The 107,163-nt window shown below is 36.8% G+C and overlaps 12 protein-coding genes and 1 long non-coding RNA gene across 18 annotated transcripts; 8 read left to right on the forward strand and 5 right to left on the reverse strand.

Annotated features, from left to right (window-relative positions):
* Positions 1-1,402: 1,402 nt before the first annotated feature.
* Positions 1,403-3,364, forward strand: LOC145223416 (uncharacterized). The gene is made up of 2 exons (XR_013859473.1): positions 1,403-2,220; positions 3,209-3,364. It is a non-coding gene; the product is annotated as an uncharacterized LOC145223416 (long non-coding RNA).
* Positions 3,365-24,027: 20,663 nt separating this feature from the next.
* On the forward strand, positions 24,028-24,797 carry LOC145223207 (protein FMC1 homolog). Its single transcript, XM_080089584.1, has 2 exons — positions 24,028-24,214; positions 24,484-24,797. The coding sequence occupies exons 1-2, from the start codon at positions 24,092-24,094 to the stop codon at positions 24,715-24,717; spliced, it is 357 nt and encodes a 118-aa protein (XP_079945710.1). The 5' UTR covers positions 24,028-24,091; the 3' UTR covers positions 24,718-24,797.
* A 245-nt stretch (positions 24,798-25,042) lies between these two features.
* On the reverse strand, positions 25,043-26,535 carry LOC145223206 (uncharacterized). Of its 2 annotated transcripts, none has more exons than XM_080089582.1 (2): positions 26,339-26,535; positions 25,043-25,919 (listed from the first exon to the last, which is right to left on the reverse strand). In XM_080089582.1, the coding sequence occupies exon 2, from the start codon at positions 25,890-25,892 to the stop codon at positions 25,398-25,400; it is 495 nt and encodes a 164-aa protein (XP_079945708.1). In that variant the 5' UTR covers positions 25,893-25,919; positions 26,339-26,535; the 3' UTR covers positions 25,043-25,397. The 2 variants fall into 2 exon arrangements, with proteins under 2 accessions (XP_079945708.1, XP_079945709.1); XM_080089583.1 differs by having other exon boundaries at positions 25,043-25,870; positions 26,339-26,533.
* Positions 26,536-27,856: 1,321 nt separating this feature from the next.
* On the reverse strand, positions 27,857-32,853 carry LOC145223205 (cysteine protease ATG4D-like). Its single transcript, XM_080089581.1, has 9 exons — positions 32,413-32,853; positions 32,043-32,138; positions 31,689-31,805; positions 31,397-31,486; positions 31,135-31,281; positions 30,798-30,938; positions 30,265-30,561; positions 29,800-29,906; positions 27,857-29,007 (listed from the first exon to the last, which is right to left on the reverse strand). The coding sequence occupies exons 1-9, from the start codon at positions 32,570-32,572 to the stop codon at positions 28,540-28,542; spliced, it is 1,623 nt and encodes a 540-aa protein (XP_079945707.1). The 5' UTR covers positions 32,573-32,853; the 3' UTR covers positions 27,857-28,539.
* Positions 32,854-35,065: 2,212 nt separating this feature from the next.
* On the forward strand, positions 35,066-41,913 carry LOC145224861 (uncharacterized). 3 transcript variants are annotated; one of them, XM_080091464.1, is made up of 12 exons: positions 35,066-35,221; positions 35,609-35,805; positions 36,085-36,194; positions 36,279-36,351; positions 36,464-36,587; positions 36,872-37,037; positions 37,279-37,447; positions 37,736-37,833; positions 37,947-38,018; positions 38,295-38,450; positions 39,225-39,387; positions 41,861-41,913. In XM_080091464.1, exons 3-12 carry the CDS (start codon positions 36,090-36,092, stop codon positions 41,866-41,868), a joined length of 1,134 nt encoding a protein of 377 aa, XP_079947590.1. In that variant the 5' UTR covers positions 35,066-35,221; positions 35,609-35,805; positions 36,085-36,089; the 3' UTR covers positions 41,869-41,913. The 3 variants fall into 3 exon arrangements, with proteins under 3 accessions (XP_079947590.1, XP_079947587.1, XP_079947589.1); XM_080091461.1 differs by lacking the exon at positions 41,861-41,913 and adding an exon at positions 39,459-39,848; XM_080091463.1 differs by lacking the exons at positions 35,066-35,221; positions 41,861-41,913 and adding an exon at positions 39,459-39,848 and having other exon boundaries at positions 35,588-35,805.
* On the forward strand, positions 41,878-43,198 carry LOC145224862 (uncharacterized). Its single transcript, XM_080091465.1, has one exon. The coding sequence runs from the start codon at positions 41,878-41,880 to the stop codon at positions 42,559-42,561; it is 684 nt and encodes a 227-aa protein (XP_079947591.1). The 3' UTR covers positions 42,562-43,198.
* Positions 43,199-44,535: 1,337 nt separating this feature from the next.
* Positions 44,536-45,449, forward strand: LOC145222763 (uncharacterized). The gene has a single exon (XM_080088961.1). It carries the CDS (start codon positions 44,569-44,571, stop codon positions 45,274-45,276), a length of 708 nt encoding a protein of 235 aa, XP_079945087.1. The 5' UTR covers positions 44,536-44,568; the 3' UTR covers positions 45,277-45,449.
* Positions 45,450-45,799: 350 nt separating this feature from the next.
* Positions 45,800-50,002, reverse strand: LOC145222762 (uncharacterized). Of its 3 annotated transcripts, none has more exons than XM_080088960.1 (4): positions 49,897-50,002; positions 49,453-49,547; positions 47,962-48,207; positions 45,800-46,839 (listed from the first exon to the last, which is right to left on the reverse strand). In XM_080088960.1, the coding sequence occupies exons 1-4, from the start codon at positions 49,961-49,963 to the stop codon at positions 46,267-46,269; spliced, it is 981 nt and encodes a 326-aa protein (XP_079945086.1). In that variant the 5' UTR covers positions 49,964-50,002; the 3' UTR covers positions 45,800-46,266. The 3 variants fall into 3 exon arrangements, with proteins under 3 accessions (XP_079945086.1, XP_079945083.1, XP_079945084.1); XM_080088957.1 differs by having other exon boundaries at positions 47,479-48,207; XM_080088958.1 differs by lacking the exons at positions 49,453-49,547; positions 49,897-50,002 and adding an exon at positions 48,758-48,835 and having other exon boundaries at positions 47,479-48,207.
* A 58-nt stretch (positions 50,003-50,060) lies between these two features.
* On the reverse strand, positions 50,061-53,689 carry LOC145222760 (helicase POLQ-like). Its single transcript, XM_080088955.1, has one exon. It carries the CDS (start codon positions 53,262-53,264, stop codon positions 50,262-50,264), a length of 3,003 nt encoding a protein of 1,000 aa, XP_079945081.1. The 5' UTR covers positions 53,265-53,689; the 3' UTR covers positions 50,061-50,261.
* A 1,260-nt stretch (positions 53,690-54,949) lies between these two features.
* LOC145222761 (GPI-anchor transamidase component PIGS-like) lies at positions 54,950-57,436 on the forward strand. Its single transcript, XM_080088956.1, has one exon. The coding sequence runs from the start codon at positions 55,461-55,463 to the stop codon at positions 57,078-57,080; it is 1,620 nt and encodes a 539-aa protein (XP_079945082.1). The 5' UTR covers positions 54,950-55,460; the 3' UTR covers positions 57,081-57,436.
* A 2-nt stretch (positions 57,437-57,438) lies between these two features.
* On the forward strand, positions 57,439-65,327 carry LOC145222764 (transcription factor IIIB 50 kDa subunit-like). The gene is made up of 8 exons (XM_080088962.1): positions 57,439-57,603; positions 62,342-62,493; positions 62,753-62,916; positions 63,153-63,262; positions 63,392-63,477; positions 63,699-63,827; positions 64,114-64,224; positions 64,771-65,327. Exons 1-8 carry the CDS (start codon positions 57,541-57,543, stop codon positions 65,144-65,146), a joined length of 1,191 nt encoding a protein of 396 aa, XP_079945088.1. The 5' UTR covers positions 57,439-57,540; the 3' UTR covers positions 65,147-65,327.
* A 1,614-nt stretch (positions 65,328-66,941) lies between these two features.
* On the forward strand, positions 66,942-75,460 carry LOC145224986 (solute carrier organic anion transporter family member 2A1-like). Its single transcript, XM_080091630.1, has 10 exons — positions 66,942-67,758; positions 68,005-68,103; positions 68,403-68,543; positions 69,629-69,762; positions 71,052-71,208; positions 71,639-71,803; positions 72,314-72,506; positions 73,095-73,266; positions 73,644-73,875; positions 74,207-75,460. Exons 1-10 carry the CDS (start codon positions 67,071-67,073, stop codon positions 74,497-74,499), a joined length of 2,274 nt encoding a protein of 757 aa, XP_079947756.1. The 5' UTR covers positions 66,942-67,070; the 3' UTR covers positions 74,500-75,460.
* Positions 75,461-82,668: 7,208 nt separating this feature from the next.
* LOC145223417 (trypsin-3-like) lies at positions 82,669-85,890 on the reverse strand. The gene is made up of 7 exons (XM_080089844.1): positions 85,884-85,890; positions 85,605-85,666; positions 85,202-85,362; positions 84,554-84,646; positions 83,543-83,694; positions 83,108-83,253; positions 82,669-82,827 (listed from the first exon to the last, which is right to left on the reverse strand). The coding sequence occupies exons 1-7, from the start codon at positions 85,888-85,890 to the stop codon at positions 82,669-82,671; spliced, it is 780 nt and encodes a 259-aa protein (XP_079945970.1).
* Between the last annotated feature and the right edge of the window lie 21,273 nt (positions 85,891-107,163).

Consider the following 107,163-nt stretch of genomic DNA (forward strand, 5'->3'; position numbering starts at 1 on the left):
ACGTTACAGTTACAGCTATATTTGAATGTTTCATTTGACTAACTTAACAACATTCCACTAATCGGTTTGCTGTAGAACTTCCTAAGTCAAGTAAACAACGAAAAATCGCCGTTCAGTTGAAACTTCATCAAACTAGTAAATGTTTAGTCGGATATTTTTTCGCTAAAAGTAACTGATTCTCTACGTGGTTATTTTTAACTACATAGCACATTTTTTTGCAAATTGTTTCCACTTAAATTATTAACTATTGTCAAATCAAACACAACTAAATCATGTGGTTTCTTGTTTAAGGATTACACTGAACGGAAATCATATTTAAATCTCTAACGTCTTGATAACGTTCCGATTTTTCAAACGCTTATGTTTTCCATCTTTAGTAGATTCCTTTTGGCCTGTATTTTTTTTATTTATGTTTTCCATCTTTGGTAGATTCCTTTTGGCCTGAATTTTTTTTAAGTCAAAAAGTTTAAAACAAAACTAGCATTTCTTTTAGGGATCAGTAGTGTTTTATGTTTATTTTTCCATAAGTATTCTAACCCATATAGTGAACGTTTTTGCAGAAAGGCCGTATCAGCTTTTTTGACATCCTATGCTACAAAAGTGCCCTTGGTGAAGAAACTTTTATTTAGAGGAGTTTTCATTCCGCCAAAACCGACAAAGAATCGAGACAAATGTTTGCCCAGTAACGAGAATACGTTACGTCATTTATTTGCAACACTATAGCCTAACCTATGTCATCTAGACCAGAAACTCGGGCCAAGAACAAAACGATGATTTTCGTCTTTTATCATCCGCTCTAGCGGTTTTGTGTGCTCCGCGTTTACGGTTGGTGACGGGGCAGCAAAACCAGAGTTTCACCTAGTAACCAAAGTAGACAACTAAACGGAAGCTTTTGTGCACGTTACAGACACATCGAAATCTGATTTGATGATTCCCACAACGTTTCAGATTTTAAAAAAATAGTTGAGAGCAGGGTGTCGAAAGGATTGTAGCAACTTTCTAGAAACCAGATTCCAACTGTTGTTGAAAACCCCTAGTAAGCAGAAATATTTAGTTTGGGAAATTATAGAAATGAAAAGTATAAAAGAAAATGCTGAAGATGTCTTTGTAAAGTTGCGTCGTATATGTATGAATGCTCGGCAATCTATTTTACTCGCGTCATCATATATTAAACTTGTGGAGTGAAATTGTGTTTGGTTTAATAACCTCATTTCAATTTCTGATGTTAAACGATTTGTTAACAAATTGTCCAAAAGTAAAGTTTTAATAAACATATAAGTATCTGTCGCAATATGAAGGGTACATTAAATAACAAAGGTTAACTACATTAGGTAACTTGTCTTTGATATTTTTGTTAACATCGGTGTAAACAGGCAAAAACCGCATTAAGCAATTAATGTCTTGTGGCAGTCACACATGTGTGTGGCAAATCCCTAAAAAACGGCGTTATGTCGACTTATACAAGTTTCTAAAAAACATACAATCTAGAACAAACGAAAAAAAACAGTGACCCGTCGTCAGTAAGCCCCTTTTAGGTTTTTAATTTTCCACTATATATGTTCGTATATGCGCAATGTCGATACCTAGGTTTTGCAGCGTCGACACCTTGGTCAATGTCAAAACCTAGGTTCTGACACAAAAAAATTTTTGCCACCACTTGTCCCACAAACGAGAAAATAAAATACCACAAACAGTTAAAAACTCAATAAAAATGGAAATAAATGCTATGTCTTCCATTGTTGTTTTAGCAAAAGCAGGTTGCATAGCTCATTATAAGCTTAGAAGGTATTGCCAAAACAAACTTGTTAGCCTGGTAAGGCTTTCGGGTCGGGATGTGATTTTTTAAAAACGGGTTCGGAAAAATAAGGATTTGGCCTAAACTTTGAGCCCATCGTTTAAAACTCTGTGCTAAATGAGACTTGTATTTTTGATTTCTTGTTTCTATTTTTGGTACTTTTACATAGTTTTCTCTATTACATCGTGCAAAACAACGTCTTGCGTTCATGATTTTGCCTGACCCTAATTAAAGCTTATGTTTAGGATTTCTTGTAATTCTAAAGAAAGTTGTGTTTTGCACAATTGTTGCTTGATCTGACAAAAATGGACTCGAAGAAGTGCAAAAGTTTTGTAGAAACGCCGATGAGAGGAATTCCTGTTAGCAACGTTCCTGGCATTGGTGAAGCGTTTGCGCGAACTTTGCTACTCTACGGCATTACAACAGTAAATTTATTTTTATTTTTCATAATCACACAACCTTCTACCACTGTTATACGATATGCCCAGTGCCGGATTAACCATTAGTCAAAGTAGGCACGTGCCTACAGGCCAGTCAAAAGTCCAGGCCACTTTAAAATCAACTGAAACGAATTAAAGACGGTAAACCAGGAGTGTGCAACAATTTTCGTCGATGGGCCGTATGACCAATTTCGGACCTCAAGCGAGGGCCACATAATTTTTTTTCATGTGCACAATAAATTCGAAATTCTTCCAAAAGCATCAGTAAATTTATTTTCTACAACATACAGGGTTTCAGCGCAACACTGCATGGCCTTTGCAACAAAATAATTATTTACTAGACAAAGGGAATTGTTACGTCACATTCGGTGAAATAGGCTGCATGCTGTAACTGCTGTATGATCCAACGGTTGGAAAACGCTGATTTAGCTTGTATTGGTTTCGTGCAGTATAGCAACTTAGGAGATGTACCAAAAACTAGTGGAAAATTTTGCTAAATTCTCAGAAGAATTGCATTTTTTTTCTTAACCAGTGTGTTGATGAGGGCCACACAAAATAGCTTGGCGGGCCGGACAGTGGCCCGCGGGCCGTATGTTGCACGGCGCCCCTGCGTTAAACTTTCAACAATGTGTCAACAACGTCTTGGTCGCTGGCACTTTTGTGTATTGAAAGCGATCTACTCCGTAAGATTGACCTCCAAAAACTAGTTAACGCGTTTTCAATCGCAAAAACGCGCTAAGTTGTTATTTAGTTAGGCATATGACCAAGTTTTTGCAGGGTACCCTGTGTCATAGTTGCAACAACGATCTTTGTGACAATGATTTGGCAACACTGATAATTCTAATTTTTTGTCGGCAACCCTGATTTTCGGGCCACTTATAAAATGTGCCTACAGGCCAGCAGACCCTTCGGTCCGACACTGGATATGCCAACAACAACCGAAACACTATTTAACTTGCTATATTTTATACAGGCAGAACAATTGTTTGCCCACTATCTGATAAGAAGACCCAATCGTGATCAGTTTATTTCTTTTATGGTTGGAATGTTGGGACCTGTATCAACAGCCGCCTCCAGCGCAGGTCAAGTGTACGACGCATTCGATACTTGGTATGGAAACTTGTGGTGAAAATGATCTGTGGAATTTTGCAAGCATACTTTCATGAAATAAAAGTGTTGTGCTTGATAACTGTTGTTATTGCATTCAATCTTCAATTTTCTAGCCTTTTTTGCAATAACAAAAAATCAACAGATACCTTCAGCAATACCCACACGAATTGGCGTCACTAATTGTCATAAAGACGGGGCAAAATTTAAATAAAGGAACAGCGAATGTGGTGGTTAACGAAAATATACCAAACCAAAATCACCAGATATTCAAACGTACCAACCAATACTACAGAAATGAGAAATTTATTCTGGTGTTGCTGCATTAAAGCAAAAAAAAACGCAACTTGTTTCAAAGCGTTGATATCAGAACAAACAGCCTTATGTTACTTAATTACAAAGTTTTCATTCTTACTTTAATTTCAAAGACATGATGTATTTTTATCTACAAAAAAAAACTGATCACTACGTCAAGACACGAGGAGACTTTTCTTCGTGTACTTTTTTAGCATCAATAGCAGCCAAGTTACCTAGACCAGAAACGCGGGTAGAGCTACTAACACCATAACGAAAATCACACACCCAAATGTGGTTGGTTGTATCTCCAAAAATGTTCACGGTTAGGGCTATTAGGGTCGGGGTAAGGTATTAGCACTTAAAATTCAATAAAACTAACCCAAAAAAATAGTTACTAACGCAAAAATTTTATGTAATTATTTCCCAACCCAACCCATTTATAGCCGCTAAATAAAAATTCAGCTCTTTACGCCCCCTTGTGAAAGCGAAGTTCGGATTCTCGTTATGGTGTTAGTAGCTCTACCAGAAACGCGGGCCAAGAACAAAACGATGAATTTCGTCTTTTATCATCCGCTCTAGCGGTTTTGTGTGCTACGCGTTTACGGTTGGTGACGGGGTAAGTCAAAGTCATTCGAAGTTACAGACAAGGAAAAAACAATGCAATGCGTAAAAGCATATGTCACGTGATTTAGCTGAACATATGGTGAAAAAACTGCTTATGGGAAAAAACATTGCATTGTCTACATGATAAATGCGTAAACCGACCATCTGGTAATAGCGGTTACAGTTTAAACAGAGCCATATTTTTCTACACTGTGGTCGTAAATTTCTTAAGATTAAAATTTAGCTGAACATATGGTGGAAAGAACTGCTTACCGGAAAAAAAACATTGCATTGTCTACATGATAAATGCGTAAACCGACCATCTGGTAATAGCGGCAACAGTTTAAACAAAGCTATATTTTTCTACACTGTGGTCGTAAATGTCTTGACATTTTGGGAGGGCAAACACAACATGTCAAAACAATTACGACATTACCCGATACCAACGCTCTTTTTATGAACACACATTGACATGCACATTTCAACAAACAATTTGATTTACCGTGCTTGGGATGCTGGTGGTACAATAAAATCACTGAAATAGCTGTCGCTGTGCTATCGCGCTTGACTGCAACCTATCTTCCCAAAATTTGGAACATTTGGGATTTTTGAAACATTTGGGATTTTAGGGATTCCTATTGGTTCATTTGCCCCGTGCTCGCTCGACCGTGACCGACACTTACGCGAAACTCAAAATCCAGGTACCTGTGTCAGTGAACAGGTTTTTTGAGTGTTTTTGGGTTTCTTAAACCTGAATAGCTGTGTTTCGAAGTAGATTGTTTAATTCAAATGGCCAATGCCCCCCAGGAACCTTGATTTTGCCGAAAATACTGCAGACAGGAAACGTTACACTGCGTTTTGTCCCAAGTTGCAGCAGGTGTCGGTAATTACCGTCAGACGATAATTATCACTCCGCCCAGGCCCCTTCTGATACTTCAGGAAAGACTTCAATCATGTCACTATCGACACTGCTCCAAAAAGGTATGTTCCTACAGTTTGTTTGGAAACTCTGTTAAAAGCATGTTTGCTGTGTTATGACTGTATGTTTAGCTTTGGTAGAACTATTGGGTTGTTGTTACAAGATCTGTTCAGTCAGTCAAGGTTTTTCCTGTTAATTTCATTACTTAGATATTGTTATAGAGGTATTTGAACAAGAACTATTACTCGCCAATGTGAATAATCATTGGGTCAGTTATTTTAGCGATATTTTAAAGCTATAGGCTCTATATCCATAGACACGTATTTCTTGGTTTTATGCTCACTATTTGTCTGACTTGTTTACCCAGTCAAGTATTAGCTATTTAATTTAGGTTGCAAGCTGTTGTAAGTATATTTTGTAATAATAATGTGTATGGGTATGGATGAGAAGCTAACATAGTCAGTTGTTTTGGAAACACCCATAAACTAGGTCACAGTGTGAGATTGTGAGAGTTAGTTTACCAGTTGTTTTGGGGACATTTCAAAACTATGTATTGCACTGTAACATACCTACACTTAGTGGTAATTATTTCAGTGATTTTTATTGTGAGAGTTAGTTTATCAGTTCTTTTGGGGACATTTTAAAAGTATGCTTTGCACTGTAACATACCTACAATAAGTTGTAATGATTTTTGTAATGATTCTTAATTAATTCACTATATGATTCAGAACATTTTTGAAATCTAACATTAAATGTGTCCGATTCAGGTCTTACAGCCAAGATTGGAATGAAAGGCTGCAGGATTATGACAGGATGTGCTACAAGCTCGGCTCACAGTCAGCACATGACTGAAAATGGACAAAGATCACTGCCGAAGTGAAAAAATGGGCAAGACATGGCAATATCACAGACAGGAATGTCTTTGGCAATTTGGTGAAGTGCAGTTGTGGCTATCATCAGCAGGTAAGCTTTTTGTTTTTTAAAGTTGGCAGTTGTTTAAACCTACCTTTCTAGATATAGCTACAGTTACTGGCTAGCAGTAGATTGTGCAGAAGTGTCTATTAAAGGCTGTTGTAGCTTAGATTTTCAAACTGTAACTACTCAAAGTGTTGCCACTGTCCCTAGTTACCTTTAATTGCTGTGTCTATGGTAGTTTAAATTTGAACCCATGTACTGTATTATTTCATGTTTTTTTGTTTTCTTTACGTACATACTAATGACACATATTTTTACAGATCGGGCCATGACTGGACCGTTTATGGCCAGGAGTCGTGCCGGAACGACCGGCAACAACCCCATAACAATCCAGCACCTGCTGACCGAACTGCACTGCTAGGCGTGGCTTAAAAAGACGCCACGACAGAGCCTCCAGGTGGAAGGGCCGTGCAAGGAACCTGCGTGAGTCAGGTCCGCGACCAAGCTGATATACATCTGCCTCCAGTTAACGAAACGACAGTTATTTAGTGGTAAGGAAGGTTATACTGTCGAAACGCCAACCAGCAACGCGCAGAGAGACGTGCTAAGGCGCCCAAGCAGCGTCGTTTTTTATAAATTGTTACGCGTTATATTTTGTGCACTGTGTTCTCGTATTGGTTGTCGCATAATATTTGCATTAAGTGCAATTTTTGGGTGCTTGTCAAACGATTGCAGTTTGCTTTTGTGAACAATATACAGTGACAGATTTGCAAATGCGTTTGGTGATTGGTTACAGGAAACATTTAATGAGACAAAGTCACATATGAATAATAATAAAAAAACGTGTTGTGTTCGTTGTGGGCTAAAAGCAGGTCGATGTAAGTGACAAAAATAACATAAAACTTAGGTTATTGTCACATAGAAATGCAAAAGGAAATTGTCACGCTAGTGGGCCGCAGCAAGCAAATATGCAGAGAAAGGGGTCCAGCCGTAGGCCAACAATTATACAAATAGAATCAAAAACCAAATATAAATTAATTAATAGCATAAGTTGTAAAGCGGAGGAAGTTATTAGCACAAGGCTGCAAGATATCAACCCCGAGTATGCTTAAAACTTCCAGTTCCGGCTTTACCGGCGCTCCTTTGCCCCTTTTCTTTTGCCCCCTTTCCGCCTACGTCTTGCCCCCTTTAGGTAGAAGATTGCGTCCCAGCTTTCGCGCTTGACTGCAACCTATCTTCCCAAAATTTGGAACATTTGGGATTTTTGAAACATTTGGGATTTTAGGGATTCCTATTGGTTCATTTGCCCCGTGCTCGCTCGACCGTGACCGACACTTACGCGAAACTCAAAATCCAGGTACCTGTGTCAGTGAACAGGTTTTTTGAGTGTTTTTGGGTTTCTTAAACCTGAATAGCTGTGTTTCGAAGTAGATTGTTTAATTCAAATGGCCAATGCCCCCCAGGAACCTTGATTTTGCCGAAAATACTGCAGACAGGAAACGTTACACTGCGTTTTGTCCCAAGTTGCAGCAGGTGTCGGTAATTACCGTCAGACGATAATTATCACTCCGCCCAGGCCCCTTCTGATACTTCAGGAAAGACTTCAATCATGTCACTATCGACACTGCTCCAAAAAGGTATGTTCCTACAGTTTGTTTGGAAACTCTGTTAAAAGCATGTTTGCTGTGTTATGACTGTATGTTTAGCTTTGGTAGAACTATTGGGTTGTTGTTACAAGATCTGTTCAGTCAGTCAAGGTTTTTCCTGTTAATTTCATTACTTAGATATTGTTATAGAGGTATTTGAACAAGAACTATTACTCGCCAATGTGAATAATCATTGGGTCAGTTATTTTAGCGATATTTTAAAGCTATAGGCTCTATATCCATAGACACGTATTTCTTGGTTTTATGCTCACTATTTGTCTGACTTGTTTACCCAGTCAAGTATTAGCTATTTAATTTAGGTTGCAAGCTGTTGTAAGTATATTTTGTAATAATAATGTGTATGGGTATGGATGAGAAGCTAACATAGTCAGTTGTTTTGGAAACACCCATAAACTAGGTCACAGTGTGAGATTGTGAGAGTTAGTTTACCAGTTGTTTTGGGGACATTTCAAAACTATGTATTGCACTGTAACATACCTACACTTAGTGGTAATTATTTCAGTGATTTTTATTGTGAGAGTTAGTTTATCAGTTCTTTTGGGGACATTTTAAAAGTATGCTTTGCACTGTAACATACCTACAATAAGTTGTAATGATTTTTGTAATGATTCTTAATTAATTCACTATATGATTCAGAACATTTTTGAAATCTAACATTAAATGTGTCCGATTCAGGTCTTACAGCCAAGATTGGAATGAAAGGCTGCAGGATTATGACAGGATGTGCTACAAGCTCGGCTCACAGTCAGCACATGACTGAAAATGGACAAAGATCACTGCCGAAGTGAAAAAATGGGCAAGACATGGCAATATCACAGACAGGAATGTCTTTGGCAATTTGGTGAAGTGCAGTTGTGGCTATCATCAGCAGGTAAGCTTTTTGTTTTTTAAAGTTGGCAGTTGTTTAAACCTACCTTTCTAGATATAGCTACAGTTACTGGCTAGCAGTAGATTGTGCAGAAGTGTCTATTAAAGGCTGTTGTAGCTTAGATTTTCAAACTGTAACTACTCAAAGTGTTGCCACTGTCCCTAGTTACCTTTAATTGCTGTGTCTATGGTAGTTTAAATTTGAACCCATGTACTGTATTATTTCATGTTTTTTTGTTTTCTTTACGTACATACTAATGACACATATTTTTACAGATCGGGCCATGACTGGACCGTTTATGGCCAGGAGTCGTGCCGGAACGACCGGCAACAACCCCATAACAATCCAGCACCTGCTGACCGAACTGCACTGCTAGGCGTGGCTTAAAAAGACGCCACGACAGAGCCTCCAGGTGGAAGGGCCGTGCAAGGAACCTGCGTGAGTCAGGTCCGCGACCAAGCTGATATACATCTGCCTCCAGTTAACGAAACGACAGTTATTTAGTGGTAAGGAAGGTTATACTGTCGAAACGCCAACCAGCAACGCGCAGAGAGACGTGCTAAGGCGCCCAAGCAGCGTCGTTTTTTATAAATTGTTACGCGTTATATTTTGTGCACTGTGTTCTCGTATTGGTTGTCGCATAATATTTGCATTAAGTGCAATTTTTGGGTGCTTGTCAAACGATTGCAGTTTGCTTTTGTGAACAATATACAGTGACAGATTTGCAAATGCGTTTGGTGATTGGTTACAGGAAACATTTAATGAGACAAAGTCACATATGAATAATAATAAAAAAACGTGTTGTGTTCGTTGTGGGCTAAAAGCAGGTCGATGTAAGTGACAAAAATAACATAAAACTTAGGTTATTGTCACATAGAAATGCAAAAGGAAATTGTCACGCTAGTGGGCCGCAGCAAGCAAATATGCAGAGAAAGGGGTCCAGCCGTAGGCCAACAATTATACAAATAGAATCAAAAACCAAATATAAATTAATTAATAGCATAAGTTGTAAAGCGGAGGAAGTTATTAGCACAAGGCTGCAAGATATCAACCCCGAGTATGCTTAAAACTTCCAGTTCCGGCTTTACCGGCGCTCCTTTGCCCCTTTTCTTTTGCCCCCTTTCCGCCTACGTCTTGCCCCCTTTAGGTAGAAGATTGCGTCCCAGCTTTCGCGCTTGACTGCAACCTATCTTCCCAAAATTTGGAACATTTGGGATTTTTGAAACATTTGGGATTTTAGGGATTCCTATTGGTTCATTTGCCCCGTGCTCGCTCGACCGTGACCGACACTTACGCGAAACTCAAAATCCAGGTACCTGTGTCAGTGAACAGGTTTTTTGAGTGTTTTTGGGTTTCTTAAACCTGAATAGCTGTGTTTCGAAGTAGATTGTTTAATTCAAATGGCCAATGCCCCCCAGGAACCTTGATTTTGCCGAAAATACTGCAGACAGGAAACGTTACACTGCGTTTTGTCCCAAGTTGCAGCAGGTGTCGGTAATTACCGTCAGACGATAATTATCACTCCGCCCAGGCCCCTTCTGATACTTCAGGAAAGACTTCAATCATGTCACTATCGACACTGCTCCAAAAAGGTATGTTCCTACAGTTTGTTTGGAAACTCTGTTAAAAGCATGTTTGCTGTGTTATGACTGTATGTTTAGCTTTGGTAGAACTATTGGGTTGTTGTTACAAGATCTGTTCAGTCAGTCAAGGTTTTTCCTGTTAATTTCATTACTTAGATATTGTTATAGAGGTATTTGAACAAGAACTATTACTCGCCAATGTGAATAATCATTGGGTCAGTTATTTTAGCGATATTTTAAAGCTATAGGCTCTATATCCATAGACACGTATTTCTTGGTTTTATGCTCACTATTTGTCTGACTTGTTTACCCAGTCAAGTATTAGCTATTTAATTTAGGTTGCAAGCTGTTGTAAGTATATTTTGTAATAATAATGTGTATGGGTATGGATGAGAAGCTAACATAGTCAGTTGTTTTGGAAACACCCATAAACTAGGTCACAGTGTGAGATTGTGAGAGTTAGTTTACCAGTTGTTTTGGGGACATTTCAAAACTATGTATTGCACTGTAACATACCTACACTTAGTGGTAATTATTTCAGTGATTTTTATTGTGAGAGTTAGTTTATCAGTTCTTTTGGGGACATTTTAAAAGTATGCTTTGCACTGTAACATACCTACAATAAGTTGTAATGATTTTTGTAATGATTCTTAATTAATTCACTATATGATTCAGAACATTTTTGAAATCTAACATTAAATGTGTCCGATTCAGGTCTTACAGCCAAGATTGGAATGAAAGGCTGCAGGATTATGACAGGATGTGCTACAAGCTCGGCTCACAGTCAGCACATGACTGAAAATGGACAAAGATCACTGCCGAAGTGAAAAAATGGGCAAGACATGGCAATATCACAGACAGGAATGTCTTTGGCAATTTGGTGAAGTGCAGTTGTGGCTATCATCAGCAGGTAAGCTTTTTGTTTTTTAAAGTTGGCAGTTGTTTAAACCTACCTTTCTAGATATAGCTACAGTTACTGGCTAGCAGTAGATTGTGCAGAAGTGTCTATTAAAGGCTGTTGTAGCTTAGATTTTCAAACTGTAACTACTCAAAGTGTTGCCACTGTCCCTAGTTACCTTTAATTGCTGTGTCTATGGTAGTTTAAATTTGAACCCATGTACTGTATTATTTCATGTTTTTTTGTTTTCTTTACGTACATACTAATGACACATATTTTTACAGATCGGGCCATGACTGGACCGTTTATGGCCAGGAGTCGTGCCGGAACGACCGGCAACAACCCCATAACAATCCAGCACCTGCTGACCGAACTGCACTGCTAGGCGTGGCTTAAAAAGACGCCACGACAGAGCCTCCAGGTGGAAGGGCCGTGCAAGGAACCTGCGTGAGTCAGGTCCGCGACCAAGCTGATATACATCTGCCTCCAGTTAACGAAACGACAGTTATTTAGTGGTAAGGAAGGTTATACTGTCGAAACGCCAACCAGCAACGCGCAGAGAGACGTGCTAAGGCGCCCAAGCAGCGTCGTTTTTTATAAATTGTTACGCGTTATATTTTGTGCACTGTGTTCTCGTATTGGTTGTCGCATAATATTTGCATTAAGTGCAATTTTTGGGTGCTTGTCAAACGATTGCAGTTTGCTTTTGTGAACAATATACAGTGACAGATTTGCAAATGCGTTTGGTGATTGGTTACAGGAAACATTTAATGAGACAAAGTCACATATGAATAATAATAAAAAAACGTGTTGTGTTCGTTGTGGGCTAAAAGCAGGTCGATGTAAGTGACAAAAATAACATAAAACTTAGGTTATTGTCACATAGAAATGCAAAAGGAAATTGTCACGCTAGTGGGCCGCAGCAAGCAAATATGCAGAGAAAGGGGTCCAGCCGTAGGCCAACAATTATACAAATAGAATCAAAAACCAAATATAAATTAATTAATAGCATAAGTTGTAAAGCGGAGGAAGTTATTAGCACAAGGCTGCAAGATATCAACCCCGAGTATGCTTAAAACTTCCAGTTCCGGCTTTACCGGCGCTCCTTTGCCCCTTTTCTTTTGCCCCCTTTCCGCCTACGTCTTGCCCCCTTTAGGTAGAAGATTGCGTCCCAGCTTTCGCGCTGGAAAGCCGGTAAATTTCTCCAAAAAGTGACCAAAATGGATTCACTACACAAATGTATGTTTTCCACGTATATTACTATTTTTATTCGGCATTAATATAAAAACAAATACCACCATAATACTAATTTGACTGATAATACGAATTCCCATTGTTTACACATAAAAGTTCGGTAATATATTTACTTTTAAAAATACAGCGCATTTTTTCTTTCTTTCCAAAAGTTTGAGTGTATTACACCAAAAAAAATATACCAAGTCAACACACAAAGAGGCATTTTTCGTTTTCGTTTTTAGCAGAATTTTGGACAACAAAGTTTTGAAACTCGTAAAGAATGTTTTGCCCAGGAAGGTTGCTGATAATATTACAGAACACAATTCAACAAGAAAATACGTTATTATTAAAAAAGGTTTGTTTACATTTGGTTCATGTAGGAATATGCAAAATCAAGCAATTAGAATTAACGGTGTTGCTAGTGAGGCCACAAAGACAGTCAATGGAACCATGGCACGTTGGTCTTCGTATTTTAGTCAGCCATCCATACAAAAATACATGCCTTGTTTACACCAGCTAAAACCGAGCAATACTGGTCGAAAAAACGGCAAACAAAAATCAAAACACAAAGCGGAAATCTCTTTTATGATTAACGAACAAATCAAGTTAATTACTCACAGTAGTTAATCGACGCATAACACCCTAAAGAAAACGTCGAAATTTTTTTTGTAACAAATGTAATACGGTCACGGCTATTATAAGTCAGAATAAACAAAAAATGTAATAAGATTTGTTAAAACAATGCGTGCAAAAGTTTTGCATTGGCCTGACTGGGCTACACCCAGTTACCCCCACTTCTTAGGCCCCCAACAATGACAGTTTTAATAATTTACATGTATGTAAAAACCGCCCCTTTTAGGTGCCATTTAGGGGCTCATACAACTTTAACCCGCCTCTGAATCTCTTGTTGTACTAATCTTAAAAACTTGATGTATAGGCACAGGTTCATAGCCTTTCGGGTGCAACACAGTTAAGTGCTTTGTAGCAACGATTGCGAATATGTTTTTTGGCATTGAAACATCTTGAAGCACATTTACGAGCACAATTCCAAGCGACCTTGATCTGACAAGATCCTCTCCTGCGAATGTAAGGTCGCATTCACGAACATCCAACACACCTATGTTGTGTACGCATGCAGCCAATGACTCAGCACAGCCAAACGTCAAATAGTTCCAAGACAGATCTAGACGTTTCATCTAAACAATGGAAAAGATGTATAAGCATTGTCTCAAGCAAATTTTATGCCGTAGAAACGATCATTTTTCAGAGACGCAATTAATTACAACGAGACGCAAGCAAAACCATCAAATCGTATTAAACTTTATTTAAAACTAGCATTTACTTGCAAATGGAAAGCACGGAATAGCTTTTGAGAAGAACTTAAATCAAAAAACATTTATAAAAGATCAATACGACAAAGTATTTGTTTCCATATGTCAAAAGCACTATAAACAAGGTCATTGCCTTCTGGTATAATCGTTATAGATTGGGAATTACAAACCGGTTTTGGTAGAGCAAGTATCTTAGGCGACAAATCCTTAACGCCTTCGCACCCTATATCACATTTCAGCAAAATCAGCTCCTCAGTGTTGTGGACACAACGAGATAGAAATCGTGTTCCTTCATCTCCGAGCTTTATTTTAGTCAGGTCAAGTTTTTTTAGCTGACAAAACAGGTACAGGTTAATCTGGACTTTTTTATTTCCATTGAGAAAACGGAAAACATTTGTGTTGAACTAAAATTCATACTGATTTTCGTTTCTGCAAAAATACATAAAGCATTTATAGAACAACATAGCATCTTACGTTGGGATCCAACTAAACCAAACGTAAAAGTTATTGTAGCATTCAATTGCCCTTTAAAATGCGGTGCGTGGTTTTACAAATAACTTCATTACTGTCTTTATTTGTTACACTGAGTGAGTGATGGTTCCTAAACTTTTACTGAATAGTTAGTCTATCTTGGTTTGTGGCCAACCACACATTGCCAAGTTTGGATGCGACCAAAAAATGTTTTGTTTATTGTCAACAAATTGGGATTCAGTGATGTATAGTTAAGTTGTTGCTTTTCATTTGCACACGAGAGAAGTTTTAATCACAAGAAGTAAACCCAAAATTGGTTACACAAAAGGAAAAATACACACCGGCTTTTGCAGGAATTGGATGGAAATGGTGAGCTTTTCGACATTAGTGATCACCATTTTGCATCCACGAAGTATTAGTCGTTCGATATTGTGGACGCAGCCAGCCAGTGCTTCTGTTTCAGTGTCACCGATTGGGTTGTATGAAAGGTCGAGTTTCTTTAACTGACGACAAAAGGACACAGTGTCGAATGATTTCGCAGTATCAGACATTATTCACGACAATTTTTTTAATAACTAGGCTACCCGCAAATTAAATTAATTTTTGAATTTTGCCTCACGATGGACGAACGACATAATTTACGACTTTATATTACCGGAGACCAACGCTATGCTAACAAAATCATGTTATCACGGACTATTCAAAAAAGATTTTGATTTCGTAAGTCATGTAATACCTGTCGCTGTGCTGTTGACGTGAAAAATCTAATTATTGTTTCACTGTATTGGTTTTTATGCGCACATTACCGTTTTTTTCAGGACTTGTATCTTTGCACACAAGATTTCAATGCATTTCTTCTCCATCTTACATTCGGCTATTTCCAGCTCTTCAACATTGCAAATGCAAGCAAATAGAACATCGGCTTCCACGTATCTTATCGTGATACCGGATATGTCAAGTTTCTTTAGCTGAATACAAAAGTAAAAGGTTGGGTTAAACACATTTGGCCTTATAGATGAAGTAACAACACAATTGTTCCAAAAATAAGGAACTACCAGCGCAAGGTTTGAACGTTATTAGTGTCAAAAAGACCATTTGCAAATAAAGTTAAATGCAGTTCATTACAAGACAAAAAGTAGTATCACTACCAAATTTACGTTCAAGCGCAATTTAGAACTAAAATAATTAAAGGCCCATTCTTCTTGTAGGTTATCCGCCGTAGCTTGCAAGTACAAACCAGACATGTTTTGGATATTGCTGTCAAAAAATAAAACAACGCCATGTTTTACCGGACTTTGTAAATCTTGTATTCTCAATGAGAAGGCTTTTAAACCGCCAGACGCAATCTTACACTTCCACAACACCACTTCCTGAAAGTTGCCGACGCAACGAGCCAGTGAAGCTGCCGAACAAGCGCTGAGATCGTTGCCGGTAAGATCAAGTGTCTTGAGCTTAGATAAAAATACATACTTTAGATTCAGGTTTAGGTTGTGACATGGGTCGGGTACGAAGTTACGAGCTGAGTTTTAACAGAATTGGATATTTTATTGGTATAGTATAAATTTGTGTATAGCCTATAGGGCATTTTCAAAATATATTTGGGCTCTGGTTGGGTTCACATTTTGGACCTAATTATAACTCTGCAGCGGATATACACCGTAAAGTATTACTGTAGTATTTTGAAAAATATAGGTCCCAACAACTGAACTCCTAAACCAAAGAATAGATCATCGTAAATCCCGGTTTCTTGATAACTATGACATAACGAGTTAGTAAGTTAGCAAATATTGTTTACCGAAGTATCTTTTGCTGTTTGCAGCACAAATGAGACGTTCTCCACATCTATTGGACTAAGAGGAGAGTACCGGAAGGAGACAACACCAGGAAGCGAATGTAATATTGTTGTTGTCATCTCTGGATTGTTTGCCTCGTGGGCCCAGCTGCACACGCGCTTGATCTCGTTTGCCATTTCTTCCTCTTCGGCATCATCATCCAAGTAAACAGTAATATGATCCATGAGCAAGGACTTTTTTGCTTTCCAGTCCTTTGCCGGACACATTGGAACAAAGTATCGAAGTTGGTCAAAGACTGTGCGATCACAAATTCCAAAAACAAATTTGGCAACAACTTCCCATCTGTTGTCACGTAGATGCCTACATAAATCTGAAAACTCCTCAACAGGCATGACCATCATCAAGTAGAATGCTGCAAAAAACTCCTGCCAGACCAGGTGAGAAAAGTAGCAAATTTTGTCCCCATCCAATATTGTCAGCTTCAGATTAACATGCATAGCAACTGACGTGTGTAAATATGCATTCGCAATGTATTGGTCAATACCTGAAGCTTTGAAGTGAGTGAAATAAAAAACGGCCCTTTCATCGAGAAATCCGTCCCAAGCCATTTTTGCCAGTTTGTCCAACATGCAGTTTTGGCCTTTCAAGTGTTCAGTTCTAGAATACTGGCCGCAAGTGAAAGCAAGAACTCGAGTAAGTGAAACAAACTGAATTTCGCCTTTGTAGATCATCAGAAAGTTGAGTGTTAATATAAAGTTGACAGGAACATAACAATATGCAAAAACACTTCTGTTTTGCACCAGTTGCTGCTGTATCTGGTTGTATTTGTTTCCACATATTTGAAGTCCAAGTTCATCCTGGGATGATGGGGTCAATCCAAGTATCTGAGCAATAAACTTTGGTCTATAGGATGCATGTAGGTTGTATAGCTGAGTTGGACGTGATGTGACAATCTTGCGAGCTCGTTTGAGCAAATTTCCCCCTATAATATGCTTAAGGTAATTTTCCGCTTTTGATGCGAAAGGCAGCAGGGGAAGTGACACATGACTAGAAAATGATCCAAAAGCAGCCTCATCTAAACCGTCGAATAGCAACAAAACATTTGGATCTCTCATTATTTCACCAAGTATAAAAGTTTCTTCTTCTGACGTTCCAGACCATTCAGGCAACATTGTGGAAAGAAGAAACTCAAGTAAAGTCATCTCTCTAGTAAAGTCGATGAATCTGATAACAATGTAGAAAAAATAAGAAGTTCTTCCAAATATCTGCTCATCTAAAGCTTGTAAAGCCCATTTTTTAATTGATGTGGTCTTTCCTATTCCAGCCTGTCCAACAACGCCAACTATGTTTCCATGTTTTTGCACGTAATCACGTTTTTCTTGGACGTTTTCTGCACTAAACTTTAGGTATGCATCTTGTTTTGCAGCTTCTTGTGAAACCCGGAAAAGATCAGCCCCAATTAGATCACCTTCAGACTTTTCATACAAATTTTCAAGCTCCTTTCTGCGATGAAAATGTCCTTCTGCTAGAAACGCATCGTCTATTTGTAACGATTTGCTCGCTATGGAAAGTTTTACCGGGGTCATTGGACGATGAGGAAACTCTGATAAAGACGATTCTTCACCAGCGATAGTCCTGGCTTGTTTTTTAAGCATGTTTCTCATGTTCACCCCTGTTAAAAAATTTACGGTACGATACTGAGTGGATGATGGCTGTCCAGATGAAAAGTGAGATACTGGTGCTTTGGGGCAAGTCTCCTCGTCAAGGACACTGGATCCACTTTCTGTTTGGGGATCGGTGGTATTAGTTTGTGAAGGGGAAAGCAGGGGTGGTGTTGGTGGTAATTTTGGCAAAGTTTCTTCATGGGAAGAAAGTACAGCTGGTGATTGCCTTAAATTAGTTTGGCCGATTTGTCGGACTCTCTTATCTAAGGGGTGGCTGGATTGATAAACATTGGTGACATTCTGCTTTACCAAAACGGAATTGTGTAACACTTCGCTAGTGGTGTGGATGTGCTGGTATCCTATACAGGGAGCTTGTTCAGCATCCTAAAAAGGACAGCAGAATTAACGCTTTGATTTTACCTTGCATATTTAAATACTCACCACATTTTCAGCGCTGACATGTACAGGACATATGTTGTTCGAAATTTGTCCTTGGGTTAAGAGGCGTTGGTGTACATCCAACCTTCGGTCCATATTTGTTTGAGATACATTGTTGTGTACGATTAGGTCTAAATTCGATTGAGAAGTTTCATCATTTAGTCTTTGGTTTAAACTTTGTTGCTGTACATCATCGTCTGTTTCCTCGCTAAAATTTGGTGTTGCTCGTTGTCGTACATCATTATCTATTTCTGGGTCTAAACTGTTTTTTTCTTCATTATCCATTCCTCGATCTCGTTGTATACCATTAAGCGTTCTTTGACTTAAATTGTGTTGTGGCGTGTTGTCGTTCAACCCGTGACTCAAACTAGGTTCCTGTTCATCCTCTATTTCTTGATTTCTGGTTCGTTGTTCATCAATCATTCCTTGAATTAAATTAGATTGGGATCCAGAATAGTTCAATCCTTGATCGGTCATTCCTTGATCTGAATTTGAAGGACCTGCATGATTATCATCATCCATTGCATAGGTTAAACTAGATTGTTGTAAAGCATCATCATCTCTTTCTTGGCTTAAGTTTGTTTGGGAAGCATTATTGTCCATTTCACTTTCGGTTGAAGTAGACGCTGACGTTTTATCCACGTTTACATCTTTTGTCGATTTGGAGCTTACGGCATGATGTCGTCTTTTCGTAAACCTTGGTAAAATAGCACGTAAACTTCGCTCCACTGTAGCGTGCTTGGTAGCGCGCCACTTTTTGCTCACAAACGAGGAAAAAACATTTCGTTGAGATTGCCTTGTTTGGGATTCAATGTTGCTCGATGCCGTCAAACTTGTTGAGGGGCCAACTTCTCTGTGTTTTACGGGTAAGCTGACTTTAGGTGATACACGGTTGACTTTAGTTCTACTTGATTGAGAATTAACATTTTCTATTCGTTGATCTAGACCTGGTTGACGTTCAGCACTACTCAAGTTTGTGGACACTACGGGGTCATCATTGACTTGTAAAGCTGGGCGTTGTGGCAACATTTTTGCACTCTCTAATTGTTAGACGTACTTTGCCTCAACAGTAGAACTTGATACCTTGTACTTATCGAAACTGTAAGGTTAAAAGTTCATTTGACATTTGTATAAAATATTTTGAATCTCAATTTACTGGTTAACTTTGACAGCGCAGTATGACACAAAGTGCATCCAAACTAAACGTAAGTTATTTCAGTCAGTGTCACTCATGGAGTATCAGACTCATATATGGATAGATGCGTTTTCAGTTCCTTTAGAAATATAGCAAAATTTTATGACCACCGTTTTTTCATCGAAACCTAAAGATTTACAAACCTCATTTCCTCGTTTCAGTTTAGGTGCTATACGTGGTGCGGGTGTGACCTGTCGCCGACAACATTAGTTTCATTTTGCCGCCTTGAATAAACGTTTGCTCGTAAATTTACCTTAAAAACGAAATTTACGACCGGAAACAACAGCTTGCCAAAAGGAAGTGCCAGATTCGCGAAACAATGTTAGTTAATGATGATATTCTGCCTAAGCATTACCTTTTTTGGATCTCGCAAAACTACATGTTTAAAAAATTTTTAAGAACCAATATAAAATCAATGTTCAAAATTTTTTACTTAATTTATATTGAACCTATATCTTGCATGCTCTTTTGTAAGTTGTGGTTTAGGAACATCCAAGCACTAGCAAATCCAACCAGGACCCTTGGCTCCCCAGGGGGATACGAGCTGTATTCCGGGCTCACTATACACGCACCAAAAGTGATCAGAATTTATAATGTTTAGAATTAAGTGTGTTTTGCAAACGACCATTTTTCGACCATTTTCCCCACTATTTGTCCATATTGAGGTTTATTTTTAGCAAAAAATTGTCCAGATATATCATGGACTTTAGTGGAGTTTGCTACATTGGTAGAGGGGCCACAGGTCTTATGGGGTTACTTATAAAGTGCCACGAGACAATAAAGTAACTTTTAGGGGGGCACGGTGCATGAAAAGTTGAGAACCACTGTAATAGACGGTAGCTATACCTAAGTGGTGGTTCGTAAACCTAAACTCAAAAAAGGCAACATTCTAAATGAAAGTTTGGGTAATGCTTACGTTAAACAAATCAAATCAGACGTATTTAGCAATCACATTGAACAACTGTTGCAAAAAGAAACTGATTAACCCTTGCACTTATGCTGTGAACCCATTATTTTGCATCTGTTTTGGCACAGATATGGCGCCAAGACCTCGATGACGGCTTTCGATATTGAATTGTCGATTCAAAGGAATATTTAGTTTAGTTACGTTTCAACGGGATTCTTGAAGACGAGTCCACGAGGGTTTGGAAGGCGCGATGTGACTTAAGGTAACTCAATTAAGTTGATACCTGGTTGAGGCAATTGAGCCAACTGCCTGAGCGCCTTCAGCGATAGGTTATGAATCTAGACCAGTGCTTGTCAACCTTTTTTGAAGCGGTACACCCTTTTAACGTTCACTCAAAATTGGTACACCCTAGTGAAAAAAATGTTCAACCCTGTAACACACTGATTCTGTGGTCCTAACAGAAATAATGATGGGCAAAATACCAACCAGCCATAATCCACTTTCTACTTCAAAATGAACTACCATTAACATCGATTATGAAATGAATGTTAAACTATGACGTCACAAATAGAGTTTTGTATCTCAAAATCTACGTACACTAATTGATATGCATGTTGTGCCATATATTGTACACTCCAGTCAGTCTGTTAAACTGAAACCTGCCTATTGTGATACCTAGTCATAGGTATATTATATTTTGTATCTGGTACACCCCAGTACACCCCATCAAAGTGATACACCCTGGGGTGTACAATACACCCGGTTGAAAAGCACTGATCTAGACGCCTCATAACGTGCTGACAGTCTTGCGGGTGACTTGCAAATGTTCTTGTTCTTGCATTTGCACGTAATTGATAGCTGATAATGACACACAGAGCGTTTCTTTTCTTTCTCTGTATTATTGAATAAACGTTTCGAAGGCGAACGATTATATCAGCTTACACAATGGGAAAAAAATAGAAGGGCGATAAAATCGAAAACAAGCTATTTACAGTAGCGCAAAATTTTAGTTTTGCAGTGAACCTTTTACCTTTAAGTTATAGAACTCATTTTATTGCAAATGTGCAATAGGCCTATTATAAAGTCAAAGCACCCTCTAACAGTGCTGCTACGCTTTTCGTAGGTGCGAGCGGCTGTGTTCTACTTAAACCTTGAACCGGAAACGAGCAGAACATCCTAGATTCTAGAAGAACAAGAAGGCACAAAATTTCTTCGGCATCGAACGAAACGGAAATGTTATATGTTTGTAAGCCTATTGTGACGAGTTAAAACACATTTTCCATTGTTGTATGAAATGATCTTGCACCCAAAAATATAGGAGATGCGGGACCATTGGGCATGAAGGACCTTTGGGCCATCATGCGTTTCTCTGAAACTGGTCGCTGTAACGAGTTCTCAGTCATACGTTAAAGTACTTGTGTTGCAATAGTTTTAAAGCTGTAACAACAAGAAGGTCAGTCACTTACAGAAGAAACTGTGAGCATAGCTAAGTTTTCGCAGCATGAAAGTAAATATTTTGCTCCTTTACATTTTTGTAATTTCTTTATGAGAGAAAGCTAGTTAAAACACGAAGTTTGCAGGATATTAGTTAGTTAATTGTAGCGTTAGATGAGCATTAGTATTTCTTAAGTTAATCTGTGGAACGTAGTTCAGTAAGGTAAGTTCGTAATGGCGGCAATACAGGACCATTGAGCCAGTTGTTCACAGGACCATTGGGCATGGCCCTTTGACTTTACACCATTGGGCATGGCCCAAAGGTCCTTGGCCTATGAAGCTATTGATGCTGGTTGTATTTATTTCTTTTGATTAATATTAGATTTCTTTTTCAATAAAATTGTTCTACTTTCAAACACAACACTTAATAAGCTCCCTCATGCGTGGTTTAATGGTCCAGAACAGGGCTGGGGAACCTGCGGCCTAAAGGCCGCATGCGGCCTTTTAGGGCTCTAAGTGCGGCCTTCGAAGTCAAAATACATTAGATGATGTTCATATTACTACGGCATCAGGTGCTAAAAAATAGACAGAAACGTATTTTTTCACCTTTATTTCACATTTCTACTTGATTAGTTCTGGTGTGGTACACAAAGCGATTTCCGTAGGACCACCAAGAGCCCAAGGTTCCACAATCTTACTTGTGTTGCAATAGAAAAATTGTTTGCGCGTATTGGAATGTCTTAAACTCGTCTGTGATGTCACAAGCTGCTCTTAGATCATTGATATTTGTAAACAAGCGAGTTTCCAGGTTAAATATATCCTGAATGTTTTAGTTAAAGTTGAAAATGTAGTAAGGAATTTTAATTAGATTGGACCGTAATTCCTACAGCTCTACGAGAAAATAGGAAAACGACCATTTTGTGAGTCAAAAAGTTTGAACACCACTGTCCTTGGCCTGGGAAATAGTACATGCGGCCTAAACGAGTGTCGATAAACCGTTTGGTGGCCTTTATAAACAAAAAGGTTCCCCACCCCTGGTCCAGAATATTACATAAAAATACTGGCCCAAAGGTCCTTTATGCGAGGCTCAATGGTCCCCAAGGGTAAGGACCTTTGAGCCATATTTTTTGCAATTTTTAAAACGGAATATCTTGCCAACGCATTTCCAAATAAGAAAGTTATGCCCTTGTGTAAGTGTGTTAAAACGTGTAGTATTAGTACAGGTGTTCAATGGCAATTTTTCTTTCGAACTCAAAGAAATAGTCATGAAAAACTGAATTTTGGCCCAATGGTCCCTAATCTCCCCACTTTAAATGTAAACATTGTGCACAATAATATGTGGCCGCTATACGCTCAATATATATATAGGCTATATAGGTAAATACATAAATTCTTGCAGATTGACGTATCGTAGCCCAAACGTATAAAACTAAATAACTAAAAGCAAATTTGCTTAAGCTTCCACTTCGTCGCAGAAGGAAAAAAGTCAAAAATGTTTCACACTGATTTTTACAGGAAGTACACACTCGCATAGCGGGCAACAATATTTTGCTTTAATTATTTTAACAATCGATGTTCCATATACCATTAACAAACGTAAATTGTGAAAGTCATGTCTAAGCATTTTTGCTTTTTTAGGCTTAAGCTAAAATTTGGTCAGTATGCAACGCTTAATCGCATTTTAGTAAATCGAAAGTCTGCGGTTCCCATTTGCATTTTATTTGACAAAAACGAAGTTAGGGTACCTGTCTAACTACCTCAAACAGATTATTTAGAATGTACGCCAATGTACATTTTAACTGCTTGTCCTAAAGCAAATTGTTGGTCATATATCAGCGGTCAAGCGTGACCTTGATAAAGTTTGCCTTCATACAAGAAACATATTGAGTTATGATATAATGAAGACAAAACTTATGCTACAAAACCTTTTGTGACTGTTTCAAATACAAATCCAGTTACATTTTTAATGGCTAAAGTTCGTGTAACTTTTAACTAAACCATTCGGTGTTTGATGTCTATGTGGTGATTTAGCTGATCCGGATTCCCTAAAACTTTTGTCTGTGTGTAAAGAAGTGTGACTATAAAGTCTGTAAACTGTGTAACTGTAAACATGTTGCAGCGGATTACTAAATGTGTAATTTTGCATTAGCTCAATGAAAATAACAGCGAAGCAAGTGTTTATACGTTTGCTACACAAGCGGTTTAGCATAAAATTAAAGTTGCTTAATTTTAATTTCATCGGTTTTTTTAAATTTTAGCCTGTCAACCCTTGGAATGTTGCCTCTCTATAGAGAGAAACTATAGTTTCCCATTTTATGTGCTCGTTTTTTATCTTTGTGCCTCTTCTAAAGCAATTCCAAATAGAAAATTCATTTGCACCTCTAGGTGTAATCAATCAAGATATTTGATGGCAAAAGTGTTGTTGTTGCCTTGCAGTAAATATTTGTGAATAACCCCTACTCTCATTTCATTATGACTCTACCCAGATTTTTACATTTGTAGTTGGCAAAACTAGGTTTTCAACCTTTGAATGGCTGCACGAGTGGCAAATCAGTTGTCTGTCTTTCGTGGAATTTTAAGAGAACTTGGACATGGAAAGTTAATAGGATCCCCTTCATACAAATATATGCTTGACAAGTATAAAAGCAACCAAGTAATGAAACTCATTTTCACGATATTATATTTGTTTATCCTAGTTGAAAACTTACTATTTTGACTGTAGAAGATTGGTTTGTCTTACCTTCTGTGTATTATTTTTATGACTTTTTTACTAAATATGTTTTTTGTCCAAAGAGAACATTGTTATTTTATGATATCATTAACCTATGTACGTATGATTGTACACTAGACCCCATTGTAACTATTAATTATGTCACTAATTATAAGTAACTAAACTTTGGGTTATTGTACATTACCTTACAGGTTACCGCTGGACGGTTTTGTCGGGAGCAATTCGCTGCAAGCCATGATGCCTCAACTTATTATTGCCTTTTGCGAAGCAGTCGTGAATTTGATGAACTTATTACAAAATACCATGGTGATGGGGAAGACTCATTGAAGAAAGCAGCAGCTCGAGTTGGTTTGAGTTTGCCAGAAACATATGAAGAAAAAGAACTTGAAAGCAAAGCAATTGATCCAAATAAAACAGATTTATGACACATTTTTAACACATCAACACAACAATGTTTTTACTTTTTGCATATTAAAGGCATTGACCATCAAAATGGCCCATTGACCATGGGTAGTGATATCGCATTGTGTTACAGTTTTAAGTGAACAGAATTATACTTAATATCCAAGACAAACTGATAAATGCAGATACTGCATCAACCCAAAATATAAAAATTATTGTTTTGCCGACTTAAACATGCAAGTGCTGAGGTTTAGGGGTATTCAGGTCAGAGAATGGTCAGTAAGATACAGAGCACCAACCCTCGATCATGGCAGTTTAAGTTTATCTGCATCAGCTAAGTTGAAAGTATAACTAGTCAGTGAATTTATTTTGCACAAAAAAAAGATTGTTGTCGAGTGTTAAAAAGTTTCATTGGTGTTGCTGTTTAAACAGACAATTGACAAACTATACATACAAATTAAAATACAACAAACTATTGTATTTGTGTGGAAAGTAGTATGAACTAAACAATAGTAATGTTGAGTTACAAAACTATGCAGCTATGTCAAAATTTCCAGTGACATAAATAAAAGGTTTCAGTGCAACCTTGTAAACTTCAGTTTTACCCAAAAGGTTAATAACACAGACACATATTGTCCATTTCATTAATGTAGGTACCTAACTAATAACAAAATATATAAAAAAACAGTGGATACAAACATAACTATTGTTTTTTCTTCTTGCTTTTCTTTTGTTTTTGCTTCTGAGATTTTTTCTTTTTCCGTTTTTTATTTTCTGTTGATGAATCTGAGTCTGTAAATGCTTTGCCGGATATCACATCATCTGGATAAAGCTCCATGAAACCAGAGTGACCCCAGCGGTCTGTGTTAGTGGTACTTGTTTTGTGGACAGTTGTTGATACTTGTGGAGCTTCACTGCTGCTACTTGATTCTGAATAACTGTCACTTGACGGTGAGCGCCGTCGTTTAGATGATTTTGTTTTCTTTTTCTTGTCATGTTTGCTTGATTTTCTTCTGCTCTCTTTGTGTTTTTTCCACATTTGTTGTTCTTCTTTCATTCGATTTTCAAGTTCAGCACTCATCACAATTTTACTGGCAGCATATTTGTTTATTTTGTTTCGTCCCCATGATTCCATAATTTGTGGACCTATTTTGCAATGGTCCACTTTTTGGTCATCTGTATAAACCAACATTTCCATTTGATAAGATTTTAGGTAGGAGGATTTCTGGCAATTAAGTTATGAAGCTGTTTAAAAAAAGGTGCAATTACACACAATAATTAGGAAAAAAAACTTTTATTAGAATAGCTTTGTTTACAGTCAAAAATCAACAAGGAAACCATTATCCACAATTCCACACTATTACAAACCAGTCTGCAGAGTGTGGCAGCTGCACGCGCGATTTTGTTTTTGAAAAAAATTTTTGCACGCCAAGTTTTGGGGTTTGCACGCGAAAATTTTGCACCAAAGGCATTTAATTGGGCTGTCTTGACCTCTTTTACTTGCTTTGCGCCTGCTGAAATTGGTCTTGCACGCGAACTTACGGGTCGTGCACGCGCGCACGCGGGACATGTAGGTCCTGCACGCACGAGATCTCGTCGGGAACTGCCATGTTCTGCAGACTGGATTACAAAGAAAACATTTACCTGGAGTATACACTACACACACAGTAGTTTTCTTGCAGTGATTGGTCTTTACTCAGGGTACAGCTGTCTAAAACAAATGTAGAAGAATCATCACTTGATGTATTTTGGTTGCTTTAAAAGGCCCGCTCTCCTGTTGTAACTTTTAATGAAAAATAAAAGTTTCTTTATTATACAAAACGTTATTGTGGAGTCTGGGAAATCCCCGGGTGGTTTTCCACACAAAGATAAAAAGCAGATTTTGTTAAAAGGGAAACGGTTGGGTTTATTTCTTTGGATGAAATAAATTGTAGTAGTATGGTTTTTTCTCAGATAGCCACGAGGTCAAAATTGGTTGTAAGACGTTAAGACTTAGCAAAAATCCTGGGCATTAGCGGATTTTAAACATGTATCGGACCTTGGACTTTTCATGCAAAACATATCGGACTTTGGACTTTTTAATTCAAAACATTTTAATTCGTGTAATTGTCGTGTCATATCATCACGGTCAACCCCGTTCATAACTCGCCTTTTTCTACACAAAAGCTTGACCGGCTGTTAAAACTGTTGAAACCTGTTTTACTTATTACTGAACCGGTCAATTACTGCTTAAGGCTATCGTTTTATCATCCCCTTACGTGTTAACAGTAACCCACGCATTACTCGGCCTCCAGCCATGTTATATATGACACTTCTGTAAAGCGATTTAAAGAATAATTACGGTTTAGAACACAGTTAATCTTTTCGGGCGAACGTTTTACAGCTAAACCCGTATAACGAGATTTGACCTGAACACTATAAAGATCGACACATTTTAGACTTAAAATCAGTTTATCTAAAGTTACCTAGAGTTACCATAACAGCGCAAGAGTGACCAGAGTAAGCATTGGAATTGATATCTCACAGTTGATTCGTGGCGCGGTGACTTTTGTGTTGCGTGTTTAGCCGCAAGAGGCGCTCTCGTGGTATGCCTTATTGAAATATAATGTGGGAACGTTAGGCTAGTTTTGCGTCTTGTTGTTCGTTTCGACAGTGATAGTTTGTTTGTTTATTAGAGTCAGATATACGGCAGTGTGTTTTTATTGTCTACCCACTGGGTCAGTACAAACATAAATTACTTATATCTTTGACCAGTGGTGGGATTCAGCCGGTTCGCAACGGTTCTGTAGAATCGTCTCACAAAATTTTATGAGATCAGCGAACCGGTTAGCGTTACTGGCTGCTGTCAATAGACTTTTTGCAACAGATCCGGCTGAAAAATATGACTTTTGTGATAGAACCGGCGGACAAAAAATTAGAATTCTATCACTGTCTTTGACCTTCACAACGAACAACGGCACTGTGATAGATATGTTGGCAGAACACCAGGTAGGTTAAGGCAACTATTTTAGAGGCACTTAACCCTGGGTTCGCAGATCTTAACAAACACATTTCGAGTAACTTCACGCAGCTCCTGGGCTTCTTCACCTTTTTGGTAGCGCATATGTTAAACTTCTTGTTTGTTTTTAAGTTTTGAGTTTTCTCTTGTCCTTGGCGCACAACTAAGATCACTCCAACTTTTATACTGTAGCAAAAGCACTGAAACGTTATGCCAAAAATACAATCGTTTGTTGCAACGCAGCGCTTGTGTAACATTAAATTCCGTCACGGTAATAAACATAAACATCTTATATCGTCAACAAGACACAAAACACAGTAAACAAAAATTAAGTTATTTGCACCACGAGCATTGCAAAATAGTCCCAAATTTGTACGCGAAAAAAAATCAAAAAAGATCGAATGCCAAAGCAGGAAATAAAGGTAAAAATGGCGATACTGTTGCTGACTCTTATTAAAATAATAAAATGGATAAAAACAAAATAATCCAGTTCTAAAATTATGTGACAGTTCCTAAAACTCAGCTGCATCGCCACATTTCATGTATTTATTGTTCAGCTGTTCAAAACCTCAATACTGTCACTTAATGGTATAAAAACACGTTTTCTGCTGACGTTACAATGTAGTATACTGGGGCTAACACAGCAACATAAAAAAACTTTTGGACGGATTTATAACACAGACCAATACGATTTTGTACATGTTGAACGGAGAGTGCAAAATTTAAGGCCAAAGTCAACAGGACAACTTTGTTTAAAATCAGAATTACAAAACTGTGCATGTTTTTTTTTAAATTACACAGACGTGAATTGCTACGACTTCTTAAGTTCGAAAGTAGCTAAGCGGCGCTATATGAACTCAAATTCGTCCTCTAACGATTTTTCCCCGCTCGAGTTGGCTTTCGGCGAAGGGCGATAGAGTTTATTAATCATTGCCCGTGAAGTGCTTACAAAATTTAACTTTTTGTCTGGTTTGGTTTGAGGTGCGTTGCATGAAGCAGTCGCCACCTCCTCCACAGTTGACACCGGTTCTGTCGAAACGGATGGGTTGTCAAAGTCAAATTCGCTCTCCAGAGACAACTCTGTAAAACTTGTGTTTCGGCCTTTGGAAAGCACTGTACAAGCCCGGGCCTCTGACAGTCTCCTCATTTTATGTTCTTGCGCACTTCCGTTCTCAATGAGGCAAAGAGGATAGCTGTTCCGCTGTTTGGGTGGCGCAAGGAGTTTGTTAGCTTCACTGACAAATTGCTGGAAGTCTTCTTGATCACGACAGTAGAAACAAAGGCAGCAGCTAGGGTCCAGCTTGTTCACATGCGTCTGTAAAGTGCAAATTACAAGCTTCTGTTTCAAAGAACATTCTATGTAAATGTGACACTGATGTAATGACATCATGATTTTAATATGACAAAAATTATCATAAAAAAGATGTGTGTTATTAATCACAAATATTTGTTTGAAAAAGTTTTTGGGTTCTGAAAGGTATCATAAACCTGGAATATTGTCTTAAAATTTGGGTAAATAAATGAAAAGAAATGTGCATTGGAGGTTTGCACAGCAGAATTGCTTGACTATTTGCTTGGTACATGAGGTTTCTTGATTTGCCTTGTGATTCAACTTAGTTGTATTGTACATCACTGTATTAAGTCAAACACTAAAAAGGGTATGTTAATTTAACAAAGCAGCAATAATTGTATAAACTTGTCACCGGGTCATACTGTACAGAAATGCTTTTGCTCTTCCCAAATAAATCATCTAATAATACCAGTGATTCAGTACTAAGTAAACCCTAAGCCAAGTGTAATTGTTCCACCTAACTTTAATTTAAAAACATTGTTCTGTTTGCTTACCTAAACAGTAACATCACAAGAACCAGTAATAGTCTATTGAAATGCCTAACAAACAAACATAGATCAGGTTCTTAAAAGTTCTCAAGTATGGTAAATTTATCAGCAAGTGGAAGGATTTGACAAAGGGGGAACAAAGCTAACAACATGTAGAAAAGCTATTTTGGGAATTGGTTAGTGAAATTAGTGTTTTGGGGGACATTGGGTAATTTAAGAAGGGAAGGGAAAATAGAAAAAGGTATAAGCCTCTGACATATACCCCTACCTTTCTTGGCTGCATACTGTGATAGTTTCCTAACTGCTTGTTGCTGAAAGTTGCAGCAGAGTCAGCTGGTTGGCAGTAATGTGGGTCCAAATAGAACAAATAGTCATCTAAAAATATCAATGAACCAAATTACCTTGCTGCATTTTTGTATGCATTTTTTTGATTTTATTTTACAAGCCAAAACTTCAATCAAACCCCCCCAAAGATGAATGGTATTTAGTATTTAAAGCTTGTAGCTATTTTTAATGAGAGTATATTTTGTTCGACTATGTTACAGTCACTCATCAAAAAAATTAACAATTGCATGAAAAAATAGTTACCAAATGCAAAATGTGAACTATTAAATTTGGAATACTTAACAACAGACAGTCTTCAGACCATGTAAAGTTAATCAACAATCCCATTTACTCGGTGACAAAACAAATATATATGTTATACACAGTACACTTGTATTATTTGCCTCACCTTGAAAGCCAACAAAATACAAGGAGTGCTTTGGCTTTCCCCCAATAATTCCCATGCACTGATCCAAAGCCAGCATGCCTTTCAAACATGGGCTGTAGATTGGATTTAAACAAGCTTCACCTAATCTAACAGGGATTAAAATGATCACTGATCGTTTCGGAGGATCATCAGCAGTTATATCAATGTCCACTGGTAGAGATGAAGAATGACCATTGGCAGTATTGTTTGTTGTAGGTACAGTACCATATTTGTGGTCCTTGTCCCAGTGACAGACTTCAACCACATCTTTACAGTACACTAAAAATAGTGACTTTAATTTAGACCTTACTGATCAATGATAATATGACATATATATATATATATATATGTTTAAATTGCTATACAAACTTTACACAGGTTGGTCTTACATTGACAATGGCTATGTTTTTATAAACTGGCCTATAAAACAGCTTGAAGATGACATAGCATATGATCCCAACATTACAAAACTTCGATTGTAACACAGAATGTAAAAAATCAGCTTCGCTTTGCACCTGTGCAGTCTTGAGCAACATATACAACAAGTTCATCTAGCAAGGGATTTAGACCTTTGGCACACTCAGTAGCATCCTGCATTATGTAGGCTACTGTTCCAGGCCCATACCAATCCCCAGGAGAAAAACGATAACCTAAACCTAACACAAGAGAAATGCGTTGATTTAAATAAAGAGATAATTTGTTTCAATTTTTAAGTAAATCTGATATGCAAACAAAAGTTAATCTATTTTTTACAAAATTGTAATATAAAGGCATAAGGGTATCATATGAACATTGCATACCACTTAAACAATTAAAAAAACAATGGTTAAACAAAATTATATTTTTATGAACCAATTTCTGTCAGTCTATGGATGCTGAAGGGGCATTTGGAGCTTGGATCATCAATAAACCACTTTATAATTGTCCTGTGGATTTCACATTCTTTCAACACCCTTTCTTCTGTTTTTCTTTCCTTTGAGAACCATCTCCAATCACGCCCTACAAAATGTACCCTTGTATACCTTAATATTGTAAATCTTTGAACTGGTAAATTTTTGTAAAGGTTTCCTGTGGTGCATTTTAGTCTCTCAATACAACAGTTATCATGCCTTACCTAAAAAATGGGTGATAAAACACTGGGCCATCATCATTTGTGCAGTTCTCAACATACAACCCCATCCAGTGTCAGAAGTTAGACCTCCATCTGTATAAATCAACACATGTATGAAGATATTAATGTTGTAATACATAAACCTAACACCATAACAGTATAAAACACACATGGGGAAAACAAATTACAAAACATGAAAGCACATAAGATACAACAAAAACCAGCATCACTCATCATTCTTCCAACCAATTTTTTTTTGTAAATGACCTTTGATCTGTTAGCAAAACATAAATACCTTCCAATGGAGGAAAACCTTTGCGATATGTGAACCAAGGTTTGGAGGCAAAATCTTTCAAAAAACTTTGAAAGTGGTCGTAGTCCTTAGAAAACTTATCATCTTGTCCTGGGGAATCTGAAGCAAACAAATGGCACTTACATTATACAAAGCACAGTAATACCATGTGACAAAAAAGTGGTAAAAGCAAACAATATTTTCCTATGTAGCCTAACATAACACATGTGTCCAGTTCCAATCAAATTCCATTTTAACCAATAGTATATTGCATATGTAAAATAAGTTCTGCAATAACATTCTATGTATGTTTACAATTAACCAGCTTTTTGAAAATCTGTAGCCATTATGTCTCACCAAAAGCAGAATTTTCTATTGGAAGGTGAAAATGATAGCAGTTTCCAAGCAACCAGAGGGGCAGATCTTTTTTTACACTTGTTCCAGAGCTCATATCTGACATAAATGACATAGAAGTGGTTTGTGCATGAAACATCAACCAATAATTAGGTCAGGATTCTTAGGTTAGGTCAGATCTATCTCTCAATTAACTGCCAGTTAAGTAAAATACAACACAAATGCAGAAAACTATTTCTTGCCCCCTAAGCTTCTTGCTATTTCTTTAATATTTAAGCAAACACAAACAAACTCTTCAAAACATAAATGTTGGATGTTACCATAAACTGACAATATTCAGAATAGCTAAACTAAACTATGAACAGCTTCTTACCAAATTTAAAGTTATTCCAGGCTTCCAAAAACTTGGTTTTCATGGTGTCGTTTTCATCTGATTGCTTTGAGCTGTTTGGAGATCTTTCATTCGTCTGTGATCCAAATGACAATAACTTCATGTCGCTAATAAACCCGTCCATGGCCGCTTTAATCGACATTTTGAAAGTTCGGTGGATTGCGATCAAGCACCATACGCCGCAAAGAGAAACGTGATCTTTTGAAATCTTATTGTCGGCTTAGAAGATTCAATTGGCCCAGTGGAAAAGTTCAAAGCAAAGAAGTCATTATCTTTATTGAAGATAAAAAGTTCACACGTTGTACTGACTACATTGTGTCGCCGTATTAACGGGAAACTTAGCAACCTTTTTATACAGTGACATCATCACCTGGCAAAACGTTGTTTAGTCAACCGTAAATTCAGCAACAAAGTCACGTGAATAGTATACCTGGCAATAAAATGGATGACCCAACGACCAAGATTATAAATGACCTGAAATAAAAAATATTATCTGAATATTTAGTATCTCTTTATCTTTAAGTATGTATAACCTATTCATAGTAAATAAATCATAGATAACTTACTCTGTGCTTAAATTAACAGGTAGGCTATATGGAATTTTCACACAAATTAACTAACACAGGCGTACGAAGATAGAAAGTATTTGCACATTTATTGTTGTTTCTATCACTTTCCATTCAAACAGCGCGACGATGGAAAAGAAAACACAGCATTAACAAAACGCATAAGCTTTAGACCAACTTTTTTATTGTCGGGGCCCAATGGTATTTTTTAAGTGTGTAGAGAACCGCAAAAAATCGAAACCTTTAGAAAATCACTAAAGAAGATGACTTTGAAAGCTAAAATAGCAATGTTTGGTGGTTTTCTGAGGTCTGGCGCGAGCCGCAAAATAAGTATTTGGGAGTCGTATGCGGCCCCGAAAACCGAGTTTGAGAACCACTGCTTTAGACACATTGAGACGTGATTTATTTTTAAAATGAAGCATGGGTTTTAAACAGGCAATCACTGGGTCTATTTAATCTGCAAAATAAGACAGTCCCTGTAGAGACTTGTGGCATGCAAAACTTACATCTCCCGCTCGCGAGCTTTTTTAGCCAGCCCTTTTTAGATTTGTTTAGGCAGGATAGTTTTATTTTTGGTGAAACTTTTCGCGTAGCCTTTAGTCAAATTTGGCGTGTATAAAAACGGAAAAACAACTCGCGCGTGCAGCTACCATACTGTGCAAACTCGGAGCACTGTTTGCAGTAATCAGTCAAGCAAAGCGGCTCCCAGGGTAGATAATTAACGGTAAAGATGCAGTGCGTTTACCATCTTTCCACCAACTCTACCTTCTAGTCTGTCGCGCTCTTTAACGTTTTACCGTTGCGCAGCTATCTCCAGGAAGGTCAGTAGTTTAGTGCAATTGTGTCACTACGATTTTCAGACCGAGTGAATTAAACTTAACTTTAACATACTAAAGGCATGTAGACCGGACGTACAGCGTAGCGAAGCGAGGTTGGGCGAACCATCAACGTTTTGGTGAAGGTAGTGCAAATACCACAACTGTTTGGCGGAAGATAAAAACGTTATAGATTATATATCTGACACAAATGCCTTAATGTAAAAAATGTAAGCCCGACTGAGGTACAAACTGTTCCGGTGAAGGGTTTGAGCAGGTTGAACAGGTTGCGGAATTTTGTTCTTGTTTCAGTACATCGCCAGCAAGTTTTGATTAGTTGTTTTCGTTAGTCAGACCCCTTGTGTCCAGACAAACAACTAATTGTAGGATTCCAATTTCGCTTGGTCGCATGTTCAGAACATCGGTTTTCCTAATTTTTCAATCCAAAAAATAACAGTATTGTCAATGTACGGCACAAACATTATCATAAAAAAAACAGACGGCTAAATACAAAAACCCAGATGAAATACGGCATATGTCATATGCGAACAACTCCTCGTTTTTCTTCATGGTTGTGCCCGCGTTCCCTTACAAGGCATCCGGTCACGAACTACATGCCATATTATCTCAAGGAAAATCACACACTTGATCGCAAACGTGCTCACAAATGGCTTAATTTTCACATACAAATCCCATATGTAACGTAATGTTTAAGTGCCCTGTAATTATTTCGAGCTTGAGGCCGAATGTTTCCTTTTTTCACTCTAACTAATTCAATATTAATTTCCGTGCAAATCGTTACGTCCTAGTTTGACCTTTATGGTTGACTGACCTCGCTTGTCAAATGAACCACTTTCCTAGTTTTTGAAATAAACCAAATAGCGGTTATCGAAGGGGTGTGCATACAAAGTAGTTACGAACATGTTAAACGTTTGGGTGGTGTTGAAAATGCAGTATAGATTTACAATGATGTCAGTGCGTAGACTACAAAAATGTAGCAAGGAACTATTTATACAAGCATTCTGTAGCAAGGAACTATTTATACAAGCATACAAGCACGTTTTACTTAGCTGTACAGTTTATTAAATGTTTTTTTTTAAACATTTTTTTAATTTAAATTAGTTCCTTTTTCCTCAAGTGGTATCAAACGTTATCGTTTAATTTTCTGCCTCATATAAAAACAGTATTCGTTCGTATCAGAATCGCAAGCAAAATATTGGCACATCAGTTAGAATTGTGATAAAATAATGAATCTTTGCTGTGCTTTTAGCTGAAAGGAACAATACAGCGATCATTAAAGTGATTAAAATGGTTTTGAAAAGTCCCTTTCCTAACGTGCGGATTCCGTCAAAACCTTTTGGGAAGTATATGCTGGACATGTGGAAAACGTATGGGGACTCTATCGCAGTGGTGAGTGTGCTTGGGCTTGCGAGAAAAAAATTACAAATTCAGTAACACCGATTTTTCACAAAATGACCCTTAGAGGCATAAAAGCCTTCTTGTTAAAGAATTACGTCAAGATTAAGTTCTAAGTTTCAGCAATTAAGTGCTTAATTTTTTGTAAGTCTTTAAACACTCATAACGACGTTTCTCTCCGTTTTGTCAAGTTGAGCCATGCAGACATATGATTTCATAAGCTAAAATCAGAAATTTATTTAAGCTTCATTCTAACATGCTTCACAACTTGAAACTGTGAGTAAAAATGACGAAGATATTGTGGTGAATAAAAACCTGAAGTTGATTATGCAAATGCTACAATTAAAACGCTTTCTTTATATTTGGTACCAACTTTTGCAGATCGATGACGCGACGGGAGGGGCCACCTATACGTACAAACAACTACACAGTCATGCTGTCCAGTGTGCAAGCATGTTTCGCGGAATGGGTATTACTAGGGGCGACGAGATTGCAATGTGCTGTGTAGTAGGTCATAATAGTCGCATCTGCCTGGTGCGGAGCAATAGTAAAGACTTGCGACCCCAACTGCGAAAAAGGTTACAGTTTGTTATGTGAAGAGTAAAACCCAACAGAGTGCAAACAAGTAGTGAAAATTTATTATTCAGATCCATGTTTAAATTCCTCATTTAAATTTCCTGATTCGTTGTGCAGAAACAAAAAAAAACTACTGCTTGCAAAAGCTCTTTAACTTTAGGGTAAAAAAACTTTAGGGTTGCTATAGGGTAAAAGCTTAATACTGTGAGCATGCTCTTTGTGTGTGTTAACATTCTGCTAAGAACAGAATAAATCCAATTTGCCTTGTTTGTGGATTGCAGATGACATGGTATCCGCTCTAAGTCGTTCAAATCCAAAGTTAGTTTTTATCGATGGAGAGAGTTTTATAATGATGAACAGAATTGTAAAGGAATGTGTTCCTACCATTCAGGTACCTCTGTATAAATGTAATGGACCGTCAGAATAACACATTAATCCCTTCGTTAAGATTGATGTTGTTTGTCTTGTTTTTAAGTTTATTTTTTCTGTCAAAAAATGTGAGGATTGTCCGAGCTTCTGGTCTTTGTTGAAAAAGACGAAGGAAATAGGTAAAAATAATTGACAAATTTAAAATACTTTTGTAAGCCCACGAAACATAATAAAACTTTAAAATAACTGTACACCCTTGTAAGATACATAAAATATCACTCTAATTTGTAGACATTGAAAATGGTGGAAGTGTAAACGACGCAGTAATGTATATTTCCACGAGTGGCACCACTGGAAAGCCAAAGGATATCATACTTACAAGCGCAAATATGGTGTCGATTTTAACCATTTCAAGGTGAATTACATTAAATCAAAATATAGGCTTTCATATATTATCCAGCACATCCAAATCCGTTTTCAAATATTAAAAATATTATTATATCAGGTTTATGATACGACTGAATTGTATAGATGCTTATAATCAGTACAGTCTTAAGATAAACTATTTCCGTAGCAATAATCGTAATTGAAACGTAAGGATGGAATGGTAACCCGCCGGACTTACTAAATATCTGCCACTTGTTCCTCAATGTAATCAGAATCTATCTGTTACAAAATCGTAAGTTATATCACTTTTAGAATCGCACATCGCCATTCAAGAAAAGACGTGCTCTTAATGGTGCTTCCCTTATTTCGGGGTGGAGGATTTATGTTTTCTTTTATGTGCCTTGACCAAGGTGCAACATTGGTTGTGGAAAACAGCACTCCTGTCCGACATGTATTGCAAAGCATAGACAAACGGAAGGTTAGATTTAAACAAGGCAATATAGGCAGAACAAAATCTGCAGGGGGCAACAATACTGTGGCTTTACACAAACTGCTTTAAACACAGTTTTTAGAACCATAATTTATTTGTTTAAGAGTTTTTGGAGCCAAAATTTATTTTTAAAAACTTTTCCATCCATTAGCAACGCTAGCAGACGAAAAAAATGCTCACTTTGTTACAAAACAGTACAATGGCCATCACGATGAATTGTGTTTTTTAGGCAACCCTGATGATCGCGGTACCAAATTTTCTTTACCAAATGGCGAAATGTGCTCATACGACGCATTATGACACGTCATCGTTAAATCGGATGATATGTGGTGCAGCCCCAATGCCAAAATATGTCGCTGATTTAGCGGTGAAAGTATTTGGAGCAACAATTATACAAAGTATGTACCAAATGCAAATCCAATAGATATTTTCCCTCTTTAAAAATGCCAATGTGGCAATTCGAAAAAAAACTTTTTGTACACATATACTACATTTTTGCAAAGAATAGACCAAAAAATAATAAAGCAAAGCAAACACACGATATAAAAATGTGTAATATGTGTTTATTATTTTACCCAGCTCACAAAAACTCTTCATTACAAAACCTACATTTTGATTACAAAATCACTTGCAACAGACAATATAAAAGCTAATATGCTTATATGTTAATAATTGCTGCTTTTAAGGTTATGGTTTGTCTGAATGCATGAAAATCACTTCGGGATTAGATCCAGATTGTCCACAGACATCCGTAGGAACCTTGAATTGCAATATTATGCTAAAGGTAAATATACCACCACTATTGTATCATTAATGTATTGTATCCTATTGTGACACTTTAGACTAGAGAATCGGACAAAATAGTTGCAAGATTTTCTTCTTCACTTTTACTTTTAGGTAATTGATTTGCAAACTAGAAAGGAACTTGGTACTCTGGGGAAAGGGGAACTTTGTGTAAAAGCACCCCAGGTTTGAAAAAAAAAGTTTGTTTTATTTTTACTCGGCGGCGGAAAACGAAAGTAATTGAAACTAAATGCTTTTTTGGCGTTTGTGATACCAATTGATACGGCATACATTACTAAACAATGCATTGGTGTACTGGTTGTTTGGTTCGATAATTTAATGAGGTATAATCAAACCATTTTTATGTGAGTTTTTTGTATCAAACTCGTTTCATGTGAAAATAATTCGACCAAAAAAACCTTAATTTTTTATGTCTTTGTCTTACTTTTTTGTTACAAACAGTTAATGAAGGGTTACCTTGACCAGCCCGGGAAAACTGCTCAATGCATTGACTCAGACGGGTGGTTTCACACAGGTGACTACGGTTACTATGACAGCCACGGGTATGTGTACGTCATCGACAGGATCACAGACCTTATACAGTGCGGCCAAGCAAAGGTTAAAACTTAAAAATAACACTTTTTTGAAACTAAGTATAGTTAAATGAAGTCTAATCCTTGACAGCTACTATAAGTGTTGCTTGTGAATACTAAACTACGGTATATTGATTAGATTTGTTTTTGTCGTATCTTTTTATGATGCTCTAAGTCTAAGAGGAAACATGGCACGTCTAATTGTAAGTTAGTACTGATTTACGTATCATTTTTTGGTATTGCTCTAGAGCAGGGGTCCGCCAATACTTTTTGGCGCGACCCTAAAAAAAATTGCTCTAAATTATCGCGACCCAAGCATTTTGTTAGCATGTAAGTTTGTGGAATATACTAAGCAACTAGATATCAATACTATGACTGCTATTATGCTTTGGTCAGTTGCTATTTTCTTGCACAAATTAAAGCGAAACTCAGCACATAAAACAGTATGTAAACGAACGTATTTATTCAGCAAAACGGTAACAGAAAAGCATGACCGCTTGCGCAGTTGCGCTTAACTTATTGCATTGTTACATAGACTACGCAGTGACATGTAACAATGCAATAATAATTAGGTTGAAAATACTGAAAGTTACTATAGATACTATAAATGCAATGCTTATATTCGACCCAAATTTGGGTCGCGATCCACTATTTGCGGACCCCTGCTCTAGAGTAGAGTCTAGACATAACTTAGATTATACCAACAAATGCCCAAGCTGGCAGCTACTCATTAAAATCGAACAAAAATTACAATTTGTAAAGTTTCCAGGTAAATATACTTTATGCATGTTTTGTCCAGTTGGCACCACAGGAATTTGATAACATCTTGTTAAGTCAGCACAAAATTGCTGACGCAGCGGTGGTAGGTGTACCACATGAAGAGTTAGGGGAAGTACCTGTTGCGTTTGTGGTCAAAAAAGACGCAAACCTAACCGAGGAAGACATTTTACACCACATCAGTGGTAAGTAGTAACTTGTGAATGTCTTCCTTTGTTAAGGCTTAATACAATATAAGCTTGTTTTTTTAATGTAGATAAAATGTATTTACACAATCTGTTACGGGGAAGGATTTGCTTTATAAAAGAAATCCCAAGAGCCGGGTACACTAAAGTTCAACGAAAACAGCTGCGGGAAAGTAGGTTATCGGACAACATACTTTGATTCCACAAGCGAATGGGTGCCTTCGAATACTACAGGTGCGCTAGGTGCGCTTGGTACCCCGCTTGGTAATCATTTTTCGTACAACGTAACTTAAAAATAGTGCAGGTAACTCTCTTTGGTGCGATTAAACTCATAACAGTTACGACGTAACTCGAAAATACTGCAGCTGTCCTGTTTTTTGCGACAAATCGTAAATACTCCAGTGAACGTTAAAACACGCATATAATGCTGGAAAAGTGTTACGATAGTCCTAACACATACCCCAAACTTAAACCCTAAACTTAAACCCTAACCCTAACCCTAACCCTAACCCTAACCCTAACCCTAACCCTAACCCTAATCTTAACCAAATCATTAAAAACAGTACCTTCAGCATTATTACGTTACGTCGCAGTAACTACAAGTTTCCTCGCTTCAAAAAAGGTTACCTGCACTATTTTAGGGGTTTGTTGCATTAAAACGAGTTACCTGTAGCATACCTAGCGAAGTACCTAGCGGACTAAGCGCACTTAGCGCACCAAGCGGACCTGCTGTTTTCGAAGGCACCGCAAGCGAATAAAGCTGACCGATTTGCTTCTTTTTCTTTCGAGCCACGTTTCCAAGTCCAAAAATACAATAAACTTAGTTGAAAATCACATCGTTCACGTCTTAGTTAACACATTTTTTTGGCAAGTTTAATGTGTATGTACCAGATCAGTTTGGTTGGTGCTTAAAACTGTCGGATTCTGAAGAATCTACGACCTTCTGTGGAATTAGAAAATCGAAATATGGGTGTTAAGCTTGGGCCTGAAACAAATTCAAGCTTAGGTTATCCTCAGACAAAAGAAGACAATAATACACTTGTTGCGTTGTTTGACTGCGATTTGATGAATCTGACACGAGAATAGGTTTCATTTCATATAAATAACGGGTTCAAATCTTTGAACTTAAGTTCGCATGCACTTATTACATAGGCAAACCCGGCGCAAGAGGTTCCGCCTCTGTTCCAAAGGATGCTTTGCTTTTAAAAAAACTGGGTGATAAATACAACATCCTTCAGAATGTTATCGTTGTCAAACAAATTTTTACAGGTCAAAATGTGAAACGTGTTTTAGACCGATCATCTACAACTGCTCATGGTTTATATTTTTGTGTTACTTGCTGCACCATTGATAGATGCATGTACGAAGACAGTAAATGCAGAACAATTTATTTTGCAATTCCACGCAATTAAGCAGAGAAATATAGTGTGGTTTTAGTAAATCTTTTATTCAGTAACCCACAATGTTTAGACAAGCCACAGCTGGTACATAATTAGTTTCCTATTAGCTATATTGAGAAACTTTTCATGATATATCTCAAGCATGTAGCTTAAGAAACTAGTTTATATAGTTTCCTCCGACGAATAAAGTTTTTTATTACTTCCCGTCATGTATAGGCCTACAACATGTCCATATAAAGCGCACTCTTTCAAAAAACTCTGTCGCAAGGCTTTTGGTTACGAATTGTGACTGTATGGGCCAGGTATTGATGTACTATCACAAGTTTGTCATTTCTGCACACAAACGATAATTTCTTGTTTTGCCAAAAAACATCAGGATTTAGTTGTTATTTTTCCAAGTAAATCTTTTTGCAGAAGTATATTTGCAAACATGGTTTTGACAACCTCAGGCCCAAGACTTTCGTTTACTTTGTTGATTAGTGAAAAAGATCAATGTTAACTAGTAACTTCCGGAAAGCTAGTTAAAAGGCGAAACTAATGTATATAGACATCACCTGATTGTGTGTTGCCGCTACAGAAAAAACAATGAACTTTTACTGCGAATACATATAAGGTCAAGCCTAAGTTGACTCTAATATAGTTAACATAAACATAATAGGGGGAAACCTGCCAGCTGTCGACAAACGGAAGTTAGCTGAGCGTGTGAAGTGACAAAGTGCACAACCTTCTAGCCTTTACAGGATGAAGACCTCTAAAGCTGCAGTTGACCAAAGCTTGCAGTACATTAAAAGAACACAGTTGCCGTTAGACACGTACAAAGTACAACACAGACTTTAAAAGAAGAAACTTGGCGAGCCAAAGCGTTGTTGGAAAGAATAATGGTCATTGTGGTGAAAGAATAAATTAGAATACATTTTGAGACAGTGAGTTAGAACGTGCGCACAAAGACATTCAGTATTTGCGTTTACCTAATGATAATTTCGAACAATTTACCGAGTCAAAACTAGAAACAGTATGACCACCAGTAACGTGCATTTTTCATCATTTTTTTCGTCATTTTTTATTTTTCGCAGAACACTGACAAATAAACATGGCCGAAGCGTTAACTGATAAATTTGAGGTCAAGAGCCTGACTATGGAAGACTACGAGAAAGAGGTCGCCGATTTCATTCAGGAGTTTTACACAAAAGGCGACGTGCTTTTCCAAGCCTCAAATTCGACGTTGGAGGACGAAAATGGCATTTACGAGTTTCGGGCAAAAGTAGCCATCCAACATCATGGAGCTTCATTTGGGATGTACGAAAAATCTACAGGAAAGCTAGTGGCGGTCAAGGTGAATTTCGTGCACAGCAAAAACTGCACCAGCACCCCTACCAGCATGCTGAGCGAGAAGTATAGCTCAGAGAACATGTCCGAAAATGCCGAAGTTGTGATTCGTTTTGTAGACGTTTTTTTGGGCGACGTCTTTACTGAATTGCAGACCGACAAGTACATGGAACTAGGCATGACCTGCGTTCATCGTGATTTTACAAAACTAGGAATGGCAACTTATCTAGGCAAACTTAGCGAGATCAGAGCCAAGGAACTGGGGTGTCAGTACTTGGTGTCGTTTGCAACTTCGGCGTACTCTCAGAAGATATGCGCCAAATTCGGATTTACACTCCTCCGTGAGATTGTGTACGCAGACTACGTTGATAAACCTACTGGCAAAAAGCCCTTCAAATCAATTCCTGGACAAACGCACGCAAGGCTCTTTTACCAAAAAATATGCTGAGCAATAGTATGACTGTGTGGCAAGCTTAGTAGGCACTGAACAACTGCAGTTTTTCTTCGAACTGTATGAAAACATAATTTAGCACCCCTGCATTAATGCTTTACTGTTAATTCTGAACACAAACATCATACCATTTTACAAGCCTTTCAAAGCAACCGGACACTGACGTTGTTACGTGTCAATGGTGCCGCCTGTGACATCACAACCATCATCATGCAGCAAGACTTTTCGTTGCTAAGTTTTTGCTAACGATTTGGTTAACTATTTTAACAAATAATAGCCAGTAATGTTATCCAGTCTTGAATATCCCATATACCATTCTAGGAAACTCCATTTTGATGAATATGTTTGTTATTTTGCAACGTTGCGTCAGAATGATAATGTGCTGAAAGTCGTTGTACGTGCTAGCGCTAAATATATATAACACAGAACATGACTCGATTAGAATGGGTTGTCATAAATTACAGTGTCGTACAACGGACAAATGCCTTGAACTCTACAGTGCACGCACCAAAGATGTTTGTTGGCGTTTGAAACCGTGTATATTTGCAAAAGGCTATTTTATGCATAAACAACTACAGTAATTTGTTTTTCGCAAGCGTTGTGACGTCAGCTAAATAAACAGACGTTGAATTGATGTAGATGGCGTTCGTGTGACGTATTTTGAGTTGTTTTCAAAGGAAAACGAACTAAACAGACTTTAGTAGCTACCATTAGTATCAATTTTGAGCACAATGTTAAACGCTGAATCAGTATTACGGCTTCGTCATTCAATACGTGAAGCACTATAATTTTAACGGCTGTCAAAGCACAGGCCTGTCTCCCTGTAGGCTTGGAACTGATTTGCATTAAGTTTGGTGACGCGATGGTGTGAGTTTATAGCGTAGCGCGCAGTTAATGCTGGTGCTTAAATTCTATTTTTTGACGAGGTGGATCAAGCGAGTTCATGTTTGTTTTACAAAGCTTTATAACAATCTTTTACGTCGCATTAAAGCGCGTAAATTGCAACATGTCATAGCTGTAGTAGTACAAGCTTTCTGACAGGCAGGTAACAAAGAGAGTGCGAATATCTGTTTTAAGGTTTTTCATTGCAGGCAAAAAGCATTACGCTTTGAGATTCACATTTGTGTGTTTATATTACTTTGACAGCAAGAAAGCCTTTAGTTATTTACGAAAAGGGCTACTTCGCAAATCCAATCGTTATGAGTGCCACATAGTTCGAAATTAGTCGTACTATGCAAAAATATGGTAAGTTTTGTTCAATAACTCTTTCAACGTATGTTCGACATCGCTATAAAAAAAAATTTTTAGTTTTTGGTACGAATACAGAGTTGTTTTCACTCACAGCGCAGCACACGCAGTCGTCATTCATTGGCAGCATATCATATGATTCGTCTTTCACTCACAGCATGACAAAATAGTCGTTTCTTTTTGTGGTGCCTTTAGCCAGGTGGGGATTGGAGGCAAGACTCACAGCCCATTGTCTAGTTATAAAGGTGCAAAAGCAGTTTAAATTAACTCGCAAGTAACCAGCTTAGGGCCTATATAATAACATTTGTATTGTCATTACAACATAAATTGTTAGCACAAAGATAGTATTTGGGTGTGAAACATCACAATAATTCGGCAGTTCCTATTGTCCTCCCTTCTGTTGGTTTTATTTCACCTAACGATGACAATACAAACCTTCGAAATGTTATGATGTTTTACACTCAACTACTGGCTTGTATAATTTGCTCACAACAATTAGAATCGTACATTGTGTACCTACGTGAGGTTCAACATTGTACATTAACACGCTTGTCCGCACAAAATTAGTAAATATGGGCGCAGCCCTTTTCAGGAATTATGCCAACGTAGGTACGAATAACAATTTTCAAGAGAAGGTTTAATTGCGTCAACTTACAAAAAGAGAATTTAGTGACTAAAGACTAAACTTAGATATTAAATATTTTTTACCTCAAACAGGTACCACGTGCCCAAAATAGCTAACACAATAAACGTAGTATGACACCGAATTGTGACGCACGTTTACTGCTACAACGTATATCCGCCCAACATAATGACGCGATGCCTTTTCTGAACCGAATCGTCAACTACAACGTCACAGTTGACCCATTGTATGAAACAGCTCAGTCAAGCATCGATAAATGCACAAAATGGGAAAATTTCAGACTTGGCGGAGCGTTGAAGAAAAACGGCGCATTTGTGTATGAAGAAATTGGTTCAAAGCGAATTGCTTCAATGCTCATTCGCTCAGCTCACGACTGTCGCGCTCCAAATACTTCCCTGCTGTTGGAATATGCAAAATTAAAACCTGACAATCTGGGAAATCCCCTCGATGCGATTCTGGAATTTACAGGGCAAGTAGCGAAGGAAACGTTGCAGGACGTAAGGACTAACCGGTATGTGTGTTTAAAGGCGCTGTATACCGACGAACACTTTGTGAGACAGGGTTTAGCCCGTTCTTTGTTGTATAACAATGAAGTATGGGCGCGTTATCAAGACTACGACACTGTTTTAGCCTTAAGTACCTCAAGACATTTGACTAGCTTGCTGGAAACCTCCGGTTATACTTTGCAAAGAAGTGAACAGTTGCCAAAATTTGCAGAAATGAGCAAGGTCAACCAGAGATGTGGAAAACCTGTTGTCAAATCCCAAGCATTTTTGTGTGTGTTTGTTAAACGTTTGTGTAGATTTATTCCCAAGCTTTGATGTAAAAGTGATGGATCGTTATTGAGCTATGAAAGGTTTTCTTGAGTCGAAAACCGCTTCATGTGACCAAAAACGTTTTTTATTTCTGTATTATTTCATATGCTGGGCCTTGAGCCAAAAAAGAGAAACATGACTTTTGATTTTAATACACGTCAATCTGCATTCTACGTATACATTGTCATATACATCATTTCTTTTTTTAATTTACTTTTTTATGGTTTGATTTTGTGCTCCTTTTCATCTGTTAATGCCATGGTAACAAATAATTGCTTTTACAACCTGGCGAATATACTTCACACCCTATTATATGTGGATTATATTGTTTTCAACTGTCCAAACCAAAAAATCACTTTTGCAAAAGTTACATCATATTTGACACCTAAACCTAAATCCTTTGACCCAAACTGATGTAAAGCATATTACATCGCAGATTACAAAGAGACTGTACAAAGCTAACTTCGTGGAAGTGCCGTTAGCTGCGATTTTTCCGTGAGGAAACACTAAAAAACAATATTTTGACATGCTCAAAGAAATAATATATTTGCACCGTAACGTAACATATCAACAGTGAACTTTCACGAAGAAACCTATGTCGACAGATAATTTGCAACAAACATAAAGAACAGTTTAGAAGCGTGTAGATTACAAATAAAACGAGAATTTAAACATGAATGCTGAATGTAACCAAAATCCAACACTGGTTAAATTTAGGCAGAACCTTGCAACTGAGATGTATGGAAGCAAACCTTTGCCTGTTAGGTTCAATGATTGACTATACTGTTATGCCAGTGATTAATTTTGTGTTTTTAGTGCTTATGTGGTGTTCAACATTGGCAACAACTCAAGAACAGCAACAGCGCAAAAAATATTTCATCAACTTCGCTGGGCGAGACTTTGCTAAAGAACAAAATACGCGTTGACAGCGGCAGGAAACGCGCATAACAAGTGCCTCAAATTTAATTACTCTATGACGTCATAAAAGGCGTTACGTCACATGTTGCTAGGGGTTTGTTCGCTGACAGATTCTGTTGATTCCTGGCCGCTGGCAGTGGCATTGTTTTTTGGTTCTTCAACTTCGCTCATTCCTTTCAGTTCAAGAATATCTAGAGTTTGTTGAATTCTCCTAACTGCTGCCTTCCTCCTGCTTCTGACGTCGTCTTCTCCAGGAGCACCACTAGCACTTACACCATCAAGTTGGATCAATTTTCTTGTAAGCATCTCCTCCAGTTTAAGATATGTTTTCTCTCCCTTATGTCCGTTGAATAGATCCACCTCTTTCTCAATAGTATCCAAGTCCTCCAATACAGATTCGATTTTCTTTTTTGCCGCTGCAACACGATGGTCTTCTTCTGGAGCTGGTTGGGCGACCTTTTCCTCGGGTTTGGTTTGTCGGTTCGGTACTGGTGGCATAGAATCGCTTGATACTTGTTTCGTTTTCCCGTTTTGTGACGGTGATTTAGTGGATTTGGAAGACGATACGGTTTTTCCTGCTGATGGTATAGGTTGACCCGGCGATTGGTGAATCACTTGAATGGGAACAACTCTTTCCTTCGGTTGCTGGCTCTATATAAAAGAAATGATAATGTAAAAAACGAGCAACATCTATTAATACCCATGTCTCAATGCAGTTACACACAGAAATGTAAAATGACTTAAAACAACAAAACAAACAGTCACACCATAACCGTTTGGTCAATGTATGCAATCAGCACGCAACTAGGTGGGGTTACGAGGGCAATGTGACGGTACGTGACGTCACATCATAACAAGGTGTATTACATGCACGAGACAAAAAGGGTCAGCGCTCAAACCAGCGTAAAACAGCTGTCAGTGACTTAAAGCCTGCATAGGACGGACGTGAAATGGCGATGAAAGCCCATGGGACAGGAGACATGCTCAGTGACTGTGAAGTCATAATTGCGCGGCGACAATGACGCTTTTGACGTGGATCATTAAATTCAATATGATTTGGTAAAGGTAATGACATTAAGAGGCCATATAGGTTGGTTCTGCTTCGTTTGCATAAATCGAGTGTTTCTATTACATGCTTAAATGGGATACAAAAGGAAGTTTGCTGCTGAAAACGATGGTTTGGGTAAATCCTGTTGACGCAAAGGCAGTGACATGCATAGCAGTTATAAACAACAGGCAAATGACAGTGAAACCACTCGCAAGTCCCAAGCCAATCCAAGCCTGTTGAACCTCAATATTTGATGGTTCCGTTGACGTTTTTAACTCCACTGGCGAAAGCTCAGTCTCAAGTATGCCAGTCCCATCTTCAATAAAATCAGGGGGTGCATCTGGACCATCTACAGATGTGTTGTCTTCAGGAGTTTCGTTCAAGGAAGCACCGTGACTAGATTTTTCCGGCGAAGGTGTAGTAATGCGATCAAACGGCACGGGATCGCCTGGACTTTGCGCAGTAATACTAAGTTCGCCTTCTAAAGACTGATCGCTGGGAGAATCGGGTAAAAACGGAAGGGGTATGGCAGGGGGCGCATGGGGTATTGAAGAAGGGGTAACACAATCTGCCGTGGTACTAGAGACCGGGGTTTGCCTACGTGTGGGCTGTTCAATCATCACTGTAACAGGTTGCGGTTCGCAAACATCAGGATAAACAAACTTCTCAGGCTCAAGCCCTACATGTTGCACTGGTATAGAAATACAACTATTTGGAGAACGTACTTGCGCAGGTCTTTGGTCTGATGAGGAAAATTGCTGGTGCGATGGCTGTTGTTGCTGTTGTTGGTATTGATATTGCCCTGATTGGTGAGGATAAAATCCGGGCTGCTGCATCCTTGCATGTTGATACTGTGGCTGTGGTTGTGGCATATTTCGTGGATTATGTTGTCGTTGTTGTTGCCATTGCTGCTGAGATGGTGGCACCCGCTCGTGCTGAACTGGTATCGTACGAGATTGCTTTGCTGTGTTCTGTACACAAGGGAATATAGGGTCAAGTTCGTTAAGCTAATAAAATCGTTTGCCTTTGCCAACTAAACGTATTGCGTATTTGCCACACGAAAGCAAAAATTTATTAAAAGTTTTCCAGTGTAAAAATGTTGTGTGCATGCTGGACAATAAACCTAAGTTTTAACACACATAGGGACATGCAAAATTAACGATAATGACAGATTCGATTATCACCTAGCAAATTAGAGCCACAGTAATCTGAACATTTCTAACACTCTTTCGACTAAAATACCAAAGCGGTTACACTCAATTTTAAAGTAATCCTGAATCGCTAGCCGAATTTTGATACGCCTAAAGTGGTTGTGATAAATTCGAAAAACCCGTTTACTAATACTTTTGGAGTCTATAAAAGTTGACTGCAACGTTTGATGGTTAAGCTTGCCTAAACCTGTACATTATAACTCGCATTTTGTATTTGAGAAACAAAATGCTACTACAGTCTAACATAGTCTAAAACACTAAAATTCAAATGCATTTATTGTCAAATTATAAACAAAACTGTTCACCGTACCATATTCCTTTCTTTATCCATTGGAACTGTTAACACTGGGCTTGGCGCTTGTTGCCTCTTCATAACATCAACGAACATAGCTAACAACCGCTCTCTTGAACTTAGTTTAGGCGAAAATTCGCTATTCAATAATCGCTAAGCGTTCTTAAGGACTCGTCGAACAAATAACACTCTGCGACTGTAGGCTGTTTTTATAGCACGCTCGTTGTGACGTCACAGCGGACCAGACGAGCCGAGATTATTCGAGAACTGCGGCGACTGTTTGAGCACATTCGACGTTCGTTAATCGCATTTTTTGGCTTGCAATGACTGGTGTTTGAAAATAGTGGCTCTTTTGTACCGATCGGGCCTCAAAATTTTTCCTTTTGTATTTAGCGGATAGATAATTTTCTTTTAATAAACTGGCTAAATCAGACAACACATTATTATTACATTTCGTTTTCTGGAAAGCTACATTATTAAAATTTTTATCTTCTGGTGGATCTGTTATTACCTGTCTTGCTAAAAAATGCATTTATGATGCTGGTTTCTGTCTACTGTTACTTCGCATTAAAAAAATGAAAAGATCGTAATTTTTTGTTTATTTCTAAAACTGTGCAATAAGTGTCCAAGCAACTAACCACTTTCTACATTATAAATGCAATTATTTTACACAAAAACAGACTTACCTTAGATTTACACAAAAACAGACTTACCTTAGGAGGCCTTGGGTCAGTCCAGGTTGTTGTCCTCGAGTTGTGGTCAATAAAGAATGGCCATTTAGAATTGTCATCTATTCGCATCTCCCAACCTGCAGTTTTATTAATTTGCTATGAACATACCAATCCATAAAAACAGCAGCTTACATTTGTGTCAAAAAAATTATTTAGATTTATGAAAAACATTAAGTCAGTTGTTCCAAAGGCTTTATGAGATATATGACTCCCTAACAGCAAGCATAGCAAATCATATTGATGCAACTGTATGCATTAAGTATTACAAATATAATACATGTAAGATTCCTCAGTAATTATAAGCAGGTTAGTTTCACATGTATTTTAGAATACGTAGGGCTAACATTTAATTTAGTAGGAAACCTTATTGATTTTCCACAGGATTCATTGTTTTATATACAATATCTACCTTTACATCAAACACACCTGGCGGTAAAGGTTCATCCAATCGTAGATCAGGCGGTTTGGGAAATCCTGATTGAAATTGTGACATAGCAACAGAAATCAATATTCAGTATATTTTAAGCCAATGCCCAAGTATTTTTTTGTTATAAAACAGGATAATTTACTTGTAAAATTAGTGCCAACACCTGTAAAGTGTCAAATATTAGAAAAGTGAATGCATTTCAATATTGGCAGCTTATATTGTGCAATTAAAAAACACACAAATATGATTGTGTAAAATTAAATGTAAATGGGCAAAATCGGTGAAATGCAATAAACTCTTGTCACTCACAGTGCTAAACACATAGTGTACAAAAAGCAAACATTGAAAAGTGTACTAAAACTTGCTACTTTGTGGCTGATTGTAGATCCTGAATTTCCTCCTCAAGTGTATTGATTTTCTCATTTCTCTGAACTGTGGCCGCTGCAATAATCTGCTGGGCCTGTTTGAATGACATGTACTGTATGTCACGTACCAAAATATCTGGTGATGCTGTGGCAAGTTTGTGAAGATTGTGATATCCTAGTTTGTGCAATTGCTTAGCTCTAGCAAGCTTCACACCAGGAATTTCCATCAACATTGTCAGTTCTGGTGAAGTACTAAACTGCAAGGATTTCATTACTCTTTCAAAAAGTGCTGTATATGGCCAAAACTTTTCTACTTCTTCAGTAAAATGCAAAGTGCTTGAGGCAAAAGCAACTGTGCTTGATAACAAGTTTTGAAGAAAACCTCTTGGCTGATTAAACTGTGAGGCAACATCCCATATCGAGCGACCTTTGTACAGCTGGTACAGCATGATTGTAACATAAAACCGTCTAAACACCAGTTCATTAACTTTGGTCTTTCTCAAATTTCTGCCTGATGCTTTAAGTGCAATATAATGTTCAGAAATCCCCACAGCAGACGCTGCTTTGACATCACCAGGGGAAAAATTATTCATTTCATTTAAGTACATCAGCCAGTTAGGGTCAACAGAGTGTGCTGCTTCATAAGGGGTCACGAGGTATAATAAATGGAAATAATTCTCCAAGACTAAGCCATGCAGCCCATGTTCCAAGTCATGAAATAGTAACTCACTTATGTTAATATCCACGGAACCTTTATGCACAGCACAACCTATAGTGGATATCTCTAAAGCACCATCATCTGTTTGGGACACAAGGTTCAGTTCCAGTAGTTCCTTCAATGAATTGTCAACAATACTACTGATAACATTGCTTGATTTCTCACCAATAGCATCCAACATACCAGGTGACGCCTGTTTTATCGTGGACACCTGCTTTGAAAACAGTGTATGTTGAAAATAGTCACACACATCAGACTGGCTTTTAACCACTCTAAGACCAATTAGGTTTAGCAGAAGTGCTTTGAAACCTTTGCCATTGTCATACATCATGCTGCTTAAACACATCTCAATGTGTCCACTTAACAAATGTTTCACCTTTTCTTTGTCTCTGTTGTCAAATATTAAGAAACTTTCACCTTTTGTGTCAATACCAGCTCTGCCGGCACGACCAATCATTTGTTTGTATTGTGCACAGGTCATAAATGAACGACCAACATATGGTGAGCGGATAATGACCCTTCTAGCTGGTAAGTTGACTCCTGCAGCTAGGGTAGATGTGCATGTAATTACAGATATCGCACCACTTCTGTACGCATTTTCAATTAGTTGCCTTTCATCAGATGTTAAACCACTGTGGTGATAGGCAATACCATAGGGAATAGTACCTTGCAAAATCGGACATATAACACCATCAGATTGTAAATACATTTCATTCAAAAGTGTCATTTTTTCCTTTTCTTTGTGTGTAAAAAATGTTTTAGGCAATAGCTTACAAATTAATACTGCAACATTCTCACAATTCTTTTTCGTTGGACAAAACACAAGGCAAGAATGGTCAGGCACAACTTCTTTTATTAACGTAGACAACTGATCAGAATCAGCTTTTTCAGTTTCCTTTGTCTCCGAAAATATAGTGCGGACATGTGTCAGTTCTTCTCCAGCCCTTAACTTGTTGCTATCTACCTCATAGATATGATTGTCCACTTTAACATATTCAGATAATTCTACAGGCCTGAAATCATCAGTAAATGTCTGTGCATTCAGAAAAGATGCCAGTTCATCAATATTTCCAATTGTAGCAGACATGCCTACAATCTGACTGTCAGGATTTTGATGTATGACCTTTGTTAACATAGATTCCAATGTAGCACCGCGCTTTCCACCTTCCCCTAGCATATGCAACTCATCAACAACATACAAACCTATTTCCTCCAGCCTTTGCTCATCAATAAGTGAGTTTACCAATGAGTTGGCTTTTTCCATAGTGCAAATGTAAAGCACATTTTTAGATCGCCTTTTTCTTGGAGGGAACCTGCCTTTGCTACCAGCATATTCTTCAACAAGAAAATCACACTCCATAGCGAATAATGCAATACTTTGAACCTTTTCTTGAGCTATAGCAACAAATGGAACGACCAAAACTGCATTTTTATGTTTACACAATATAGTCCGCATTATCAATATTTCAGCTACTAAAGTTTTTCCACCACTGGTAGGCAAGGAGTAAATTAGGTTTTGACCTGAGGTTACACCATCCATTGACAAGCACTTGTGTTGCCAATCATACAATGTATCAATTCCCCTTGAAGATTTTAAAAGCTCTTTCACTCTCTTTGGCAAACCATAAAAATCTTCCTCATTGTGCGTCAATTGGTTGTCATGTTTTTTTATTGGTTTAATCATTGGCGAAACCTGTGCATTGTTTTGCAACTTTTGCCTTATTCGATCTGACAAGTTTGATATAACTTTTGTATTTTTTGGAGTGGAGGTCGACATATTCTCAAACAGTTTTTCGGCAAAAGGTGATGATGCTTCTGTGTGTTTGCTTTTAATGTTATTACTTGTTTCAGTTGAATCAACTTGTGTCAAAACTGTAGCCTGTTCTTCAGCTTGAGGAGCAAAACATTGCTTCTCCAGTAATGATAAATCAACATTGTCAAACACAGAGTCTTGTAGTATGCTCATTTCATGACTGGAATTGCACAGTTTGTTATGTTTTGTTCCTTCATCACTTCCTGTTTCCATAAAGTAATCTACATCATTTTCATTCTGTTCAAACAATGAAGGTGACCCAGATCTGGCAAGATTGTTTTTTGATACTGTTTTGCTTTCTTGTTTTGGGGAAAGTGAAGATTTACTGTTAACAAGTGGCACTGTGGCTTTGCTTTTCATGTCATTGCTGAATATTTCTACACTGCTATTAGAGTCTAGCAATGAGAGCTGAGTCAGACTTGATTTTCTTCGCTTTTTACTGAGACGCTTTGGGGTGTTTCTTGTCTTCATTTTAATTTAAATTTTAAATCAGTTCATGACATCAACAGTGTAAATTCATATCATATCATTATCATTGTCTCAAATCTCAATAAAATCAACTAAAAAGTGTGACACTAAAGTTTAATGGCAGAATAGCAAAACATGTGTTTGCCTTCTTCTATTGCTTAGGCTGCAACCGGACAGTGCGGACACCGGAGAGGACTATGGCTCAAATAGTCTAGAGTAAAATGTTATGACATTTATACCGAAAAACAATAATTACATAAAATATTAAACAAGCACGGTTTCGTATTTAGGAACTCACACGACTTAGATTTGAAATTAATGCCAGATTAACTCAAATGTACATGTACTCTGCAGAGTTCGTTGCAATGGCATTCCCGAACTTTCTTTCAGGTTTTAGTTTTTACAGTCGGACTCAAACGACAAATGACTCGATCAGCAATTTTTGTGGACTCATGTTAAAAAAGGATGGAAGATGATACAGCTAACTTGGTTGATTTCTATTAATTCTATTGGAATCATTATTCAATTTTATTATTTGTTGTTGGTTTTGATTTGATTATTTCGAAATGGTCTTCAATGCGAGGTTTATCACTTGAAATTAACAATAAACACATAAAGAAACGGCGAAAAGTAGTTCTGCTTTTTATCCGGGAAAGTGATGTTTAAAGTTTAACTGTTCTCTTTTTTAACTATATTATTTTCATTTCTCTTTACATTTTATAAACGGCAAGAATTTTATCTGTGCCATAGATATGTAGTATCTTTGCCTGTATCCTTGCATGGAGTGAGGCAATGGGCCACTCTAAAATACGCAATCTACGCAAGCTATACGCAATCTATATCCCGTTTCCATGGCCGTTGGTCCGATCGGACTTTTCCGCTATTTCAGTCCGATCGGACGCAATAAGGAATGACTCAGCAATTTTTTCAGCGTTTTCGCGGACTTCCTCGCGAGGAGGTCCGATGGGACTTTTAAAAGTCCGATCGGACCAACGGCCATGGAAACGGGATATAAGATGTTGACGGTTAGTGCTATTAGGGTCAGGGTGACGGTTTGTGATACAATTAACTTTATAATTTAATTTCAGATGCGTTTCAGGTCTAATTTTCTCTACAAGTGTTAACATGCGGTACCATACAGTGTTTAGTACCACTCTCAACACATATGAGAATATTAAGCCCAAACTGGACATCTAAAACTAAATTATAGTGTTAATTTTATTATAAACCCTCACCCAGACCCTAAAAGCCCTAACCGTCAACATTTTTTAAAGGTTGCATACGTTTTATAAGCAGATTGCGTACAGATTGCGTAGATTGCGTATTTGTAGAGGAGCCCGAGGCAATTCCCTCACTGCTCACTCTATGTTTTCCGCTTGAGTAATTTGCGGCACATTTTGTTTTCTTTGCGTTAATTTGCCAAAATTACTGATTTTGTGTTGAGTGTTGGCAAGGACACGGTTTTTCAGTTTTACTGTTTTCTTGAGCCAGTGACACAACATACCTCTATTTTTCGGTTTGTCGCAACTACCGTACGTGATCGAAAGCAACCATTGTAATTGACGGTAATTAAAAGTTAAAACTAATAAATACCGATCGACCCAGTTAAAATGCAAGTGTAAGTTACGAATAGGATATTGTTTGAAATCTTAGTGTATTTAAATAATAAACTATTTCAACACACTGTCTTTGCTCAGTTGCTATTGCTAGCCGTCCTTGATCGTAATTTCTGTAGTGCATTCACTGCATTGGCCATTGGTGTTCCCCAGTCTGCAGTGCAGAGTATGGCAGCTGAGCTGTGCAGCATGCACGCGCGATTTTGTTTTTTAAAAAAAAATTGGCACGCCGAATTTTCTGCGTTGCACGTGGCAATTTTGCACCAAAAAGGCATTGATTGTCCTGTCTTAAACTCTCTATCGCTTGCTTTGCGCCTGCTGAAATTGGTCTTGCACGCGAATTTACGGGTCTTGCACACGCGCACACAGGCGTTGGTGTAGGTCCTGCACGCACCAGATCTAAACAAAAAAACTTTTGTTTTATTTAAAGTAGGAAAGAAAGAAACAGCACAGGAGATGCCCCTGGTGAATTCATTTATTAACTTAAAAAAGATAAATAAAAAACATATTTTTTAATCATAGCTTTGTAAGTTTTAAATTTTACAGTTTTGTTTGGTCTAAAGTGGACATACAAAAAACCTTGATGTCTACTAGTGTTAACCCTAAACACAGAACATTTCTGTCAAATGACTTCAACAGCAAAAAAACTCAGACCTGGGCTGCAATTAGCATTGGTGTAGTCATTTTTGCATTTGGCATTCCTATTTGGTGGAAGACTACTGAAGTTTACAGGGCTTCTTTGCCATTTGATGAAATCTCTTCATTGTATGAAGATAAAAGTCTGATTGTAAAGGTTCCAATATTGGTAAAAGTTCCAGAAAATGCAGACAATGTTGCAGACATTCTTACCAACGCATTAAAACTTGATTTAAATAATGACATGAAAGGTCAAATAAAGTTTTTGTACAGCTTTGATGATATGAATTCCAAAAGTAACAAGTTTACTGGCATTGTAATTAGGTTACATGTCAAGTCAACTGAACAGATGGAAGCACATGTAGCCAAAGATGGGACAATCACATGCACTCTACCAAATACAGAAAAGAACACAATCGATCAATTATCATTACTTATTAGGGATTTAATCAAAGATGTCATTATTAACGAAGCCCTCTTGCATCATATGGTTGGAAACATTTATCGAACCACACATGAGGATCGACATGACAGAAATCTAATTAAAATGGTGCAAGCCAATCCAAAATTTGAGCTATTGTTTTCCTTGCTCTGTCCAGAGCCACAAGTTCAAGCTGCAACCTGGGACATGGAAAAAGACTCTGAAATGTTTTTGACACCAATGTTAAATAAACTACAGCATTTGTTTGATTTTCATGTCGGATCTCAGATTTTATACTACACCGCTATACCGTACAAGCCCAAAGTAAAAAAGGATGAACAAAATAAGGCTTTGTATCGGTACCTCACACCACAACAGTTGTCATTGGTGATAAACCCAATTGAAGGTCGACTTGGATCACAAGTGTCTTCAGATCCAACACTAAACTTTGTCGTTTATCTTACTGAAAAAAAGTTTACACCATTGTACATTAAAACTGAGAATGGTGACCTTTCCAAAAGTAATGCTTTTCTGGTCCCAAGATGGGGCTCAATGCAGTTCTACAACATAAAAAACATAAGTGAATCAAATGGCCTGACAAGAGTTGATCCTCAAATATTTATGAGTGCATTTATTCCCCATCTCCGTATTCTTCTTGGCTTGCAAAATAATCCATATGTTGGGGAACAGATCATTTTCGAGGATGCTGGGTATGAAAATATAGCAGACTGGGAATTAAACTACTTGTACAGGCTAAGAACTGTAGAGCATATAGCCTCTTCAATTCACACGCTCCACTCATTGTCAAAGCTTTTAAATCAAATCAGTAACATAGTGATAAATGACAATATTGCCACTGAGGTGTATGATGCTGTTGAATCAATAATCAAAGCCAAAGCTGCACTTAAAAATGGTGACCTTGAGACTGCTTTGAAATATTCGAAAAAAGCGTTTATAGCTTCTGAAACTGCATTTTTTGACCCTACTCTATTGGAATTACTGTATTTTCCAGAGGACCAAAAATTTGCAATTTATATTCCACTATTTCTGCCAATTAGTTTACCAATATTGATTTCCTTACGCTACGCTTTTCAAAGATGTCGCAAAAAGGATTTTGATGAGGAAGAAAAAGAAAAAACTGATTAAAGTGCATGTGTGTTTTAAAGTTTTACAATCAAAAGTTTGTGCCGAACTGTTTGATCTTTAACCCAATGTTCAATCTCAAATTCAAACACTGTGCACTCTACATTTTTTATTTGTTTTAAATTATGCCCAAACTTTTGGGCAGGCAATGGGATTTATGTTCGTATTCAGAAAAATCGGAAAGAGTTTGTTTCATGTCCAAAGATTTTATAATGATTATCATTTGTCTTTCTGTTTGCGTGTCTACTGCATTACATGGGTGTTATCATGAAATGTTAACCATTGTTCAACTGTCAATGGAACAACGAAATTGACTGTAAGATGCAACAACCCTTTTTCAAACTTTGTTGTTTGACAGATGATTTATAAAATAGCTCAGTAGGATAAAAAAGTAAAACATCTGTATTATCTAATGTAAAAAGGAAAACATTTTATAATGTTGCAATAACAGTAATATATAAGCATGAAGTGCCAAGCCTGTGGTGGCAAATTGGTTGACGACAGTCATGGGTTAGAAGCTACACTGGTAAGTTAAAGTTAACATTGATATGTACAGTCTAGCAGTGGCTTAGTAAAGTAAAATGTGTGGTCTTCTATGAAAAGTTGCTGCAAAAAAGATAATAGCTGTTTTAATTTAAAAGGTTTTAATTAGAGACCGTCTAACTTGCCCAATCATTTATGAAGTTGTATGCTATATTTATGGGTCCCCTTCCCTGAAGGGGACACATTGTTTTTGTCTATATATATATTTTTTTTCTAATGCGGATTTGTTCCCACATTTTGGTCAAGAAAGAATGGTTCAAACTTTTTCAAATTTACACACATTACAGATATTGGTCTAAAGATGGTCCACGTGAATTTTGATCCCTCGGTTCACCCACAGCCCCCCAAAACGTAAAATTTTTAACGCGGATTTGTTCCCACGTTTTGATCAAGAAAGAATGGTTCAAACTTTTTCATATTTACACACAATATAGATATTGGTCTAAAGATGGTCCATGTGAATTTTGACCCCATTTGATCCCTCAGTTCACCCACGGCCCCTCAAAACGTGAATTTTTAAACGCAGATTTGTTCCCACGTTTTGGTCAAGAAAGAATGGTTCAAACTTTTTCATATTTACACACATTATAGATATTGGTCAAAAGATGGTCCATGTGAATTTTGACTCCGTTTGACCCCTCGGTTCACCCACATCCCCCCAAAACGTGAAACTTTTAAAACGGCTATACTTGCTAAAGCAGATGTTTCTGGAGTTTCATACTTTTTGATTGGTACATTGCAGCGTATTTTAAACTATTTTGTGATTTGAGGTTGTATATATCCATTTTCACCCCTTTACCCCCAAATATTTGTTTGTTTGTTCACATGTTATTGAGGCCAGAAATACAAGACTTAACCTGCTGAAATTTTTAACACCTGTGGATAGGGTGCTACTTGTTGGCTGGTAAAAATATCAGTGCAATCGGCTCAGTAATAGTAAAAATATGTTTTTACATGCTGTCTTCTGTCATATTTGTGCTCGCTCAGTGCACAGCTGACGCAATGGGAGTGATTGGCCATAGTGGCGCATAGAAAAAAATGCCTCTGCTTCACGCATGAACGCAGTGGTTACGTGACCATTTTCTCAGTCAGATAGAAGTCTCAACTCTCAAGGGAGTAATTCACTTGTTTACGATTAAGGCGGGTGAATGCAGCGGGAGTGCTCAGCTTGACGTCCGGACCGACGTTTTATGAGGCAGTCGTGTCGGTGATTAGAAATCGGCTGTTTTTGCGCAGCTATGCTATGTCGTTTTATTAAGTTATCAAGCACATTTTAAGTTTTGGAAAATTGTGTTTAAAAACTGACCTTGAACGACAATATCAAGGTCAAAGTATGAGAATAAATTGAAAGTATTTTTCCTGTTCCTATTTACTGTTTTTTGTAATTATATGACAATAATGATGCAAAAACAATAAGGACAAAACTTTTTGGGTTAAGGCTAAAGTTGGTTAAGCTTGTCCTTAAGAATCTAAAAATAACCAGGATGTTTGTTTACCATAAATCCGCACAAACGCGCGTGTGGGGACCCATTCGTTTTTGCTTGCAAAAACAATCATATGTGTAGATCAAATGATGTGTATAGTAAATTGGTAAATATCTAACAGTGATTGTGCCCTATTTTTACTGTTACCAAATCGCATATGCATATGTGTGGGGACCCATTAGATTATGCTTGCAGAAACAATTAGGTTATAAAGTGCCAGGAAAAAGATAGGGACCCAATGAAATGTAGGTGCCAAATATATATCCATTATAAATATAGTAAATGGAATGTGTGATACATCATTAAATATGATGTAGCATAGGGTTGCCATATTTTATAATACACAATCCCTGACAAAATTTATCTCAGTTGAGTTAACCCAGTTTTTCTCAGTCGTTTTTGTCATTTTTTCTAAACGGTTCCTTTGCCATTATTTCGAGGGCTCGCGGTCCGCAAGCCTGAACGTGTATTTCAGAAAAACGAAAATTGATTGCAAGATTTTAGCTAGTTGTGCAAAATTGCGCATAACAATAATCCAAATCTGACCTCACAGACAAGACAAAAGCAATACAATTGTGCGCGAACAATTGCATTTTCGTGGGTTGTCCTGCAATAAAGCCTATTGTTTAGCAATGGAGACGGTCGATTCTCACTTTCACTTTGATTCAAACTTATTCAGTTGTACAAACTGACGCCAAATATAAATATAGAAATATATATTTGCGGTCCCCGCAAAATACCCTAAAGGACCGCGGATCCCAGTTTGAGAACCGCTGCGTTAACCATTTTTGCAATCCAAACACTTCTATTCCGGAATAAATTAAAAATATATTCGGAAGTCGCATGGACGGCGACACGAGAAAACGTTAGATACGGTGCTCTGATCCTTGTCAATAAACTTTCTGCGTAGGCTCTGTTTAGTTAACTTTGTTAGGCTAAGCTCACTACTCTTACTATGCCTGAAACAATAAGCACACATATCAGGGGTCTCCAACCTTTACCAGTACCACTCTAAAAACCATTCGGACCAATTTCACACAGAAAAAAACTAACAACGGGATCCACAAACACCTTTTTAAATTTGAAATAAAATGCCACTGAAAAAATGTTTTTATGTCTCACGACATTCGACTTTTCGTTGTTAGTTGGTGCCTTGCATATAAGGTACACAGTTAAAGCAAATGAAATTTCCCACGTTCCCACGTAGCATCGAATGGTGTGTTTTCTTGAGACGCGGATTTTTATTTGTGTATTTAACGCGTACTGTTAGACAACTAGTGACAAACAGGTATTGCTACGCGCACACACACTGCAAAACGAAACAGTAACTTTGTGCGTTAACTTGCGCGCCGCCAGTTTACCTCTTTACGTTTCATGGCATAGACGCGGTTGTAGCTTACTATCAGAAACTTTCTCCGTTTTACATTAATTTCACAGTATATATTTTTTTCTTTTTATATTCCTGACTTTTAAGTACATTTTAACATTTCTCCCTGACGCAGATTTGAACACTGAATTCCCTGAAGGTTGTCTCAGCCATGTTTGTCAACCTGCCACTAAATTACTGACTTTTTGTTCAGAATTGAAAAAAAATCATAATAGTTGATGTGATTTCAGTTATGGTGGACTTTGTAAGATTGTTTGATTCCTCATAAGCAGAAAAGACCTGTTTCGTTTTTACGAAAATGCAAGGAAATTTGTGTTCATAAAATATTCGGTTTCGTCCGAATGGCAACAAATTTTCTGGTCAAAACCTAATCTTTGTAGAAATGGCTATATAATTCGGCAAACTAAAAATTTAGTACACCACTAGTTATGGGTCCCCTTCCCTGAAGGGGACACATATTGATTTTACTCGAATTGTTTTTAGTTTTTTTCTTTTTTTTTCTTCCTTTTTTTTTCTTCCCAAAGTTTGTCTCGTTTTTCCATCAAATGTTTGATGGATTTGGCTGAAATTTACACAGATGGTAGATATAGTTATGTAGATGTGCATCCCACTTTGTTTTTGTTGATAACCCGAGTATTTACCCCGCTCGCCCCCTAAAATGGGTATTTTTTCCCCGAAGTTTGTACGACTTGTTTTTCCATCAAATGTTTGATGGATTTGGCTGAAATTTACACAGATGGTAGATATAGTTATGTAGATTTGCATCCCACTTTGTTTTTGTTGATAACCCCAGTATTTACCCCGCTCGCCTCCTAAAATGGGTGTTTTTACCCAAAGTTTGTCCGACTCGTTTTTCCATCAAATGTTTGATGGATTTGGCTGAAATTTACAAAGATATATTTATGTAGATGTGCATCCCACTTTTTTTTTTTATAACCCCAGTATTTACCCCGCTAGCCCCCTAAAATGGGTGAGTTTTTGAACAGTGTCAGAATTAGCTGAAATTTGGATTTCTTGTTTAGTATGCCATTTATAGGTGTCGATTGTTGTGTTCAACCCTGTAGTCCTAGAATTTACCCCACAAGCCCCTAAAGTGTAAAACGTATTTGTATGTTACTGGGCACCACAAATGAAAGATTTCTTTGGAGCAATAGTGTTACAAGGGCAACCAGTTGTATGTTGTTCGTTGGTGGGTTGCTTGGTGGTCGTTTTTGCGCCATGGCAGTTAGGGGCTTGTTAACAGCCCTATGACGTCAGAAACAGTAACGGTTGTTGCTCAAAACACCTCTAGTGGTCGAAATTTTAAACATTGGCGGATTGGGCTGAAATTTTGCAGTACTATTGATTGAGTCATTGTGGTTTTTACATATTTTTTAGTTTGTCTGTGGAACCCAATTAGTTGCCCTACTAGCCCCCTAAAATGGGTCAGTTTTTTAAAACGTTAAATAGGACATACTTCAAACAATATCTGGGGTGAATCTAATTTTATAGTTTGTATTGTACATAGTATTATTATTTAAGCCCAATGCCGATCACTGTTACCTTACAACACCCGACTTTCTCATGGTTATCTCTTGAATTTCATTATTTTTAACTTTGCATGTGTGGGGACCCATGAGTTTTTGCGTGCAGAAACGACTCAAGTTATAAAAGACGATGGCTAATATGGGACCCAATACAAAATAAGCATAGGAAATATATCAATGTTTTAAAATAGGTTATAGTGTATATGCAAGGGCAATATGTGCTAAGCCACCCTTCTAGTTGTAATTAATTTCCATACATGCAATGAAGTGCACAACATAGGTTTTTGCAGATATATATTTATTCGATTTATTTTTATTTTTTAGGTTTGCATGGATTGTGGGGACATCAGTTCATCTGCTGCTGTCAGTAACTTTCAAGCTGCCGATGAAGGTGAATTGATTGGCACCAAAATTGCTTCAAGCTCTTCAAAGTTTGAACACAAATATAGTTTTTACTCAAGTGACAAAAAAGAAAGGTATGGCAGGTCCTTTTGTGGTAAACAAAATTTGTTTTGTTGACAAAAAAGTTTTACTAAATGTGGATTAACACTCATGTCTAGATAAATTAAATAAATAATCCCATACAGCATCAAAAAATAATAATGTGTTATTCTGTCCAACTAATTTGCAATGAAGTCCACAGTATTTGCAACTTGATAATTTATTTTACTCTTGATCACCATCTGAGTATTATTGAAATAAACAGTAGAGGAACCTAAAATGTATTTCAAACAGGGCGAGACTGAGAAACAAAAAGTATATTGAAGAAATGAGAAATGGTTGCACACCGTTTGTAGAGAATGATCAACAAATCATGGAGACTGCAACAACCATATTTGAAACTTACGGAATAAAGTTGGCATTTAATCGAAAACATGTGTATAAACTTCAAATAGCTGGTAAGTTAATTGAACATTTTTGGCATTTAATCGAAAACATGTGTATAAACTTCAAATAGCTGGTAAGTTAATTGAACATTTTTGCAAAAACTTATTAAACTTTATAATTATATAATAGTTATATATATTTTTATGTTTGTTTGTCACAGACGTTTTTGACTGTCCAAACCTTAACTTAAAATACATCAGATATTTTATACATAAAAGGTCATTGTTGTAACTTTAACTTGTTTCAGCTTCCTGTCTCTATGTTGCTCTTAACCAGCATGGGCTGAATGTAACACCTGATAAAGTGCGCAAGGCGATGCAAGCACCTTTACCAGGTTTCATGAAGATTCTTGGCATGGTAAAACGGGTTGTGCAACAACTTAACCTTTAAATATTTTTTCAATGATATTAACAAAAAAATGTGTTTAAAATATCGTCATATATTCTGCTGCAAAAAAAAATCATTTTCTGTCCTATGCATTGACAGGTTAAACAAGAGGCAGATATGTCATCACCATCACCTTTGGGTGTCAATGACACATTTGTTGGATCCTTGAAAGTTTTGGAAAATAAGTAAGTTGTCTTAGTTTACCATGGCTTTTTATTGAAACCAATGCACTGTGATGATATAATATCGTATGGCTGGTCCCTACAAGCCCGACTTGAGTTTTATCTCCACAAGCCAGAAACTGTAATGACTGGGTTTTTTTGTGCATTTAAGATTGTAAAGTGCACTTTATTGTATCTCTCCTCTTTTTTTCCTGAACAGTGTTTCTTAAACATGTTTTTTACAGACCAATACTGCGACAAAAAGCAGAGAAGATTTTTGAGTTTCTTGGGAAACTTGAGCTAACTGCAGGGTTTTCTCCGAGAACAGTCTCTTACACTGCAGGGTATCTTGCCTTCATATCAGAGGAAAAACAGTAAGGCTACAAAAATTACTACAATAAAACAAACCTTGGTAAAATTAAATTTGTTTTGTTGGTCAAATGCACATTAGGAGATAAATTTACATGTTGCCTGCTTAACAGTTTCCCATTTTTTGAATTTTTTTTTTTTTTGACTGAAACAGACCATATTTATGTCAATAATGGTTAAACTGACCAATCACAGCTCAAAAAATCAGTAAAATGCTGATGGCACAAATTCCAACAATGTTTTGATAAGTTTTAAAAATTTAGCCCCAAAACATTGATGCATTTTTTACAGCCAGAAAGTGTGCACCTCGTTTGCCAACTTTTGTCATCAGAATTCCATTGGGAACTTCAACAGAGTGTTACTGCGTGATTTTCGTGAGCGCGTCTTCATTCTTGCCAGACGGTAATGTTGAATAAAAAGTGACTAAGTAACATGACTCGCCCGGGTTTTTTGTCTAGTTTACAGCCGGATCGTATTAATGTTTTGACACTGCAAAACTCTTTCAAGTAAATTTATTTGTAATAAAATGTATGTTTGGTTCGATTTTGTTTAATTTTTTGAGCCCCACCTTTCCAATTGGCTCCTCTAAAATACGCAATCTTGCTGTAAAATATATGAAACTTCTGAAAATGTCGACAGTTAAAGCCATTAGGGCCGGGTCGAGGGTTTGCGATTATGATAACATTATGATTCAAACTTACACCCCTATTGGGCTGATATTCTCGAATGTTTTGGGCTTGTACTAAACACCGCGTCCTAACCTATGTTAGAATATCAGCCCAAAAAGTGTAGTTTACGTATTTTATAGTAGCCCCTCTTTCTAATTGTTTTATTTCAGTTGGAAATACCATCCCAAGCGTAGAATAATTGATGCAATATTTTTGTTGTTTAAAGTTTTATGCCAATTTCGTCAAGGTGTTTGTACAATTACAGCATATTATAATGCAGGTTACCATGGATAGATGACAACGACATACGACTTGAGAGATTTCATCGCCTTATCGACGACGTACTTAAACACAATGGTGCTCTTTTTCAATTACCAAGCAGCACACAAACAGACCACGTTTTCGTCAAAACTGAAAAAACTCGCGATTTTACTGAGAATGAGTTTCTTTGTACACCGCCAACATATTTAAATACAACAGAATACCAGCTCGCAGAAAATGATGGCCCAGACGTTAAACGTTTAAAAACTGCCTCAATGTCTGAGACTTTAGATGAAGATGACATACCTGAATCTGAACTGCACCAATACGTTCGCAACCCTGAAGAAATCGACCGATTAATAAGGATAAAAGAAGAACTCGACCAAGAAAAATAATTTAAGATTTTGATTTAATTTCGTTTTCAAAACAGATTAATCTGTTGCGTTGCGGTATGAACATTGTGTTAATTAGTTTTTTTTTCCTGTCGATTGCTGATTTTTAAAGAATTTTTTCTTATTTTTATTCCCTCCATTCTTTTTCTTCTTCACAAAAACAAAATGCGTTTGAGTATTTTTATCCAGAAAGTCATTTGTTTAGAAAAGACAAGCAGATTTATTGGATGCTGGATGGTGCTAGGTAGTCATTTGGAGGGACTATTGCACTTTATTGTTACTTACTGACCAAACCCGGACGGAGTCGCGAGAACGCCATTTAATACAAAATCATAGGTTTGTATTATCGCATAAAAGTGGTGCAAAACGAATTCCACTGAAGATGTTGTCATATAAATCTAAAATTTGAACGAGACCAACAAGAGTGCACGCCCCGTGCATTTTCCCAGCTCCGTATTATGCAAGAACTATTAGGCAATGTAAGCACGTGCTGAGAAAAAAATATAGCTGCACAGTAATTTTTGACAGTCGCGTTTTTAATAGTATCACAAAGTTTATATGTACCGCCAAGTGAAAATGTATATAGTTGAAAGGTGGTTCGTGCTAAAAGTTTAGGAAGACCTGCCCTGAAAGACAATCTATTCACTTACTTACTTAAATCTACTCATTACGTTGCGAAATGTCACTTTGTATGATATCATAAGTGCAGGCAAGGTTAGGCAGTTGCTGGACGATAAATGGCAATCGTCCTTTAAAGTCTTCTATCAACAAAAAACAACTTAATTGATCACAGCCTAACGATTTCCGTTCTGCTCCAATCCTGTGCACAGTAACTGCTCATAGTCTGAGCCCGACAGCAAGACTGTACGCTGCACGTGCTAATGCGACAAGGATTTGCTAGCCGAGCACGACTATGATGCAACTATTAGTTCAAAAAGTTCTTGTGCATTGAACAGTGAATCAATTCATGTAGTCAAATTTGAAATGACTTTGAGAACCAGAAAAGCAAGAGTACTGCTTGTTGATGTGTCCAGTTTAGGCTCGGTACTCAGATTGGCAAGTTAAAAGTTTAATTAAGACAGGGTTTTATGTTTTTCTCCTGTATTGTGGGTTTAGTTTTATCTATGCTGGTTAAGTTGTGGGCTGTAAAACAAAATCTGTAAAATAAAAAGCTTGTTTGGCGTGAATTTTGCTGTTTGGGCGCATGATTTCCCACATGTTCTGATCTGGGTATATGTACCTATACACACTAAAGTGATTAGACCAGCTGTACCATATGGACATTTTGACTATATGAGACTGCATGGTAACCTAATTTAAATGCAATTGGCACAAAAGTTCTGGTTTAAATGTGAGCTTTGAAGACTGGTGTTTTTCCAAACGTTCGAGTGAGGCTGACTACAGGGCATAAAGTTACAGGCAGTTGTTTTCATTTTGTCGGACAGGAAGCAAGCTTTAAACGCGTCTTGTAAATCTAGATCACCCGACTGGCTGCGCTTCCCGACTTAATTATGGCTTCATCCATCTCTATGAAATCACTACCTCAAGTATAGGTAAATGTCCAATGTCCATGTGCGAAGATGAGTCATTAAATGAATATATTTTGTGCGCATAGTTGGCAAATAAATGATGGAATATTAGTAACTGATAAAATTAAGATAATTGTTATGCTTTATGTCAAAAGAAACAAGAAGTATCTTTGACTGTCATTGCACAGTATGTCATATATTTAGCAAGATTGGGTAGTAAAAACTTCGTTTCGTATCGACAGTTTACGCGATTATCAACCAAGTAATGGTTTGAACTTAAAACAAAAATAATCTTTGGTCGTTAGTTTCACTGCAAGCTGTTTTCCTTATTTTCGAGGTGGTGACAATACGCAGATTTTTTTAAATGATGTAAATTTTACTTGTGGCCTTACAAAAAGATGTCGCAGGCGGAGGGAGCTATTCCATTGCTTCCTACCCATCCAACTGAAAGCCCACCGAACTATTACAGCACCGAAAGACCGCATGAGCGCCGGGATGGTGTAACACTTATGACTCCTAGCCCTTTGCCCCGGGAGGATCCCTTTCCAGAACGGGGTCGGGCAAGGACAGTATCATCTATTGCCCCGATGCCCACCTCATGTTACACTATCAACATGTTCTTATTTTTTCTTACCTGTTTTCAACTGATGAACTTGCTTACCTTGACGTACACTGACAGCGTGCTGAATTACATCTCGAAACGTTTTCGGATACCGAACACAATGGCTTCGTTCATACCAAGCAGTTACCAGATCGGCAACATGGTAGTCATTATACCTGTTTCGTTTTTCGGTAGTCAGTTCAACCGGCCTCGAATTATTGCTGTTGGTGTTTTCCTAATGATTATCGGGCTAGGATGCTGCGTCTTGCCTCATTTTATATTACCAGCACCGCACATTACCAATTCAAGTAGTACAGATGTTTGTTTGCCAGTTTTTCGATACGGATTAAATCAAACTCTCAAGAAATCAGGTTCCCTTTCGGTACCCGTAAGCGGTTTTCAAACTGACGTCATGGCATCGTCAACTAGCCTTCCCTGCAACGCTAACGGCACAACATACAACCCAGCAATTATGCTTATTATTGGTAAGTCTGTGTGATATTACAGTTTGTTTAAAGTTTGAGTAATGAAACTTTCAGCTGACTACGAAACACATATTAAAGTTTTTTTTGAATGACAAAAACAGATCGACATTGTGGTCGCTGCATTTGTGAAAAAAATTGTTTGCGTTGTGTTTAAAGAAACACAAAATCATTTGATAGCAAAGTTGTGAAGAGTTTTTTAAATTTGGATAAGATTAAGACACAAGTATAGCATATTTTGTTTTCTAGGTCATGTGCTCATCGGATGTGGAGCTGCTCCACTTTGGCCACTAGGTGTCTCTTACATAGATGATCACGTGGTCATTCGAAAGATTCCAGTGTACTTAGGTAAATCAGCTGTTATACACACTTTCCTGATTTAAGTACTTGACTTTGGCAAACGTTGTTTACACATATGTGAGTAACTTACTTCGTGTGCTCAAGAACTTCCCTTTGAAATGTTTGTTTATGCTATAAATTATATGTACGCCAAAACGACATAATGTTCAAGTTTACTTTGTCCGTTGCTGAAATTGCAGTTCTCTGCAGTAAAAGTGTATACGACGTAGTCCTTTGTCAAACTTTTCTATGGGTTTGAAAACTGCACAATTTATCTCAGATGTAATTTTAAAACGTTATAATTTTAGGGATTTTCATTGGTACTACACTGACTGGACCTGTTTTCGGATTTCTTACCGGGAGTGTCACTTCTTCTATCTACGTGACGTTGAACAATCCCCACCATGTTCAACCAAGTAACCCTGCATGGATTGGAGCATGGTGGTTAGGTAAACGCTTTTAAAGCTTGTAGTTTACTTTACTGTTGTAGTGACATATGTGACTTATCGGTTTGCCATTCGACAACAAAGCCGTGATGATGTAAACCTAATTTCTGTCGGGCGTTTGATTTGAAATGTCAACAAAGTCAGAGCAGTTCAATTGCTAGAACCAGTATTCAAAAAATAACTTTAGTTTACAATGTGTGCAATTTTTTACACAACTTAAAATATTTCTCAAGATAATTTCAATACGATTCTTTCACAAGTATATCATGTACATAATTGAAAGTCGATACCCATGTAGTTTTAAATCGACAGTGGCTAACTAAAGTGTTTGACTTGATCATCATCATCACAATACGCCACTTAGTTGTGAGAAAAACATCTGCCTTCCGTCTGCTTTTCCACTGATCCAACGACAGAGAAATGAGCTTTTTACTGTGTCGTCATTGGCGTCTTTCCTGTCGCATGGCGTGATTGTCGCCCTACGAAACTAAACTTTAACGCAAAAGAAAACAAATCGTTATTGACTCATTTGCTCCTCAAGTTAGTGGAAAAGCGGCATTGTGATGATATGCTCTTTATTTATAATCGTGCCGTATGCTCCTGGACTGTTCGGCTATTGGCTTAATTATTTTTGTGTTGAATTTAATCTAAACACCAGCCGTTTCTCTTCCAATTAAACATTATGTACTTACATCTTTACCTTTTCACACTAACAACCGGCAGCGTGTTTGCTCCATCAAATGATGCGTTATTTTTAGCAATAATTAGTACCATTTTATTAGTAGTTTAACCAAATTTAAAAATGTGTAAAGGCAACCAAAGATTCTATTTAAATAGGATACTGACGATGCTGTAATAGCGAAATATATATATCTTTAAAACCAAAGGGTAAACGACTAAGTGTTTTTCTGAACTTACATCTATTGCTATAAGGCTTTTTAGTCTTCATCCACCAAGCAACGGACTGGGTGATTCCAGCTTTAAGTTTCAATTACGAGTAAGGCAACCAAATTATTGATTCTCTATTTAGTTTCTCAATGGTGACATAAGTCAAATAGAATTAAGGACCTTTTACATTTCTTTTACAGGTTATTTGGTAGCTGGCCTTATTCTTATTCTGTTCTTGTTCCCCTTTGCATTTTACCCGGCTTCTTTACCAGTGTCCGGACAGAAATTGGCTGAACTCGCAGAAATTGAAGTTTTAATTGAAAGAAGAATCATGGTGAGTCAGTGGGGTGGGTAAATCAATCTTAGAATATAAGCAAAAAGCTGCGTGCTTGTGGTAGCATATTTTGTTACTATAGGCATAACCGATGTGCATTGGTTCTTGACAAGTTTTCGCAAGGCTTTTGCTTTTGATACAGGTTTCAAAATTATTGCAAAAAAAGCGTATAACCTACCTTAAAATGACAAGATAAACATAAAGTGGCAACTGGAATTTGATTTGAAGCGTTTATAGATACAACAATCACGACACACTCAAATATGTGAACATACTTGATTGGGTATCCCGATTTCGATAGGCCTGAGGTGGCGAAGTAATGTCGCATCATGATAATGCGCGTGAAAGCAGTACCAAGAAGGTGGTATGTCATTAAATTGCCTGGAATGGGGTTGACCGCAGTGTAGTTACCACAAACGTATCAGGGCATAACAAGTACCCGCATTTAAACGCTCAAACACAACACAGCGCAAAAAAAACTTGAAAAGTTGTAGACAAAATATTTCAGGAAACTTTATTGTAAACGACAAATTTCAAACCCAAAGTAACACATTCTGTTGCTTTCATTAACCATGTTCAGTTTGGTTTACTGTGGAGCAAACCCTTCAATAAAATGTAAATAAAATACTGAACAAATTAGTTTCGATGTTAAACTAAATAGTAACCTAGTTCAAGCAAATCCTGAACTGTATTAGGTTGCTTTGAAAGAAAAATCTCTTCAAGCGGCTCAGAGCATTTGTTTACCACGCGTGATAGATCGGTTTTGTCGTGATCCACTACTCGCTAAAAACCCCAGTCGATATGTTATGATCGTACGTGACTTCAGAAGCCTATGTGTATTGCACCACACCTCTTGCTGTCCGTGGGGTGATCACTCAATCGCCCAATCATGTGCACCGGGTCACGTGTGCATTATGCAGAGGTTACTTTGGTTCAAACAATTGCTGCAACTGTTTAACTAAGTACTGATACACTTTCAACTACGTTTTTTCCATTTTACGACTTGTTAACTAAGTATAGTGATTATTCCAGCAATAGTGCACAAATTCTGCATTTAACATCTACGGCTTTGCAAAGGAATTTTTTCTCACAAGAGTAGATATATGTTAATATTGACAATCATTTATTTCAACATGTTAAGTTAAGACAATCACAAGAATCATAATCAGGTAATTATCTCTTTCGAGGCAGAAACATTGCCTCGTTATCATCGAATTTGAATTTAAAGTTCTTTGTTGAATACAAATTGGCTTAAATGCCCCGTTTTTAAATGTGTATTAAACTTTCAGTCGAGATCTCAATCAATGGTCGAAGCCAGTGCAGCCCTCGAAGTCGAAAGTTGTATGTCTCAATCGGAAACTAGCAGTGTTACTGGGTGTGTGGGATCAAGAAGGTTACAGGAATGCGACGATTCAGCTCCTGTACAAGTCCTTTCGCAACTTGCAGGTTTAGAAATGGTCCTTTATAGTTTTTTCCTTCAATGCCCATTTTATAAAAGAAATCAAAGTTGACGTTTTTTGAGCTCCTGGAAAGCACGTGATTGATTGGTAGAAGCGCTTTGTTTGTAACATTGAGACTGCTTAGAAGACGTTTCTTAGTTTCTTGTCATGTGAAAGTGAAATCGTAATGGCCACCAAACCCAACATGCCTAGGTTCAACTTCTACTGGAAATTCATAAAACCTGTAAACAGAAAACCTTAAATTCCTTTACAAAATTTCTACTTAAGTTAAGTTAAACAAGCATTAGAAAAAAGTACATCGCGTTGACAGATTAAGGACGTTATGCTTAGCACAGCAATTGTGTGTAAAGACAACCAAGTACATATTTCAAGATATAAACAAGGTTTGGCATTATATGCAAATTTTCTCTGCGCAGAAATGACGTGTGCGGTAAAAAGAACTCTCGCTACGCCTTTAGTGGTGACAGCAATTGTGGCATACGTGGCTATGGCAAATCTGGTATCTGGTGTTTCCACATTCGGGTCAACTTACTTGCAACGAACCTTCAATGTGATGAGAAGCACTTCCGACATGTTGATAGGTGGGAGAATAACGTAATGTGTGTGGTGTGCATAAGGTTAATTTATAACAAAGGAAAGTTTTATTTCCCTTAATATATAGTTATCGATTTTCAGCCGTGTTGACTTACAATCCAATGTGCAAAATACGACAACAATTTATTGGAAGGATTCCATATACACGGAAAACATGTAAATTGCATTTTAAATCCCAAATGACACTTAACTTACTTGCATGTAAAAAAATAGTGCCATCAGTGGCTGAAGAATTTATACAGTCGACGGTGTCTGCGTTCGTTCAACCCTTAACGCGTTTCCGTTTTTATCATGTCAATTGGCACATTCACAGGTTACTTAAGACTAGGCGTACCAGTCGCTAATCAGGTAAACATGATGATGTATATAGGTGCAGCGCTTTAACTTTGATCCTTTCTGCTTTGTAAATTTATTTCAAGGTCTACCAGCTACTTCTGACCTGGAGTGCGATTTGTTGCGAATATTCTGACATGATCTTTTTTAACTCTTGTTGGTAGGTGGCGTCTGTATACCTCTCGGTATTCTTGGCACATTCTGTGGTGGGTATCTCATGAAACGCTACAATTTCGATATTCGACAGACGTTGATCTACACTGTGGTTATGTCTGGCATTGGATGCGGATTTTTCGTCTTTCTTTTTGCATTTGGATGCGAGAACCAAAAGATCGCTGGCATCACTGCTCCCTACAGGTAAACTTTTTTTTTTGAAGTTTTGCTATAAGTTATATTTGATTAACGACCATAGCAAATGGCTGGAGGCCATATTACAGTCCTCTAGTTCTAGCGATGAACTTCTATACCTTAACTTTCTTTAACTTTTTTGTATTTTACTTACATGCAACTATTCCGACTGTACTTGTAACGCTGTGGTACTGTCGTGTCTTATTCTATGTGGAATTATACCAGCTCCTCGAAAATAATAACAGCGACTTGACTGGAACGTCCAGTATTTATTATCTTTATTTATTTGTTTGAATAAAACTCTGTAACTGTAAAGCTTTGTGGCCAATTGTGCTCTTAATTGCACGATAGCGATTCCAGCAGAGGATTGACACCGCTATGCCAGAGGGCCTGCGATTTTTAGTACTTATGTATAGTTCCACAGTACTTCAGGTATAATTCCAGGAGCTAGCACACGTTCAAACAATTTAGTAAAAAATGTTTATGGTAATCCAGAACATACTGAAAAGACGATTTTTCTTACTATATAAGTTCAGTGTGCAAATCCTGTTTTTAACTTCAATAAAATAATACTCTTTATATTTTCTTTTCTTGCAGTATTGACAACAGTACCACATTAAACAGTACTTGCAACGTGGATTGTCACTGTCGAAAGGGTCAGTTCCTTATGGTTTGCGGCTCAGATCGGACCAACTACATTTCACCGTGTTATGCCGGTTGCACAACAGCAGTTCACATACAACAAGAAAATCCGTTTAAAAAAATAACGGTACGTGCATTGTGATATACCGCGCAGATTATGACGTTTAGTTTGATGGACTTATTATTATGGTTCAATTGAGTCACTCAAACACAGTTGACCCCTTATAAGAATTGTATTTAAACACATTGTATGACTATTTATATTTTTTGCAAAAAGTGATAACAAAGTATGGGGCAAAACATAATTTCTCATTCGATTTGCAGTATATGAACTTAACACACTTTCTTTATGCAAAAAAGCCTTGAATGCTGATATTAGGCGTAAAGACAAAATATCTATAATCAACAAGGACTCATATTTATCAAAGACTTAAATTTTTCAACATTTTAATTTTGATGCGATGCAAAAAAAATTGATTTTTTTTTCCTAATTTTGCCTTTTAGGAATACAGGAATTGTTCATGTATCGCTGATAATCATCACAAGGCGGTCAATGGAGCGTGCCAATCGTCGCACTGCACAGGAATGCTTGCCGCTTTCATGACTATGGCTGGCCTAGGTGTGATGGCTGTGACATTTTGCCAGGCGCCTGTGTATGTTGTCCTCCTGCGTGTTCTCGATTCCAGAGATAAAGCGTTGGGTATTGGCCTGATGGCTTTTTTATCTAGAGTTTTAGGTGGGTGAGATTTTTTGTCGAACAAGTTTTAATGTTAGTAATTTGAGGGCCATTTTGAAATAAAACATTGTCAAACCGGACTTCTTGTAAGGACCCAAATGTAACAGTAATTTTAGTGTAAAGTCAAAACTGCTAGTTGTAATTTAACATTTTATTTCCTATCCCCGCTCTTGTAATATTTCGGTGACATTTTCGTCGTGCTTATTCCAAAACATCTGGAACCAATATAAAGTGATTGAAATAAAAATAACACTTTGAGTCCCTTCGATTCTCAAAAAATGTCAAGTAGATCCACTAATTTTCCTTTTTATGTGTTTTTTGGCTTTTACAGGCTATATACCTGGACCTATATGGTTCGGTCTTATCCTCGATAAGAGCTGCATATACTGGAGCAGTAAGTGTTTGGGCAAATCTTCGTGCCTTTTGTACAACAACCGAGGTCTTCGCTTCAGTTACGTGGGTTTGTGCGTGTCCTGTGCCGTTGCCTACGTTCTTGTATTTGTGGTGTCGTTTGTATGGATGGAGTATCACAAAGAGAAGTACGAAAAAACGCTTCCCGTGCCCAGACAAGATGGACAGGAGGAGGATGAAACTACAGACGAATCGAGAGAATGGTGGAGATAGCCCAGATGGTCGCAAAGTTTTACTAATGGTGTAGCTCATGGTTCCCAACCTTTATCGACGAGAAGAATTCAAAACATTTTCATTCCTTCCTATAATAGACTAGGCCTACATAGTAGATGATAACCCATACAAAGATCATTTAAAATTAAGTCTTTTATGTTCAACTTGTACAGCAGGTGTTTTACTATAGTTTAGCCGCTCACCTAACTTGGAGACCATTCCAGCTTGAAAAACCCTGGTGCTGTCTATATTAGACAGTGTATGTTCTTGTTCTTGTGTTTGTTTGGAAAAAGAACTGGTTGAAATTAATGAAGTGTATTTTTTGCCCAAATGTGTGTATGCTGGGGTCACAGATCCTATTGAGGACATGAGTTCCTTAATTGGCACTTTAACCGTTTTGGAATTGCGTTTTTAAATGTGTCGTTAACTGTGATAAATCTATTATAACTTATACGAACTGTCCCAACAGTTTTAATGAGCGTGATCGGCCAGTCTTTTATACTGGAGTCTTGTAGAGTAGACGAATTAGATATTTCTGCTTGAGAACCTCCTAAACTTGGGCCATGGCTTGACTTGAAATGGTTGTGATGAATCGAGAACTATTCGTCTTGCGTTCTAAATCTATGCATACATATTGCTGTAGCATTTGTTTGCACGGCCACGACACCTTACCGCCAAAGTTTTTGTTCTATACTGGAGTTCTCTATCGGTATAACAGAATACGATTGGTACGTTTTTGAGAAATTTCCCTTTGTATATTTTGGTTCTTTGTGCATTAGAACTCGCCTTGCCAATCATATGTGCCGTTTTTGTCGTTACTAACCGTTTTTGTTTCTTTAAATTTCTAATTTTGGATCCACAATTTTAGTGCTATTGTTAAACGTGTAACATTTAATGAGATTTTAAATTGCTTGGAGTTTTGTTTTGTATTTATGCTATGAATAAAGTTTAGCAGATTTTTGTCGCTGTCTCTTTTGTCTCTTTAAACATGACTGTTAAATGTAATTTAAATTTTTTTAGGATTTAAATACTAGTACAATTTACCCAAAATTTTTGCCTTCTGAAACAATTTGTCTAGCTTCAGCGAGCTGCCAAAAACTTTACACAATTAGCAACTCATTGCAGCAAATTTAACGTTCATTGTTTCGGGACAAAGCCTTTGTTACGTTGTATGTTGCATCATAATAAATCTTTTTAAGTCTGTATGCCTTAAAACTGTTAAGACTAACTTGTATTTAAGTTCACTTCAAAGCTAAACAAGTACTAATGCTGCACTAGTGATGCATGGCGTTCAGATTGAAAACCAAGGCAAAGACCTATGTAAGTCGCCAACCTTCTTCAGGATGGGGCCCAATGTACCAAAGTCCTCATTACTGCCCTACAGAACTGTTTTATGTGGCTCATTTGAGAGATAAACAAGCGCTACACAATGTGCTGCTGGCCTCATTAAGACAAAAAATTAACGATTTCCAACAAGGTTTGGCTCTAGCGGACAAAGTCAAAGAACAAAGTAAGTTAAATTGTCTATCTATGTGACAATTGTAAGATATGTGAAAAAAATTTAAAAACATAAAAAAATACAGTTTATGAGCGTTGTCTGCTAAAAAAGTATCAGAACCATGTCCAATGCTTTGTAATTAAAACAAAAAAAAACAAGCATTTTATTCAAGGCCCAAGAATAGATGAAATTCCGTCTCGACCGTTTCAAACAAGGCGTGCCGAAAATCCCGTGCGATCTGTAGGTGACGGTGGTGATGTCACGGCCAATGAGACGTCGAACGTCACCGAAGGCAAATGTCCAAGTGGAAAACTGGAATACTTAGGACAACGTAGAAAGAAAAATCTGGCCGCTGTGCCTGAATTTCGAGCTGGTTTAAACAACGTTTAGTTGATGATGCGAAACTAGTTGCATATTAAAGCTAAATCGTGGCACGAACAATTTGCCGACTTGGTTTTGTTGTTTGTTTCGAGTGTGGTCTAAATTTAAACAAACGGTGAGCAAAATGTCATTTACAAAATTGCAATTAGTGCCATTAAATTTAAATTGAGTAAATTCTAAATAATTGCACAAAATTGTTTTTACACATGTTTTTTATTGTATACTATATAATATTTATTTGCGCATCAAGATTCGGTTCAATATTGAACATAAGCAATCTTTTACGCCTGTCACAAGCAACTGGTACTTAGTATTTATCGGTGTCTTGTTTTTGAGAAAGGATTCAGTTTTGATGCAGAGTTATGTACGCACAACGTGCGTCGCACATATGATAAATGATTAACATGAAACAAAAAATGAACACCCTTGAAGGGTGGAGGTTATTGCGCTGTAATAGCCAGTTTTTGCCAAATGGTCAGTAATTTTTGACATTGGCTTCACCTTGTTGTATTTGAAAACAAGTTGTATTTGAAATAAAATATACCCTGCACACAATTTTCACAGAACAATGTGCATTTAGAAATAAAGGGTAATACAATTAAAAAGCGGCTTGTGGTGAAAAACAGGTAACGAAAAGTTACCGAATTGTTAGTTGACGATATAATTGAATCTAGCAAATAAGGGAGATATTTGTAACGAAATTAAACAATGTATACGTTATTCAAAGCCGAGTTGCAAGCGGGTCCGTAATCTGAGCCCGAACCCGGCCGGAACCCGAAAGTATAAGCCCGAAGCCCGGCCCAAACCCTGAACGTTTTTGCTAAGCCCGTTTAGGCCCGAAATTTTGATTGACAGGTCTATCCACGAAAGCCTTGCAACAAAGGATGAGAATAAGAAAGACAACAAACATAATGAACATTAGTAGACAATGGGGTAAACAATACGTTTTAGAGGAGGGTGGGCATTAGGTCAAAGCCAGAGTTACTTAGCTAAGTGATTTTATGTAAAAAAAAGGTGGACACGGAACGTAAAGTCAGGCCCGTTTTAAGCCCGTTTTCTTACAAATAACTAAGCCCAAACCCGACCCGAATCCGGTCCGAAAAGCCCGGCCCGACTTGCAACTCTGATTCAAAGCATTATTCACCGATCAGTTTCGCAAAAGTTACAAAACAAAATACAGTAACTCACTTCCTTACAATTAGGAGGAATAGATTGTCACTGATTAAAGATTTAGCTGTTGGCAGAAGTTTAGATGTATAACTTAAACTGTAGTGAAGAGTTACGTACTTTGTCAGCTGTTGTAACCTATTCTCTGGGACTTACAGAAACCTATGGAAATTTTTGTGGTTGGATCTATGGTAACATTTGTGTTAACAAGTTCATCGTGCTCAGGTATGAAAGGTTATTGTGTTGCTGATGTTGCTGTGGGTGTATAAAAGTTTTTTGCACCAAATGGGAGTACATATGTCAGCCAACATTTCAAGAACACATAATTTGATATTTAGATTTTCATCACATTGAAGTATTTTGCAGAGATTTTTTGAAACTTTAATTACATCTGTGTTGATTTGTTGTACCACATTAAATGACGCACATAATAGACATATCATTTACCCCAATCAGCAGATCAAAAATAGCGGTTTATACAAAAAATTTTGGTCCTTTGGCAGAACTTATTTGGACACCACAATTGGGCCTCAAATCGATTTTTAAGTTACAATATCTTTAAATTTTTCCCCAAACCCAATAACAACTTTTCCGCAGCAGGTATAGTTGGTAGATTGAAAATGCAAATATTTTCTTTGTTGTAAAATACTTCTGCAATCTGAACCAAAGAGCAGATAAACACCAAATCAACCTAAAATATGATTACGTGCATGCGTAGATTTATGTATTTAGAAACAAACATTACAAAACACAATACAAAAAAATGTGTTTACATTTTTATGTACATTAAGCATTTGTATATATAATAGCTTAGAACTAATGATATTCGCAGGACAATACAGCATATGCAACCAGCCATTGCTCACTCAAGCATCGGGAAACATCTCATCACCCGATTATCCGTTGAATTACGATGTCCAGATTAATTGCAACACAACGATTATAGGAGCTGTTGATAAAGTATTACAAATTGTCTTTGTAAAGAATAAACACTGTATCCAAACTAATTTTGGTTTTGTTTAAAGGTTATTAAAATCAGTTTTCTGGATTTTGACATCGAATCTCATGCCAATTGCAGTTCCGATAATCTGCAAATTAGTGACGGAAAGGTATTTTTTGAACAAACAATTAGAATTACGTTTTTAGTTGTAGCGACCGAGTCTTTATCAATATGTTTTAAGATCCTCCAAGTTGTGTTTTATGTTGACACGTCATATTGTTTCGTGTTTGTCATGTAGGGGATTGGTGAACGGTTTTGTGGTTCACAAATTCCGGCGGACAGCATTTCTCGCTATTCCAATGTAACAATAGTTTTCCGGACGGACTACAGTGTCAGTGGAAAAGGATTTTTCATCCAATGGAGTTCAATGGGTAAACAAAATCAATGCTGATCAAAATTTGTTTTGTTATGTGGTCTTACAATATATATTGAAATATATGGTTTTCCTTTTTTATTTAAATCTTAAATGTTCATGATATCTTATGATACTATCTAGCCATAATAAAACTCGTTCAAAAATATGTATTGTGCTAAATGACAACGGTAAAAATGACAACGGTAATACACAAAAAATATAAACGGGTTACAGCTTTATGCCATGAGCATTACCAATGAAGACTTCATTTTTTACAGCTTTAGTTGATCCAAGCACTCAATCTATGGTTGATGAAACCACAGCCCAAGCGAAACATGCAAGTCAATTGACAACCAATAAAGCCAACACCAGGAGGGTTACATACATGGAAAACGTATCTAGCATTGCAACCACAAAGCCCCAAATGACTACTTCTGCAACTCAAATGACTACAAATAATAATACTTTACTACAACAAACAATGACTCCGAATGGTACTACTCCCATGACATCAGGTAATCAAACGAATGCTGAAACAGACAAGTCTCAAACAACTGACCGAAAAAAACAGCTTTGTTTCAAGTTTTGTTCATTTGCACTTAAATTAAAAAAAAACGAAAATAGGTTGTAACACAAAGATTGTGCGTGCTACACTTGCAGATTGGTACATCTACAGATTAGGTTGTTTGTTTAGTCGTATTTTTTGCGAAAAATGTGAAATTTAAACAAAGTTTTAAATAGCTACTAACGATTAATAATTATTGGTAATTAAAATGTTGATTGATGTAAGCTTGAGAGAAAGTGGAGAGCTTTGAACTGACGTTTCGGAAAAAAGTAAAGGCAGTGTTTTTTAGAATCCAGTAAAAAAAACACCTCGACAGTAAAAAACGGCACTAACTGGGTTTTAATTCCAAATATTTCACTAAATAGTGGAATCTTGTTTGTGCAATAGCCTACTAACAATACTGATGTTTTTCACATTTGACGAAAACATACGTTTTACAGGAACAACGGGTGAAACAACAACTACTGAAATCGAAGAAACAAGCTCAGGGTGTCAAATACATCAGCGTGTTCCTGACATTGCAATGCTGATACTTTTTGGATTTTATCTTTTAATAAGTTTGTAAACTTATTTGGGTATTTCACCATAAATGTCTTGCATTATGCTTTTGTTACACATCTTCTGTATTAAGTTACCAAAGGTAGAGTTAAAAAAACATAGACTTTAAAAGGAGCTTTAATAAAAACAAAACGTATTTGGTTCGTAAACAATAGTTTCGACAATTGATTATTCTCTCCTCATATGTTTTATATAAGCGCTTTTTATGGTAACATCTTCAAACAACTTTCTCTCTAATCTGTGTGAATTATATACTGTGTTTGCTTACCATGTGTATATTTTAATCGTATGGCAAAAATATGGTTGTGTGTTCCCAATTTAGATAAGTTTGTCGTAATAAATTGTTCTTTAAGTAACGTATTGTCTTTTCTATAAACGATTTGCAGTAAACTATGATTTTTATCTCGATGTATAGCATTTTCCCATCGTACTCCAGGAGTTACAATAAATAAAACTACCCAAGCTATGGCCCTCCTGCTGTACTTGTTAGTTTCATCACAATAATTTCCATTTCAAAAGGCGTTATTTTGTAAACATGTTAGTTTCATCACAATAATTTCCATTTCAAAATGCGCTATTTTGTAAACGACAAATGTAAGTAGAGATTGTAACGAAATCAAACAATGTATACGCTTTTTAACCTATTAGTCACCGGTCACTTTACCCAGATGTTAAGCTGCGTCGTCACCGAACAGCAACTCACTTCCTTCCAATTAGGAGGAATAGACTGTGACAGTTTAAAGTTTTTGTTCTTGGCAGAAGTTTAGATGTATAACTTGAATTGTAGTGAAGAGTTAAGCAACTCGTCCGCTGTTGTAACTTATTCTCTGGGACTTACAGAAAACTATGGTAATTTTTGCGATTGTATCGTTGGTATCATTTGTGTTAACAAGTACATCGAGCGCAGGTTTCTAAATGGTGTAGGTTAAAAGGCTTTTTGTACTGTACACTAAGGGGGTGTTAATACGTCATCCGAAATTCGACTCAAGTATATTTGCACATTACCGTTGGCATTAAAAATGCTTTGATCAGTTGTATTACATTAGAAAGTCGCACCTTGTATACGCACTCTTCTTATTTCCTTATTTCACTTCTACAATCATTAGGCTAAAAGGGTTTTTATTACTTTTATCTATATTTGAAACTATCTATATTTGCAGACTATTACTGGTTTTGACACTGAATTCGCCAATCTTTACAGAAGCAAGAAGTACAATAGCAACAGATACATGGATAAAAACAACCCTGATCAAGGCGACCTGTTTACCCTGATCAAGGCGACCTGTATCGAGTGTCGAAACGTCGGAATAAAAATAAAATTGCCAGAAGAGCTCCACAAATTTGAAATAGTTTTTAGATGTTTTTTTTATGTAAACTTGAAAGAAGTATAGAAATTCTTATGTACACTGTTCAACCATACGTTCCTTATGATTGCTCAGGTTTGCTCAATACTGCAATAGGGTTCACCACTGTCTTTATAAATCATACAACGGGCCAGGTAATTGTATTTTAAGATTGAAGTAGCAGTATTTTCAAGTGTCAAAAAATCCAAATGACCCAACATAAGACAAAGAAAAACGACACTTAAAACTAAAGTTTCGTCTGAAATAATCGAAGACAAGTTGTGAGGCTTTTAGCGTTGTGCATTGCATTTCGTGATCTAAAGATGTGTTCTATCCAGTATATAATAGTATTAATTAATAAAGCGGAATATGTCTGTGTTTTTAGTCTCATACAAATTGCACATGTTACATATTTAGATACAGTTTTACTTTTTTACAACAGGAAACAAATAATTAGAGATGTACAGAACATGATAAAAGTTCAATAACGGCAGTCAAATTTGTTGCAGATTATTTTAAACCACTGCTATTTACATAAAATGTTTTCAATAGTTCATTTAATATTTACACCACAGTGAAAAATTTTAAGAATTGTTTGGAAAAAAATCACGAAGGTATTCGACATGAAAATGCTAAACAAGTTCTGCAATAAAAGGCAAAATTGCAAAAAAGTGTTACAAATAAACGCAAATTTTTATTATTTTTACAAGGCGTTTTACTTTTCGTTAAGGCATTATCGAAAACTGTATTTCAATCTGTCCCTAGCTGTTGGAAGCTAAATAAGTTAAACGTTTTAAAATACTATTGCGTCATCCTTGGTACCACAAATTTCCCCGGTTTCAAATGCACATAAAATTTAATAGAAAAACAGTGAGAATGATAAGTATTTGAATCAAAGGTGAATTTAGGATGATTATCTGCGCAGAGTTCGTATTCCCCACTGCCCCTGGGGTTACAGGACCTAAAATATATTTTGGTTTAATATAGTGATTTTAATCACGTCTAGAAGTTAATGTTTTCAGTTTGTTTAAGCGTTTAAAATGGTAGCCCGTTACTACTTATCAAATACAATTTGAAAAAAATAGTGTTTTAACATTTTTGTTAAATATACTTACCTTCTATTTGAGAGCCGTTATGTGCTGATGTTGTTGAAACATCTGTGGTAGAGAGCCTTATTAATTTGTTTGCAAACGCAATTTGCTTAATGTAAAAAACATAGAGATACAAAAATTTGGGCAATCAGAACGTCAAAGATCGAAGCTTGAAAAACATTTAGCATGAAAACATTACAATGTAGTGGTGCTATAACTTACGAGAGTTTATCCATGAACGATATTTGGAAACTCGAGTGTAGATACCAGGGGATTTTGCCTTAGCACAATTTTCCTTGGACGAAGTAATACCGATTATATACCAAGTTTGCTGATTTATTAAACACACCAGAGGCCCTCCTGAATCACCCTGGAAAACCAAAAAGTGTCTCTTCAGCTTATGTTTCAGTAAGTAAGCAATTCTTTAAAAGCAATACTTTTTATACATTACATTTATTCATAGCAGTACAAAGCAGCCGATGTGGTCAGAACAGACACAAACCGAACACAAAATATTCGGTAATGTCCATCAATAAAAAAGAAAACCATATAATTCAAAATGGATATAGCGTGCACTACCCCAAAGCTAAGCTTACTTAGCCAAACAAGGCCTAAAATATTTATTCAAAACAAACAATTTAACCCAATACCTGACAAGTACCGACGCCACCTTTACTATAGTCTCCAGCACAAATTTGGGTCGTCGTTAAGTTAGGTTGTGTCTTACGGCAAGTTGTTGAATCGACAATAGGAAGTCGGACTTGATGTAAAGTATTTGGATTGCCATGGTTGTCGTCTGGACAATTATATGTAAAAAATGAGTAAACGTAAAAATAAAGCAAAACAATTGTTTTTTATCACAATTACAAGACAAAAAAAAAGTTAAAAAAAAATTTGATACAGTAAAATGTGCACAAAAATTCTGTTTAATATTATGGCTTATTCTCCTGTACTAAATGGTTGTGAATTTAATAGTTAAGCTACCGGTTTGCGAACCGCGTGCATTTGAGCACAGCGCCTCTGCCAATTTTGCCAACTGCGTGTGCTTCTTATAAATATATTGTCATAACGTTACATGAACTTACTCAGATTGCCCCAACCGGTGGCAATGCAGGTGGTTCCAGCAGGAATATCGAAAGTGCTCGTGTCCTCTGGTAAGCAAACTGGTCGAAAATAGCTTGTAAAGGTGAGAGGTGAGTCAAGTTCAATTAGTGCTATATCGTTTTCTGGACTTGAGCTAAAAAGGAAGAAAGTTGATTTAATAACTATTCTTTCGCAGCGCCTGTTTGCAGTGACAGCAATAAACATATAGCAAAGCCAAAATCAGCACTAAAGCTCCACTGGTTTTATTTGAAAGAATAGTTTTTTTGGATTTTGTTTCTACCTTTAAAGGATTGGTATAGAAGAACGATTACCACAAACATTTCAGTATTATTCCATTATGTGAGAGATGCCTGACCTTATACAGGCAACTGGTTAGCTGTGGATTTGTTAAAACTAGTGATGTACTGAATCGGCGAAATTTGGATTCGGCCGAAACCAAATATTCGGAGGTTTTGCCGAATAAATTCGGCCGAATCAACCGAATCATTTATGACGTCACGTCTTACCCTACGCGTTTGACATGAAAACTTAAGTTTATCTACCAGGCAATTAGTGCATAATGGTTGTGTTTCGTCCTTGTTTTAGTTTTGTGGAGTTTAACATAACCTCAATCATGATTGCCAACCCGACATAAATTACTGATTTTTTTTTCTGCATTGAGAAAAGCGACAATGTGTTAAGTTACTAAGCAGAAGAGACACTTTGTACTCTTTAATTGTGTGTTCGTAAGAGATTCGGCTTCGGCCGATATCGCAACAAATCATTCGGCCGAAACCAAATCAATGCAAAAGTGGACTAAATTCAGCAAACCGAATATTCGGTACATCTCTAGTTAAAACCAATCGTTTTGCTTGTGAAAACAGTTTGTACCCACATTTTGACACCTAGTTGATTACCGTGTGTAATATTTGTATCCGATTTATAAAAGAGGTACAAATCTAAGACTGAGAGAGTTGATTTGTTATTGGTTAAGGTTGTACATTGTCACTTACCTGTGGTAATTTGGATGGTTAATGATTCGTTTTGAGTGCCTTTGTTGGGTTGATACTTCTAATAAATGAATTCCTGCATCAACTTGCACAGATCTTTAATAAAATGAAAATACATTGTAAGCAGAATGATTTGAAGAAGTCACATAAGTATTTCTAGCAACATACTTTCAAAGAAAATGTAGCGTAATCCAACATGGTCATAATGTCTTCGTAACCATAACATTTTTATTTTTGATCTTTTTGATCACCAATTAAAAATGTTTTATTATTACTGAAATTAACCCTGATACATTCATGCAGACTAGCAGCTACGGCTCATTGTATAATAGTCTTGTGTGATGGGAATGCTTGGCGTTGATTAGTAAAACTGCTTTTTAAGCCTGGCGTACTTATAAGTTTTGTTTTATTCCGTTTGATCCTTTGTAAGGGCAACAACGTTACCGATTTTTTTATTTGCATTTCACAGTACGTCACCTTTTGTGCTGTCGGAACAGAAAGTAGGGAGCCTAATAGTCATACAATTTTTAAAGTTTTATTGTGCGTAACGTCCATACTCAGGAATTTCTTGTACATCTCCATAAGTCGACATTGTTTGTTTTTTTCTTTTTAAATATGTTTTTACAAAGAAATCAGGTTAATTAAACTTACGTGCCGTCAAGTGTACAATGAGCAGCGGTCAGAATCCATTTCGAGTTTATAATTGCGCCTCCACATGCACTACTAGCCCGCGCTCTTCCAGTAATAGAGAGTCTCGCTTTCCAAGGCCATGCATTTGGCTCTGCTTCGTTGCCACCCGAAATCCTTTCGTCCTGTTTAGGCAAGCGAATAAATTTTGACTTTTAAGAAATAAGTGAAACTTATGGGCACCCAAAACGACTGCAAATATTCTGAGCGAAAAATGACCAAATCTTAGTATTTTACTTTCTTTCTCTTTCGAGCAACAAACATTTTCATCGGATTGGTTGGTTTTATTTCATCTGAAGTGGACAATCACAAGTGTCGCAGTGGTGTGATGTTACCAAAAAATTTTCTGGCATCTTATTCTACCTACCCAATGAAACATTGGTGCAACATCCGATTTTCCGCACTCTGCGTAGCTCAAGCTCGGTCGCGCTAAAACAGAAAAAAATGGTTTAATTCTACAGAAAAGTTTGATTTTAGTGCATCAGTAAAAAATAATAATAATATTTTGCATGTGTTTATATCTGTAGAAAGTAGAAAACTTTCATCTTGTAAATAACAAACATTTGTTTCTGTTACAGTTCTATGATATTTGATTGTTCGGTTCTTGCTTTTTGAGAATTGACTTAATAATTATACGGTAACATACATGCCATCTTTTGTATTTAATTTACTCACTGCATTCTATTTCATCGCTGTTATCAGAACAATGTTGGGTTCCATCGCAGTGTTGTGTTGAAGGAATACATGTACCGTCCCAACAAGTAAACTCATTATCTGCACATCGATCTGTAAGTCGTATATGCGCACAAAATATTTAGCGAAAATATTCTTTGGTTTTGTCACAAAAACACCAGAAAAGACAACAACCAGAAGCTATAGGTTAATTTTGAAAGTTTTCTATAAAGTTTTATCAAAGACAGCAAAGTTTCATGCAACGCTTTAAGGCGATTTACCGATAAAATTCCAATGAATGAAAAATCCTCTTTCCGCTTGGCTACTGTCGCTTTTGAACCGAAAAGACACTTCTGGATGATGAGCCACGAATGAATTTGGTGGCTCGGTGCCGCAAAATCCTCTGCTTGAATGCTTAAACGTAAAAACTTAGTTAAGCAATTACACTCAAATTTCATCTTAATAATCTTTTGTCCCCAACAAGGTATTACACAGCACTATACAGGGGCACATTAATAACTGTTTCTATTTTCTAGTGTGTTGAGCAACAAGTTTTTGGCGGCCTGTTGTATTGTTTTATTGCTTGATGACAAAATGCGGTTGCACGACTCTAGAAATCCATTTCCATTTTATGCTTAGGGTGCCATAAAGAAAAACTATTTTATTAGAGTGTCACAATTTTGTAAAAGGTTTGTAATCGTTAACCTATACACAAAATCACATTTTCTTAAAACGCGTCTCTAAGAAACGATTTGAAGTGATTTTGGTAAAGCTGACAAGAAAATATTTTGCACTTAAACTACTAAAGCGTTAAGTATTTGTTTTAAAGGAAATAATAGTAACAATAGGAGTGATTTATATCTGTATCTAAGGCAAAAGTTATAAATTTAAAATTGTTACATAACATTTACAAATTTGGTGGCCTCCAAAATTGTTTTCTTTGGTTCTACCTGCACTGTTCCATCGAATATCTTCAACTCGTCGAATTTACAGGCTGATCCCGATTGAAGATCAAAACCGAGAAAAGATACTCGAATCACCTGTCGAGTAAATATTTGTTGTTCTTTTGTTTGCCCTTAACAGATCATAAATTCTTGTACCTTGTTTGCTGGTGCACTGATTTTCGTTGAGCAATTAAGGTCATTGCCATAGTTTGAAGGATAGTTAGGCGATGTGAGATTTCCTGACGATGTAGTTAGACTTGCAGTACTACATATGTTGTGTTGACCTGTTGAATTGTAGATGGTAAATCGATGTGAAAGAGTTATTGAGATGCTGCCGGTTTTACAATAGAATTCACAAAATCCAAATCAGCTTTACATTTCGATCTGTTGCAAAAATGCTCTTGTGGTTGGTGTGTATATTTTTTGACAAAAAAGTTAATTACAAGGGCAACTAAAATATCAAGAGGGGGTATGGCCGGTAATTAGACATTTTACTTAAAAAGTTTTTACAAGTTTACAAAGACGTAAACAAATGTTAGCTATACCTGTTGTTGGTCCTGCTGTTGTTGTAGAAGTAGATGTTGATAAGGTTGTTGTTGTTGTTAAAGTAGGAGTTGTTGTTATTTTTTTAGTTGAAGTTGTTGTTGGAACTGTTGTTGTGGTTAATGTTGTTGTGATACCTGTTGTTGGTCCTGCTGTTGTTGTAGAAGTAGATGTTGATAAGGTTGTTGTTGTTAAAGTAGGAGTTGTTGTTATTTTTTTAGTTGAAGTTGTTGTTGGAGCTGTTGTTGTGGTTAATGTTGTTGTTGGTGTTGTTAAGGTTGTTGTTGTTGTTGTTGTTGTTAAAGTGGGAGTTGTTGTTGGTGCTGTTGTTGTGGTAAATGTTGTTGTTGCTGTTTTTAAGGTTGTGGTTGTTGTTGATATTGTTGTTGTTGTGGCTAGTTCCGGAACCTCTGTAGTAAAAATCAATTATGTGTTTAGTTCTAACAAAAAACTAAATACATTTAAGTATCAGAGAAACCACATAGACAATAACAGTTGGGCAATCGGTGACACGAAATTTTAAAGCTTGAAAAAACATCTAACATTAAAAACATCATTTCAATTTTTGAAGGGTGCAGTAAACCATCATGTTTTACCTAAAGATGCCAAAACAAAACTTACGAGAGTTTATCCATTCACGATATTTGGAAACTCGAGTATAGATACCAGGGGATTTGGCTGCCGCACAATTTCCCCCAAATGAAGTAAGGCCAATTATATACCATGTTTGCTGATTTATTAAACAAACAAGGGGTCCTCCTGAGTCTCCCTAAACAAAGGAAAAATATTTTGTTAATTTAGCAACTTCACATAGTATTGCATTTTATTTGAATTTTATCCTTGTTGTATTCTTTTTTAAACATGTATCAGCTTCAAAAAGCTGTTAATCTGTGACAACTATACTTTCACCTCTTTTCAATTTTACGTTAATCAAAAATCGTTAATAACCACCAATGGTATGTAACTTATATACTGTTTGTGGCAAAATATAATACATATATCAGATTTTGTGTGGAGAAATGTAATGCATTACAAGTGTATTTTCAAATCAAACAATTTAACCAATACCTGACAAGTATCGACGCCACCCTTATTGAAGTTTCCGGCGCAAATTTGTGTAGTCCTTAAGTTGGATTGGGTCTGACGGCAAGTTGTTGAATCGACAATAGGAAGTCGGACTTGATGTAAAGTTGTTGGATTGTCATGTGTATCATCTAGTCGATTGTATAAAATGTGTCAATACATTGTATTGTAAAAGTCTTTTTTTCTGTAAGTCAAACTTCCGACAAAGTGTTATGCCTTAAATTTCAAAACACTTATCTCCAGATCCCTCATTTTTTTAGATCTAGAAAAGCGCAGCGCCACTACAAAAAGGCCTAATTATCTGCATTCGCATTCAACCCCCACAGACCATGCACCCAGCGAACGACGTTATCAGTACGATATACTACATGAACTCACCCAGATTGCCCCAACCGGTGGCAATGCAAGTGGTTCCAGCCGGTATGTCGAAAGTACCCGTGTCCTCTGGTAAGCAAACCGGTCGAAATTTGCTTGTAAAGGTGAGAGGTGAATTAAGTTCAATCAGTGCGATATCGTTTTCTAGACTGCGGCTAAATAGATGCAAAGTAACTTTTTAATCACTGTTTTACCAAGAGAAGTCAGCGTAAATTTGTGAAAGTGTTTTTTTTTTATTAGAAGAGTTGAAAACCACTTACTTGTCTTCATTTCAAAAATAATTTGAAAAGGGTATAAAATAGCATGTATTGTGTGGTGGCTGTTGAACTATAACGTAAGGTAGCTTTCAAATATTTTGAAATCAAAACGTGGTTCACTTATAATATTTTTAACTATACTTTAATTTTTTTTTTACCAAAAAGATAAATTAGAAGTACATAAAAATTAAGTATTGCTTTGACCAGTTATACATTGTCACTTACTCGTTGTAACTTGGGTGATTAATGATTCGTTTTGAGTGCCTTTGTTGGGTTGATATTACTAATGAGTGGATTCCAGCATCAACTTGCACCGACCTTTAAAATTAAATTACGGTCTGAGTGTAGCAGTTCGAGCAGACAGTCAAATACCCAGTTCATGTGGCGTGTTTGAAATATTCTTTACAGCAAGTTTTTCAAGACTATGTAAAATTGTTTATCACGGTGTCTACGTTACAGGAACTTTATGTATTGAATATAAAGCACAATTGTAAACTTTTTTATTCTTGGGACCAGCTTTGAAACCAGCGATCAGGGCACACCGGCAGGAATACTTAAAAAGAAAGAAGTTAAAAAAAAGAGAAATAAAAAGACACGCCTACAAATACTATTAGGTATATCTTTTATAACACCAATAATTCGTTAAGGTTTATTCTGACCCAGTTTGATGCTAACAGACTTTATGCACCATTGTTTTCTATTTACCATTATAGGTACAGATTATTTTTACTTACGAGCTGCCATGTGTGCAATGAGCAGCGGTTAGAATCCATTCTGGGTTTATAATTGAACCTCCACATGCACTGCTAGCAGACCCTGGAGTGCTGATAGAAAGTCTCGCTTGCCAGGGCCAGGCATTTGGCTCGGCTTCGTTGCCACCCACAATTCTCGTGTCCTTAATGACAAGTGTAACAAATCGTGCAACGAAACTTTACAAAATAGAGAATAAGTCAAGCATAAGTACATGTTTCACGACTAAATATATTTTGAGCACAAACACAAACAAAACGTGGTAATTTTTTTGTTTAGTTTCGTGCGACAAAACAAACCGCATAGCTTCGGTCGGTTTTGATAGAGTTGCCAATGACAACAGCAAATATCACAGTAGTGTGATGTTTGCCACAAAGCAATTGATTAGTATTTTAAGTAACTTATTGTACCAACCCAATAAAACGCTGGTGCCACGTCTGATTTTCCACACTCTGCGAAGTTTAAGCTGGGTCGTGCTAAGAATGCAAAGTGGTTTAATTCTACGGAAAAGTTTGTGTTGTTTGGATCTTTCCAAATTAAAATGATTTTTGTGTGTGTGATTTTTCGTAGAAAGTCTAAACTTTCGCCATATAAATGCAAAGGAAAAAAAACTTCTCATCTTAAGTGACAAATAATACATTTTTCTTTACTTCCACTGTGTGACATTTGAATATGGTAACGTGTAGAGAATCTTTTGGTTATATAGCACTTACTGCACTCTATTTCATCGCTGTCATCAGTGCAATGTTGGGTTCCATCGCAGTGTTGTGTTGATGGAATACATGTACCGTCCCAACAAGTAAATTCATTATCGGCACATCGATCTGTAAGTAGTATATGCGCACAAACTGAATCAGCACAAATATTCTTTGGTGTGTTGCCAATTCAGGAAAAAAGTTTTTGCGAAGTTTTACAATATACAATAAAATTTTGTGCAACGTTGGATATAAATATACCGATGAAATTCCAATGAATAAAGAAGCCTTTTTCCCCTTGACTACTGTCGCTTTTGAATCGAAAAGACACTTCTGGATGATGAGCCACAAATGGATTTGGTGGCTCGATGCCGCAAAATGGTCTGCTTGAGTGCTTAAATGTAAAACTTTGTCAAACACTTAAACTCAAATATAATCTTTGTGTCTCACAATACCGTACCGTTTCTTAAGATATTTCTATGTGTGTTGCGCAATTTTTTTAACTAGGCAATTGTCTTTGGTGCTTAAAACAAGATGCATTTATACATGACGAGGGTAGGAATTCTTTCCATTTCATTTATTATAAAACCTTTTGTAACTTGCTTAGGGTGCCACGAAGAAAACTTATTTTGTCAGTGTATCGCAATTAGGTTGATAATCCGTTAGCCGACACAAAATTGAATTTTTTTGAAATATGTTGCTTAAATTTTTTCATAACTGATTGATGGTTTTGTTAAAGCTGAGAACAGGATGTTTTGTATCAAAACTGGTAAAGTGTTTTCATCGACGACGTTGCTCACTTATGATTAGTTAATTTTATTGATCTATTGGTTTGACAGGAAATAATAATAACAAAATACTAGTTTCAACTACTAGGCTATTATTAGCGGACGTTGTATCCTAAAGCAAAATTTAAATTAAATTAAATTTAATAAAAATTTAGACTTAAACATTTAATAGATGAAAAAAACGTTTTTACTGGTTCTACCTGCACTGTTCCATCGAATATCTTTAACTCGTCGAATTTACAGGCTGATCCAGACTCGACATCAAAATCGAGAAAAGATACTTTAATCACCTGTTGACAGCAAATATTTGTTATATTGTTTGCGCCCAACAAATCATAAATTCGTGTACCTTGTTTGCTGGTGCATTGATTTTCGTTGTGCAATCAAGGTTGTCTCCATAGTCTAAAGGATAGTTAGGCGATGTGATATTTCCTGACGAGGCGGTTAGACTTGAAGTACTACATATGTTGTGTTGACCTATTGAAATGTAGATGGTAATATCCATGCAAAAGTGTATACCATCAAAATTGTTTGGATACCAAAAAAAAAAAATGAGTAACAACAATAATTGGTTTTATGGGTCCGGCTGTGCTTTAAAGCAGATTTGTAACCACGCTCTTCCTGATATATTAAAAAATATATTTTAGATGCGACTTTCTATTTTTGGTAGCCTTTTACCAGCCTTAAAACTGCTTTGCATTGTTTACCGCCCATACACAACTTTGTCGCATGGCATCATAGCGCAGGTGACTTGCCTACACATATTGTTGGGTTAAAGGAAATGGAAAAACACTGAGTCATGCTATGTCACGTTTAGCTGTGAAACATTTCTGTTAATGTTGGCAAATGCGAAAAACAGCTACTGTTAATATGTGACCACACAGTAATACCATTATACTGGATATTCCGGACCAATTCTTATTAGTGCAATTAAGTGGCGAAAGATATATTAAACACTATTGAATGACACAATTTTGTCTCAATTTTCCCTTACGTAAAAGTTCAGACTAAAAACGAGTTGTTTTAAGCTTCATAGAATTTTTCGCATGACTATTGATGCGCCTAATCTCAGTTGTATATAGAGTGTTTACACTTTTCGAGTAGCATATACGTTTAACAACTGTTGGTGGTTATGGCCTAACTGTTATTACACTATCATGCATTAGCAAGGTTAATGATGGTAGCTTATTCAAATTGTATTTATAGATCATGATTTGTTTGTTGTTTTAAGGAATCTGAAGGCAGGACCAGCGATAACTGTACTCACCGTTTTTTATATACCCACATACTGGCAATTTTATATCTTCCTGTCACACGATAGCAATTTATATCAAAATTTGCCAGAAATATTTTAGTTGAATGCGTCAAAACAAAAGTTTTCTACCCCAAATTAAATCCAAGGCCTTTGACTTAATCGGCTTTTTTTACTCGGCCAAATCAGTATTCGTTCTTCTACTTAGAGTAGGTTTCGGCCTATACAAAGTGGTTGCGATTCGGCCAAACCCCAACAATTTATGCACGTGAGTGCAGATGTGTGTTTCTCTTCTAGTTCAGGTATACAGAATCATTTTTAAATTGTTTTTTGTCCAAATATAATAGAGTCGATTTGGTCACTCAAAGTGGGCCGACCATTTAAACAATTGCTTCTGGCATTTGACACCTTCCTCTTCAGTACGTACACTTTGACCAAGTGGCAGTCAAAAAGTCGTTAGCAAGAACTAGAACTGGGGTTATGTCATCAAAAACAAACTACGTAAATTATGTTGCGTAGTGGCTATAAAAGTTGCACTGTCTGACGTCTTTAAAGCCATTTCCTTTTGGCTTTTGAATGTCTCTAAGTTTTCGGTCGTGTCATTTGATTGAAAACAATTTTTATGTGCATACTTTCATAACACAAAAAGTAAGTTTAAATATTCTACCTCTGGATCCAACAAGCATCTTAGCCACGATGAAGAGCATGAGCAAAAGTTCCATGTTTCCTGCCAACTACACCAGAAGAATTTGCAAAACTGTCGCTGCGCTACTGAACAAAAAAAAAACAGAACATAGGGTGACGGTTTTGTGCTTATAGCGTGCATGATGTTAAGACTGTGTTTCGATCTCCGCATAAACACGAAGGCTCAAATGTTGGTGTGTCTAACGATGCGTACAACCTCTTTATACGTATACGTGAAGCACCTTGTACCTAATTGTTCCTAATTTACTTCAGACAAAAACCAGATGGTTGTATTACCCTAGTAAACTATTCAAATGAATTGTAAACTTTCAAGAGTAGACGCTGATAAGCTTTATTGTCTATTTTGTCATGTATCATTCTTATTAGACTATTAATTACCTAAACATTAGCAATCTCGTTGACAGCAGCCTTGCTCACTGCTTTCAAGTGCTAATCTACCTTTCTTGACTGAAATGAAGCTAGTGTAGCGCCTACCATTAGCAAATCATTGGCTCTGACGTCACGGGTATTCCGGGCCCAGACGTCAGTGCGAAGGCGTTCATTTCTCATCTACCTACAACCACGAATATGTCTGCGTCTAACCTGGCTATTTGGTAACATTTTACTGGAATTTTGATGACTACACGAAGGAAGCAGAGTGCAAAACATGATTAGGAAAAATTTAGACAATGTTTTTGTGAAAAGGTGATGCACTATTGAAATTTTAATTACCTACCCAAAAACTGACTGAACCATTCTGAAACAAAAATCTTAATAATTGACGCAATGCCCGTTAGTAGGTTGAACTTCAAAATAAACTGCAAACATAAAATGCACATTTAACTGCGAACATGAATTGTACAAAATAAAACTGATTTGTGACAAATGTACTTACAAAACACCTTAGGATGTGTTCGTCGTCTTGACAAAGGAAATCTAAACACTATGTAACGTGCACCTGTGTGAAGTATCAACAGAAAAGCTTTTTGCGGAACTACAGCAAAATAAACCGAACTTTCCGCTATGTTGCTTCCCACACACACGTAAAATTGCAACTTACATGTTTTCTTAGTCTGTAAAAAATCAATCAGAACCACGTGTTTAAATATTTTAGTTTTGGTTTTGGTACAAATTTGGTAACATTTTGCAGCCAACCTCGTGTATATTCTAACATGGTTTGTCAAGCCTGAACCATGCATCCTAGCAAGATTGGTATCATATTTAGTTCAGTGGAGCAAATATAAGGTTTTAGGTTTGTAACAGGTCAAATTTGCGATGATATTAGTGATCAAGCACCTAGTTCTATGTTTCGACTAGTAAAAATTGCCTTAGAACGCAAACGCAAACGAAAAAAGTAGACACGGTAGTGAAAATTACGAGCCGATTGCGGTCAGCGTGCTGCCGGAAAGACCATAGCTTGAGTAGTTGTGGTAGTTATTTAGTCGCCCCTGTGTGTATACGATTTTATATAAACACACTAATCAAAGGTAGCAATCAAAACAACGTTTTTGCTCCGCGACGAAAAGTTATACATGATAAGAAAACACAGTAAAAAAATTTACAGCACATTAGAGAGAAGGTCATTTAATAGTCACCACAAAAAACACAAATACAAAACGCATTAGGTGAGATCAATCAGTTGTCAAAAATGTTGATAACAAAACAATTAAGTTTTGTTTTCATTAAAGCTTCTTTTTTTTCAATAAACCTTTCAATACTAGTTGTTGTGTATTATACCTTTGGTAAACTTAATATAGCAGATAAGTAACAAAAGTAACCCGCAAGACATTTTTGACAAAATACCCAAATAAGTTTACTTATAAAAAGATAAAATACAAAATGTAATAACACTGAAATGTTGGAAATACGCCGATGCGTTTGACACCCTGAGGTTGTTCCTTCAAATTCGGTAGTTGTTGTTTCATCCGTTGTTACTGTCAAACGCATGTTTTTGTCAAATGTGATAAACACAAGTATTGTTTAGCCTTGTACAAACAAGGTTCCATTTTTGAAATGTTTGGAATTTTACGGTTTTTAAAGCGGTTTGGCATAATTCTAAACTAGTGTCATTTATATTTTTAAGGCTAATTTCATCGGAATGTCAGTCCAAAGCTCTTTACTTTCTTTAAAGCTTACATCAATCAACATTACAATTTCAATAGCTTAATAATCGGTGCAGTTTATATTTTTTTTAATTTCGCGTTTTTTTGCAAATATACGAATAAACAAGCAACAATCTCTGTAGAGTGTAGATGCTGAATTTAACGTTTTTTGCAAATATACGAATAAACAAGCAACAATCTACCTACCTGCAAGTGTCAAAGCTGTTTTTCGGACAATTGTTTGAGACTTGTCTGTTTCAGCATTTGTTTGATTTCCTGATGTCATGGAAGTAGCATCATTTGTAGTCATTGTTTGTTGTAGTAACGTTGTATTAATTGATATCATTTGTGTTGCAGACGTACTCATTTGTGGCTTTGTCGTTGCAATGTTAGATACAGTTTTTGTAAGGCCATTTGTGGACAAATATTTAATGGTGCTGGCATTATCGGTAGTCATTTGATTTGCGTATTTTGCTTGTGCTGTGGTTTGTACAGCCATTGATTGAGTAATTGTATCACCTTAAAGTAAAAAATGAGGTCTTTATTTGTAATGCTTACATTGCATAAGGCTACCGGCCATTTGATATTTTTTGCGCATTACCGTTGTCATTCCGCTTATAATACATATTTGTGAACTAGTTTTATTATGGTTGAGTGATGATGTTAGGACCGGGTAGTCCAAGACCAGGATAGTGAAGGGCCGCATTAAGGTCTGATGGACGCTTGGCGGGCGGCAAAAAAACTTTTTAATTTGAACCACCTAACGTTTTTCTAACGCTCTCTTAAGTTTTTCTGCTTGTTTGTAACTAAAAAACGACAATTTAATGTTTCTTGCTTTGGGTGGTTGTTTCAAAGTCTGCTTTAATTTCGGTTGGCGACGAGCGCGCTTGTCGTTCTAAATAATAGTTCTATAGATTGAAACAATAATATTATATTGACCTGCAAAACAAAGATAATATGTCGTGGAGATAGTTAAGACTTGAGAGTGTGCTAGAGGTGCGCTTTGTGAAAATTTGTGTTTGAGAAGTTTTTTATTCCCGGAAGTTTATAGAAGATGTCATTTTTCATTGCAGGGATGTAACTTTTTAATTTTATGAGCTGTGGCGTTTTACCGCGGCATGATGTATATTTTTTGAGCACTTCTTTCAAATGTGTTTTTCAAGTATTCAAAGTAAATACTGATGAATTTGACCACTTTTCTTACTTAAAGAAACGGATGAGCTTTTTCACTCGGAGGCGGGGAGGATTTTTTCCACGCTCAGGAGGATAGACTGGAATAACCTGCCGCGCTGGTAACGCGTTCTTAACTTCTGGCATTGTATTTTCAAAAACACTAATGGGTAAATGAAAACCTTCATTGTTTAGGAACGCAAAAGCTTAAATACTTTCCTTAAAAACAAACCAAAATTGATATTGCTTGGTGAAAGACAGCATATCACCAATCTGAAAATATTTTGTAATCCTAACCCCGTCGCTCCCGAGTACGACATTCCGACTAGGGATTTTTTACTTTTTGGTCAGATTAGCTACTTCCTAAAAATGAAAGCCTACAGGGCAAACAAATCTTAACCCTGTCACAAGTTATCAAACCACATTGGTCAGAAAAAAGTGTGATCCGATATTACTTTACTAGCATGCCTAAAAATATACGTTAGTAAAAAATGTTAGTAAAATGTACAACAAAATTTTTACCGTACCTCTTGTTTCAGTCGCCAACCGTAAAATAACAAACATTAACAGCGGGAATGCCATTTTAAATTCCAGCCAACTTTAGATGTACATTTACTACCTTGTCTACCACCAATATACGAGACTTGTTCAGGCAATGATTCAGAAAATCTATATGCCACCAACCAAACGAACGGATATGACACCGCTTGGACTGCACCCTCGCACTTTCTCGAGAATCTTACAGCCTACAAATTGGTAATCATTTGTTTTGTGAAGTCTTTAGTCGTCATCTACTGTGGTGATATGCTGACATAAAATAAAACTTAATATTCAGGCCATGTAATATTATCGTGTGTTGGTTGTTTGCTATTTAAGGGTTAAATAGGATTATTTGCTTAGAATCCCAAAGCCAATTGCATTCATCTAGACTGGCGTTGTACATAATGATAAGCACATGCAAGTTTGATATTACTACACGCGAAATGCCCAATTAATTCCATAATGATGGCCATACATTTAAAACTCAAATATATGGCTACATGGTTTGACTGCAAACAAAGTTGTTTGAACGGTCCCGCCTCTGTAGTTGTCCGGAAGCTTACTTTCCGTTAAACAGGCACCTCTTTGCGTAACACCATGTTAATTATCAACTACTATGAAAGCATTATCAACTACAAACATTTAACTATGTCGTTGTCGTTTTGAAAAGCTTGCAAAGTAACCAGGAAGTGTAAACTCGATACCATATCTTTGAGCTGATTTCAAATAATTAATTTGTGTCATGTTTTCTCCAGTGTTAAACTTATGTTATGTTATCTTTACATTTCTGGACTGCCGGCGACTCGGGGTCCTGTTCGTCTTACGATCGGATATTTGAGGTTATCACCCATTTAAGACCCAAAGAAGTCAAACACTATTTGATTTGTAATCACAAACTATACATCAATAAAAAATGGGAACTAAAACACATAAAAATCCCAAAGTTGTCACACGTTTCGAAGTTTATTTATAACTTATTCACATTTCTTCCAATTCAATAAATTCTTCTTGGGATAGGTAAAAGTTTGCGGGGATGTAAGCACGCGCTGCAATCAAAATAAAGACGTTTTTTATTGGTTCGTGTATCTGTAGTTTAATAACCAAGTGTATGCTTGTTTAAATAGATTAAAAATTTGCACAATGAATTAAGTGAGGTTAGGCACTGTCTGAGATCCACGAAAAACGTCAGGTATTTATTTACAGTTTCGTGTGGATCAAAAATACTTAATCAGGGATAAAATCAACGAAATATGCATCGGTTCAACCTCTTCTCGGAACATTTTAAAATCGAGATTCTACAACATAAGGACTGTCGTAAAAGTTTTCAAAGTCTTCTGGCTGTCCTTCTTCGTATATCGCGATCTCGTTTGTTGGTCGACCTTGTAACCTACAATAGGCAGAAGCATTTATTGTTTTTAGATTGTCCTGTTGAAAAATGTGTCATCGACATTCAAACAATTAAACCTAATCTCAATAATAATTTATGTTAATGAGCATTGTAAATAACAGCTTTGATCTTGAAAAAAAAGCGATTATATGTGATCCAACTTCTCATTGTAATTGGTTGTTTGTGTTACATGAAAACAGCTCTTATACTTTATAACTGTGAAAAAACAGTCTATTTTAGTACATATATTATTTTTACACACAAAAACATTGTGACCGTGCTTTTACCGCAAACTAAAACCAGCACAAAAACTCGTTGGGTCAAAGACAAGTCAGGCAACTATTCTTCAATTTGAATCAAGCCGTTAAGATGTGTAGTTTCCATTTTAAACGCTTTACCTTCGTCTGTGCCAGCTTAGCCACACAATGACTGCCAGAAGCACCACAACTAGGATGCAAATTACTACCGTTTGAACAATATCCAATAGGTTAATCGCATATCCTGTAAAAAGTATTGTGTGGCGGTTGGTGATGGAGTTAAATTGGTGTTTATTTGGTTTAGACATGCTTTAATACCCTTTTGAAATGAAGGATGTTTCAACTTGGAAATATTCTCTTCTAAGTCAATTTGGTTTGAAGGTGAAACACTAGCTATAATTGCGGTTTTGTCGGCTTCTACTTTCGCTAAAAACAAAGACATATGATTTTAAGTGAGATCATTAATTTATGTGGTTAGACAACAGCGTCCATGGATACTTCTAAACATAAAAGGAATATAACGTGATAAGGACAATCATTGTTTAGGACTGGAGTATATTTCAAAAAAATGACAAGTAACTTAATTGGTGTTAAAGAGTCGTTTTCTTGGGGTAATGAAGCATGCAAAAATAGTTGACTGACACAACACTTCTAAATCGAATGAGTACACACTTCTACACAAAGAATGTTTTCTTTTTACTCGTTGAATCACAATTATCATTTTAAATAATTCAAATGTCATTATTTTCGCAAAAAATGACAATAGATGCATTATGCAATATAGGCCAGATCTACTGCAATCAAACTAAATTAAAGCTGTTTTTTTAAAAAAAGCTCTAAATAAAAAGGTTTGTTCACAATATTTTTTGTTTCGTACTTGTTACAGCATGGTGCCCCAATTCTGCGCTTTCAGTTGTTGCCGGTTTGCCATTCCGGATCGTAGCTGTATTTTGCGTAGTGCTTCCAGCAGTTTTGCTGGGTATTCCTTCTTTCAACAATAATATGAGTTTGTATCAAAAACAAATAGAATACATTTTGATCTTTTTGTTTTATTTATCACTGCCTCCTTCTTAAGATAAAATTTGCGTCCTCGATTTGCTTACAGTTATCGCTAGCGTGCGTTTAAAACAATAAAACAATTCAAATGAATTATATTTTATATCGAAGAAACATTGAAAGGTATGCGATTTTAAATTAAAGTTTAAACCAATTCACTGTGAAAATAGTGCTTTGCGATACAAGACATTTGAAACAAACAGGCGATTTTTTACAACTTAAAACGTGCAACATGTTTATGAAACCATTTTAAAAGCCAATATTACCTTCCATTTTTCTTTGGCATATATACCCGGCAGTAACATTACAAGGAATTGATTGCAACCGTGTTGATGACGAGGTTTGTACCAACGCTGAGCAGTTACCATCATTTCGTTTACACCACTCTTGAAAGTTAACATTGCTCCCGTCTGTCCAATGAAGCTTTAAGGTGCTCGAGTTACGTACTGCTCCAATGTAAAGCCCAATAAAGACTGTACAGAATATGTAGATTTTTCAGTTGAGTATTTCGCTTGGTAAAAATACACATAGCGACACAATTTAACTGAACCTATACCAAGCCGGAAATAGCTGCGCAATGTTAAAACGTTATGGAGTGCAATACAATACAGGTGGATCATGGCTGAAAGCGCTGCAGCCGCACCGTGTCATAAAGTCTTTGGTGACTGGAGAGCATGTTAGTTTGGCTCACTGTAAGTAAAACGCGAATATGGTAAACATTTAACAAAAGCGTTGGCCTCAGTTCTTAAACGAGTGACTTTAAAAGCTGTGAAAGTTGTTTTTAAACAGTGCAAAAAACACAAAAATGGAATTTTTTGACCCATATTCGATCCACTTTTTACAAGGTTGAAAGGTCGACATAAATTGTTAACCTAGCACAAACCGACAGGATCTATTTACAACTCTCTTATTTACTTACATGTTGGTGTATTGACAAGCGTTTTCTCAAGGAAGTTCAACACATTGATACTTTTCACGTTTGCTAATGTTGCATTTAATCGTGTGCAGTTTCCCTCTGCTTCTTCATACAAGCTGACATACTGTGATCCGATCAAGTATTCTTCTTCTTGAAATGAATGCCAGATTTCGCCAACACAAAATCGTGTTAAAACCAAAATGATTCCGAGCATTAAATTTATTTTCATAACTTATAATTGTCATAAAAGCACTAAAGTATTCTAATTTTAAAAATACTTGTGTTTAGAGTTATAATACTACTATTTTTGTAAATTCAAAAAGACACAATAAATTTATCCATTTTAACTGATGCAAGAAGTATATACGAAGGAATATTTTCTGCTTGGAAAAGGTCCAAAAAACTAATTACATTAACTAACAGTGTAAAGATCTTCGATTATCTAATCTGACCACCATTTGGGTAAACATTACCTTAAAAAGACGAGTAAAGTTAGTTCTGCCCTTGTTTATTGCAAAGTTAATGTTTGCATCATAAAACATCATAAAACGCCATGTACATAAGGAATTCAGGTTCAACCTAGCCAGCACTTACCAGTGTCCACAAACATCGTACTTGGAATGCAATCAAATTAAGGTGTGCTTTCGTAGGTCACACTTCTATATCATGCATAACTTATTTATTGCCCATGAATGACATTTTCAGTTACACCACTTACGGTCATGTTAAGGTAAACCCAATCGCGGCTATTGTTTGCAACGGATTATTCACATGGATGAACTTTTGTAAGGTTTGTTACAATGCTTTGATAACTAGAAATGCATTGAAATTGTTGGGGATTTGGACAGTAATTGAACCAAATGAAGCAGGTAGAGTGTTTACAGTTCAATAAACCAGTGACTCAAGCGAAACAAGCCTACACGACCATGCAAGCGGTAAATTATGTTCACAAGGCGTAACAACAACATGCACAACTAAGCAAAGTGCAATGCTAAATTTAGCGTTACCAAAATACGTCAAAATTTTCTTCTTTAAAAAGTACGTGTACGTTTTGTACCAAGAATCCATATTTCAAGTCGCTCTGAGCAAGTTGCGACATAACAGTAGAAACTAGAAACAACTCATCAAACTAAGTGGTGCGTTATACTAAACGGTTCAATTTAAAGTCCACTAGGTTTTACAGGGTGTCTTTGTGAAAGACGCATGTGTATATAATTGTTGTTTAACTATCCATTTGAATTGAATTTACCAAATAACCGTTTTTTATGTAATTCCACAACACTCAAAGGGGTTGCAGACCATTGGGTTGGTATGTTTTTTTTTTAGAACGATCAAAAAGCCGTAGTCACAGCCTATGACGTTGGTACTCTCTTTTGTCAGACGACCTCGCACGTGACAGAGTTTATATCAGGTTCCTCATGTTATTTAAAGGAAATTGCAACAGGACGGCGGTGTGCTTGTATGTAGGTAACCATAGGTACTAAAATATACTAGTTGTTGTTCACAATATGAAAGTCATGTGTGAAGTGCAGTGCAAAAGCACGTGTGGTCAATATTGCCAAATGTTTTTGTGTTTGTGATTACTATAAACATACAGCTTACTCAGAGTTTTAAATCCCATAGTAGAAGAGGTACTTGGATCTGCGATTTGATAAGGATCATTTTAAGGTTTATATCTAGGCTGAGTAATCATTTTGTAGTAAAAGATCAAAGGTTGTTTAAAACGTGAAAACAGTTGATGGTCCTAATCTTCTTTAGAATAGGTACTAAACTGTTAAATACATACTAAAGCTGCAAATGTATCAACACTATAAATATTGAAAATAACATTGTGTCTTCTCGCACAGAAACAATGAAAATTGTTTAATTCAAACAGGAAGGGACATTACAATTTAGTCAGATGTATATTATAAGCTTACCTCTGGGGAAGAAAAAAAAACAGCAAAACAACAGTACTGCTTGATTAACTTTCACATTAGTGTGGGCGGGTCTGTAATTATGACATTAAAACTGTGTAAAGGAAGATGTTGTTAAAATTGTTGTGTAAAGGTCAAAGCAGACATATCTACATTATGTAGCAATTCATAGAGCAACATAATTTCCTACAGCGTTACGGGCAGAATCAATGGGTTGGAAAATTGCTATTTTCGGGCCATTGTGGTTTGGGCCTATTTTTGTTCATGCTTTTGTGCAAATTTTAATGAGCCCAATAGAGTGATGTTTTCGATTACTGGTCTGTGTCAGTAAGTACAGTGTTTTCATGATCTTTTGTTGAATAGGTAATAAAATACCAAAACGAACTCATAGTATGGTGTATAAATGGGATAATGTAATGCGGCTTATTGTACGGACCGGTGTGATGGGCAAAGCCCTTAGTTTTTTATTCATTTTTGCTGCTTTATTGTCATACTGGTTTTATTAATTCTCTGCAACGACAAAAGTCGTTCACATTCTGAATGCAAATGTGTATCTTGGTCATTTCAAGTAATACTATATTCAGTGCTGGATTAACCTATAAGCAATATAAGCACGTGCTTAGGGCATCAAGTAAAGAAGGGGCACCACAGAAATGGTTTCTAGGTAAATTATTGAATCTAACAAAAAACTACAACTATATTCAAAATGTAATGAAAATGAATAAGTTCTGTTTATAAAGCGAGAAAATCAAATAAAATAACTGACAAAAGGGATTGATTGCGTGCTATATGACGTAACAACGTTGTGTTGTTCTGTTTGTTAAAACCTGAAACAGTCAAGACTCATGGTGGTCGATCTCGGACTGATATCAAGTCGACCGCGAGGGATTCAGAAAATTATTTAAAATGCTTCTTTTGTAATGCGTTTTTAGGGAATGTTGCCCTACATAGATGACTTTATTGTGAAAGTTATTCATTAGGATTTGTTGATATGTTCACACCACAAATACTCAGTCGACGCTTTACGTCGCAAAAGTCACAAAAGTAATAGTTACGTCACAAAAATAATAGTTACTTTGTGCTGGTACTTTTTCTATTATCAAGATTAGCATCGGATGAATTATAAAAAAATTTGCAGTGTAAAAAGTCACACCCAAACCACGATAAAAAACGAAAAACAGGGCTCGGAAAATGCGAGTTTTCCTTTGGTAATACACACAGTCTTTATCTTGTTAGTTTGTATTGGAATGGTAACTCCCGAGAGTTGGACTACCTCAAACGTCGATCTTGAGTCAAAAAGATTGGGCACCCCTGGTCAAGACAGTAAGGAAATGAATGCTTTGTTAATAGCATGCTGTTTGAAAATATATTCGCGTATGTGGCAAACGTAAATTAAACACGACGCTAATACTAGTATGTTTTACAATTGGGCAACAGTGCTGAGACTGGGGAAGGCAGCAGCAAAATTAGACGTTTTTAATTGAGTTTTGAAGTATTTCTGACATTCTGAAACAAATCTGCCAGTTTAATATCAGCTAAGCTTATAGTCTATTACCCTTGCTGTATATTATGTTAAAATCGAAATCTCGATGAAGAATTTTGTTTTTACGTTTACATTTCGAATTAAAAATGATGTAAGGGGCACCAAATTGTTTTAGTGCTTAGGGCCTCTAATGGTGTTAATCCGGCCCTGTCTATATTCTATAGGGCATGTTCACCAAAAGAACCATTAAAGCGATAGACTCAATTTGTTTTATGGTTTAGGTTCAAAACTTGTCAAGGTATTATGACAATTTAAAAGAAAGTTATTTCATTTCAGAAGAAGTTTTTTGTACATAAAATATTAATTCTGTTGCGTTTGCAGTTTTTATTTTGTATTCTATTCCAAACTAATCGTTCAAGTTGCTTCGATCTTATCTTAACTGTTTTTAAATATTTTTCAGTAAACGTGTTCTAATGGCATCGGAGTCATGGTGATATTTCGAGTAACAACCGCGTCTTGCAAATAGTGAAGGCCTTGACATTTAAAACGTCGCAAGCTGTGTTGTGCCATGTTACGTTAAAATTTATCACGTGGGAAGTGTAAAAAAAACATGTGGCGAGTTGCTAAAAGGTTTCAACTGAGCATTTAAAATTCTAGTACAGCCGTTTGGTTTCATGTGTCATTATTTGTTTAGGTTGGCACTAATATTGTCATGTGTGGGTATAAGAAGGGATAAAATGCGTACCCAAACAGGCATGCACGTTGTTCATAGACGGAAGGGGGCAATAAATAAATTCAAGAAATATAAAGGGCTATAGAGAACACCCGTTCTACTAATAAACCTAGACCAACATAGGCGTAATAGTGGTCGCTAAAATATTACTCCCATTTTTTATTTTTGCAATGGTAACACTAAAACCTGAAAAAACACATCTACTTTGATCAAAGGAAACTAAAAAAAATAGTTATGCATACATACTTGACAATTTTTGATTTGCGTATGCGCAACGACACAAGATTTTTAAAATGCTTTGTTTTCTTCTTCAATCATCTGTAATATCACGCCCACCGCCTTGCTTATTGCCATCGTCACAACAAACACGACTTGGGCTTTGTTCAAGTGTATTGCGTGACAAGCTTAACACCCAGGTGCCGTCCAAATTACCATTGACAAATATAGAAGAAAAAATTTGCCTGTCATTCCCATTACTGTCTTGGGTCTTCACAAATGATAGAGTTTTGTCTGGTGTCAACGTGTGGATTTCTTCGGAATTTGCTATTGTTAGTCTTTGAACATGGTAGTATACGATTTAATTAAAAAACGACAACTAAAGTAAATATTTTTGTTGTTATATTGTGTATCGCGTATATTGTGTATCGACCAATACACTTCCTTGAGATATGGCAAAACCTTTGCTTTATTACAAATTGTGTTGGTATAACGACGTCAACTTATTTTGCGCACCAAGGTAAATTGGTTGATTTCTGTTTTCATTTTCACCCTGAACGAAAGTGGTATGGTTCTCTTATGCACGACCCGTCGCCATTTTTGAGAGTCTTGCGAATTTTATTTAATCTTGGACTCGTTGAGGAAACTCAGGATGTTTTAGTAATGTACTTTGAATCTGATAAAATTTTGCAGCAAGAAAAACAAAATCACATTTAGTTATAAAAGTGACACATTAACATTTGTATGTAACCAAAAACGCGGTTTATGTATGCTCAGAAACCATGCGAAATAATGCAATTGATGTTATTGTCTTCCTGTAAATATCGGTGATTAGAGTGGTCTACAAGGTTGTAGGTTCTGGTTTCACTCAACAAGAAAATTGATTGGCATTGATCGAACCCAGAGGAACAAAATGAATTAAAACAAATTCAAAATTATTTAGACATGAAACAGGCAGACAGACCAGCATCAGATCATTATAAACATCATGATCCTCACGAGGTGTATTCAGACGTTGTTTCGTCGACTTTGTACCGGGCTTATCATCGGGCTCGTGGCTATTTGTTGTTTAGAGCAGTGGTCGTCAACTGCCGGTTCGCTAGAAGTTCGTTACCGAGCCGTATAATGTTCCGGTTAAATGCTTTTCTGTTAAACTAAATTAAGCGTTTTTGTTGCTAAATGTCTGTAGTTTTTTGAAAGCCGATCCGCAATAAAATTTTAGGTTCAACAACAGTCCGCAGTGCAAAAAAGGCTGCCGACCCCTGGTTTAGAGTATAGTAGTGATACTCAACACTTGGTTTTGCGGGATAGCTTTCTTGCACACTTGGTTGTGACGGTCAGCTCAACAACAAAAATAAAATGATGTTTGCAAGTTGTAGTGCTCTGATGAATTTAATCGAACTGTTTGGGCAATTTGATTGATATTTACGTTGGAAACAACGTTTTTGTTAATGAAGCTGAAACTGGCACCAAATCTGACAAAGTGATAACAATGAAAAAAAAATGGACGAATCAACCCAAAAAGTGTGATACACCTACGTTTTTGTTAAACCAATAAGTGTATTAATGATGCCATTTTTTACTCCACAACAGGTTTTGCTAATTAACCGTTCCCTATGATCTAATTTAATTTGAAATAACATTGGTGCATCGTCTCATGAATAGTGTGTTGCTTTTGGTCCAATCAGCACAAACCCAACCCAGATTGCGTTGAAAGCATTGCTCGCGAAGCGCTGTGCCGACCGTCTGAGTTCAATTCATTTCCAAGGGGCGTGACCTGACAATTTGCCACACCTACTTTACTGGGTAAAAAAACAACACGCCGTGGTGTAAGTTGATACACTCAGTGTGCGACGTTGCATTAGTACAAAACATTAACTTGTATTTAATAGGAGTTGTGTGTTTGAATAAGTGTTGTTTTGTGTTTCTGTTTATGTGGTTACGGTTGTCAAAATCTGTACGTTATAAATTACCTTGCCCTTGTGCTAAGCCAAGGGTAAAGTAAAGTGGTTTTTAATCAGAACCCAATTCGCTTGTTGACGATACAGTCCACAAAAACAAACGCGCAAACCAACAACCCGGTCAGCTTTGATAGCATTGATGCGTT

Source organism: Phallusia mammillata, chromosome 4 (assembly GCF_965637545.1).
Source record: "Phallusia mammillata chromosome 4, kaPhaMamm4.hap1.1, whole genome shotgun sequence".
In the NCBI taxonomy this organism is placed as follows: domain Eukaryota; kingdom Metazoa; phylum Chordata; class Ascidiacea; order Phlebobranchia; family Ascidiidae; genus Phallusia; species Phallusia mammillata.

What these genes read in the sequence shown, in the direction of transcription:
- LOC145223207 (XM_080089584.1), top strand. Translation starts at nt 24,092, where the DNA reads ATGGCTGCACGAGTGGCAAATCAGTTGTCTGTCTTTCGTGGAATTTTA. An exon ending in ACAAGTATAAAAGCAACCAA is followed by an intron (nt 24,215 to 24,483) that starts GTAATGAAACTC and finishes ATTACCTTACAG; the next exon opens with GTTACCGCTGGACGGTTTTG.
- LOC145223206 (XM_080089582.1), bottom strand. Translation starts at nt 25,892, where the DNA reads ATGGAAATGTTGGTTTATACAGATGACCAAAAAGTGGACCATTGCAAA.
- LOC145223205 (XM_080089581.1), bottom strand. Translation starts at nt 32,572, where the DNA reads ATGTCGATTAAAGCGGCCATGGACGGGTTTATTAGCGACATGAAGTTA. An exon ending in AATAGAAAATTCTGCTTTTG is followed by an intron (nt 31,806 to 32,042) that starts GTGAGACATAAT and finishes TGTTTGCTTCAG; the next exon opens with ATTCCCCAGGACAAGATGAT. An exon ending in ACAGTATGCAGCCAAGAAAG is followed by an intron (nt 29,008 to 29,799) that starts GTAGGGGTATAT and finishes TGCACTTTACAG; the next exon opens with ACGCATGTGAACAAGCTGGA.
- LOC145224861 (XM_080091461.1), top strand. Translation starts at nt 36,090, where the DNA reads ATGGTATCCGCTCTAAGTCGTTCAAATCCAAAGTTAGTTTTTATCGAT. An exon ending in AAAGCATAGACAAACGGAAG is followed by an intron (nt 37,038 to 37,278) that starts GTTAGATTTAAA and finishes TGTGTTTTTTAG; the next exon opens with GCAACCCTGATGATCGCGGT. An exon ending in CATTTTACACCACATCAGTG is followed by an intron (nt 39,388 to 39,458) that starts GTAAGTAGTAAC and finishes TTTTTAATGTAG; the next exon opens with ATAAAATGTATTTACACAAT.
- LOC145224862 (XM_080091465.1), top strand. Translation starts at nt 41,878, where the DNA reads ATGGCCGAAGCGTTAACTGATAAATTTGAGGTCAAGAGCCTGACTATG.
- LOC145222763 (XM_080088961.1), top strand. Translation starts at nt 44,569, where the DNA reads ATGACACCGAATTGTGACGCACGTTTACTGCTACAACGTATATCCGCC.
- LOC145222762 (XM_080088957.1), bottom strand. Translation starts at nt 49,963, where the DNA reads ATGTCACAATTTCAATCAGGATTTCCCAAACCGCCTGATCTACGATTG. An exon ending in GGATGAACCTTTACCGCCAG is followed by an intron (nt 49,548 to 49,896) that starts GTGTGTTTGATG and finishes ATAAAACTGCAG; the next exon opens with GTTGGGAGATGCGAATAGAT. An exon ending in CGGAACCATCAAATATTGAG is followed by an intron (nt 46,840 to 47,478) that starts GTTCAACAGGCT and finishes TCTTTTATATAG; the next exon opens with AGCCAGCAACCGAAGGAAAG.
- LOC145222760 (XM_080088955.1), bottom strand. Translation starts at nt 53,264, where the DNA reads ATGAAGACAAGAAACACCCCAAAGCGTCTCAGTAAAAAGCGAAGAAAA.
- LOC145222761 (XM_080088956.1), top strand. Translation starts at nt 55,461, where the DNA reads ATGTCTACTAGTGTTAACCCTAAACACAGAACATTTCTGTCAAATGAC.
- LOC145222764 (XM_080088962.1), top strand. Translation starts at nt 57,541, where the DNA reads ATGAAGTGCCAAGCCTGTGGTGGCAAATTGGTTGACGACAGTCATGGG. An exon ending in ATGGGTTAGAAGCTACACTG is followed by an intron (nt 57,604 to 62,341) that starts GTAAGTTAAAGT and finishes TTTATTTTTTAG; the next exon opens with GTTTGCATGGATTGTGGGGA. An exon ending in TTCATATCAGAGGAAAAACA is followed by an intron (nt 63,828 to 64,113) that starts GTAAGGCTACAA and finishes CATTTTTTACAG; the next exon opens with CCAGAAAGTGTGCACCTCGT.
- LOC145224986 (XM_080091630.1), top strand. Translation starts at nt 67,071, where the DNA reads ATGTCGCAGGCGGAGGGAGCTATTCCATTGCTTCCTACCCATCCAACT. An exon ending in AGCAATTATGCTTATTATTG is followed by an intron (nt 67,759 to 68,004) that starts GTAAGTCTGTGT and finishes TTTGTTTTCTAG; the next exon opens with GTCATGTGCTCATCGGATGT. An exon ending in TTTTTTATCTAGAGTTTTAG is followed by an intron (nt 73,876 to 74,206) that starts GTGGGTGAGATT and finishes TGGCTTTTACAG; the next exon opens with GCTATATACCTGGACCTATA.
- LOC145223417 (XM_080089844.1), bottom strand. An exon ending in CATTGTACACTTGACGGCAC is followed by an intron (nt 84,647 to 85,201) that starts GTAAGTTTAATT and finishes ATTTTATTAAAG; the next exon opens with ATCTGTGCAAGTTGATGCAG. An exon ending in CACCGGTTGGGGCAATCTGA is followed by an intron (nt 83,254 to 83,542) that starts GTAAGTTCATGT and finishes ATAATTGTCCAG; the next exon opens with ACGACAACCATGGCAATCCA.